This window comes from Acomys russatus, chromosome 10 (assembly GCF_903995435.1).
Source record: "Acomys russatus chromosome 10, mAcoRus1.1, whole genome shotgun sequence".
NCBI classification, from domain to species: domain Eukaryota; kingdom Metazoa; phylum Chordata; class Mammalia; order Rodentia; family Muridae; genus Acomys; species Acomys russatus.
The window spans coordinates 47,176,769-47,320,947 of NC_067146.1; the positions used below are offsets into that span (position 1 = coordinate 47,176,769).

The 144,179-nt window shown below is 39.7% G+C and overlaps 1 protein-coding gene across 1 annotated transcript; it reads right to left on the bottom strand.

Moving 5' to 3' along the window:
• Nucleotides 1–24,954: 24,954 nt before the first annotated feature.
• On the bottom strand, nucleotides 24,955–111,537 carry Gnai1 (G protein subunit alpha i1). Its single transcript, XM_051152084.1, has 8 exons — nucleotides 111,182–111,537; nucleotides 58,057–58,099; nucleotides 57,827–57,968; nucleotides 42,541–42,698; nucleotides 40,825–40,953; nucleotides 32,797–32,926; nucleotides 31,134–31,287; nucleotides 24,955–25,867 (listed from the first exon to the last, which is right to left on the bottom strand). Exons 1-8 carry the CDS (start codon nucleotides 111,297–111,299, stop codon nucleotides 25,677–25,679), a joined length of 1,065 nt encoding a protein of 354 aa, XP_051008041.1. The 5' UTR covers nucleotides 111,300–111,537; the 3' UTR covers nucleotides 24,955–25,676.
• Nucleotides 111,538–144,179: the final 32,642 nt, after the last annotated feature.

Genomic DNA, 144,179 nt, shown 5'->3' on the forward strand with positions numbered 1-144,179 from the left:
GCTAGCTCGACATTCAATAGAGGACTAATATCCAAAATATAACAGAACTCAAGAAATTAGGTATCAACAATCCAAACAATCCAATTAAAAATTGGGTCTACAGATCTAAACAGAGAATTCTCAATAGAAGAAATTCAAATGGCTGAGAAACATTTTAAATGTTCAATGTCCTTAGCAATCAGGAAAATGCAAATCTAAACTGCTGTGAAATTCCATCTTACACCTCTCAGAATAGCTAAGATCAAAAACATAAGTGACAGCTCATGCTGTTGAGAGTGTGGAGTAAGGGGAACACTCCTTCACTGCTGGTGGGGAAAGGGACATATGTGTTCCACCACTATGGAAAATCAACACAACAACTTATTAAAAAATTAGAAATTGATCTAATTCAAGATCCAGCTATAAAACTCTTGGGAATATACCCAAATGATGTTAAATTCTACCACAAGAACACTTACATAACCATGTTCATTGTGGGTTTACAAATAATATCCAGAAACGATAAACAACCTTCATGTTTCTCAACAGAAGAATGGATAAAGAAAATGTAGTACATTTACACAATAGAGTATTGTGTACTGGAGTACTTGGCTGTTTAAAAAAGTGACATCATGATTTTTCAGGCAAATAGATGGAACTGGGAAAAAAAAATCATCCTGAGTGAGGTAACCCAGACCCAGAAAGTCAAATATGGGATGTATTCACTTATAACTACATATTAGTCATTAAGTAAATGAAAACAAAGCTACAAAATATAGGTCCAGAGAGCTTAGTTAAAGAGAAGGGATAAGGTAGGGGCACATGGATCTCCCTAGGAGAGGGAAATAGAATAGATTTTATGAATGGACTCTGGGCAGGTAGAGAGACGAGTCAGGGGATCAGGTGGGTGGCAAAATGTGATAAAGCTCCCCACCTTAAGTAAAGAGGGCTGGAATTGTGGGCATTGGGGACGATGTGGAAACTTAGTATACTGGAAACTTCTGGAACCTATGAAGGTGAGCCTAGTGGGGACCTCTGGTAATGGAGAACATGGAGTCTCAACAGGCCATCCCTTGTCTTCAGGTGAAGTTCCCAGTGGCAGGATTGGGTTGAATTCAATTAGCAGACTCATGAAAATAGCCAAACATCACTGGCTATTCTAAGACAAAGGTTGTTCTCTGTAAACTGACAGCGGGGCCCTGCTGCAGTGAACAACACCCATACAACACAGTGAACAAGTAGAAGTCAAGCTGATGCATACACTGAGCCTTCTAGCCTCTTCTAAAGGAAAGATACTCTGCAGACTACCAAAGGGAAACAAACACCAGCCCATTCATAAAACCTTTGACCTACAATCTGTCCCGCATGTAAAATATCCTTGTGCAGTGGTGGCCCAAACTTGTGGGTCATCCAACCAATGTCTGATTTAACTCCACAAGAAGAAACACATGCTTGATGCTGTTTAGGTGTCCAAGCACCATAGACAATATAGCCCAGATACCTAGCGTAAAATCAAACACACACACACACACACACACACACACACACACACACACACACACAGCAATCCAAGCTTCGCTTAACTTCAACAGCTTCCCACTTCAGCCTCGTGGATACTGAACTTACTATTGTCCATCACCATAACAAGGCTTAAAATATGTCTTTTCTGTTTATAATATGTGATTACAAATTATAAATACTCTATACATTTAAGGTAAAAGTAGATCTGTATTAAAAAAGGACCTTGTTTACTGTTTTACATTGGTACTTGCTAAATATGCTTGACTGGTGATTAAGAAATTCATGAATAATGATACCAGTAATAATGTACAAAACCACTGGGCCGTGGTGGTGCACTTTTTTAATCCCAGCACTCAGGAGGCAGAGGGAGGTTGGTCTCTGTGAGTTCAAGGCCAGCCTGGTCCACAAAGTGAATTCCAGGACTGTCAAAGATACACAGAGAAACTCTGTCTATAAATAAATAAATAAATAAATAAATAAATAAACAAATAAATAAATAAATAAATAAAATACAAAATCCATTTAACATGACTTAAATGGTAAAGTTTTCTAGGTCTTTTTCATTATTTCTGTCATAATTAAATTTTATAAAAGTAAAATAGTAATCATCATATGAAAGAAGTATACATCAGGAAAAATTGGAGTGAAGACAAAATAGATCAGAAACAGACGATTTTCTTTATAGTTTATATGTTGCATGACAATAATCTGGAATGCTAAGTACGTACAGAGGGTTGGTTCATTCACATTTCCTGTCAGTTTCTAACATGCTCTGCAATGTTAATTTAATAGTCACCTTAGCTTTGGAATTTTCCAGGGTTTAAAGTAAAGTGTTATACTTTAGAGAAAAGAGAAGGACAAAGCCATGAGAAGTGGTCATGGTCTAACAAAACCCAGTCTGTTGGCCTGAGGCTGAGTGCAGAATCCATCTGTTAAGCCAGATTATTTTCTGACTGCTGAGAAAGTAGCTGAGCTTTTGGTTCCAAGCTTTCATTGTTTCATTTGAGTTTGACTGCTTTGATTTTGCCTTTGTGGTTTCCGTGGTACCCTGGATTGTATCTCACAAGCAGGGCTAAAGCAACTCTTACATTTTGGGCTCTTTCACAGTTTTTCTTTCCTAGTATAAATGAGACTTGGGAAAGAAAGTATATGGTTTATAAAAGTATGTCAACATTTGTCTTTTAAAATTTGTTCTTTCTCAATATGAAAATGCATTGTTGCCCACTGGTTATTATTCATCAACAGCATGAAATAGGACTGTGCTACATAGAAAAGATTAATACTAAGAACTAAGTAATTTGACATTGTAGCATAGTATTTTTTAAAATGGAAATTACCTTATAAAAAGTTATAATATGAAAAAATAATTATACTTTTGACCTAAATTATATTTTATCCGATTAAACGATGATAGTTTGTTAAAGTAGATTTTAGTTTATGAGAACTTTGAAGTGATTAGTGTATATTGAGAAACACTTCAGACTAGATTATAAAATCAAATTTTCCTTGGTAATATTTTGCTCCAGAAGAGGAGTCTTTTATCAATTAACCAAAGTTTCTGGAAAATCAAAAGAACAATAATGAATTAGTATAGACAAACCACAAAATACTTAACTGAATTGTGTCTCTGAGTTATAAGATTTAGCAGTGCCAGTTCCTGGGCTCTATATTGAATTAGAAAGAAATGTGGGTCAGACATACCACTCTACTGAGGATGGAGGACAAGTCTTTAATAAAATTTTGAACAGTGGTGAACCTTCACATTATTTTGTATGTTCCTTCACTTCTTCTCAAATCATTGGTTTCATTCTTTATTTAAACCAAAATAAAATATTATTTAAAAAGGTATTTCATCACAAAGATATTTTGAAGAACCTCTTGTATTTATTTCTCAAATTTATAATATCATAAAATAATATTGAAAATTCTCCCTTTTTTCTCCTTTATAATTTTTACAGTGGACATGTGTATTAGTTGGAACAAAATACCTTATAGAAGCAACTTAAGGGAAAAAAGTATTTATTTTCTTTGGCACACAGTTCCAGGACAAAGAAGTCAGAGTGGCAGGAGCTTGTAGTAGTTGGGCATGGTACATCCACAGTCAAGAGGCAAAGAGAGATCAATGCTGGGTTTCTCACTTTTATTCAGTCACAATTAATGTGGATTTTCACATCTCAATTAACACAGTCTGGATCAGTAGTTCTTAACCTTCCTATGATTTCAAACATTTAATACATTTCTTCACTTTGCGTTGACCTCCTAACCATAACATTATATTTGTTGCTACTTCATAAGTGTCATTTTCTACTGTCCTGAATCATAATGTAAATCAAATAACTGTGTTTTTCCAGAGGTTCAGAACAAGTCTGAATAATCCCTCATGTGCATACAGAGGCTTGTAACCTAGGACTTTCTATGTCTGCTCTATCTGACCTCATGAGCCTGGAAAAGTGGAGTCCAAAATTGAGGCAGACTAAAGTCTCATGCAATAGCCAACTTTATTCAGAGCATCAGACAATTTATATTCTAGGATATTCTCAGGGTCATATGAGCAAAGTTTGCTTGAGTTCAAGTTGTACACAGTCACAAAGTCAAGGTCACATGAGTTTAGGCTTACAGAATCAGGAAGACAACTCAAGCTTGGAAGCACCTTCTGAATAATTATGGGTAAGATAATGGATAATTGAAAGTAAAACCCACTACTATCATTACACCTGGGAGGGACACAAAAGGGCAATCTAAGAACAACCCATGTTATGGAGGAATAGAGATTGCAAGACTCTTCTCTTGTCTTCTTGGTGTTTTCTCAGAAGGTCTCAGAAATATCCTCACATAACTTCATTCTTAGAACTTATTCTGATATCTCCCCCTTTTTCACTTTCTAGTATGGTATGTCTACAGGGATTTTTATTTGAGATGTTGCTGATAAATCTTATTGTCATTAATGCATGAGTACCCTATAAGGTAGCAAATTATAGATACAGTGAATGATATTAGATCAGTGAAAGAACTCAGTTGTACTGTGCAACCAAGAACAAGAATCTATTCTTTCTAACTCTTTAGCTATTCCTTCAGTTATATCCTTGTAAGAAATGTCTGGTAAGTGATGTGAAAATGTGTCAAAAACGTGTTGCTATACATACTTAGCAACAAAACTTACATTCTCTCACAAATCTTGTAGATGGTATTAGTCTATTCCCATATGTGATTATGAACATGCCATAAAACTCATTGATTATAATTAAGCCATTGACGACAATCCAAGGAACAGTTAGAAATAAATCTTCTATGAGAGCCTGGTTGATTAACATATGATCCTCATTCTGAATTATTTTCTCTTTTTCATTTTGATATCTTCTTGTAGAAGTACAAATATTATGAGGTCCTACACAAATAGAAAGTGATTCAAATCCCAAGGAAAAATTAAACAAAGTGCCTACTTCACATGGAAAAATGAGTCTGTTATGGTGTTAGGTTCCAAGGTATAAGCACAGATTCATTAGTAAAGATAACAACAGCTGGATAGACATGTTCAGAGGCACTTACCACAGATGCACACGTCAAAGAAGCTAACATCATTTGAAAAAGATTCTCAGGTGACATAGGACTCTGCATGTTTCATAAAATATCTTCTCTTTTGGTACATAGAGCCTTAACTTGGCCCCATGTGGCTAGACTTGACTTTTGATGTTATATATGGTCTCCAACATCTCCCTTTGTTATTCAAGCGGAGGTTTACTATCTTTCTGGTGACTTCCACTGTCTTCTTGCCCTTTGTCAGCATCCTTGGTGGCCCAGAGACAGAGGAGCAGGAAGAGGAATCAATAATGTTTCTGTGTATCACATATATCCTTCCAATAAACCCTTTCTAAATTGACAACCCCCCTGCAACATTCCTTTTCTTTCTAAAGTTAGGTCAGTTTCCATTCTCAGTGCATCTCTATCCTTCATTTGCTAATTTATATGTGATGTCAGACAGTGTTGAGCCTCAGTCTTACTTCAGGATACACATTTTGTGTGAGGATGTACAAACTAGACTTCCAAAGCTATCCATCATGAATGGAAGATGCTGATTCTTCTTTAGTCCACCCAATAAACTGTCACCAAATTTAATTAGCAGGAAAGTCAGTTAAAATAGACAATGGCTGAGAACTAGCTAATAAAAGCTGATTGATTACAGGAAATTGTTGAGCTGTAACAGTTAAGTATTTAGGGATAAGTACAACTCATGTGTGTGTGTGTGTGTGTGTGTACATAGCATATGGAATGTGTATGTAAAATGTAAGCTCCTTGTCTAGTTGTAGAGCCATTATTAATCCCAAAAATGGGAGGAGAAAGGCCACTGGCCCAAAATATAATGGCCAAATTAATTAGAGCAAGCTTTCATGGATAAAGGCTGTCTCCCCCTAAGGCAGAGTTCAAGAGATTATCATTGGATGTGCAGAAGATTAGGTTTTATAGTTCTAGGATAAAGAGTTTCCAAATGGAAGATTTGCTGGGGAAAATACGTGGGGTTAGAGGAGCAGAGAATAAGCAAAGCAAGTTAGTCATAAAAACTTTCTGATACAAAGACATGATTGCAAGATGGTCATAACAACAGGTAGGCATATTAAGATTGCCAAAACAACCATCTTCGAACAAAGATAGGGTTGCAAGATGGTTATTAACTTTTTGAAACAAAGACATGATTCTCATTCTTGGAAGGAAGAACTATTTGTAGTTAAGGTTACAGGTGGGGTATAGCCCAATCCTTGAAAATCAGATTTAATCATAAACACAGGTGAACCTAGTTCATCTTTACTGAAAGATGGCTTTTAAGCCAAAGATGGAAGCAGTCTGCTGATTCACCATCTACCAAATCAATGAAAAGAAATCTCTATAGAAATTTTAGACTTCATTTTAGGCACTTAGAACTCAGGTGTTGCTGCTCTGCCCTGTTGAGCTCTAAGCTGAAAGGGTTGGCAGGCACCATGCAGCTGGAAAGCTGTGATCTCTGGGTCAGATAGTGCTGGAGGGGTGAGTCCAAAACCCTAATGTGCCTGGCCTCACAACATGAAAGCATGAGCAGCTTTGGAGTCCACTATGCCTGCTCTCCCAAGATATGTCTGGCAGACAATTCTCTCACTTTCTTTCCATTTTTTAGAGTGACAAGGTCAACTGCAAATGAAACACTTTGCTGACACGTGTCTATAAACAGTAGAGGTTTCTAGAGCAGTTAGTTTTGTTCTATGTTTGTAGGCCTCCACTTTTCCCATAACTTTAGAAAGTTGGAACTTGGAACTCAGATTACTTTGAACAATGTTTGGATTTTGGTATTAGTGGATGGATTTCATGTGCCTCTGCTGGCCATTCCTTCCTTTGTATGATTTTTTATGGCTGTGAGCTTCCTGAGAAAAGAGGTCCTGACAATAGGATTCCTGGAATTTTAAGTATGTTAAAACCATATGAGATGCCAGTAGAGCCTACATGTCCTCAAGTGTCTGTTTCTCAAAAAGAAATGTACCTGGGAATCAGAGGAAAGTGATTTTCAGACATCTCAGGCATTTATTCTATAACTCCCTGGAAAGGGAAAGCTTAAACACACACACACACACACACACACACACACACACACACACACACACACACATACCTCCATGAAAGCCTTTAGTGTAGTGTCCTAACTGAGTAGTTTACTTTAGAAGATCTTGGAGATAGTGAGAGTGCATAAAAACTTTCAAGTATCATTGCATATGGCAGAGCTCATCCTCTTCTCTGTGTTCTCAAGTGCAGAGGTGGACACTACCACCCCTAGGAAGCATACAGGTCCTGGCATCAGGTCCCTGGCAAATGCTGGACCAAACACAGACAGTTCCAAGTTTTTTATCTGCCTGCCAAGACTGAATGGCTAGAAGGTAAGCATGTGGTCTTTGGGAAGGTGAAAGAAGGCATGGGCATCATGGAAGCTTTGGGCCCAGGAATGGCAAGACCAACAAGAAGATCACCATTTCCAACTGTGGATAACTCTAATTCTTTTGACTTGTAGGCATCTTACCCACAAGACCATTCTTTATGTAACACAGGAGAGTGCCCCCACCCCATCTGTTGGCAGTACTGCGTAATCTCTGCTCTCACTGAAGTTCTTTTGGTTCTATATTTCCTTCATTCCCCTCCAAGTCTACCTGGATTGCAGAGTTAAACTTTTGATTATGAGTATAAATAAATAAGAAAAAAGTAAGTGATAGATGCATTACAAAGAAAACCAGATCATTACTAACTTGTGTGGTCAAATAAATTTGATTAATGGATGGGCCATGCTGCTCACAAGACAGAGCCATCAATAGAGCCAAGGATGGGAATTTATTTGGGGTCTTGGAGAACAAATGAGACATCATATAGGGGAGGTGAATGGTGTTTAGGTGAGCTATAAACTGACAGGATTATTAAGGCTCCCAGTCAAGTTAATGGGAACACTTTATATCTGATATTTACCAGAGATAATAAGAGGATAATCCATAGTCTCAGAGAATATGATCAATCATAGGAAGAAAGGGTGTTGGGACTTAAGTTTGGCCTCTAACAGATTTACTTGGGGTATTGCTTCCTTGGAGTCCTGAAATGTAAGACAAAAGGGAAATATTTCTTATATTTCTACAACTAAATGTTGGAAGTTTCCAGAAAATGAAGTTCTCATGCATACTAGAATTTCTGTAAGATTAGTGAAGTGTTGCACCTCAGTGATTTAAAATATAATAGTTATGTATAACCTCACAGGCTATTTATATCAGAAGAGTAGGACAAGGTCATTCAAGGGAAAAAATGTTGACAATGAATATGGCTATTCACATGGCTTTGAGAAGACCAGTCTGATGACACAATGTGAAATTTTGGATAATGTTGTGAGAAATAAGCCTGGCTAGTTATAAATATAAAGGAGGATTAGGGCATAGCTTACCAGAGAAGCTTGAATTAGACTTAGTGTGAAATAGGGGGCAAAAGTAGCATTTTTACCTTATTTACTAAGATGAGTTTAGAAAGTCTTGTCTACCTTGCTTGCTGTAAAAATATAATCATACTTATCTCCATCAAGTTTTCAAATTTTCTTATTTAACTTAAGTACCTTTAAAATGCATGCTTCTTCTCTGATCTCATCTTCCACAGAGTGCTACAAAAATCAGGGCGCTAAGTCAAATAGAAAAATATTCTCTTTTCACATTCCAGACAAAGACAGTCCAACAGGTTTTGCTCCCCTGTTACAACAGCGCCCTTGTCAGTGCAAACACCTGCAAAGAACAGAATGTCTTTTGGCTATAAGGAGACAGATCTTACATAAATATTTATTTTCTCAGACAAATTGCCTCCTATTAACAGGATGTCCACCAAACTAGCTGGGTCTGAACTCAGGATGAGTGTGAACAAGCAACACAGAGGTTCCTAGAGGGGTAACTCTAAATTCCACAAGCTTTGCCTCCGAGCAGCTGTTCGTGGAACAAACTTTGTAGCTGTGCTGCAAATTGGCTGCAAGTTCAAGTAAACCAAGTGTTCTTGAAGCTATGAATAACCTGAAAACAATTTTTAAAACAATCTCCAATCTAGTGAAGTCTAGTGTATTTTGTGTCTACTTATTATACCTTCCCAACTATCTGCTGAAGAGGAGTGTGTCCATAGCAGTACTAACCACACATTGATAAAATTAACAAAATGTTCAGCTGTAAAAATTTACTACATGAGAATATAGGATGTTAAGATTTAGCAGCGAAAATAAGATAGGAACAACGAGTGCCAACATGGATACATTTCAGAGTGTTGAATATCTACCTATGCACGTCATAAGAAGAGACTGAAAGCTGGGGCCATGTGTCTAAAGCCAAAACTAAGTAGCTAGTTGAAGTGTGTGTGTGTGTGTGTGTGTGTGTGTGTGTGTGTGTGTGTAGCTAATGCATATATGCCATATATGTATATGATATATATTATATATGTACTGAGTAAAAATGTGCAAAACAACTTGAACACAAACATTGACTCATTGGTCAGTCATACAGAGAAAGAGAAAGCTGTGATGTGGGACAGAGAAACAAGGCCCCAAATACAATGTAACTTCATGTCTCATGGAGGTATACTTGTTATATTTTTATTACACATTTCATATCTATATGCATTTATACCTTCTACCTCATTGCACTGTGCATAATCATTCACAATATCCATAATTAATAATGATTTACCTTAGGGCTCTTAAAATTGACTTATGTGGGAATCAATCCAAAAAATCTTTGGAGCATCTTCTAGACTCTGTACCTCAGTAGACCTAGGGGAGGGGAATAGGGTGAAAGATGGAGGGAGGGAGGAATGGGAGGATATAAGTGATGGGATAACAATTGAGTTCTAATCTGAAAAAATAATAAAATAAATTAATAAATTAATTAAAAAAAAAAACTAGGGAGCTGAAAAGTCATTCATGCAACAGTCCTGAGGATTCCTGAAAGAGAAAGAACTGAAATATCAGCTCTGGACAACATCTCTTGTGAGCACTCCAGTTAGTGATAAGACTGGAATTGTCTTCCACTATAAACCTCTCCCCATGGTTCTCCATTGCAGCAGAGCACAGCCTTTTAATTACCCATCTCCTCTACCTTTGTTCAACATCTCTACTCTCCATACTTTGCTACACATTTTTTGTCAACAACTTTCTCCCCTCATCTTCATTCTCTACCTGCCATGCTTGTTGCTGTTATTTTTACTGTTGTTACCCTTATTTATGTGTGTGCATACCTGTAAAGTCAGACAACTTGTGGTCAGTTTTCTGCCTCCGCCGTGTGGCTTCCAGGAATTAAACTCAGATCATCAATCTTGGAGGCAAATGTCTACATCTGTAAGTCATCCAACAGGCCTCCAAGGTTAATTATTAAAACATGTGTCAGAAACCTCAAACTTTCTGTGACTGTCACAGAAAGTTTGAGGTTTCTGACACATGTTTAATATGGCCATTCCATGAAAGGAAAAACCCTAAAATAGAGATCAGTTCCATGGCACCCACAGAAAAAGATCCAAGAATGGCAAAGCCTACGGGTAACTGAAATGAAGAGCTGGAAATGGGTAAAGGAGATAATGGGATTCCTGATGCCCATTGGCCAGACAGCTTAGCAAAACTGATGAGCTCTGGTTTTTGAGAGAGACTCTGTCTCAAAAGAAAAAGGAAGAGAAGGAAGAGAAGGAAGAGAAGGAAGACGGTAGGGAATGGCAAAGGAAATAGACCCAATGTTAGCCTCTTGCTTTGACACAAAAATTCACATAACAGGTGTATGAGCACCCAACACACACACACACACACACACACACACACACACACACACACACACACACACACACACACAAACCACCTTTTTATCTTTTTATATGTGTTATAGTGCTGAAGGTGGAACCCAGGGTCTTATGTGTGAATCTATTTTAGATTTCATACCTAACGAATTTATAAAAATAAATTGCCACTCTAAGCCCCTAGTTTTGTGTGTGTGTGTGTGTGTGTGTGTGTGTGTGTGTGTGTGTATTTTATTGCTGCACAAATAGGGAAAATAGAAGCTTCTTTGGATCTTTCTTTCTGTTTTCTGATAGACTGAAAACTCAAGGAAATCTTTGCTCTCAACCTGCTTGTTTCCTTCCATGGCTATCTTGGCAAAGACTGAGGAAAAGCTTTCCCTCTGTCTGTTTCTTTCATGGGTCAGTGCAAAAGTGTTTTCTTTATATAAACTGAACTCATAAATCTGAGCCTACTGCTTTTATTTACTGTAACTAGGAGTTCACTCTGAGAGTGCAGTGGTGTTAGCAGTCATGCTGGAATGGGAAGGAAAAACCGGACTGGAATGACACAGTTGACATTTCTTCTATAGTCCTACTTCATTTTCCCTTGTATCCTATGCATTTGTTGACATCATCTGTCCCCCATGCCTCTCTTGTTAGTCTCTAGGAATCTTCATATATTAATTCGCATTACCATCGTGAAATTACAGTAGCTGGAACTGCTATACCTATTATATGTCTGGTACACCATATGATTAATTAACCCATTTAACCATGGCAACTACAAGGAGATATCACTGACCTTATCTCACTTAAGTTATGTCACGTATGCTGTCAAGAGAGATACTGAGTCCTGGAGAGATTATCTCACTCACTCACAGTTTTAGAACAGGCTGCAGCAGGGTCAGCTTTGAATGTCAGAAAGTCTGTCTTCTTCGTTACTGTCTCTGATTTTCCTTCCCAAATGGAACCTGTTCACCAAGGAAGTGCTAAGAAGTCACGTGCAAAGCAAAGGCTAAACACTTCCACACTGATCCTAAATATTGGAGCAAAAGAAAGCTTAGCACACAAGCAATAACACCCATGGTGAAGCATATGCCCCATCGAAGGCTCTGTGGCAAAGTAAAAGAGAAAAAATTGTTGACCTTGCTTTTATCAAACCAAAATTAAAATATAATTGATTAGGGGAAGTAAGAGCTATTGGAAGGGACATGTACTTTTTAAAAGTTCCCTTTGTGATCAGAGCTTAGCTGCGGTGTGCCTATAAGTGGAGCTGGCAGCTGTACATTTCTCACCAGGTCAACTTGTCCTTGATAGTAACTAAACATGAAGGGTAACATTTAATTAGAAAAGAAAGAACATCTACCTGGCTGTAAAAATATTATTGTGTCAGTACACTCAAGGGCAGAGTAGGACAACAGAGGTAAACTTTGTGGATTCATCTCTTGTTCTACCATTGCATGAGTTCTTGGTAAGGAACTGAGGACACAAGGCCTTCACACCATGCATCATTAGCCATTGAACCATCACTCTATCTCTCTCTCTATCTATCTCTTGTTCATCTCTCCTGGTTTATTTAATTTAGTAAAGATGAAATCCAGTTCAATACATGTTATGTGGAACAAGAGTTCACTTTTTATTATGGATGGATAGGACTCCATTGCATATCTGTCCCATAATTCCTTTATTCAGCAATCAACTGATAGGCACTTTGATTATTTCCTGAGACATGAAGAGACAACCCACTCAAGGTTTTAGGATAGGCTGCAGCAGGGCCAGGGTTGCCCTTCAGAAATTCTGGTTTCTTCACCACTGTCTCTGCTTTACCTTCCCAAATAGAACTATTAACCGAGGAAGTGCTTATTTGCATTCATTATTGACGTATGGATGTGGAAGTCAAATGTTTCTTTGAAAAACTAATAAATATGAATAAATATCTAGTAGTGGAATTGCTTGGTTCCATTTTCATAATGTGGAGGCACAACTACATTCTTTTACAGAAAAACTGTATTAATATTTTCCTAGCAACAACACAAAAGTTTCTCATTTCTCTACATCATCGCTAACATTTGCTGTCTCTTGTCTGTTAATATAACTTTTTGGTGAAGTGAAGTGACATACATATATTGCTGTGGTTTTGATGTATATTCCCAAAGTGAGTGATGGTGAGATTTTCTCATAGAATTTTGAGCATTTTTATGTCTTAAAAAAACTTTTACTTAGGTATGTACACTGACCATTGATAATTGGGTAAATTAGGTTTCCATCACTATGACAAAATGCCCTGCAAAGGAAAAATTTATGTTAGGTTGTATTTTTTGGCTGTATTTTTTCTGATCCTATGGCAATACAATTATATTTGTCACAAAATAAATCCTCCAGTATTGGAACTGGGCTACATCTTATTGAGTTGTTGGTCAAAAGGGTCACATAAGAATCCCTAAATAACTCAGGATTTTGCCAAGATTTAATGCTGGTCTCCACAAACTGACAGCAAGTCTCCATTGCTGAAGACAACACCTACATAACTGATTAAGTATGGAAAAGTCAAGCTAGTGCCTATATAGAACCTTTGCCCTTTATTCTAGTGTATTTGGCATAAGAAGGTACTCTACACACTACCAAAAGAGAAACATAAACACCAACCCAGCCACTTACCATTGGATTAATAATCATGTCCTGACAACAAGAAATGTTAGGGCAAAAGTCACACCAAAGTTGTGGGAGTAGCCAACCAATATCTGATTTCACTCAAGGTCCATTCCATGAGATGGAAGCTATACTCAACATTGGGTGATCAAGAACCTAATAGTAGATAGCCCAGGAACTTAGGGTAAAACCAAATACAACCATTCTTTAAAAGAAAAAAGCACAAGAAAGATAACTCATAATTACATTCTGCTGTACTCATAGATCAACACTTTGCTCGGACATCATCAGAGAAGCTTCCTGCTGCAGTATATGGGAACAGAAGCAGAAAGCCATAGCTAGACATTATGCAAAAAATGAGAGACTTTAGAACACTTAGCCCTAAATGAGATATCTCCGTCTAATCTCTCTTTTTAATTATTGTTGTTACACACAGACACATATGTGCCGGTGTGCATGTTCATGCACATATCTGTGTGTGCATGAATGTATAAATATAACCTACTGTCTGGTGTGTGTGTGTGTGTGTGTGTGTGTGTGTGTGTGTGTGTGTGTGTATAGTTTCAGTACTGAACACTGTATTGAAAAGCCAATAAGGAGATTCATTCCAGGGAGAGGCTAATTCTCCCCTTCTTATGGTCATTAATTACATGTGGTTCTTTGTGTAGGTGTGGGACCGTGTAAAAATTTCCTCCTATGTTAGCATATCCACCATTGCCATTGTCCAGTCTTTCTTACGTAGACCTTTCCAGGAGATACAGTTTCATAGCAGTATCATCCAATCTCCCCCCTCCTCCTCCTGCCCCTCCTTCATCTTCCTCTTCTTCGATGTTCACTGAGCCATAGATGTTTATGTATATGTATCTATTGGATCTGGGATCCCCAAGATCTTCCATCTTTCTTCCCAGATGCTTATTCAGCAATGTTCATTGCCACTCAATTTACAGTAGCTAGGAAATGGTAACATCCTAAATACCCTACAACAAATAAATGCATAGTGAAATGTGGTATGTGTGTACAATGGAATATTCATCTGTAAAAAAACATGAAATTTTCAGGTAAATGGATACACCTGAAAAGGTTATATTTAGTAAGGTAACCCAGACCTGGAAAGACAAACACCACATGTTCTCTTTCATCTTCAGGTGTGAGTATACAATATGGAGGAATGACAGAAACCACGAAAATGTAAACAGACCACAGGTGTGTTGGGGTTCTTGAGATGGAAATAGCAGGATATAGGCAAGAGGAAGTGAGAAACAGAAAAATGTGGAGAGTGGCTTCAACTGGGCATAAGGAAGTCCATACAGAAAGAGAAAGAAGAACGAGGGACAAATAACACCAATGTCTCATAGAGCCTAAAGGAGTCACATTATTTTATATTAATTTGGGCTGACAATGATCCCCAGAAGACCCATAGACTAACCAGTCCCAGGAAAAACAGATAAATATCCTTTACAGTGGTTGGGCAGGTAGTCCAAGTGGCTTCCCAAACAATATAGACTATGAACGTAGCCCGTGGTTACCTCTCAGAAGTTGAAGGTAAACTGCTAATCCTGAATACACTGAACACGTAAGCAATAAGGCTCAGATGGATTTTACCTGAAAGCCTATACAGTGCATGATATCAAGGGAAGGAAACAACGAATAGTCCTACTCAGCTCTAACACTATGTACTACAGCAATGATCATCTTGGCCAACACCTGTAAAGGTGCAATAAGTGGCACACATATGCTGGTAACCAGCAGCTGTCTAAATGGGCTGAAAGCCCACTGAACAGTAGGGAAGTCATACGCAGTACTAGAGAACTAGCCAACTTCCTGAAGTGAGAGAGGTCATGTAGCTTAGAAAATAATCTACTGCCTGAACTCAAACTCTCTATAAAGTTGGGGCATCATCTTCAGCCTTCTGGCCCAGTATATATGACAGACAGATTTGTGAGGCAGGGACTATTAAGGACTTGCTTACCCTAGCTTGGTAAAGTTTGGCTGTTGACTCTTCCAGCATTCAAGCTTGCCCATTTTCAGGCAAAATTTAGTCAGTGGCCGAAATGGGGACATTTTCCCCAGTGGCTGCTTTGCCACATTTGAAGCCATCTCTATAAGGAGGTTTTTTGATGCTCATCATCTTCTTTGAGGTAGGCTGGGCATTGCCAGGAGTTAACCTGTCTTATTCTCAATGAATCTTTAAAATAGTAAAAACATCTTTAAATGTCATATTCTGTACGTCTATGAGGTTTTTGAAGACTTTATCTAACTACTTTACCTTATCTATCTATAGAATCTTACCTATCCATTAAACCTAGGATGTATATTCTTTTAATAAAAATAGACTAGTAATTGGCATGACCATGATTTGATCAACTAACAATTACCTTGCACTACTTACTTATCCTACTTAGCCTGCAATAGCACTTTCAAAATATTGGAAGTTAACCTTGTATTATAGTTTAGTTGCATGGGGACAATCAGTACCTCATATTAGAGGTATTGTGTAAGAATAGTCTTATGTGTAAAGAATAGTCTTAACTTTGAAGTCTATACCAATGTTTCAAAATTAAACTTATTTTGCTTCAATATGCAAAATTCTATACCAATCAATTGAAAATAACCTTGTGAGTAACAATGAAGGCATTAAGTTGAGGTAGCAAATTGTCTCTGTAATTTCTTTCACTTTGGAAGCTACTAACCTGCACTTCCTGTTTACTCAGGTAATTAATTTTATTCCTTCTCTAGTTTCTGATGGAGTTGAAGAACAGATAGTTTAGTTTTACAATTAAGTTTAGTTGTTTAGGGTTAAGTTGTTTTTAGGTCGAGATAGATGTTTTAAGTTGTTAGAGATGAGATATGATAGATAATGATTTACATTCAGAATTTTAGACTCATCAAGATAGGAAAGATGTTTTCTTCAAGGTTGCCGAACGCAAATAGACAAAACACTATGAATGTAACGTTAATATAATTCCTGATTGTTTCATGGTTATTCTTGCTGTATGTGGTTTATTTTATATCTGTGTAATAATATAAATGTATATAAAAATAAAAAATAATAAATGAAAAAATCTACTATCCCCACTTTACTAAACCGATATTATTTCTTTCTACATTCTAAGTCTTGGTAGTTTTAATAATTTATAAAGGAATTATTGACATCTTCTAGTGTATGTGTTATACATTGTAGTTAAGTAGAAAGCCATTAGAGTTCTCATGGAATATTTATATGTACATACATTTTGTAAACAGATTTGCTTAAAATATGCATATATGTATAGTAACCCTTTTGATTAGCTGAGGGAACCTAATCATAAAGGGACTTTACAAATCTTGCAAGCTTCAACCACCCAGACTAGAAGATTTTACTGGCTATTAACAACCGCTTGTCAGGTGGAGAGATGGCTCAGTGTTTACAAGCACATGCTGTCCATCCAATGGACCTGGATTAAATTCCCAGCACCCACATGGCAACTCATAAGTTTCTGTAATTCCTGTTCAAAGGTACCCAACTCTTTCTTCTGAACACTAGGTATGCAAATTGGGCACAAATACATACCCATACAAATAAAAAGAACTTGTGGTCTTCTGTTGTTCTCAAAACCAAAGCTGTCCAACTAACACTTGGAGGGACTTGGTATCCTGATGGCTTAGATCCTTGGGAACTCTACCTCCCACCCTCATCCTCATCTCCTTGGAGCCTCTCCTTATACACTAAGCTAGGAATGTCTGCCTGTCTTGCATGCCTGGTCCACCTCTGTGCTGTGGGAGGTGTGGAAAGAGGAAGGAATTTGTCTGGGGGAGTAGAAACATTTCTTTTCTAAAATACAACACGACAACATTAAACACCAAGCAAGCCACTACTCCTGTGACTTGGCGGCAGGACAGTTGGAGATGGCTTGTAAGCCTGTGCTTTGTAATTTTCCAGGATCCCATGAGCCTGCTCCAAAGGATCAGGACTAAACATAGCTCCAAAGCTCAGTTCTAGAGCATGGAGTTTCAAGTGTGCACTTGTCTTTTCTCTTACAGATTTGAAGTGAAAATTGGACTTTTTTTCGTCCCTCTGCTTCAAAGGCTACATTACATCAAGCCAAATCACATCAGTTAGGAACTGAAATAGTCCAGTCTGCAACAGAGGCCAGTCACCGAAATTATGATTCATTCGAGACACCAACATCCAAATCTTTCATACCTAAATGTTAGCCTTTTAACTGTGCCATGGAATTCAAAAAGAATTGCTTTGGAAGAAAAAACACAATGGGAGGTGATACTTTTGAATGAATCCTGTTGTAGTAGAATTTCCATAGGACTTGAGAGATGGGCTGTTTGGACAGCAGTTGTGTGGCTCTCAGAGGGGAGACACGACCCTGGCTACTGACTCTAAGCTTTCTACTCTGAACTCAGCCTGGGAAACCCTTTACCCGACATTGTGTTACTCCTAGGAAGAGTCGGTTAAAATTAGGAAATCTGATAACAGCATAATGTGTACCCAAGTATGAAAGCCAAAGTTGTCCTTATAACAAGTGTGTTGGCTTGGACAGTAGGGTCCTACACCCAGTCACTGACAGCAGAGTAATTCTGTGCATTGCAACTAGAAGAATTATGCTATATGCGGTGGAGTACTGAGAACCATGTCCTCTGTAAATGATACTAAAAAATTTGTTAGGGAAAAACAGTCGGCTTCGAACGTCTCAACTCTGAGGAAACAAGAAACACCATTTAGATTCAGTGAAATCTAAGGGAACTGTTTGGAAACCACCTTAACTTCATTCTTTTGATTTCAAAAGCAGTAAAAGGACGGCATTCTGTAAGTTTCCAGAGACAGTGATTATGATCCAAGTGTGAAAGCCAGAAAATTTTAGGAAATCAAATTACATTTCTACGTTGGTTCATTTGGAAGACTAGGTTCACAGTGAAACTTCACAGTTTTTTTTTAAATCAGTTTAATTACATTAAAAAAAAAAAAAAAAGGAAAAAGCAAAGTACTACAAAACCATGGATTTAGTTAGGCAAAACAGGAAACTGTACTGAAATAGTGAAATAGTAAAATAACTTGTTATGTCTATAAAGTAATGAAATATTAAGAACCCTTTATCTTAGTGTTTCCGGCTGCTTTAACATAACACCCAAGGCTGGGGAATTTATGTCGAATTAAGACCAACTTCCCATAATTGGGGAGGTTGTGGTCTAGTATCAAGCAGCTACAAGGGCATTATACGACAATGGTGCCAATTTTGAGCTCAGAGCTCTCGCTTTCTTCTCACAAAGCCACACATTCCACTCTGGGGCCCGTGCTTCATCAATTCATCCAATTATATTCACCTCCTAGTGTCCTGACCTCCAAATACCATAGCGTATGGAATTTGCATTTAAGAGGCCCAAATGTGAGCATATGGACATATTAAAACCACACAGCACACTCCAAGCACTACAGAAGGGAAGACATTTCTTTAGCCCCTCTGCTTTCAGGGTCTCATTCTATGTACTTCCTTAAAGTGACAGTGTGCTATAGCATTCAAGTAGGAAGGAGACCTTTATTAACCAACACTGCCTAACCAGTACATGGTCAGGTTGTTCTTCTATGCATGTTTTCTTCAACATATCTTATTTTCAATCCTTCATAGATTGACTATAAGAACTCTCCCTTTACAATGATAGCATGCCTCTCTATTCTGTGGCTGGAGATACAACATTGGCAACAAAAATCACAAAATCTGGAAATGCTTGCCTATTTACATGGTGCTTAGGATTGCATACACAGCAAGGATGTCACAGTCAAGCTTCCTCAGCTCTGGTCCGAGTAACTCAGCCAATTCCTGTCTGCAACTTGGGTGTCTCTAGACTCGATGATATGTGTTTTATAACTTTTAATGTAACTATAAAAAAAGTCACTACAAACACCAAAGCAATAAGGGAAAAATGCCTGGGAAACAGGCCAGTGGGACCGTAAAGCACAAAACTGCATATAAATGCATTTTAACTCTTAAGGCAGGGTTATGAAGTGCAAATGGAAAAAATTCCCAAGCTTACATTAAAACTGCAAATCTCCCATAGTTTCCACTATATTTTTAAAAATAACAGCTGTCCTAAAATCGAGGCATTTCCCCTCTTATTTGAGTTTTCCAGTATCAGTAGCAACATAAGACAGAGCAGAAGGATTTTTACTCCAATGATTAATTACAGAGTTAGCTTTTGAAGCATTTCACACAAAACACTTATCTATAAATATGTGTTACACACCGATTATGATTTAATGAGGGCTTAGAGAAGTGGCTCAGAACTTAAGAATGGAATTGGGTTCCCAACACTCAGATTGGAAAGCACCATACAGCCTATAACCCCAGCTCCAGGGGATCTGATATATTTCTTGCCTCTGTAGGGACACACACACACACACACACACACACACACACACACACACACACACACACTGAGCAAACACACTCTAAAATAAAAAGTCCACTTAGTACCACTTTTGATAAAAAATAATATGTCAGTGCAACCAATCAAGAAGGGAGCCTGTGAACCCAGACTTCTGTAAATAACATCCTAAACAATCACAATGCTAATAGCTGCAATACTGACCACATTGTTAATCAAGTGCATTAAAGATACCTAGAGTAGTGGGCAGTTCTGCTGATAAAAATATTATGTTAAAATGCATAGCTATTGTGCCCTGCACTACTCTCATAGGTATTGACAACATAGATACCAACATAAGTTGTACCATGTTTTTGTGACCTAAAAAAGGAATAGGGTTCAGAGAAATTCCAAAGCCATGAGTAGAAAGAATTGGAAGACTCTGATAATGTTTTTTCTAGAAGGAAGATAATTCTTCAGAGCCCTCAAACAGACATTCATTCCTGCATTTGAAATCTTGACATGGCCATGTAAAATTATCTGCCAGAGCCTTTACCTTGACCAGTTACCAGCATTCAGTAAGAACACACACATATTTCTATTTTTTCCAAAGAGGTTGAATATGCTTGAACTGGATTAAGTAGAAAGTAAATTTTCAGAGATGTACTGAAATGAAGGAATGGTATTCCTGAATCACAAAAACCTTATGGCTCAAAGAATGGGAAACTGAGACTGTATGTGAGTTGGTCTGGATCCCTTGCTTAAGGATGTAAGAGTGGATTGGTCAGGATTGAGCCTACAACCAGGAAAATAAGAAATGTGATTGGAATGGCAGCCTTCCAAAACCACATAACTCCCCAAAGAGGAGACAGAAGGACAGACACCAGAATATAAAGTATCACAAACAAAAGGCTAATGCATAAAATGATAGACCGAATGAATACATCCCGTGCCCTAAGCACATTTAAAAATATTTTATATATAATGTCCCTTTTACTGAAAATGGATTTTTTTCTCATACAATATACCCTGATTACACTTTTTCCTCAGTTCTCTGAACTCCTCCCAGTTCCTCAACACCTCCAGATTCACTCCCTATCTGTTCTTCATTAGAAAAAAACAGGCTTCTAAGAGGTAACAACCAGACATGGTAAAATAAGATTTAATAAGATAAAATAAAAACCATCACACCAAAGTTGGGCAAGGCAACCCAACAGAAGAAAAGAACCCCAAGAGCAGGCACAAGAATCTGAGACCCACTCATTCACACACCCAGGAGTCATAAAAATACTGAGTTGAAAAGCTATAATTTGTTACAGACCCATGTAGGTTTTGTACTTTTTGCTTCAGTGTCTATGAGTTCAGATGAGTCCTGCTCAGTATCTTGTTCTCCTGGTGTCTTCCATCCCCTCTGGCTCTTTGGCTCTTTCCATCCCCTCTTCCACAGGGTTCCCAGAGCTCTGATAGAAGGAATTTGATGGAGACATCCCATTTAGCTCTGTGCATTTCAAGTACTGACTCTCTCTCTCTCTCTCTCTCTCTCTCTCTCTCTCTCTCTCCTCTCTCCTCCTCTCTCTCTCCTCTCTCTCTCTCTCTCTCTCGCTTTCTCTTCCTCTCGTCTCTTCTCCTCTCTCCCTCTCTCTCCTCTTCTTGCTCCTCCACTCTGCTCTCTCCTCTCTCTCTCTCTCTTCTCCTCTCTCTCTCTCTCTCTCTCTCTCTCTCTGTGTGTGTGTGTGTGTGTGTGTGTGTGTGTGTGTGTGTGTGTGTGATGTCTGGCTGAGACTTAGGAGTAATTTTTGAAACTTTTTAAAATTACCAGAACTGTCTAATCTAACCCTAAATCCCTGGGCTATCTAGTCTCAGATTCTTGGACACTCAATCAGTGCTGAGTGTGGGTTCCTCTTCATGGAGTGGGCCTTAAGTAAAATCAGACATCATTGGTTAGTTACTCCGAAAAATACTATGTTACAATCACCCTAGCGTATTTTGTAGGTAGGACAGATTTTAGGTCAGTTTTTGTGGCTAGATTGGTGTTTAAGTTTCCCATTTGGCAGCCTGCAGAGTAATTTCCCACACCAGAGAAACTAAGATATTGTGTGAAGGCTCCACTATCCACCAGCTTGACTTCTCTATGTTCAATAAGTTGTGTGAACATTGTCCTCAGCAATGGGGCAATACGGTCACATTCTGGAGAGCAACTTCTTTTCTTGGCCACAGTCTGGGCTGTTTGGAGATTCCCACCGGATTCTTTTGGCAAACAGCTCAATCCTGGTACTGTAAGCTTTGGTGACAAGAGATGGTCCACTGGAGTTCTTCTGTCTCCCTCACTATCTGGAGACTTCATTAGGATCACCTTCATATATTATAGGAAATTTCTACTGCACTAGGTTTTCATATCACTCTTCTAATGTCCTTCAATTCTAGTTGTCTCCCCTCAATCCTATTTTCCTTCCCCCTTTCCACCTGATCCTCCTCTTCTCATACCCCTACCCCTACTACTGTCTACTCATAAAATTATTCTATTTCTGCCTTCCAAGGAGATCCATGTGCCTCTCCCCCCATGCCTACCTCCATCCTTTTCTCTATGTCTAACCTCACTGGGTTTATACATTATAGTTTGGTTATCATTTACTTAATGGCTAATATCCAAATATGAGCAGATAATTATGGTTTGTTTTTCTGGATCTGTTATCTCACTCAGGATGATTTTTTTTTCCTACTTCTATCCATTTGCCTGAGATTTTCATGATGCCATTTATTTTTCAGCATCACTGTGCAAATGGAGTATACTTCATCCATTCTTCTATTGATGGGCATCTAGGTTGCTCCCAATTTCTAGTCATTATGAATAAAGCAGCAATGAACAAGGTTGAGCAAGTGTCCCTGTGATAGGATGAAGCATCCATTGGGTATATGACCAAGAGGGGGTATAGGTGGATCTTCAGATAAATGACATCCCATCTTTCTGAGGACCCACCTAGGCAGGGTTTTAAAGATTATTCACATGACATAGAAAGCCTGGGCCAAGCACAGTGCACTATTTGTATGCAGTATAAAAGAGGAGTCGGAAAGTACTAAAATGGGTCAATAGAAAGTTTTTGAGCAGGAGACTTTAAATAATACTCAATTTTATAAACAAGTCAGAGCCAGTATAGGTTAAAACAGAGGGCAATGTAGTCCCAATTATATATTTAATATGCCAATCTAGATTATAAGGGGTTGATTGAATTTCATCAACAAGACATTTAAGGGGAGGCTCAGCAAAGACCTGAAAACAGAAAACAAACAACAACAAACCACATCTCCTTGCCCCAAATCATAAAGTAAGAGGTGATTCAGTGAAAAAGAACTCTCTGGGGAAAAAAAATCTCTCTAGGAAAAAACCTCATCTAGAGGTGGAGAAAGGATTTGCAGAGTCCCAGGTGGTCATCCATCTCCCTCCCCGCCCCCTACAAACACATTTATAAGTTTTAAGCAAGTTAATGGTTTTGTGTTGGACCACATTCACGGATGTCTTGAACACACATGTGACTACTGGGGTTGTATGTCTCCGGACAAAGATGTACTCAGTAGGCATGCTATGCAGCTCTCCGTCACTACCAAAACACATTTGCGATAACTTACTAAAGAAAAAAGCTTATCTTGACTTATGGATTTGGAGATGCCAGTTTGATCAACTGCCCCCACCGTTCTAGCTCTGTGGCAAGTCAACATGCTGGAAGCACGTGGCAAAATGAATCTCCTCACATCCTCAGCTAAGCAGTAAAGCGAGCAAGAAGTGAGAGACCACCACAAGCCTCTTCTAAAGCACACATCTTTATGACCTAAGGACTTCACTTATCTAAGACCCTTTGGGCACAGTGAGCTGTGGGCTGAATTCCCATAAGGGACTGACATATGAGCAACTTCAATTCTGGCATCATACTATACAAGGCAGGATAAACTCATAAAACAAAGAAGGAAGCTCTCACACACTGACACCTATATTATAATGCAAAATGAGTTCAGTCAACAGGTTTGTAAAATTTTAAAAATTTAAATTTATTGGGATGTCTTAGTAGCACAGTTACACAGAGTAGTTCAGGGATTCACCAATGATGGTCACCAAATGTGCTTCTTAGTGGCTTTAAAACCCTCTTTTCCGTCTTTCAAATTTATTCAGATGATAGCTGAATTTCATACATAGCATCACAATGTGGGTCTGACAGGTCTTCCATCGGTAAAATGAATGGAAACGTATTTTTTCATGAAAGGCACATAAAATAATCTAAACTAACACTTAAGGAATTTTGATAACTTTAAATTTCATTACATTACAAAGAAGAAAGCAAATTCCCACAAAGTAAACAGATGTGAACGTATTTTACAATTCTCCACACACTTACATGTGCACAAACGCCAACAAGGAGACTACAGAAATGGCACCACCTAACTCCAGTGAGAAACTACTTCCAGGCAAAGCATATGGAAAGACTTAACTTTGTAGGATGAGCTAAAAAGGGGCGGAGCTGGGGAATGGTATTCGCTTTGCTGAAACAAGGGCTCACAGACACACGGTAAATGATTAAAAGAAAAATGGCCCTCACCAACAAACCTCAGCATGTAGCTGTTCCGTAACACCTATTTTAGCACACATATAAGCACTGATTGTGTTAAATACTATTATTCAATTGTCCACTTAATGTCAGAAATCATAGAATAGTTTTAAAAGAACATAAACTCAAGCAAGTGGAAGGAATTGGAATAGCTAAGGGAAAATAAGTAATTTTTGACATAAAGTGATGAGCCTAAAACTTAAAACTTGTTACATATTAATCTAAAGCTTATATAATATCAGTAATAGTATTTTTCTGGTCATCTTCAAAACAAGGACTGATCATGTATGCTAAAATACAAGGGATTTCTCAAAGAAAATATGTAAATGAGTGTCTCAAAATTCACATACTAAAAATTTTTTACCCACAAAAATGCTTTCATCACTCATGTAAACTTCATTATAAATAAAACTGTGGTTATTTAAGTGTATAAAATTAATCTGGCATTACCTGAAGGCAATGTAGAAATGTCATCCAGATACTGAGATTCAAATTGAAACCACGTGACAGAATAAAAGTGAAGTGTTTTTAAGTGTAAGATAGTGTATCTTCAAAAATCTGAAATTTTTAGTTTCTTAAAAAAAAAAAAAAAAATCTAATGTAGACTTGGAACATCATGCACTCAGTAAATGAAAACTTTAATACACACAATGTTTAAATGATTGACCCAAAGACAGGTGGATCCAACCTCTGTAGGAGCATCTCCATGAGACACATCAACTTTAAGGAACAACTCATATTATTAAAATAGTCTGTGCAATGTTTGTACAAATAATCTTATGAATACAAGTATACATGTAATCAAGGTAAGGGCCGTGACATCTCCTAATGTTAGTTATGGTACCTAAAATTTATAGACCACAAACATAAATAAAGCTGTTTAAAACTGGCAAACAGAGAACTAATCGGTCATTCAGTACAAGGTACTTAATATTTATGTTATTTCCAAAGCCATCACACTAGCATCATAAGTCGCCATTCTTACAACCTAGACATAATGTGGGAAATCAAAAATTATAAATACATCATACATTTGCATATTTACACGTACACAGAAACCATCGGTACACTAGAGCCCAGCTTCAACACCACACCTCACTTTCACATTGCAGGACCATCTTTCACCTTTGAGAAAGGTCCTTCTATTACGCTCAGATAAAGACACAAAACAGAACAACTTTGGTCAGGTCCAGGATGCATTTGCTGTATACTACATTCTGTGTTGCTGGGAGACCTAGTCTAGAGAGATCCATGGATAAGTACTCATTTGGTTTGAAAATGCATTTTTACTACCAACTGCAAAACTTAGAAGAGACCACAATCTTTTAGATTATTTTTTATGATGACGTCGGTTACAGCATCAAACACGAACTGCACGTTCTTTGTGTCTGTGGCACAGGTGAAGTGGGTGTAGATTTCCTTTGTGTCCTTTCTTTTATTCAGGTCTTCAAACTGACACTGAATATATGCAGCTGCCTCCTCATATGTGTTTGATCCTGAGACGAGAAAAGGAAGGAAGTGTGAAAGAAGTTTAACTTGGCCAGGGTTCAGTACAATGCACTTTTAAACACAGGTCAGTTTTCTGCATATAAAATATAGGGACTCCAGAACCATATGCTCCCTTCTAGAACAAAATGATTTTTTTTTCAAATGAAAAATACGCTATGTAAGCTAATCTTTATAAGCCATCTTTACACTTAAAAGCTCTTTCGAATGGTAGTCTATGTGCTCTGTTTCTGTTTGAGTCTCGAAGAGTCGGACTTATGTGTCACCCTCTATCTGATTCTCGAAGAGTCGGACTTATGTGTCACCCTCTATCATCTACATCTGTAAGCTGGAGAATTCCAGACACCTAACTCTATTGTTGGCCTATTATTGTTGTGTTAACCCAGAGGCAAATCACTAATGCTGGCTGAATGCTTCCCTCTCCCTTCATAGTTATTCATTAATTATCCTTTTATGATCATTTTATTATGCAAAGTCTGCAATACAGTTAAAAGCTATGAAGTTACCAAAAAAGAAAAGAATGGGATACTCCTGCTTTTACGGGAGGGGCTAGAGACTGCTCTGAGTAAGAAGCATTCAGAAGTCAGTTGGCAGAATCTGAGAATAACCCACACATACTCTGACCCAGAGACCCAGTTCTTCGGTGTCGGCTCGGTAGAATTATGTAATGGTCAAAGAAGGGTCATAAAGGATGCTAACAGAGCATGACCATCTACCTGAAAGCTCATGCACTGTCACTGACATATGAAGTCTGGGAGGATCATATTGTTAGTTGCCATCAGAATATAAGGAGTTCGAGATTTCCGCTGGACTCAAGGAACCAGAAGCAAATATATATACCCTGTGTGACACAATTGTTGCTTGCAAAACAATCAAAAAGAAAAAGCCACTCTAATTCAGGGGAAGGCAAGAGGATGAATTTGTTGAGACTGAAGGACTCGTGGGGTGCTGGGGAGTTCAGTTTCCTGACTCAGGCAGTAGATACTGACTTCACACTTTTTATTCTGTGTGTTCGTCTCTCCTCCCTTTTCTATTTTAAAAAAATTATTTATTTTATTTTCAGATTATAATATAATTACTTCATTTACCCATTTCCTTTCCTCCCTCCAAATTTTGCCATATATCCTTCCTTGCTCTCTTAAAAATTCACAGCCTTTTTTTTTTCATTAATTGTTGTTCATTGGAAATATGTATGTTCATACATATATGTCCCTAAATACAATCTGCTCAAACTGTATAAAGTTGGTTGTGTGTATGTTTTCAGGGCTGTCCATTAGCACTGGGTAACCACTTGGTGTGCTCATCCCTAGGACAGATATTTCTGCTCTCAGCACCCCTTAGTTGCCTGTAGTCCTTTGTGTAGGGTTGAGGCCTCTTGGGGTTTTCCCCATTCACTTTGGCATATATATTGGTGGTGTCCTTGTTCAGATCATGCTAAGGCAGTCACTCTGGTGAGACTCTATGGATGCAGCTTCTGACATTACTAGGAGATGCAACCCCACAAAGCAAACTTTCTCATCTTCTGGATCTTAGAGTCTCTCTGCTTCCTCTTCCATGTTATTTCCTAAGCCTTAGGTGCAGGAGCTGTTTTATAGATGTGTTAATTGGGACTGGGCTCCACAACTCTGCATTTGGCTTGCTGTGGTTTTCTAAATATGCCCTACACTGGAGCTAACTGCATGTGAGAGCGCACTTAATATTGTCAGAAAATTAGTTAAGGCATAATAACAGTACAAAATCTATTAAATTCTTCTTTTCTTATAACCAATAATTACTTGTCTGCCTTTCAGGATTCTCTGTGCTCTCAGATTCTGTTCTGAGGTGCTGTTCCCCATCGGGGCCTCAGTGTTGAGCATGAGGACTCAGTGTGGAAAGTGCCCCTGTGTTCTGCAGCGTGCCTTCTCTGCTGTTCTACAACATCCAGTATGCCTGGCTTTTTCCACATCTAATCAAAATGGGACTCTACAGCACATTTCTTAACTTATCAAGTCCAGATGGGTTCTATCTAATGCCACTTAAAAACTTCTACAGACAATACGAATACTACTTTAGGTTTTGTTATATGCTTTACTAGGTCTTAATTCCATTTGAGCATTAGACATCCTGAAACAGAATGCAACAACATTATCCTGCCAAACACCCATAAAACCTCCATGTAATGCATGACACCATGAGAAGGCCCACAGAGAAGTTGGGTTTAGTGTGTAGGTACAACATAAATGATAAGACCACAGCCCCTGAATAAGTTTATATTTTAATTATTTCATGTAACAAATGATCAACTTTGAAAAAAATCAAATTTTATTAAATCATTTGCTACTCTAAAATTTGTATGCAATGAAAAATATCTTGTTGGGTTAAGGAAGCTATTATATATACCCTCTAAATTAGTTACAAATGTGTTTGTATAAAGTTATTTACACTAAGTACATAGCTCAAACACAACACACATTCAGGGTAGCTAAATTACTGCATCCCAATGGCTACCAAATACACGAATAAACTGCCAAACACATCCTTTGATTTGATTTTCAGTCTGAGAAAGAGCAGAGAGTGAGTGTGTCTTGCATAGTGTGCACATACATGCTGGGAGAATAAGTATGTTGTGCCATGTGAAGTTTCCTAAATGAATACATGATTGGGTGAAGGCAACCTCAACACTAGAAAATTGGAAACTTTATGAGACAGTCAAAAGAGAAGGAGATAAAGAAAACAGTATTAACTTTGTTTATGCCTCAACACTAAATGCTATTCAAGAAGCAGTTGAGAATAGAAGCAAGGGCCTGTGGAGAAAAAAATGGGAGAATAACACAATTCAACACAGTAAGAATAAATATGACTATGAAAAGGATAGCTTGCAAGAAGATTATAGGACTGCCAGTGGACCCTAGTGAAATGGCAATTCACAATGAAAAAGGAGGGGTGCCTTGCAAGCCAGCAGAGGTAGGACACACTCAAGTGGTTAGGAAGCTGTACAAGATTCATCCATAAAAGATCATAACCTTAAGAGCCAAGAGCTGAGACCTGGCATAGTGGCACACACATTTAGTCCCAGCACTCAGGGAGGCAGAGGTAGGAGGATTGCTGTTAGTTTGAGGTTAGTCTGGTCTACAGAGTGAGCCCAGGGCAGCCAAGGCTACATAGAGAAACCTGTCTCAGAAAAAAAAAAAGGGGGTGGGGGGGGCTAGGGGAGAAAGCTCCTAAAAACAAACAAAAGAACCAAGAGCTGATGATATTGATACAAGAAGCAACTGGATCAATCCTTAGAACAAGTGATGAAGATTTGAAATTGTAACCTTAGCACTTGGGATATGAAATCATTATGTAATAGTCTTGCGTTTACTACAGAACACTTCCTTTCTGCTTCCAGTGAGACTCTAAAGGCAGCTGGCCTGGTGAAGGTCTGGGTGCAGATGTGTGATGCACTGGGATCTCAGTTTGGGCTCTGTGTCTGCATTAAGCTCTTGTCCTCAGCTGCCTGAGCATTCTACCCAAGAACCAACACCAGGGCCACCCAACATCGGCTCTGAGACGTACTCATACAATGCCCGCCATCAACCCTTCAGTGCAGCGCTGACTCAAATTTATTTAGACTTCAAGAAGTTCTTGAGAATTTTTTTGTTGTTGTTCATTTCAAACATACTGAGATAAAGGTTAAAAATATTTAAATTTTAGATTTAGAGTTTATAAAAACCAGTGGCAACCTTATTTTTTAAAGGGACAGGATCTATCATTTAATATATATATATCAATTTACTTTGCTTGTTTGTGAGGACCAGGAGGGTGTGAGTGGGTAGAGAGCTCTGTTCCTGTTTCTCACTTTTTGTTTTGGGAAGAGGTTCTCATATACCCTGGTCTCTCTTTGGACTTACTATGTAGGCCAGGATGGCCTTAAAGTACTGATTTTCCTGCTCACTGCCCAAGTCTGGGGCTCATCAACCTACTTTCATTAGCAGCTTGGGATAGGCTCCAAGAAACTAAACCAAGTTAAAACCAAAGTTTTAGCTCAAGTCCTGATTTTGAAGATGAGATACTGGAACAGAGATAAAGATTCTGCTTTGTTCAAGATCATAGACCTAATTTTATCACAGCTGGGTCTTTGTTCAATGGAGGTACATTGGCCGTAGAAGCAAAACTACAGCGTCATTGAGATCTCTTCCTCAAGGCCCGGATTTCCTATGAAACTTTCCCTGCACTGTGTAGGAGCTGGCTGCCTCACTGGCTCCTCTTCACTCTTCACTCGCCCCCCCCCCCCACCTCTCTCTCAATTATAATTATTCACATTACATCCCTATTGTTTTCCCTTGCTTGTATCTTCCTGTTCCCACCTTCCCTCCCTCCCTCTTCTGCTTCGTTCCCCTCCCCCAGATCTCCCACAGGGGGTCCCTTTTCCCCCACCATCTGGCCACAGCCTATCAGGTCTCATTAGGATAGTCTGCATCCCTTTCCTCTGTGTGTCCAAAAGGCCAGGCTGCCCTGCCAAGTGATCAAGTCATGGGCATCAGAGTGCATGTCAGAAGGTCCAAGGCATTCTTCCTTCCCTCTCCCTCGCCATGTGCAGAATGAGCTGTCCACTGGCAACATCTGAACAGGGGGTCTAGTTTCTCTGTATGCATTGTCTTGGTTGGTGCCTCAGATTGTGCAGGGCCCCCTGTGTCCAGATCCACCAATCTTGATGGTTTCCCTGTGGAGCTCCAGACCCCTCCAGCTCCTTCCATCCCCCAACTCTTCAATACCACCCTCAGAGCTCCAGCATCTAGCCCCAGTATCTGTCCCGATCCCCCACGCTGGGTGGAGTCCCTCAGAGGACACCTATGTTGGGCTAATATCCACTTATAAGTGAGTATATACCTTTCACTTGCCTTCCTGCAATATTCCCTCTTAGAAGCAGGGTGATTGCTATTGTTTATCATGTGGTTATTAGCATGTGTGTGTCTGAGATAAGATAATAAGCAGAGACTGGTCTTATCTATCTTGCTTACCCAACCTGTGATGGATTAGGGTAGGAGCAAGTCAGTTTTTGAATTCATAGACACATGGAAATATCTGGCAGCTGCCAAAAAGCTTTCCCATAAAATGAACAAGGGTTTTACAAAAAACTCATCCACACCTCAAAGAACTGCTCGTGTTCAAATGCAGCTTGAGAAATAGTACACCCTCCAGTGCAAGAATAAGTAAGCCAATAAATTCAAAACAATGGAAAAGCTTGCCTTAGAGACACATGATTGGCTAAGTTATTCCAAGAGAGTCAAATACCTGCATATTCTGGATAGCATATTGTGAGAGGACTCTTTTTTATTTTTTCTTCAAAGAGATCCTTCTTGTTTAGAAAAAGTATAATAGAAGTATCTGTAAACCATTTGTTGTTGCATATACTGTCGAACAATTTCATGCTCTCATGCATCCGATTCTGTAAGAGAAAATAAAGTCATTTCCATGAATAGTGAAGTTTCTGAGGAATAGCTTTAAAAGGAAAAAATGTTGCAACAGGCCTGATCCTTTCAATTGAAAACCATGTGACACCGGGAAGAGAAGAACGTCCCAGTTGCTATCTGAAATCCAATTTTGTCTCTAACCTGTTCTGAGTCACTTTGGCTTATTTCAAAGTCCAGCAACAAAAGCCTTACAGGTTTCCTCCTTGTGACGGAAAGAAGGGAGGCTGGCCCCAGTGCAAGTAATTACCTCCTAATAGAAAATGAATGCCTTCCCTTACACACAGGCAACAATAATCTTCTAGAAGCCAGTGGAAGTCCCAGCACAACCAGCCCTGTGACAATGATCAACCAGACCACAGTTTGACCCAGACAGTGGGATGATGGGTATCCCCTGCTTCCTGATTTTTCTTTCCCATATAGAATCTTGGAGCTCTTCTCACTACCAAACCAAGCCCTAGGACACCAAAAGTCTGCTTTCCCAGGAAGCCTGTACTGAAAGAACTCCTCCCTACTTCCTCCTGGCCAGCTACCTTTTAATTAGACTACTGAGGTGATGGGTGGCCAGGTCCAGTGGATTGAGGTGTCTATCTCATCAGATCTCTAATCTAGAGCGAGAAATAATTCCAGAATAATATATTTTTGTCATGTCTGGACAAATACAACAGATTTTTAGCAAGCAGAGTGCTTCAGCGTCATTCAGTCGTGACTGGGTGAAGGCTTGCCGTGTAACCTCTTACGCCTGAGAGCCTCCTGCTGCAGGATGTTGCAGTCAAAGGGTGTCCACACATGAACATGTCAAAGAAGCGTCACTGTTGCACAGATCAGCTAAGCTTTCCTTAAGACACAGGCAGAAGCTCAAAGACTAATGTACTAAACTGAAGGAACTGAAATCCAGTTAGTTCAACACTGTGGATATAAGAGAAGAGGACTTCCGGTTCTTGTTTTCTACTCTTTCAGGCTCTGTGTTTAGAGAAGACACTGGCATATTCCACAGCGTGGAAATTAGGGAAATATAAATGTGATGCTGTATTTTCCCTCCTGGCTGACAATTGTATGAACTTGTTTTAGAAAGACCTGAAATCTCCCGAAATTTTCCGTTGTATTTAAGTGCTAGACTTTTAATTTTCTATTAAAAATGTTTCTCCATATTATTGGTACATTTATTCGTATTTGAAAACTGTCTTTCTATAAACATAGAAGTATAGCGTATATCAAAAATTACAGGCTATCAGTGTAACTGGTGAGGACATATGAGCCTTGGAGCAGATGCAGGGAATTCCCAGGTAGGTTGGTGGAGGAAAAGCACAGGTGCCTTCTAAGCATCCAGGCCCTTCATGCTGCAGCAGGAGCTAAAGCAAAGAGCCTGAACTTCCAAATACTTTGTTCCTAAGCAAGGACTTCTCAAGGTTTCTCAGAAAAGTTCTTGGCAACATCTGTAGCTCTCGGCACTTGATGCTGCACTCCTAAAAAGCACTTCTACTTGCCATTTCTTCATCTTCAGCGAGAACCAGGTCATAGTCGCTCAGGGCCACACAGAAGATGATGGCGGTCACACCTTCAAAGCAGTGGATCCACTTCTTCCGTTCTGACCTCTGACCGCCCACATCGAACATTCTGTAAGAGGAAAATTTATGAATTGACACCACTTTAAATGTTCAAAAGCTCTGAGTTCTGTAAGGCCAACAAAAATGTTCCACATAGCTTGGGGACTGCAGGATGGGAAGAAAGGAGAAAAGGACATAATGGGAGGAAAAAGAAGTTACCGATTCATTTTCTCAAAGTGTAGAAATTTTTAAAGTTATTTTTTATTAACTATTTGATTGCAGCCAGAGTAACTATAAAGCCAGATCAAAAGCATTCTCAACAAACAGCACATATGGGTCCTAGAGGTGGCCCAGAGAATGCCTAACAGTCTGTATTCAATGCCTGGATCCCCTCCACATGCACACTGTTGCCTGAGCATGTGTGAGTTCACACACACACACACACACACACACACACACACACACACACACATGTACACAAATAATAATAATAATAAATTAAATTAAAAATTAAAGCACAGACGTCCATTAACAAACATATGAAAGCATTTCAGACATCAAAGCAACTGAAGAACTTACTGCTTGTCAACACTGACAGTTACGTGACACAATGGAGGAAGCCAGAGATCAAAGTGAGCGAACTCAACTGGCCAGTCCTGAGCAGTAGAGCCAGAGAACAGGGCTCCCCTATTGCAACTGAGAAATGAGGTTTGTCAGAGCAGAAAGCAAGATGTTGATGGAAAGAAGAAACAACTCCAGGTAAGAAGTGGTTGTGAAATGAAGTAATTTTAGAAAGGGGCCAAGAAGTTTGTGCAGCTTATAGATTAAAGGAAAGAGGGGGAGACTTTGAAACTTGTTATATAATATACAGTCATGGGCAATTGGAGGTTAATATACAAGGTTCTGACACAATCAAACAAATAATGCCGATGACCTTTTCTTCTTGTTCCTGGCAAGAGTTTATAAAGTTAAGCAAAAGTTTAAATTTGCATAGACTACATTATACAGCCTAGAAATATCCGCTTATATAATGGAAACACCCTGTAAACTGGCACAGTTTTAAAGGCCCCATTTGTCTTTATGGTGCACTAATTAAAACTATTCCTATTTAATTCCCTACAGAGCAGTAGTGGCCTAAAAACCAAATCCAAATTCATCCACTAGTACTGATACCTCTGACATTAAACTATGCTGTAACAAACTGATCCTACCACAACATAAATCCGAGTCGATAGGGTTGAAAAAGAACAGAAAGTAGAGTGGGGAATATACGCCACACTGTAATAGAGATCAAACAAGAACGAAAGAAAACCTGATTTAATTAGATCAGCTTTTTTTTTTTTTCCCCGAGACAGGGTTTCTCTGTGTAGCCCTGGCTGTTATTGACAAGCTTTGTAGACCAGGCTGGCCTCAAACTCACAGAGACCTGCCTACTTCTGCCTCCCAAGTGCTGGGATTAAAGTGCTCCTGGATAGATCAACACTTCTTAAGTTGCCTAGGAATGCAATTTATAAGCAACTTTACCATAAGCTTAGATGGCTTATGTCACACAGCAAACATCCCTCATCAACTCACTGTTACAGCCCAATCTAGCCCATCTCCTACTTGTTTGAGCTGATTTGCCAACTCAGTTATTTAATCGCTCATTAATGCTTCTGTGTTAGTGATGTAGCTGATGTCTACAGCTGGCTGACTTTAAGTGATGACGGCTATTCTCAATGGTGGCGACAGGCTCCTTCAATCAACCAAGAGGCCCGCAGGTTCAAAACTAGAGTAGCAGCTTGAAGTGTACGAAGCACTCCAAAAGAAAAGGAAAACAACTAGATTATCTTGGAATGCAGACACCAAAGCTCATTCTATTTCAAACTCAGGTGAAAGTGAAAAGCCCAGAGTTTATACAGTCTTAAGGAATCATATACTGAGATGAACAGAATGCAAATATTAAACTGGCTAGAGTCACTTTGAATGAGTCCTCAAAGGGAATTGGAAAATGTATATACTGCAGGGAAGGTGCTGTTGTAACACACTGGCAGAAGTAGCTGAGGTGCTTGTCTGTGTTATTAGCGTCTGTAAGTAATGACCTTGTCTGCTTATAGGACCACAACAGCAGAAAAGTAAACTGAGTAATGAGTTACAAGTTACAAGGGAGCCCCTCTCTCCCATAGGAGAAGGACATGCGAGAGCAGAGATGGCATAGGTATACACCGAGGTGTACTGCAGACTGTAGCAGCTACCAGACACTAAACAGAGGTCAGGAATCTTCTTCCCCAGGGCCTGGAGCAGGAGCCTGCCCTGCCAACATACAGATTTTAGTTCTAACCTCTAGAACATGGCCAACATTTACTTATTCATGAACCTAGTGTTTGCCAATTTGTTATGGCAGCCCCAGGAAGCAAAAGCATTCTGATGCAATGACTATTTTACCCATAAGTTCTACTTTTTGTCATAGTAACCATCTCCTTGCCCCTTGCAGAATTTGAAAGCAAAGACTTTTGTCTCTCTTTGTTTGTTTATGTCCCCAACATTTGATACACAAAGAACTTCCTGAACCTGTCCGACTAAATAAATAAATTATGCCTACTGAATGCTTTTCAACATTTTCAAGAACTAATAGACAAACTTTACTGTGTTTCAAGATTTGAAATTGCCCTCTAGATTAGCAAAACATTAAAGCCAAAAAGATTTATTTCATTATAATTTGGCAGTCAGGTACTTTGAGTATAAAAGAAACCCCCTCCAATCTGTTTAACTTATGAACTATAAATGAATGGTGGTCCCTCATATATTGGCCATAACCTTTAGTTATAGTTTAGGTCTAAGGCAGCGGTTCTCAAGCAGCATGAATGAAAGACAGCAACCACGAGATGCCGAAGCCATTGGTCTGCGACTGTCATTTGAAAAACAACCTATAAACTAACGATCAACAATAGCTGAGACCAGATTGTGTTTAAAGTTATAAAGTGTTTAAAGAGCTAAAGGGAGATAATAACCAGACTAACTATTTTTACTACTGTTTTCATGTTCCAAAAGGCATATAAGTTACAAAGTTTTGAGAAACATTATAATTATTCATTCAGGAATCTTGTAATTCTTTACTATATTGTTTCTCAAATTCTACATATTTATTTAAATGACAAAAATTCCTTATGTAATCTGTACTCCTTTATATGAAAAGGCTGTTAACTTGTGTCAACTAGAGAGTCAGTCTGAATTTCTTCGGTATTTTTGGAAGTCAAAGAGGATGTGGGCTTTCCTGAAATATAGTAACTTGGCCTTTGAAGTCATCTAGTAGCATTGTGGCCAAGCCTAACTAGTGTAAAATTAGCTAACTGTATATGGATACCAAGCTCATTAAGAGAGCAATGTGTCCCAAAATCTATTATACAGTTATATTACAGAAATGGAATAGATGTTTCTCTTAAGCTATGCCAATTTTATAATAGAAAGATTACATTCAATCTTTATCTGGAAATTGCTAACTAAACTGCTCACTCTTTAATTAGACAAAGACTTTGACCATAAAAGCCCATTCATAAAGCTAGACTCTTAAATCATAATAAATTCCCTCATAGCTCATTTTCTATTTGCTAATCCATACATGCAAAAATGTGAAATATATTTCACTTCGCAGTTAAAATTAGACAAAGAAAAAAGACAACATGAAATATTCAGAACACTGCTAAGGTATTATCACTATAAAAGGTTCTCAGTATATTTATTCTAGATACATTTCTGCCATCCTCCATTTGAGGGCCATTTAGCACAGAAAAAGCAAAGTTAGAAAAAAATATATATATATATTTAGGCAATCATTGTGATTTAGCAAATTCATATCCAGAAGAACCCTTACCTAAAGTTTTATACTAACCTGTTTTTATCTCTAAGTCATCAACTTACAACTGCCACTCGGCACATCCTGTGCCACTGTACCTCACTCAAAGATCTCACGGGTAGGGTAAGAAAGGCTTCCGGGAAGGATCACAGTGACAACAGACTGCAGCGGGTGTGTGACATTGAAACGACAACTTTGAAAAATCTAGGAAAGCACATTCTCCTCATAAATGCTTGAGAGTGCACTGAACCACATATAACTTCATACGGCCAGACTGCCTGAAGACCCAAGTAATATACCAACCCCTGCCACTGTCACTCGTCACAAAAATCTTTACATGATTTTTAAAAAATACTTATTGTATTATTAAACTTCTGATCAAGGGCAGCATTTTAATAGTTAAGCATCTTAATGGAGTTTTCTCAGTACCTAGTAGGGAACTCTATGACCACACCCTTCTGTACCAGCTTCAATGCATTCCACTTCCTCTTTAGACTACCCTGGGTCACAGTCAGTCACTTCCTTACAAAACATAGTTTAAGTCTTCAATAGTCCATGGCCACTACAATTAGGTGAACCACCAGATGTGGTAGGACACATTTTTAAACCCAGGACTCCAAAAGGCACAGGCAGGTGGATCTCTATGAATTTGAGGCTAGCCTGGTCTATACAGTGAGTTCTGGTCAGCCAGGGCTACATGAATCCCTGTCTCAAAGACAAAGCAAAATAAAACAAAAAGCAAACAAACAGAAAAACCTAGGTAAACAATCAAAATAAATTAAGAAAAAAAAAAAAAAAAAACAAGACTCTAAGATGTCTTGAAGTTAGGCAAATACATTTTAAATATTCAAAAAGTAAAATGAGTTTATAATTAAACATCATTGCATAATATTAAGACAAACAGAGCAACTAATGATGTTTCCAGACCAGCCATTGCATATGGTCACTTAATAGCCTACAAGTAAAACAAACAGGCCACATGGAAGAGCGACTCAGTATGAAGAAAAACTATACCCACCATGAGGTACCAAGAAAAGGAATGGAAGCGAAAATAATAAGAGTGAATTCAAAATCACACCTACTGTATAAAATTAGTATTGCAGCTAAACAATCTACATTTTTACTTAGGACAACAGGGAAATGGTTGCTTTTTTGAGGTAAAAACAGATTATGGAAAATTAGAATTGAACTGATGCTCTTTGGAAAGTTTAAGTGAGGAGATCACTACTAATGTGACAATGACATTAGATGGCATGCTGCACTTAGCACACATGCACACAGACATATATAGGTACACATATACACACATGCATACCCACACACATACACATACACACAAATGCACACATGCACAGACACACACATGCACACACAGACACAGGCACACACAGAGACACACATACATGCACACATACACACACATGCACACACACACACATGCACACACAGACACAGGCACACACAGAGACACACACACATGCACACATACACATACATGCCCACACAGACACAGGCACACACAGAGACACACACACATGCACACACACACATGCACACACAGACACAGGCACACACAGAGACACACACACATGCACACACACACATGCACACACAGACACAGGCACACACAGAGACACACACACATGCACAAACAGACACAGGCACACACAGAGACACACACACATACATGCACACACAGACACAGGCACACACAGAGACACACACACATGCACACACAGACACAGGCACACACAGAGACACACACATGCACACACACACAGACACTAGCAAGCGGAGAAGGAGCTGTAGAAGTGTAACTGTGTTCCCAGCTTGGGGTATTGAACCTTCATTAGGAAGTAAACTGAGATTGGGTGTGTGTGTGTGTGTGTGTGTGTGTGTGTGTGTGTGTGTGTGTGTGTATTTAAACAAATCTCTGACTATGAATATCTGGTTAAATTGCTCTGTTTCATTATCTTTATCCTTATCACTTTAGAGGCTCACAGCTACTTGGAGCACAGTTGAGCCTATGACTCATAGTAAAGCATTTCTTTTGAATGACTTTCTTCACAATCAAAACAAACAAACAAACAAACAAAAGACTAAAGGATTTCAATGACAGTATAAGCTAGTCCATTTTAAGTCTATGAAGTCAAAGGGCTCTGAACAGATGGGTGAGAAGTTGCTGCTAGTTTTGTCTTCTGTGCCCTTTTTCCTTCAACTTTTCAGATACTGTGGTGATGGCATAGAAGAACAACCAAGGACATATAATTCAGTCACTATTGCCTACAAACCACACATAAAGCACTAAGAATATCATGAAATGATGGACAGATTAAGCAATGACTTACCTAATCTTTGAAAGAACCTTAAGAATATGGAATCTTAACAAAACCTGGGGTGTGCACATCAGGGCAGCTTTCGTAAGGGAGGAAGCATTATCAGAAATTTCTTTTCTAATCTCACCTCTGTAGTGACAAGTGGGGTCTGCTCAGTAGGTGTCAACGGATCTGTAACATTCCGCAGTAGTGCAGCGCACCTGACTGGACTGACACACCAACACAGCGGCAGTGCTCCCTAAATCTACGTTAGTGGTGTTCCCTAAACCTATGTTGGTGGTGCTCCCTAAACTCATACTGGTGGTGTGGCCTAAACCCGTACTAGCGTTGCTCCCTAAACCAATCCTACTCACAATGGCTTAAGAAAAAACAAGAACACTCACCCCTCTTGGCTGATATTATATGGCTTAAGCAATATGGTATTTAATACAGTACAAACAGGATCCTTTCTTCTGGACATAAACCTGAAACTTTGGGAATGTGTCATTTTTAAGTGAAATTGAATCATAAGACATGTGGTTTTTGAAAAATATTTTTTCTAGTTCCTGTATAGAGCTTCCAAGTATAGAAATATAATATGAAGGAGAGAAGAACAATAATGATTGTGTATAAATATATATGTATATGTATATATATGTATATGTGTGTGTGTGTGGTCAAGTTCTTGTCCTTCAGGACACATCTTTATATGAAATACATAGCTTCTTTTTCCTTGATTCCACCATCATTACTTGAATGAGAGTAAGGCGGATAGATGATAAGTCCACTGCATATGTGTGGCATTTCTGGCTGGGAAGCCATTGGTTCAGCCAGTGGAACAATGAGAACATAGAAATGAGGAATAAAAAAGAAACAGGTTTTCTATAAGGGAAAACCTGGATAAAAGCAACTGTCCAGGAGGCTTCAGGGCTTGGATTTGGCTGTGAGTCAACCTTTGTCTTTTTTATTGTTTTTAAAATGTATTATTTATTAGAAAAAGAGGAATGCAGTTCTGAGAATGCTTATAGGACAATTCTTTGTCTTCCACTGAAACTGGCTTGTTCCAAGTGAGGCCTGGGAGGGACCAGCCTCATCCCTTCCTGTTCCAGATAGTTCCATCCCGTACTGCTCTTCTCACCCAGCAGGGTCACATTCAGCACACCTGAAGCAAACATCACCATCACCAGACTACAAGTATCAGTTGACTTGATAACATTTTTCATGAAAAAATTCAAAGGTACGTTTCTTTAAACACATGTTTGTAAGTATATATTTGAAAAGCAAAGGTCCCTATTTTACCTAAAGACAGTGATTCTTCCTCAGATGCATGCCTTTATCTTCTGTTTAGCCAAACCAGCCAAACTCTGAGTATAGTTTAGTCATTGTAAAATTAACAGGCAAAGGGCATTTGTCTGGTTTTTTGTTTGTTTATTGTTGTTGGTGTTGGTGTTGGTGTTGGTGTTGGTGGTTGGTAGGTTGGGTGGGTTTTGGAGGCAGGGTTTCTCTCTGTGTAGTCCTGGTTGTCCTGGAATTCACTCTGTAGACCATGCAGGCCTCTAACACAGAGATGCACCTCCCTTTGACACCTGAGTGTAGAAGTGACACCTGGGATTTAAGGTGTGTACCACCACTGCCCTGCTTGGTTATTTTGTTTTAAATAAAAATTAACATATCCCTCTGAAAATATTGTTGCTCGTTTCCATAAAATCATTTTGTCTAATATTCTGAAAAAGATTTTCCCAACATTGATTTGGGCTTTTGTTTCCAAAGTACTGCATTATACTAAGCTTATAAACCATGTATTTGGTGGAAGTTACTCACTTAAAATGAAGATCCTTGAATGTAAAATGGGTTTCCACAATTCCTGTCGTTTTCACCCTGGTTCTGAGAACATCCTGCTGAGTTGGGATGTAATTTGGTTGTGCTATTCTGTCCAAGTCATTCAAATAACTGAAATCAAACAACAAAACACAGTGTTGAAAGGAACTAGAGCCCTGAAAGGTTACTTAAAATAAAACTACAACATATTTTAATTATGTGATGTTCTGAAGTTTTCAGAGGTCTTTATAAACATACAAAACAAACAGTTTAAGCTTACATGTCACATAATTACTTGAAAATCTTTTTGTGCCTCTTTAAATGTCTTAAGCATTGTTTTTCAGGCATAGTAATTCAAAGGAAAGGGGCTTAAAATATCTGAACTAATAAATATCATGAGCTTGTTTCTTTTTTTTTTTTTTAATTTATTTATTGCTATGTATACAGTGCTCTGCCTGCATATATATTTGCAGGCCAGAAGAGGGAATCAGATCACATTATAGATGGTTGTAAGCCACCATGTGGTTGCTGGGAATTGAACTCAGGACCTCTGGAAGAGCAGTCAGTACTCTTTTAACTTCTGAGCCATCTCTCAGTGAACTTGTTTCTTAAAATGCTTCCTTACATTTTAGTTTAACTCCATGCTCGGATCTGCACTTTGCCCTCTGTTGAAGACATCACAGGGCTTAATTGTGAAGACAGCAGCAAGAAAGCTCAGCAAAGGCTGCAGGAATGTTACTTCCTACTAGCCTCATGCTCCACACAGGGAGCCCACACTTTCCTGTTCTCTAATTCTATAGCTTTACACACATTGATCAGGGAGGTCCCAGAGTCCCCCGAAATAATACAGGCTCTTATCAGTGGCCTTACTTGCCCATCACAATGAGATGATAAGACTATCCCATTAAAGGAACCACACACTTCAGCTTAAGATACAACAAAAGCAAGCTATAACAGTCTGTTCCTTCCCTTCCCCCATAGCTAGCATTCAAGTCCCAGAAGGTGCTTTGCAGGTTGCTGGGAGAGAAGAGTCATCGCTGGTGTCATATACTCTATGAGCCAAACAACTAAGCGGCCAGGTAAGACATCCCCGTATTTCAGTAGTGGCGCCACTATTACAGGGGTAAACAACTGACATCTGATTTGATTTGACACCTGGTCCATAGTTCGAAATCCATTTAAAAACCTTTGTCTGAAGAAGCTGTGGGCCCCAGTGCAGTTACTAAATTGATAAAACATCAAGCTCCTTCCTAAATATGTATGCTTATACTCACAGACAGTAGCTACTCTCAGCCTGAAGCAGAGAAACCTTTCTTTACAGTGAATGGGGGTGAACGCTGAGCCTCATGGATGTCTAAGGTCATGAGCATAAGGCATAGTTAAGGGCTCAAACCTCAACCATTTACACCACCCTTTCTAAAGCACAGAGCACACAGCAGAAGAACGTGCAGGAAGTGTAGAAGGACAGTTAAGTGCTCTCAGCGACATTCTCGGAGGTATACCAGAGACAGCCCTATTCTGTACACTTCCAATATAACCACGGCATTGCTATCACAAACACATGGTGAAGACAGAGAAAGGATTCAAACGCTGTCATTCAGAAAACCTGAGCTGTGTAAGAATGTGCCAGGCAATTCTCTAGCACAAGTGACATGGAGATAGATTTGACTAGCATGTGATCATTCGTGACAGTTGAGTTCTGACGCTGTGGCCACTTACTACGCTGCCGAATCGTTCAGCTGGTACTCCCGGGATCTGTTGAAGCAGGCTTGCACACCACTGTCTTTCCACAATCTCTTGATGACGCCGGCAAGCTCTGCAGTCATAAAGCCTTCTTCTGCGGCCCCGGCAAGCACAAAGAGCTGGCGAGCATCATCCTGCACATTTCACAAGACAAGATAAAAGGATAAAAAGTGCAGATAGGGAGACAGGGAGGAAGGAAAACGCAATTGTGAATTTCCTTCAAGTGTTTTATTTTTTATAGACCCGCCACAACATTTCTTTATCTAAAGCACTGTTTCAAACGCTGGCTTATGCAATGTGTATTTATCACAAGCCGGTGCTTTGTGGTATAGGTGACAGCTCTCAAAGCACCTGCACCTGAAAGAAAGACTAAAGTCACAGCATATGAAGAGACTTAACTCTCCACTGGTATAATGTTGCAGACTGAAGATCATTAAAAAAAAGAAAACAAACCAAAAGAGGACCAATACAAAAATGCAGCTTTTCTCCACGTGCTTCTAATCTAAGCAGCAAAACGTCATTAAACATTGTCTAAAGCACAACCCTGTTATATGTTAGATTCTTTTATACAGTTTTCAGTTGCAAAATATTGTCAGAGAAGAGAGAGTTCAACGTGGAGAAAGCAACAACACCTTCACAGGGTAGCCTGTCATTCCCAAGAGACCTCAATTTATACACATATTAATAACCAGTGAGGAAGTGTTTGCTAACCCAGGCAGAGGGATCGAACTGAGCAGAGCTCCTACTTCACGTGCCCTTTATCATATTGAGTCTCCAGTATCTGGGGTGTAGTTTAGCATCTCTTTACTAAGGCCCGACCCATGTCCACATTCGTTCTCAGATCCGCATATAGGTGGTAATTGTCATCCCTAGGAGCGTAGTGGAGACCCAAGGTAGAACCAATCTAAAAACAAAACAAAATCTAAGGGTCATAAGTCACTGCTTTATTTTTAAAGCCACTTTTTAATTTTTAACTGGAGATGTATAGTTTTATATGGTAGGGAATCATTATCATTCCCAGGGGGTCACCCTTCCAAACTACAGCTGACTCTCCAGCTGTGAATATTTGAAAGTATCTCCAGTTGAAAGTATGTGAAAAGCTGGGGTGCACTGAAGAGGTATAGAGGTGTTTATCACTTTTTAAAAATTATCATCATTATTCTGTGTACAATGTTGTATAAAAACTATTACCATGTGATCAGATAATTATTAACAGCAATCTAGAAATGATTTAATTTACAGAGGTATGACTTCTGAAGATTACAGGTAAATCCACCTTTTGAGTTTGTTTTTATTTATTTTTATTTATTCATTTTTTATTTTTTATTTTTATTTAATCACTTTCCAGCCTGATACCACTCCCCTCCGCCTCTGCACCCAATCCTTCCCTCTTGTCCCCCTCTACTTCTTGTCATAGAGGAGGGGTCCCTAAGGGGTACCAACCCACCCTGGCATCTCAAGTCGCAGGAAGACTAAGCACATCCTCTCTCACTGAGGCCAGACAAGGCAGTCTAGCTAGGGGATAGGGATCCAGTGGCAGGGAACACAGTGAGAGAAAGCCCCTACTCCCATTATTAGGAGAGCCACATGACGACAGTGCTGCACATCTGTTAACATCTGTGCAGGGGTCTGGGTCTGGCCCATGCAAGCGCTTTGGTTGGTGGTTCAGTCTCTGTGAGCCCCCATGGGCTGAGGTTAATTTACTCTGTAGGTCTTCTTGTGGTATCCTTGACCCCTCTGAATCTCTTAACCCTTCTTCCCACTATTCCACAAAACTCCCTGAGTTCTGCCTATTCAACTGTGGTACTCTGCATCTGTTTCCATCAGTTACTGGATGAAGCCTCTCAGAAGACAGTTATGCTAGGCTCCTGTCTTCAAGCATAGCAGAGTGTCATTAATAGTGTCAGGGGTAGGCTCTCTCCTGTGGGGTGGGTCTCATGCTAGGTCAGTCATTGGTTTGCCATTTCCTCAGTCTCTGTTCCATCTTTATCCCTACATTTCTTGTAAAGGCTAATATCCAAACTACATAGAGAACTCAAAAATTAAACACCACCAAGCCAAATAACTGAATTAAAAATGGGGTACAGAGCTAAACCAAGAATTCTCAACAGAGGAATCCCTAATGGCCGAGAAGACTTAAGGAAATGCTCAATGTCCTTAGTCATCAGGGAAATGCAAATCAAAACGACTCTGAGATTACATCTTACACCCATCAGAATTGCTAAGATCAAAACCTCAAATAAACACATGCTGGTGAGGATGTGGAGAAAGGGGAACCTTTTTTGTTTTGTTTTGTTTTTAAAATGGGTTTTTCCTACCCAGCCCAGGCTAGCCTGTGATCCTCCTGCCTCAGTGTTAAATGATGAGACAACAGGAGGGCACCACCACGTCTGCAAGCCATGTTATAGATAAACTTGATCATCTTCAGATTTTGGTGCTTTCTGAGTGTTCTCTGACTAAGTGACGACTAGTGCTGAGGGAAAAGTGTCCTGTAGTTCAGTCTTACAGAGGGAAGACATAAGAGGAAGTATGCAACAGAGAAGTGTCTCACGACAGGCTTGCAGAATAGACCAGATGACAATATGAATTCATCCTGCTGTTAATGCATGAAACATGTTTTTTTTTTTTTTTTTTTTTTTTTTTTTTCCCAAGCTGGAACTCATCATGGAAACTAATTAAGTCTCTCAGCATGGGAACACATTATTCAAGCATATGTTTGCCTCTTTAGTAAACCACAAGAGAAATGCAGGCAAGTCAGCAAAGTGCATGTATCCTTAGTGAAGCAGCCTACCTCAGGCTGCAGCCACTCAGTACAGTTAACCTAGTTCCAATCAGCAATGTCACTTACCAGATAATAACCTATACACGAAAAACTGCCATTCATTTTTATTTACTGCACCACACAAAACATGATTTCATTTAGAAAAATGCTTAAGTAATTTTTAAAATTGTATTTTGTTATGTAATCTTTAGCCAGTTTTAGTAACGTTTTTGGCAGAAGAGACTAAGACTCTCCAGTCTGGGTCATCAGATTGGAGTGTTTCTTTCTTTCCTTTTTTTAATTAATTTTTTTATTTTTATATATATCTTTATATTATTACACATATATACAATAAACTACCTATAGCATAAAGAACTATGACACAATCAAGAATTATATAAGTGTTACACTCTTAGTGCTTTGGCTATTTGTATTTGGCAGCCTTGAAGAAAACATCTTTCCCATCTTGGTGCATCTAAAATTCTGAATATAAATCAATATCTATCATATCTCATCATTATCAACTTAAAACATCTATCTAGATCTAAAAACATCTTAACCCCTAAACAACTAAGCTTAGTTGTAAAACTAAACTATCTGGTCTTCAACCCCATTAGAGACTTGAGAAAGAATAAAATTGATTACATGAGTATACCAGGAATGCAGGTTAGTAGCTTTCCAAATGAGAAGATGACAGAGACAGTTTGTTGCCTAGGCAGTCCCCCAAAACTCATTATAATGTTAGAGTAAAGGGTTGGAAAACTGTATTCCAAGCAAACAGACCCAAGAAGGAAGCTGGAGTAGCCATTCTAGTATCCAACAAAGTAGGCTTTCAACCAAAACTAATCAAAAGATATGGGGAAGGTAACTTCATCCTCATCAAAGGAGCCTTTTCTTTCAAACTTTCTAGGAAGACACCCTAAATAAAATACAGAGGGAACTTTGGATGTTGTATTTATAAACTGCACTTGCCAAGGCATTCAAATGTCTCTTCCTTTTTTAGATTGCACATGTAAGTGAGACCATGTGATCCATTTCTTTCTATGTCTGCCTTATTTCACTTAGCACAATATCCTCCAGGCCAGAATAAAACGTTGGACCAATTTGCAGAAGTGAGAGCCTACAGACTAGGAAAAGATCTTCACCAACCCTACATCTGACAAAGGTCTAATATCCAAAATATATAAAGAACTCAAGAAATTAAACACCACCAAACCAAATAACCCAATTGAGAAATGGGGCTCAGATCTAAACAAAGAATTCTCAACAGAGGAATATCGAATGGCTGAGAAACACTTAAAGAAATGCTCAACCTCTTTAGCCATCAGGGAAATGCAAATCAAAACAACTCTGAGATTCCATCTTACACCCATCAAAATGGCTAAGATCAAAAACTCAAGTGACACCACATGCTGGTGAGGATGTGGAGACAGGGAACATTCCTTCATTGCTGGTGGGAATGCAAATTAGTACAGCCACTTTGGAAATCTATCTGGTGCTATCTCAGAAAACTGGGAAAAAAGGCTTCCTTAAGACCCAGCTATTCCACTTCTTGGAATATACTCAGAAGATGCTCCAACACACAACAAGAACATTTGGTCAGCCATGTTTATAGCAGCCTTATTCATAATAGCCAGAACATGGAAACAGCCTAAGTGTGCCTCAGTAGAAGATTGGATAAAGAAACTGTGGTACATTTACACTGTGGAATACTACTCAGCTATTAAAAACAAGGAATTCCTGAAATTCGTAGACAAATGGATTGAACTAGAAATGATCATAACGAGTGAGTTCACCCAGAAGCAGAAAGAATCAAACAGTATATACTCACTTATATCTGGAGACTAGCCCAAGGGGTATGTCCCATGAAAGTCTTCACTTACCAGGAAAATGGGACAGAGGGGAGGACATCCTATTGGGACTTTGGATGAGAGAATCATGGGAGAATGGGGAAATAGAAGGATCCAAAGGGTCCTAGAAACCTACAAGAAGAGCATTATGATGGGCGGATCTGGGCCCAGCGGTCCTGCTCAAACTATGGCACCAGCCAAAGACAGTATGTGCAGTAAACTTCGATCCCCTACCCAGATCTAGGCAATGGACAGGACATTCTTCACAGTTGAGTGGAGAGTGGAGTCTGACATTCACACGAACTCCGGTGCCCCATATTTGACCATGTCCCCTGGAGGGGGAGGCCTGGTGGCACTCAGAGGAAGGATAGCAAGCAGGCTACCAAGAAGAGACTTGATACCCTATGAGCATATACAGGGGGAGGAGGTCCCCCTCAGTCACAGTCATAGGGGAGGGGAGTAAAGAGAAAATGGAAGAAAGGGAGGAATGGGATGATAGAAAGGATGGGATAACAATTCAGATGTAAAATGAATAAATTAATAAAATATATTTTTTAAAAAAGAAGCACTGTCTGGTGAAACAGGAAATGCAGTGTAGAGGGTAAGAAGCACTGTCTGCGGAAAACAGGAAGTACAATGTAGAGGGTAAGAAGCACTGTCTGGGGGAAACAGGAAGTGCAGTGTAGAGGGTAAGAAGCACTGTCTGGGGAAAACAGGAAGTGCAGTGTAGAGGATAGGAAGCACTGACTGGGGGAAACAGGAAGTGCAGTGTAGAGGGTAAGAAGCACTGTCTGGGGAAACAGTAAGTACAATGTAGAGAGTAAGAAGCACTGTCTGGGGGAAACAGGAAGTGCAGTGTAGAGGATAGGAAGCACTGACTGGGGGAAACAGGAAGTGCAGTGTAGAGGGTAAGAAGCACTGTCTGGGGGAAACAGGAAGTACAGTATAGAGAATAAGAAGCACTGTCTAGGGAAACAGGAAGTGCAGTGTAGAGGATAAGAAGTACAAAACAGGCCAAGAGGAGTGCAGGGAACTAAAGCCCAATGCCAAAACTAATACACTTGCATTTTGTTGGAATTGTGCTGATTAAGTTCACTGGAGCCCACTGTGGTCACTCAAACATGTAAGATGTGAGATGATGGACGCGATAACTTCATTACTGTCGTAAGGACATTGCTATCCTGTGGATCCCATAGAACATCAAGGTACAAACCTCAAAACCATAAAGAAAAATTAACTTTAAGAAAGAGTCTCTTCTTCACAAAATGGGAGTTAACTGGAGTGAACTGGAAACCTGGCACAGTGTGACGGTACACAGCTATCATCCTGGTACGCGGGATGCTGACACAGGATGGACTCAAGTTCTAGGCCAGCCTGGGCTCCATCGTGAATCTAAAGTCAGTCTAAATTACGGTAAAACCCTGTCATAGGAAAAACAAATGGGAACACTTACCTCCTGATTACGGGCTGGACATTTAGCCAGTCAATGAGCATTTACGTAATGTATTTGAGCAGAAGGCACTGAAGAGAGCTTCCTACCTAAGCTTTTGTTTCACACAACCCAAGGCAACTTGCCTCAAGTACCTCAGCCAGGCACCCAGGCATCATATAAACCAGTAAATCAACAACCAGCAAGTTCTTATTGTCTAAGACTTAGAACTGTAGGAGAGAGACAGTTGGGAACAAGGACTTTGCAAAAAGTACATAAAATTCCTCAACAGCGTCTAGAGTCATTAGCAGGAACACATACAGTAAAGCAGAAGGGACCATGCCACACAGGACTGGACTATGGCTAGTGAACTGGTCAACAGGCGCTGCTTCAAGGCGTCAGAAGCACAGAAGGCCTGGGGCACTTGGCTCCGACTTAGACTGAGTTCAGTTTCAGGCCTCTCTACTACTTCCAAGACCTGACCACTTTCCACATATAAGACTGTACTGTAAGCACTGTGTGTGGTGCACAGATCATTCATATACATGCATACATATATATATATACCCCACCCCCATTTCTTGAGACAGGGTTTCTCTTCTAGTCTTAGCTGTCCTGGACTTGTTTTGTAGACCAGGCTGCCCACAAACTCACATAGATCCACACTCCTCTGCCTCCCAAGTGCTGGGGTTAAAGGTGTGAACCAGCATGCCTGGCCACAACTTTTCTTTTTAAGCACAGAATGGCTACATGCCAGGATTTTAATTCTAAAGTTGCAAAGACATAAACACGGAGGTAGGCCAGTTAAAATGCGATCTGACAATGTAAATCCCTGTACCTAACTGTGAGCTTTGGAGCTCAGAAAGGAGCCACGTCAACACTGTATTAGAGACAGCACAGGCTCTCCCAGGGATAGCCTAGGTACTGGACATTGACGTGTATTCTGTCTGAAACTGCCTCATACTTTATGGATTTAGAAGCCTCTATACAGGATGGAAAAGACTTTGAAAGACCAAGAGGTCTGACTTTTGACATATTAAGGTTAGCAAAAGGCAAAAGCAGAAACTGTTGGGCACAGAGCAGAAACTGCAACTTCAGGGTCAAACACATCATGATTCAATTCAAAAGCACAAACACTTCTCAATAGTGAATGCAATCTAAAATATGAGAACCTCAGGGGAGGCTTTTAAAGGAATGGCCAGATGACTAGTCAGGACAGAGAAGACAACATTGCTGGAGGAATGTGGTCTTTGCATAGAGAACATCAAAGGCCCTTCTGAGATACAAGATAAACAATCTGATAGACTAGGTTACAAATAGTGAGAGCTCTGAACTCAGACTGTAAGGATAATTTTCCGCTGCCAAGACTGAGAAATGAATGAATATCCTTTGCCCCATGCTTGTGTCATTTGTAATATTTGCAGTGACACTGGAAATCATGTATAATGATAGCTTCTCTTGTGTTAAGCCTACCACATTCCTATAGGTATGTTGATGTGCATACACACACACATACACACACACACACACACATGCACGCATGCACGCACATCAACAAAGTTCTCAATAACTTTAATTGGAAGAAAAAGAACTTTAGGGGGTTTGTCACTCTGTGGCTCAGGGCCAACCATAAATGATGAAGGGTTGCTGTAAGAAACAGGAAACTGCAACACATTTTCTCTACAATCAAAAGTAAAAATGATTTGAAACAAGAAAATAGTTATTTTTCTTTCCCTATATTATTTAAAAGAGGTGGGTAAAGTCTAAAAAAAAATTTTTAAAGGTCTAAGTTAATCTTAACTCCATTTGAAGTTACAAAACTTTTAACTAAATTTCAGTGAATTTAGCAGGAATCATAAGCTTCAGAGTATTAAGAAAGGGATTACCAAAAATTAATCTTATGCATGTTCATAATGATAAATATATATTCAAATTAATAGAATTAAAAATACTGACACTTATGTTTTTCATGTGGACAATCAAAAGTCAACAGAGACACAGAAACACATGACAATTAAAAGTGAACTGAGGCAAGAAGATAGCCCATACTGGAAATACACATTACACCTCAAACTGTAGTGATATTTAGCTATTTGCATAGCTACTTCTCAGGACAGAGACAATGTAAAGCCATGGGCTATACAACCATGGGCTCCTCACCGCTCTCCCTTCTCAGGTAAAGTGGAATACTACTGCAAATGCTGCAGATGTTCATCCATCGGGCACAGCAAGTGAAAATGCCTGGGGACGTTTTTAAAAAAAAAAATGAGATTTGGAAAGAGCAGAAATTACCAGCTATTAAAAACCTACAATATGTAGAACATCCTGGGTTTAATACAAGCCAAGAAGATAAAAATACCAACATAAACTTATATGACCATGGTGGTAAGATAAATCAGTATGAAAGGATGTGGTTATTCCAAAAATACTGATGGATAAGAAGTTATAAAGAGGGAAGTACAAACACAGCTTATTAAGTTCATCCAGTAGAATATTTCAGAGGCACTCAAGAACAAACAGAGATTCAAGTACTGGAATTCACTGCCTTGCATAACTTTTAAAGCCACATAAATATTTGGTAGATCTTTGGTTGACTGAATATGTTCTAAATTTAAACAGAATGAAAACAGTAACACAGGAAGTTTAATAATGAAAAATACCCAACAATAATATGAAGGACAATACACCAAACATAAGAGAAACTGCTATTGGGGGACAAAAGTCTGATATATATGCGCTTACAAACCAGCAAACAGAAAACCAACACAAAAGACCCCAGTGGGTATGCAAACACAGGGCACAAGCCACATACAGAAAATAAAACAAGTCAGCAATGGTATGGAAAACCAGGCCAGTGAAAGGATTCACACTAGATCTAGCTAAGACTCTCTAATCACTGATCAGGATATTGCCTTAACTCTGGCAGCCTAGAGGAAGAAGAAAATACATCTTCAGATGGCTGCCAAGGTGAAATGCTAAATATTCCACAGCAGCAATCTTGCAAATCAGGCAGACACACATAAACCAACGAAGAAGCTGATGAAAACACCCACACAGCATTCAAAGAGAAAAAGGACCATCTCCCAGGGGCAAAGTGAAGATGTGTGTGAGGTTTTGGGGTTCTTTAGAGTATAAGGAAGGCATCTCGAGTGGTTTCCAAACAGTGAAAGGTCAGCCTTGAGTTTGAATTTGTTGCCAATTGATCTCAGAGTCAATGCTACCAGAAAAATAAAGTTCAATGGCATATACATTATAACTTTATATTTTTCAAGCTATCTTAGTAAACATATTCTCCATCAATTGCTATAAACCCATAAAAACACACTTTCCAGCTGTCCTCATTCTGTACATGTTACTGTAGGCCAGTCTACTGTCCTAACTGACATCACCAGGGCCTATTGTGCTAACTGTCCTACATAATGCTTCCTACCACACAATAACCTACTTATCAATACTTTAGTATTCACAGATAAACCACCCTCACTCTGAGAAAGTTTTCTCAATTAGTATAGATAATGGGGGCTACGGCTGTACCATTCCCAAGATATCTGACCTTGCCTAAAATTGCCAGTGTACCACACATTAAGTCACAGTTTCTGAGAATTCCCTTCCTTTTCCTTCACTTGTCAACAAGCAAGCTGTGTATTAAGATAGGACCCCAACATAGATGGAGGAACTCTCACTGGCCCTGGATGAAGAACTACAAGCAATATCCAGCTGCTGAGAGGGGAGCTGTAATCCCCCAGAGGGATAGCCATCCCAGCCCCAAGTATCTAATACCAAGTGGCTAGCGCCAGACCATACACATGCAAGCAACACTGAATGACTCCGTAGGCCGCATTTATGTATTTAGTCATTTAAGTGTAAATGTAACAACACTGGTTAAGAAAAAGGAGGCCTGTATTTGGGAGAGAGGGAAGGGAGTAGGGAAGTGGAAAATGATGTAATCATATTTTAATTCCTTTTTAATTTGAAAAGATATAAACACACACACACACACACACAAAAAACAAAACAAAACAAACAAACAAACAAAAAAACCAACCAAACAAACAAGCTTTTAGAGAAAAATTAATTCTGAAGTCCATTCGGAATAGAATTGCATATTGGTCTTGCATACTGGTTCTTTGGCAAAAGAACAAGACAGGGAGATCAAAACTTATTAGACACCAATTTATATATGAAGCAATTAGCCTAACAGCCTATGATTGTACTGTCAACAATTACAGGACAATTACTGATAATAAAATCAACAGTTTATTGAGCATCTTTTATGATCAAGGCATCTTACAAACAATCAGTATTGATTTTATCTTTCTTAAAACCCTATGAGGTGAATGTTCTTGTTTTCTTTACCTATTTCTTATAATTAACCGTAATTAGAGACACTGAATTACATAACTGGTTACTGGTCTAGGAAGGAACCAAAAGTATATCAGTGGTGGAGTAAAAGTGTCTAAAACCATACCCAATTGAATGCTAAAAGTAGTATTTCAAGTTATTGGAGAATGGACTGGTTACTTAATATGTGGTAATAAGATAAGAGACAAATTATATGATATATGTAGAGCCTACTTAAGAGCAAAATCCACAAATAGGTGGATAGAAAGATATATTAGAGAAAAAACATAGTATTATAGAAAACAATAAAGTTAAAAATCATACTTCTCAGGTGGAGAAGATGGGACAGTCAGTAAGTGCCTGCACACAAGCATGAGACTCTACTTCTGGTCCTATCACACATGTAATCTTGAGTCTCTAGTTCAGGCTCCATCACCCATGTAAGCTTGAGGCTCTAGTTCAGGCCCCATCACCCATATAAGCTTGAGGTTCTAGTTCAGATCCCATCACCCATGTAAGCTTGAGGCTCTAGTTCAGGCCCCATCACCCATATAAGCTTGAGGTTCTAGTTCAGATCCCATCACCCATGTAAGCTTGAGGCTCTAATTCAGGCCCCATCACCCATGTAAGCTTGAGGCTCTAGTTCAGGTCCTGTCACACATGGACAAAAACCAGGCATGACAATGTGCCTTTCTAAGCCCAGTTCTTGGAAGACTGAGACAGGAGGATTCCTGGAATTTCCTGGCTAGCCATCCAGGCTGAATTACTGAGCCCCAGGTCCAGTGTTAATTCCTTGCTCCAAAAAAACAAGGTGGAGAGCAACTGAAGAAGAAAAAAGAGGATGTTGACTTCTGCCTTCCAACCACACACACATGCATAGGAACATATATACTCACACGCACAGATGCAAACATGCACAAACACCAAGTTCAAAGTCATCTTCGCTATGGAATGAGTCTGATGCCATTCTGGGATACATGAGACCTTGGCTCAACAAGAACAATAGTAATTATAGTAATTGGAAATATTGTGTTTATATCAATACCAAGACAAAAACGTTAGAATTAGGCAGGCACAGTGGTGCATGCCTGATTACTCAGCACTCCAGGAGGCAGAGAAATGCAGATCGTTAAAGGCCAGCCTAGTCTACAAAGGGAGTCCAGCACAGGCAAGCCTACACAGAGAAATCCTGTCTCAAAAAACAAAAACAAAAACAAACAAATAAACAAACAAAAAACCAAGAAGAAGAAAAAGAGGAAGAAAAGAAAGAAAGAAAGAAAACAAAGCCCAAAAATGTCAGAATTAATTGCAAAAAAAAAAAAGTTTGGTAAGAAAAAAAATTATAATACACAAAGATTGGGTATCTCTAATATTCAAAGAAAACCACTACAAAAACCATGTAACAAAAATGAGAACACGCAGAAGAATCGACAATGGAACAAGAAACAAAATATTATATACCATTCTCATCTTCAATAAATGTCAGAGAAAAACTAAAAGATGAAACAGATAATCTTCCTCACTTACAAGATATTCAAAATCAGAGCTCTGGTAATGTCTAAGTCAGTAAGTCAGTGTGACCCTCAGAGAAAAAATAGTGATGCAGATTATCCACTCTGCTTTCACTTCTACAGCAGATCTGTGGTCCTCCGCAGAATTAAACATCTACTCATCCTTCACCTTATAATACAGAGCTTGCTACTTGTGAAAAAGAAGTTTTCAAAGTGCCTTTGAATATGGTACTCCTTGGTTGTAGAGTGGCTTTTCATTTCTGTCTAGAAACCTCCTACTCAGGTTACAATGCTCAGCGCAATGTGCCTTCCTCATGTGCAGGCTCTGATTAATTCATCTTTATAACCCCAAGAGGAATGGCAAGGGGCTTGTAGTGGCTTAAGTTGTATGTAGAAACAAGGTACCCTGAAATACAGGACAGACAGAATGGGAGCGGATCACGGGAGAATACTCCCTCTGTGTGAAGCAGTCGCTGGGGAAGGCGGAGGTCATCAGAGATCACAACAGACTGAAAGCAGGAAGGGGCAGCCACTGGGGGCACAGGCACATACACATTCCAGAGGCTCAGATGAGAGCGTAAACATAAGCTAGGACACTTGCGGTCAGAGCATCTCCTAAGCTAAGCAGAAGGATCGTACAGAGAAGGTTTAAAAAGAAAGGCATGAGCCTTTCCCGGGACGGTGCTTAGAGGCACTCAGAATGGTCCAGCGTTTGACATACCATCCTAGGCTCTCTGACAATAGAGCCTTTAACACAAGTAGGCTTTCTGAACTCCTGGCAACAGGATTGTTCCCCTGTATACCAAGAAGGTTGGGAAAGCACCTAAATTCGCATGTGGTGTGTGCCCAGGCCGACTGCAAGGGGTTCCTGCTGTGAGGCCTAAAGTCCTTGTGAGATTGTCTAAGATGGATGAGCATGTCAGCAGGGCCTACAGTGGTTCCATGTGTGCCAAGAGTATCTGTGACAGGATCAAGCGGGCTTTCCTTATTGAGGAGCAGAAAATCGTCGTGAAAGTGTTGAAGGCATAAGTACCGTGTCAGAGAGCAAAATAAATATGCAGCCCTTTTTTTTTTTTTTTTTTTTTTTTTTTTAAGTAATAAAAGTCAAGGCTTGGGGAAAAAAGAAAAGAAAGGCATGAAAACCAAATGGCTTCTCATTGAACTGCCTGCACTGAACATAGGCTCTAAAGTGTTTCGTTTCGCGGCCAGTGTGGGATCTGCTACCCAGAGCTGTGAATGTAGGGTGGTAGTGTTTAGTTTGGTTGAGTTTTCTGAGAGGAGCTTTAATTTTATAATCCACACTGACCTGGGACTTACTACATAGCTTAGTGAGTTCTACATGACAGTCCTCCTGCCTCAGTTCTCCCAAGAACTGGAATTACAGGCATGAGCCACTACAGCCGTCTTACATAAAGGAATCTGCTAAGTTTTCAGTTGCTGTAATTAGAATTGGTATCGAGTCCCGTTTCTGTTTACTTCCTCTCCTGAATCTCAGTGTGCATGCCATCTGCACCGTTCTTTTAAACAGAGATCTTTTTTTTTTTTTTTTAGGTCGGTGCCACTGATATTTCCAAGAGCATTTCAAGATAATTTTTAATAATTCACAACATTCCTCTAAACTTTCTTTCTAAAGAAGGTTTGATTACATCTAGAGTGTTTTGTCGAATCTACTCTTTTCACGCCGTAATTTATGCGTTTATTATTTTCTTCATCTGACAAGTGCCCTGAAAGCATTAAATGAATAAATGATAAGTACATTATTTTAATGATCTTGACACAATCCCCTAACTGTACCTTTCGCCTTTAGATTTCTTTATCTTACATGTATACTATTTTTTACACTTCCAGCTGCACACCTTTATCTCCCTTCACTTTACATTAAGGCCCTGCTCAAAATTGATTTATTATTTTCTATTTGATATTTGACTTTCACATTCGCTTTTGATTTCACATATGAGTGAAGCCATACCATATTTTTTCCTTACTTCATAATATTGTTGAGGCTCATTCATGGTGCAAAAGGGCAGGATTTCCTTTCAGTGACGTATGAACAAGGTAACAAGTAGAGGCCTTTCAATAAACAGGTTAAGCATCCAACTGAGAGAAAGGAGAAGGAAGCGCCTTGTGGAAAGGACCAGGCAGGCTGCTTTCAACCAAACTCAAAGCAAGCTGAGGGTCAAAGGAGGGAGCCCAGCACAGAGCCATGCTAGCACTAAGCCCACTGCACTCCCAGCTGGCTGCAGTGCTATACCTTACACGGCCCTGCCTCCCAGCTTCTTTACCAGGCACCAGCTTGTCTGCTGGGGTCCTATTTAGCTCTGAAACTCTGATTCATGTCTTTAAATAGCCGGTATTTTCCTGTCCCAAAGACAAGCAAACTCATACCGTTTTCCTTACTCAGGGTTCAGTTGTTGTTTCAGTCTGGGCCCAAGAACAAATAATTAGATCATGTCAGTCCTGAAATGTTTTTGCTTTGCTTTCTTGCTCTGTGGCCTTGCTGACTGATGTAGGACTCACTGTGTAGTTCAGGTTGGCCTCATTGTGGCAATCCTCCTACCTAAGCCAGCCAAGAGTTAAACTGAAAGAGCTAAACCTGAGAGCCAAAATGAACCTTTTGTCTTTTTAAGCTAATTATCTCTGGCATTTTGTTATGGTAACAACAAATGAGAACACGGGCACAGAGGTATCTATGAGTTATGGTTTGGGTATAAAATGGCTAAATGTTTGGTCCCTGATGGACTACTCAGATGACTGGATGCAGGGGAAAGGGGGAACATAACATCTTCAGTGAATTGAACTGCTGACAAATTTAAAGGTGAATACACTATTAGAACAGGGACCTGGCCTGGAGGGACTGGGTCACTGGGTGTTTGTCTTTGAAGAGAGTATCTTGTCCTAGATACCTTCCTGTCTCTCTCTACCTCCTGCCCATCATAAGGCGATCCCACTGTTCCTTCCCACACTCCCCACCATGGTGTTTTAGCCTCAAGACCACAGCAATGGAGTCTGCCAAGCATGGACTTGAAACCTTTGATGCTGTGAGCCAAAATCAAGTTGTCCTCCTTTGGGTGGGTTTACCCAGGTGTTCTGTAGAGTTGACGAAAATTTCTCAGACTCTAATGTCCATGTAACATAGTAAACACTGAGTGATTTCTGAGCAGTCTGGACAAGTCAGGGAAAGCAGCAGCAAGGCGGAGAGCACACTTCTGTGTATTTCTTATTTCGCTGATTTCTGCGGCTCAAGACTCATCTTTGTCCTTTTGACTTCTTGTATAATGCACTCCTGACAGCTGTCCGGCCTCAGGGATACAGCCACAGCATTATCCTCCATGACTCCTCCGACCCGCCACCAACAAGCTCAATGACTTACCGCCCGAGCGGAGTCTCCGAAGTCTATTTTCAACCTTCCCATGGCCCTAATGATGGCGATGATGGACTGGATGGTGTTACTGTAGACCACTGCCTTGTACTGTTTACATTCCTCTTCTGAGTACCCAGCTTCGTGGATAATTCTAAGGAGATGAAAGGGAAATAAGAACATGTTCCTACAGAAGCCAGCCAGAGCCACAGAAGAGTATCGAATGCCCACTGCCTACTCACTTCATCTGCTTCACGATTGTGCTTTTTCCAGATTCACCAGCACCTAGAAAATAAAATGAGGATTTTCTAATTCAGTGTTTTTCATGTACAAGCGAATCTTGTATTATATTCAAACAAGATACAAAGCAACAAGTATGCAGGATGAACAAATACAAAGACCCAAGGTACGACGTGCAGACCACAGGAAGTAGGAAGTGGTCTCAGAACCATCTCCTTCCCGTCTTCCCTACCTCCTCCTTCCCATTCATTCTTGTGGTGCTGGGGATCAACTCTGGGACTCACATAGTCAAGGCAAGCAAATGCCCTATCTCTGAGCAATACCCAGCCCTCTATCAGGATTGTGCTAAGTGAGTAGATTATTTTTAGCCATTTTTTTTAACCTCAGGAGGGAAAATGGGTAATAACATGTAATGATCAATGTTAATTTTTACATGATAGCAACCATAGTGGCTTCAGGGCAGCTACTGAAACTCTGTCTCACAAAACAAAAAACATGGAAATAAAAACAGACCACCCTCCTACTGCAATTGAAGTACCATAAATTCTTTCATTCCTGATATTGTTCCACATTAGTAGATATTTTAACTCTTGGGTAAATATCTAAATATTAACTTTTGGTTCCTCTGCAATAGAAGGACATTTGAGGGACAAGAGTGAAATGGTCCAGAGCACTTGCTGAACTTACAGAGGAGCCATGTTTTGTTCCCAGCACCCACAAGGGAACGCTTACAACCACCTGTAATTCCACTCCCGGGGGATTTGGTGCCCTCTTCTAACGTCTGCAGGTAAGAGGCATGTATGTGGTACATATTGATATATGTGCAAGCAAAAGGCTCATACATCTAAAATAAAACAAACATTAACAAAAGAAGAATCCAGGGAGCAGAAGAGACAGCCCGGCAATTAGGAGCACCACTGTGTTTGATTGTCATCATGCACATGGCAGATCACAAGCATCTTACTCAGCGCTGGGGGACTGGCTCCCTTCTGATAGCTGTAGGTACCAGGCATGCACACAGTAGTTACACATACACACAGGCAAAACATACATACACACAAGATGAATGACTCTAGAATGAGGAGGAAGAGGGGAGGAAGAAGAGGAAGGAGACAAGTGAGAAGGGGGATGGAGGAGGAGGAAGAAGAGAGATTGGAGGAGGAGGGGAAGGAGAAGGAAGGGGCATTCATGTCCATGGTAGCCACAACCTGCAGGGTCTGTGGAGAGGCCTCATCAGTTAAGAGCACTATTGCTCTTCCAGAAGACTCTGTTTCCTAGCACACACATAGTAGCTTACAACCACCCATAGCTCCAGTTCCAGGGGTTTGACCTCTGTCGGTATCAGGCACACACATGGTGCATTTATACACATGCAGGCAAAACACTCATGCACTTAAAACAAAATTTTAAGATCCAGGAAGGTAATATAAAGGAATTACATGAAGAAAATTTAAATAGCAAATGTTAACAGCAAGTCCTCTGAACTGCATGCCAATCAGCGTTGTGAAACACTAGCACATAGCCAATGGGGCTTGCTGATGCTGTGGCTGCAACTGTGTGGTGGGCGGTGCTTTTTCACATCTTCCTTTCAAAGAAGCCACAGAGTTAGAAGCCATTCTCCAAACTACCCCCTGCCTGCTACCTACAAAAAGTTTCCTCGTGAGGTGAAGTCTAGCCCTATGCCATACGACTACATAAATACTACTAAGGAAACGGGGACCCCTTTAACTCTCATTCCACTTAGCAATAGCTGCTCTTGATTTACTTGATTTCTGGGTGTTGAGAACATCTGAGCACAAAACAAGGGAATGCCAGACGACTTTGTGCCCTCTTTAGCATGACCACATATTCAGAAGGACTTTATTCCTGTTTGAGAAACACCCTTGGGCATGTATTTTGTAAGCTTTATTCTGCTGTTTTCCTAGAGGTGTTCTCAGGGTGCTTTGTGCTCGGGATGACTTAAGGACATAGAGTCACAAGCTAATCACATCACAGTACTACAAACACCATGGCTCTTGCCGCTCTGCCCAAAAATGTTCTACTTCCTCACGCCACCCAAGATCTTCTATCAATCAACAAACCTGCTAGCCTCTCTGCATTCACACTTGATGCTTGCAGCCTTCCCTGTGTTTGACTCTACTGGATTTCTCAGCAGTTGTCCTCACATACTCTCAGCCAATCAGAAGGCAAAAAAGCACCATAGATGCTTCAGCAATGCCTTTCTTTCCCTCCTGAGTCGACAGACAGCCAGAGGACATAGAAATAGACCTCTCTCTCTCTCTCTCTCTCTCTCTCTCTCTCTCACACACACACACACACACACACACACACAGAGAGAGAGAGAGAGAGAGAGAGAGACAGAGACAGAGAGACAGAGAGACAGAGACAGAGAGAGACAGAGAGAGACAGAGAGAGAGAGAGGCTGCATCTGAAAACAAGTTGGTTAAACGGACTATTTAAAACATCTCAGGAGAAAACTGCCTAAGGTTTCTTAGTTGTTTGATATTCAAACAAGTTTCACAAGATACCCTCACATTAAATTGAAAATCAGGCACTGAACGAACAATTGGGGTATTCTTTCCTTGCTGACAGACAGGCTTTGAATCTTTCATGGCATCTGCCCATAAAAAACAATTCAAAGATAAACAAGCCATCATTTATTATCCCCAGCAGTGGCTTGGCTCTGGGAAAGGCACAATTGCAGGCATTATTGCCCACACAGTTCTCTAACGCAAGGGCAGGTCCCCCTAAAAGCACAGGGTAGGCAGTCCCAGGGAGAGCAGTCTGCTAAAGGCCTCAGCATTTCTAGAATACCACAAGTACAGAGAGCAGTGGCCATGCTGTGGTGGAACATGAACAAGCCAGAGTCTAGGATCTGGACACAGAGAGCTCTGCTGAGTGGCTTTCCTGGTCGGTGCTGTTGGAGAGACAATTCAAAACTTCAAGTGATAGAAACTGGTGAGGATTGAGATCCCGACAAAGAAAAAGTCAGGAGGACTGAAGGAGACTATTCTTAGTTGACTATGCATACATAGAAGAGCTCTCGAGCCTGAGTGGAGAAATGTTTTTAAAGTTAAGATTATCCTTAAATTCGAATTCACGTTTTGATCTCTTAAAATAATGGTAACATGGGGTACCTGGCTTATTTTGTGAGGAGCACTCAGCCCACAGCTCCTGGTTCCACAGAGGTCATGACATCTACCTAGGGTTGTACTTTAGAGGTGGCCACCTTACAAACTGGGATCTCCTTTTTCCACTAGTGATGATGTCTCCACACAACAGATATGGAGAGGCACAAACCTTGAAAACAATCTTTCCAAACTCAGCAATTTATGTAATTACATTTTGTTTGTTTGTTTGTTTTTTGTTTTTTTGGGGGGAGAGCTTTGTTTTTGTTTTGTTTTGTTTTGTTTGTTTGTTTGTTTGTTTCTAGACAGGGTTCCTCTGTGTAGCATTGACTGTCCTGGAACTCACTCCATAGACTAGGATGACCTTGAACTCAGAGACCCATCTGCCTCCCAAGTGCTGGGATTAAAGGCTTGTTCCATCACTGCCCAGATTTGTAGTTTTCAACTCTCAGTTCCACGCAGAAGAGTCTTTGCATGAAAATTATAGATCCCTCCTGTTGTTACTTTGAACATTGCAAATGCTGCTACTCTGATTCCGTATAGCAAGAAGGAAATTGTCTCTGCAAAGTTCAGTCAGAACAGTCAGGTTTGAGAGGCCAGCAGGAAGCAACATTTAAAAAAATCAAACAACAAAAACCTGCAAAGAGACAGGAGGAAAAGGCTGCTTTCACAGAAGTACTCCACCAGGCGGCTTGTATGTTTCACTTAAATCTAGAGTGAGATAAGAAAAAAACAATTGCCCAGACTCCCCCCAAATGCAGCTTCAAGGAGAACATAAGATGTTCACACAGACTGTGGCACTCAGAAGTTTCAAGTGTGGAAGCAACTTGATTGTAAGGCTCAGAAACTCAAGGTGACTCTGTGGTCACAGAGAAGCAAGGCTTGAGAGGAGAGAGAGGAGGGGCCACTGCTCCCAGAGGGCTGAGGATATGGACAGATACACATGGGTCACAGTGGGTCTGTGAAGCTAACTATGGGTGCCACCATGAGGGAGGCTTCCTCCCCAGGGCCTCCTTTCAGGAGGAAATGACTGGCAGAACGCTGCACTTCTGAGAGCCAACGCTGAGCCCAGCAGGTGTGTGAAGTGGAGCTTAGCAGAAATGATGGAAAGGACAGATGCTGAAAGAGCAACTGTGACAACAAAGAAGCCCTAGGACCCAGAGGGAAGGCCTTGTAGTACAGGTCTCACCAGCATGGCAGCCCATCAGTAGGAGGCCGCAAAGTGTACTGAGGAAAGCTAGGGTGAGGAAGGGACAGTGAATAAGAAAGCATAAAAATAGGAAGTCCCACGTCAAATAACTACTTGTTCCCAATTCCTTGAACGAAATGATGGGCTTTATCACTAGAAAAAATGACTACTTCATACGTGTTTGCCCCTGACCTTCTTAAAGGGCAAAATGAGAACGTTAAAATTTTCATCTTGGCAAAATCTAAGATCAAAACAGAAAGCACTCATGTCTTCAGAAAACAAGTTGTTTTGTGGTGTTTGTAAACTAAACTTTTAGGTTAAAATGGAATGCGACTCAACTAGACAGCCTTGTGGAAGATGTTTCAGCGAGCTGCGATGATGAAGTGACGGAGATAAAGACCTTTTTTTCTTTTAAGATAAAAGTAAACAAAGTGGGATGCAATGGAAGAGATAAAAGAAGCATCTTAAAAGCAAGGGGAAAAGATTCCCTCCTCCCTCTCCCAGAGAGAATTTATTTTAGAAAAACTATAATTAGAAGGACTTTTCTCTGTGTGAAATATGTTTCTCTCTCTCTCTCTCTCTCTCTCTCTCTCTCTCTCTCTCTCTCTCTCTCTCTCTCTCTCTCTCTCTCTCTCTCTCTCTCTCTCTCTCGTATGAAATTCAAGTATCAGAAGAGAGAGTGTTCCCAATCTCACAGTTTCAATGGGAAAGCAGCTGCCTAGCTTCCTCCTGTCCTAAGGACAGATACTGTTTCCTCCTCCAGATACCAGCTTGTGAGCTAACACAGAGGGTCACTGCTATTCACAGTTGGGAGGAACTACATGTGAGCAGAGGGCTGTGTAGTCCTCCCTGAGGACTCAGGTTGTGCTCAGTGCAAACATGCATCCTCTGCTAGGCTACACAGGTGAGTACATGCTTTATCTTCACAGCCTCTCAGCAGCCTCTCCATAATCTGAATATTAACTTTTGCTATAATGGTTGTTCAGCTATGAAAATACTTTCTCGACTATGAAAAAAGGGTTTCTGGGATGCGTGGTTTTTATTATTAACCATAATTCCTCAACAGTAGCAATAATCTATAATCTTTTCTACTTTGCTTTAAGAGCTCCAGTATTTAATCCAATGTATTTAAATTATATTTACAATGCACCTGATAGTCTAGAATGAAAGAACAATTTGATAATGACCATAAACACAAAAACTTAAAACCTCAAAGGAATCCAGTTTCTTCATTAATATATAATTACTCACCAAGGCATTCACATCTAAGAAAAGTAGGACAGTATCACCACCATGAAGAACGGCTATAAAGGAAGCAAAATCAACATGCCTAGGAGGTATGTGCATGCTTCCTGCAGTGTCAGTCACACTCAAGATATTCCATGAATCTCACTGTAAACAGGTAAGTGGATAAAGAAAACATGATGATGATGATGATGATGATGATGATGATGTGTGTGTGTGTGTGTGTGTGTGTGTGTGTGTGTGTGTGTGTGTGTGTGTTTATATGCCTGTGTAAGTGTTTAAAATCTGCTGGGAGCAGATCTTAAATATCCTCACTACAAGAAAATAATGGTAAGTAGACAATAACGCCTATGACAATTAGACCATTTTAACACATATAGACAAATATACACTAAACATGGCATTAGACACTATAAGCATCTGTCTTCACATCTCTCTAAAACATACATGTATTTTGTATGTAAAAAAAGAAGAAAAAAAAAAAAAAGACCCTAACTGACACATTCATCTTGGAGCTTCAGCCTCCAGAGGTGTAAGTAAATAGTGTGTGGTTCTAAAGCAGTTAATGTGTTTGCTAGGGCACCACAGCAAGATGGGATAAAATTAGGAAGAAGAGTGTGCAGCACTTGCTGCTCATTCCTGGAATCTCTGCAAACACACCACACAGTTCAGCAGCTGAACAGGCAGGTCAGATGACATCATGAGTCTTGTGACCCTCCATGTGACGGTGAAGAAGAATGGAGGACGAGATGCCACAGGCATTTTCCTGTAATTGTCCACTGTGGCTTTTAATCCAGCACTCCTTTTTCGTACAGCAATAAAAATAGCTTATTCTATTCCATTCTGAGTCACTTTTCATAGCTGCACAAGAATCAGACAATATCAAAGGACTCTATCTGAGTTTGTGTTATATTTTTTAAGCAAGCGTCAAATACTGTGCAGTGTATTTCGTTGCGTGACCAATCACATAACCACTTACCACCAAATATGGACTCACGCCTTTTGAGCCATACCACCAGTGTATATTACTAGGAGTGAAATTCCTTATATCTGTAGGTCTTACGCCAAACATCAAATAAACATAATGCATGCAGCTTAGACAAATAAATCTCTGAACACAGGACTACCTCTCTCCCCAGAATAGGTGCAAATCAGGTTCCTCCCATTTTCTTGACCTTAAAGCTAGCTTGAAATATCAGGGTACTAAAGAATGACACAAACTTTGATCCACTAAAACCATTTTTGCATGATCAAATGACGGCAGGAACCAGAATAAAAAGAGGGAGCCAAAAGTAGTCCCAAGATATTGTGAAAATGACACAATTCACTTATCTGCACCACTTATGCTTTGGGGGTAGATGCTAAGACAGCTCCCCGACAGCCCAGACTGGCCTCACACTTCCTATATAGTCAAGCTAACCTTGAACTCCTGATCTTCCTGCCTTTGCTTTCCGTAGACGAATAAAACAGTTGTGTGCCTCCACTTCTGGCTCTACTTATGATTTTCTATATATTCAGAGTTAATTCATCACCTAGCTTGAGGAACTACCAAGAGTTTAAATCAGTAGTGACTTCAGCAAAGAACGAAACCTATCACTCTATTGTACCAGCAAGGATAAGTCTAACTTGGTATCTAAACCTGTTTTTAAAACCTGCTGATTCTATAAAGTGAGTATACCCCCCATTATGAAGTGAGATAGGTGCCATGGTTTTACCCTTTGACAAATTGTTTAATTAAAGACATCTTGATTCTCATACTTACTTCTGCATTGAATATATTGCATTGGTTGAAGAGCAAAAAGAAAACTCATTTTCAAAAATCTGTGCAGCTAAAAAGGGGGAGGATATTTTAACAGCATTTTCAAATGACTCAGTTGTCTTTGATTCTGTATCAAAATTTTATAATGGATAATTTCTCTTTTTATTTATCTATTGCTAGTTTCTGGCACAAATGCAATATAATTAGATCATATTTACCCTGACCACTTCTCATAGTTTGTTAGAAAACAGAATCTGAAGCCATCTCTATGAGCCCCTAATATTTCTGTACATTAAATTCCTTTTGTTTATTTTGTAATCTTCAAGATGGATGTTTTTATGCATGTCTGTTTTAGAAACTGGATGACTGATTTACACAGAATTAGATGCTACAGACTAACTATTCTTTGTCACCCTTGCAAGTACAAATAGGTTCCAACAAATGGCATGGTGAGTCCATTTAACAGCTCAATTGTACCTGCTCTGCTTTTCTCCGGAAAATCATCATGCCTGGGGACAAGGCAGAGACACTTCTGGTGTGCTTTTGAGTTAGTTATTTAGAGTATTAAGGAAGAGGACATGGCAACACACACTTGTAATTTCAGCACACTAAGGGCAGAGGCAGGATGGTAATGAGTTCAAAGATAGGCTGGGCTACAGATGCTGAACAAAACAATATCAAGCACCAATATTCATCACTCTACACAAAACTCAAGGCCAAGTGGATCAAAGACCTCAACAAAAATGCCAGATATAATAAGTCTATTGGAAGAGAGAGTGGGGAAAAGCCTTGAACTCATTGGAACAGGAAAACAGCTTCCTGAACAGAACACCAAAAGCTAAGACTCTCAGATCAACAAATAATAAATGGGACCTCATGAACCTGAAAAGCTTCTGTAAGGCAAAGGACACTGTCAATAGAACAAAACAACAGTTTACAGATTGGGAAAAGATCTTCACCAACCTTACATCCAACAAAGGGCTAATACCCAAACTATACAAAGAACTCAAGAAGTTAAACACCACCAAACCAAATAACCCAATTAAAAAATGGAGTACAGAACTAAACAGAGAATTCTCAACAAAGGAATATCGAATAGTTGAACAGCACTTAAAGAAATGCTCAACATCCTTAGCTATTAGGGAAATGCAAATCAAAAGGACTTTGAGATTACGTCTTACACCTACCAGAATGGCTAAGATAAAAAACTCAAGTGACAGCACATGCTGGCAAGGATGTGGAGAAAGGGGAACATTCCTCCATTGCTGATGGAAGTGAAAACTTGTACAACCACTTTGGAAATCAATCTGGCATTTTCTCAGAAAATCGGGAAAGTGCTACTTCAAGATCCAGCTATACCACTCATGGCCATATACCTAAAAGATTCTCCATCATACAACCAGGACATTTTCTCAACTATGTTTATAGCAGCTTTATTCATAATAGCCAGAATCTGGCAACAACCAAAGAATGGATAAAGAAATTGTGGTACCAGTTGAGTGGAGAGTGGGGTATGACCTTCACACGTACTCTAGTGACTCATATTTGACCACGTCCCCTGGATGGGGCGACCTGGTGGCGCTCAGAGGAAAGATAGCAGGCTACCAAGAAAAGACTTGATACCCTATGAGCATATAAAGGGAGAGAAAGTCCCCCTCAGTCACAGTCATAGTGAAGGGGAGTAAGGGTAAAATAGGAGGGAGGGAGGAATGGGAGGATACAAAGGATGGGATAATCATAGAGATGTAATATGAATAAATTAATAAAATAAATAAATAAATAAATAAAAATAAAGTTAATGTATTTTTTAATAAAAGAAATTGTGGTACATTTACACAATGGAATACTACTCAGCTATTAAAAACAAGGAAAACATGAAAATTTCAGGCAAATGGATGGAACTAGAAAAAAAATTATGCTAAGTGAGGTAACTCTGACCCAGAAAGACACACATGGTATATACTCAGCTATAGGCAGATACCAGATATATAATGCAGGTAAACCATACTACAATTCACAGACCTAAAGAAGCTAAGTAACAAGGAGGACCTTAGGGAGGATGCATAATTCTCATTCAGAAGGGCAAATAAAACAGACACTGGAAGCAGTTGATGAGAGGGAACAGGACAGGAGCCTACCATAGAGGTCCTCTTAAGACTCCACCCAACAGGAATTTGAAGCAGATGCTGAGATTCACAGCCAAACTTTGGGCAGATCACAGGGAATCTTATGGAAGAGTTAGGGGATCTAAGAACCCAAAGGGGATAAGAGCTCCACAAAGAAACCAACAGAGCCAACAAATCTGGGCCCAGTGGGACCTGCAGAGACTGATGCACCAATTGAGCACCATGCATGGGTAGGACCCAGACCTGCTGCTCTGATGTAGTCAATAGGCAGCTCAGTCTCCATGTGGATCCCCTAATGCGGTGCATAGGTCCTGTTTCTGACACGCAGTCTGTTGCCTGTTCCTTGATCACTTCTCCCTGGCAGGGTGGCCTTGCCAGGCCAGAGAGGAAGAGGATGAGGATGCAGACAGTTCTGTTGAGACTTGGTAAGCTTAAGTCAGATGGTAGGGGAAGAGGGCTCTCCCTTTCTGAGGACTAGGGGAGAGGTGAGGGAGAAGAGGGAGAGAGGGTGGGACCCAGAGGAGAGGAGGGAGGGGGGCTACAACTGGGATGGAAAGTGAATAAATTAAAAACAAATTAACAAAAAAAAAAAAAAAAAAAAAGGAAGAGACCTCATGCTTTTCACCACTATGCTATCCCATTGCATACTGCTCTATTTAGCACACTGCAGAAACAACAGACTAGCCAGAGGGAGAGAAAGAAACACATCATGAGATATAAGAAAGCACAGGAGATGTGTGAATTGTGGGAGGAGGAAAATTCTGTGGGAGAAAAATGAAGAGTGTGTCTGGCTATCCCCTGAAAGAGGCTCTGTCTCCATTCTATTGAGATAGTAGCCGCACAGAGTCAATCAGTATCCCAGATACAGAATGCTTCCTTTGCACGTTCAAGGCTCTGAATTTGGTTCTAGCAAAGAAAAATATAAAGTTGGGAACATGTCTGTGGGCTGGCCGCTGTGTCCCTTGTGTGCTCCCCTGTTGCTACAGGGAAGCCACATCACATTTGTCACCAAAGCTTGTCACACACATAAAAAGCAAACGTGGCCAGGGGTTTTCTAATTCCTGCCCCAATATATGAGAAGACCTCGTCATATAGATCTTTTCTACAGTGTGGATTAAGGCAATGCCTAGGAGATGAGGGAGCAGTAATATTGCAGAACTTAAGACAGGAATTTGTTTTAAAACTAGCCAAAACCTATGTATGTTAAAAGAATAAGTAAAACAACTATGTAATAAGGAAATACTCATAATGAATGATGATCATAACAGATATCTTACAAAGTGGTAAAAGAGAAATTAATAAAAACTGCCGGCATTAACAAACTGCACAGCTGATAGAGTCCTGGGGTGGGGTGGGGGTTGAGGAGGTATAGAGATGGATTAATGGTTAAAAGCACTTGCTGTATTTTAAGAGCACCCAGTTCAGTTCCATGCACCCAAAGGATGACTCACATCTGTCTGTAACTCCAGTTCCAGGGGATCAGATGTCATCTTCTGGCCAAGGCACTAGGCACATTATGTGATACACATACACTCATATACACAGGAAAAAAATCTTAGAAAAAGAAGTGTGGGAAAGATTAAGCTTTGTCACAGGTGGAAGCAATCTTGGCGGGCTTTACCCTTGGGGCACCCCATGAATACTTTGTGACCCTTGGGGCACCCCATGAATACCTTGTGATGGACTGAGTGGAGCCATCCTGGGCCTGGAATTCAGGAAGCAGACCTGGGAACCCCAACTGGGCTATTGTTTTTCTAATTGACCCTCAACGGGAGAAGGAGACCGCCCTTCCCATGTGACTCAGGCAGGTGGGGAGGAGAGAACAACAAGTTCAGCCCGGGCTTGAGCATGTGGGGAGCAGCGAACTGGCTAGACCAGCACGCGGGCCAGAGAGACACCTAAGGACACCTAAGGATACCGGAAGGTTCACTCTTTTGTCCCTTTAACCTTTTTTCCTTCTTGTGTAAGCTAGTTGGGTTGTATAATAAAGTTTAATTGTTAAGAAACAGAGCCAACAAAGAAGAAGAAGAGAAGGGGAAGAAAAAGGAGGGGGAGGCGATCACCTACTCCCAAAAATATTTAATGACTCCAAATGATATATGTATTCAATATTGAATAAATATATACTAATTTATATGATAAAAATATAGCTATAGCATTACTTTCAAAGGATAAACAGCAAAGTGACAAAGACTCACTGAGGAAAAATCATAAATATAAAAATTTTAAACTACATAGATATATGTGTAATGCAATAAGAAACTTATAAAAGAATAAGACACTTATAAGGGAATATAGTGTAATGGTACTTATATCTGAGTAATGTGATTTTATTCATCAAACATGTCTGCAGTTTCACACTTTTTACATTATACATAAAACTGAATCAAAATTATGCAATTTATATAGAAAAATTCAGTCTAATTTCTCCCATGATTAAAGTTGAATAAAATCATCTCCTTTAAACTCATTTGCATCTACCCAGCTTCCCATCTCATCACCCAAGCACACAAATCTCACATACAAGTTGTAGAAAATGTCTTTTATTCTCAAAATTTTATGACCACCCTTGTCTTGATTTTCCCAGGCTGAACCCTTACCAAGCTGGATGCAAAGAAAATAAATGATATGTTCAGCACCAGAGACTCTGGGGTACAGTTTTTCCATTCAAGGCAATGCTCACTTTCAGAAACTATAACTAAGTTGACAGACACTGAGCTGGTACACGGTGCAACAAGGCAGTAGTAAGGACATCTATATCAAGACTACACAGTGAAACTGAGGCTTAGGCAAGAATTCCAAGACCATACTTAGAGGGAGCTAAGACAGACAGGCTCTGAACAAGTTTGCGCCATAGCACACAGACCTTAAGCACCCACCAGAGCAAAGGAGACTATGAATATCACATACAAGGGGCAGGTTATCCTTGCTAAAAATAGAACTCAGGTCAGCTGCTACAGCTTTTCCCCTTCAAACCCACTTTCTATCCCCCACCCAAGTGACAGGGCAACACATAATGAAATTTCTTAGAGTACCATCACACTAATTGACTGTTCAAATGACTGGGCTTAACCAAGGCTCTGGTAATCAATTTTAATTTTTAAACATCTTGTAGTTTTTTCCCCCTCTACTAATCAGCAGGCACTGACCTGATTATAAACTGAATTCAGATGATATTTCCTTCTGCATGAAAGTAATCGTGTGAATTAACTCTTACAATCTTCACTATCAACAAATAAGTAATAGATTTTTAAAGCATTTTCAGAAAGAGACCTGGACATTATGCTTTTCCCTCTGCCTTCCTCATAATGTAGCACCCATTTTAAATGTAAGCTGACTCCACCTTTATTTTAGCTTTGCAATGAGTGGAAGGAATCAAGTAGGGAAAATGAAACAAATGCCCTTTCCTATAAAAGCATAAACCCCAAAGTTCCTATGACTTGCAGCCACATCTCTACAGCTACAACCTACTGTTCCAACCGCCCTTGCTATAAACTAAGACTCAAAAACTATATTCACTAGGAATGTGGGGATGTATCACAAAATAGGCACAAGGGTGAGCTGAGTGTGGGGCGGGGCCGTAACCAAAGTGTTTGCAGCATGCATTATCCTATTATCTCTCTTTGTTTCCCTGCCTCACTGCTTGTTAAATTAAATATTATGCAGCTCAATATATAAAGAATAAAAAAAGTTAAAGCAGTGTCTGGTATGGGTTCCATGATGTGGAGTGGGCCTTCCGTCAAATCAGTTATTAGTTGGCTACTCCCACAAGCTCTGTGCCACAACTGCACAAGCATATCTTGCACACAGGACACCACAGTCATCCCTAGGGCTCCTGGTTGGGTTGGTGTTTACATTCCTCTTATGGTAGCATGAAGAGTGCCTTCCTGTACTAAAGATACTAGAATACAGGGGTGAGGGCTCTATGTCTGTTCTGCTGTTGTTGTTGCTGCTGCTGCTGTTGCTTTTCTCTTTTAGTTTGTTGTGATTTTCTTTCTGTAATTTAAGTTGAGTGCCTTTGAAAAATGAGCCATAAGGTGAGTAACTTAAAAAAAAAAAAAAAAAAAAAAAAAGCTATGAATTCCACAACAGTAAGGCAATGGTTAAGCATGAAACTTAACTATGCAGTTGGGAAGGACTCTTCCTTCAGATTGCTTTCTGCTATTTCATTTTTACCTACATTAAAAAATAAAATATGTATCTTGGATTAAAAAAAAAAGGAAAATCTAAACTATAAATAATGAATCATACTTGGAAAACAATGTCATGTCCCCATGCAAAATATAGCTGGGTAAGAGAATTTTCACAAATTATCAAGTAAGAAAGAACATGAAAGGTATATTTGTAATTTTGATTTTGATTTTAGAATTTCCCATTAAGAGAAGTTGGGCTGGGTTGGGCTATCTAATTCTGATACCAAAGACATTTTTCCCCTGCATATTAATTCAAAACTTAATCGCATACATTTCCCATGGGAACTACTCTAAGATGGGGGAGATTTCACCCAATTCTTTACTGTATCCTTCCAAGCACAGTGCAGAACCATTCCAAATCTGGATCCGAAGACTTCTAGATTCATCTCTTTACATACTTTCAAACACCCCATAGCCACATAAATCTTCATAATTACCTAGCCCACACAGACAGGACATCAAAGCCACTTTTATCAACAACCGTACCTGAAAAGTCAACCAAAGCAATAAAGGGCAGAATTCCCAGCTCTGTAATCCCTAATCCAAACTGCATGTGAAGGAACTACTAGAGTACCTCTGCACTCATTCAGAATTATGCATTATGTAGCTACCATTTGAGAGGCACACAAACAGAAGTGAAGGAAATGAGTCCATAAGAATAGACTTGTATTTCCTGTTCATGACAGGGGATAACAGGTGACAGAAAATACTTCACAGCAAGGGGTAAGGAAAAGGTGTGATTAGCATACATGGAGCCTTTACTTAAACAACTAACAGCTATTTATCAAAACATACATAGCAGCTCATCATGAGGATTTAAACTAATGAAAAATAAGTGATAATAAAGGATTATTAAAAAGTTAATATAAATAAGCTTGCAGACATACAGAAATAGCAAAGCACAAGGTCTGCTGCCATTTTATTTCAAGTTTCACTAGTCCACTGACATTTCAAATACTGCACTACAAAACCACCCTTTGTGGAAGGATCATGAGAGAAAAAACTATATCCAGAAGACGCTGTAGAAAATGACAGAGTGTTTTCATTTGGAAGGTGATGCGGGAGGAAAAAGTAAGGAGGGAAAAAGGAGAGGAGTGAATATGATATCTGATGAAGAGCTGAAGATTATTCACACAGGAGACCATGTGACACTCAACAGACCAGAATTAACAATGATAACAACTACAGAGCCGAAACTGGGGTTAAAGAAGGGAAAAACTTAGTTATTTGATGCCAGAACAAACAAAATTCTATCATTTGTCAACAGATTTTGTCAATAGGACTCCACATGAGTCCTTTACTGTTAAAATTCACTAGGTGCCATCAATACGAGAAAGGAAAGGAAACAAGCAAACAACAACAAAATTTCCAACTAGCTGGCACTCCTAGAAAGTGGATTTTATTTGTCTACCTTGATACAGGCAGTGAATTTAAAATTTTGAGTTGCATATAGACATCAATAAAACTACCAAATAGTTCATACATTCTGGCCATTGCTAGATCTGTAGAAGATCAAAGTACTTTTCTATTTATCTGCAGCAAGAATTGTAACCACAATTGTTCTTGCATGTTGAGTGCATGGTGTATTTATCGCATGTTCTTTACATTTACTAAGTTTGATGTAAATTTCTACAGTTTCTCATGTTATTCTTTGTGTCCTGACTCTCTGCTGAACTTTGTGGTTCTATTGGATAATAGGATGGTTACAATGTGAGTAAAATAGAAACAGAAAATAAAGTACTTTTTTTGTTAAAAAAAAAAAAAAAAGATCAAAGTACAATGGAAATCAATAAAGATTGGCCCTACTGCGTCCCTCATCATCTCTCTCCCCAGATGAGAGAGAGGCTAAGGATGATAAATGACAATGTGACTTTAACTAAGTCGCTACACTTATTTATGCATGGCACAGACACAGTGAACTAAAGTCAATATAAAAGCACAGACACAAATTTTGAATGCTTAATAATAATTTAATATTTCTCTTTCTAAGGAAATATTGTGTTTGTGGATTATTCTGGCTATTTTCCCTTTTTCTTTCTTCTTTCTTTCTTTATTATTATTAATTTTTAGAATGTGAATAAATGTTGCATCAAATTCTTTAAGATTGGCCACAACATGATAGAGTAGATTAGGAACTACTGGCCATTCATAAAAAAACATTTATATGGATGAAACTAGAAGTGATCATCCTGAGTGAGTTAATCAAGACCCAGAAAGATACATATGGTATATACTCAGTTATAATTGGATATTATCCCAACATGTATGTCCTCTGAGAGTCTTCACTCAGTGTGGGACTGGGACAGATGCTGTGACTTTCTATTGGGACTCCAGGTGAGAGTGGTATGGGAGAATGGGGAGTTAGAAGAACCCAGAGGGTCCAAGAACCGTACAAGAAGACCATCAAGGCTGGCAGATCTGGACCCAGGGGGAGGCAACACAAACTGCTTTACCAACCAAGGACAATGCATGCAGTAAACCTAGACCCCCATTCACATCTAGTCAATGTCTTTTCTATGGCTATAATACATTCACTATGAGATATATTGGTGCTGTTTTAGTGTGAAAAATGTGTATGTCAGCATTAATAAAATATGTTCTCTATTCCTTGATCTATCCTCCTTAATGAATGTCAGGCTAATGCTTCCATTGGAGATTTAGTATAGCTAACTTTTAAGAGTTAATGAAATTAATAGGTTTCAAAAAGACATTCAACACCATTAGTCATGGCGGAAGCCAATATCAAAATCACAAAAAGATACTATTAGGACTGCAAGAAGAAGACTTTAAAATGAAAGTGAGAAAGTTGAGAACTGTGGAGTCCTCACATAGCTCTCGTCAGAATGTGAACCATAGGGTGGTGGCTTGGTAAGACACTGTTAGATAGTTTTTTAAAAAAAAAAATGTCAAACCATTTCACGGTCACTTCCAAACCTACATATATGCAACCAACAGAAGTGAAAAAAAAAAAATATCTCTACCCAAAATTTTGTACATGGGTATTCACAGAAGCACCATTAACAGCACAAAGCTGGTAATAATCAAAATTGGTGAATAAAATGCAACTTATCCTTACAGTAGAACTGCATGAGCGTGCACAGGAATGATGTTCACAGTTGTTGGGGTACACCACATCAAGATATGTCCCCATATACTTGATTGTTTATTGCTAACTGGTAGAGATCTATGTGCTAGCCTACTAATGGGATCTTGATGTTGCTATGTCTATGGCCCATCACCAGTCTCATATTTTGTAAACATTCATCCTTGCACTTCCTCACTTGCCTATTGGATGGGATAAAGAGCTGACAACCAATAACTGGGCAGAAATGGAGGGTGGAACTTCTGAGAGAGAGGATCTCTGGGAAGAAGATACTATAGGTAGTAGGTTCTACAGCACGTCAGTGGACAAACCAGAGCTTAGCAGAGAGGTAGAGCTAGCCACAGTGGTGGGATAAAGTGTGAAGATTAGTTGGGTTAAGCTAGATAGTTGGCAGGAAGACTGCTCTAGCTAAAATGTCAAAGTTTCAAAATATTAACATGCCTCTGTGTCATTATTTATACTTCTTGTGGGTCCGAAAGTCTCTCTATACACACTGGCGTTTACTGTAACATTGATCAAGGGCTCTTCAATGTTAAGCAAATGTTAAGGAGGACAAAAACAATGGTAGCATTTGTATGGCACATGGGTGCAAGGAATGGCAAAAACAAGCAATTTATACAGACAAAATGTCAATGAATGGTTTTCGTAGGGAGGGGGTGGGTGGTGGCAATGGAGGTTACTGCAGAAGGCCACAGAATTGCTTTTAGGAGTAATTAAAATACTCTAAATTTGACTTCCGGTGATAGCTCCACAATATTGTGAATAGTCTGAGAAAAATATCAAACTGTACACTTTAAATGAATAGAACACATGGCTAATGAATGGAAGCTCAAATCTCTCATTAAAGTTCATAAGACCTAATTACTGCTTATAAGAGAATCATTGTGGTTTAAATGAGAAATGTCCCCACTCAATATGTATTTTAACACTTGGGTCTCCAGCTATTGGTGTTACTTTGAGAAGTTGTGAAACCTTTGAGAAGGGAGGCATGGGGACAGAGGTGGTACAGTGTGGTGGGTATCTGAGGTTATAGCACAGCCAGCCCTGCTTCCACGGAAACAGACTCTTGGCTTCCTGTTCAGCCACGATAGGAACAGCTGCTTCACCCTCATGTTCCTACTTGCCACGCCTTCTGTCCTCAGTGGAAAGTCCTGAATCTATGTGAACATAACTCTCTTCTCCCTTGATTTGCTTCTGTAAGGGATTTTTTTTTTTTTCAAAATGACAAGAAAAAAATTAACTGATAAATAAAGAACTAGGTTCAAAATCCAGAATACAGTTATTTCACTGTTGTCATTTTAACTAAATCATCTTGAAATACTAACATCTTGTTCCTTGCTCACATAAGACCAAGCCTCTCCTACACACAACCTTTTCCCCACCCCACGCCTTTCACCGTGTAGCATTTCTAACTACACAGTTTGCTCAAACCTGGTAATTTTATATAAAATAACAGTTCCAAGATTTTTCACCAAGTAGGTGGGTGCTATTTGGTGAGAGACTGATACATCTACATCCCTTTACTATAACACTATACTAGTAAAATATTCCTTTGCAGAAAATTAGTCTAGAGATCTCCAGCCTTGCCAAAGTGCCCAAGTCTTAGGTAACTGAGTAGACAAGACAAATCCAGGATTACAAGAACAAGCCTGTAATCTCAGCTACTTGGGAGGCTGCAAATTAGCCTGCCTGAGCCACAGTGAGGTTAAGGCCAGTAAGAGTCTGTCCAGAAATAAAAAGTAGAAATAGGAAGCAATACAGTTCAGTAGTAGAATGTTTGTTTAGCATGTATGAGGCACTAGGTTCAGACCCCAGAATCACATAAAAGAACAGATAGACCAGAGAATGAGGGAATGTCCAACCCGTTCCTGGCCCAACCCAAGACCCACCCCATGGAAGAGAGACAACCTCTGACACTATTAACATACTCTGCTATACTTGCAGACAGGAACCTAGCTGAGTTGTCCTCCGTGAAGCTCCACCCAGCAGATGCTGAGACTCACATCCAAACATTAGGTGAAGCATGAGAACTTTAGCGGAAAAGTTGGGAGAAGGGTAAAAGTATCTAGAAGTGACAAGAGCTCCACAAGACCAACAGAGCCAACTAACCAGGGCCCAGAGGTGCCTGTGGAGTCTGAAGCACCAACCAAGGCCTGGACCTAGGTCTTCTACATAGATGGAACCAATGGGAGCTGAGGCTTCATGTGGATCCTCTAGTAAGGGGAGCAGGGGCTATATTTGACATGGACTCTGTTGCCTGCTTTTCAATCACTTCCACCTGAAATCCTTGCCAGGCCACAGCGGAAGAGGATGAACTCAATCAGTCCTGATGAAACTTGATGAGCTGGGGTTGGAGGGTAGGGGGACTGTCCTTTTCTGAGGAATAGGGGAGGGGAGAGGAGGAGGGACTAGGAGGAGAGGCCAGAGGGGGCTATGTCCAGGATGTAAACTCAATTAATTAATTAATTAATTAATTAATAAAAGGGAAAAAGGAAGGAAGGAAAGAAAGAAAGAAAGAAAGAAAGAAAGAAAGAAAGAAAGAAGAGTACCACTATAGCTTTATTACTGGAGGCAGGAAGGCCATTGTGTGTAAGTGCCAGTCATGTTTGCGATATGCAATCTTTCTACAAATGCCATCTCTCAAGAGATGACACTCACTCTCTGATTTGAATCCAATGATCATTTAAAATTAAAAAGAACCCCATGACTTAAAAATTATTGCAACAAGGAAGTGGGAAATGAAATAAAGGACAAAAGAGAAAAAGGAAGATAATGAGGAAATATTTAAACTTAAAATAGTTAAGATGAAACCAGTACACCAGTCTAGAATGAGGAGAAAACAAGAAGTGGAGCAGAAATCACTGGATCTGACAACCGAGGAAACGCACAAGCTCTGTGTCGATTAAGTGACAGCTAGTTAAATTAATCTACTGTCAAAAAAAGTTCTTCAAACTATCTTTCAGTGAGATCAATGAGCCAGGTTTCTGGAATATGAGCAAGGCTGCTTGCTTCCCAAGAGCACAGCCACCACAGACTTTCCATCCTAAGTGAAAACTCCAGGATCCTAGTTAGCAAATGGTCCTAACACATTTATACATTTTAACTGTGAAAAAAAAAAAGTCACAGCCAGCCAAAATATTCAGGAATAGGGATTATAAAAAGATGTCTATATGCAATGCATTTTCAACTGCATTAAATGTGATGGTTTGGTAGTCAACACACAAAATGTACAAGAAATGCCCAAAAGGAAAGCATGCATATATAGACAGATTAAATATACTATATGAACATGTGCATACACAGCAATCAACCACTCTATGAAAGGCTGAGAGTGGTATACTGGTTTCCATTTTCTCAACAAATAAAAACCCACATGAAATACGAACTAAAACCCTACTTAGGACAGTTGCAATAATATATATATATATATATATACATATATAGCTCATATATTAATATAATGCATAATAGTAATATATGATAATTATACTATACATGACATAATAAATATATAATATAGAGTATATGTTAATAATCAATAAATAAAAATATAATAATGTTGCCTATATTATAAATAGGCAAGCGAGAGGATAGAAAAAATGTAAACTTTGTACACTGAGGCCACCTGTACAGATGCTACACCAAACAGCACAATGGTTTAAAATAAAATATGCATTTAAAATCCAGGCCATGGTGGCTTACACCTTTAATCCCAGCACTTGTGACGCAGAGGCAGACGGATCTCTGCAAGTTCCAGGACAACCTTGTTGATGTTATTTTATAAAGCATTTGTTTCCTCTTAGTTTCTCTCTTAGCCAGGACATCGCACCAATAATTGAGACTTTTATATCTGTTTATAAGGCTTTACAACATACTCTTGAGCAGTTTAAGTCTGTTCTTAACCCTGTATTTTATCCTGAATCCATCTTTGGCAAAATCCCCAAGTTACCTACTTTTTAGTTCTCTCTTTGTTCCAATTGAATCTTCATCTCTCCTGCACCTCTGCTGAATCCCCTCCTTCCTCTTCTAACTCCTCCTCCCCTGGCTGGCAGGAAGTCTAGCCCTATTTTCTCCCTTGCTCAGTGATTGGCTATAAGATGCCTTATTGACACATTTAGGGGAAAATTGTGGAACAGTGTTTAAACAACATTAAGCTAAGAGAGTCTCAGAACAAGGATTGCAACAGGACTTGAGGTTGGGGGTAAAGAAATCAGTATTTGAGTTACATAATGACCCTATGCCTATACAGCCTGGTCTACAGAGCAAGGTCCAGGACATCCAAGGCTACATAGACAGATCCTGTCTTGAACAACCAAAAAAAAAAAAGTATGTAAAAGTAGAATTACTATTTGACCCAGCAATTTTAGTTATGTATAGACACATATGTATATGTATGTGGTTATACATACACGCACACACACACTGTATATGTATATGTATATATGTGTATATATCTGAGTCTCAAAGAGATATCTCTACACTAATGCTCATTACAGCATTCTCAACAGCCAAACAGTGAAGCAACTCAAATGTATGAGTTTAAAGAATGAACAAATGTGATATATACATGAACAATGGCTTATTGATCAATCTTATAAAGAAAGGAGATTTAAAAGCATCTACCCAACACAGATGAATCTTGAAAACATGCTATGCAAAATAAGCTAGACACTAAAGAAATGTTTTTTACAGGGGCTGGAAGGGTGGCTCAATGCTAAGAACACTTGCTGCTCTTGAGGAAGACCAGAGCTTAGCACCTAAGTCAGGCAGCTCAGAACTCTGTATCCTGAGCTCCAAAGGATCTCAAAGCTCTTCTGGTGTCTAGGAGCATGTAAACACACATCCATTTATGTGCAAATGCACATGAATTAAAAACATAAGTAAGCTACATCTTGATGACCCCACTAATTATGATTTTAATATAAGACAGGCAAATTCAAAGAAACACAGGGTAGGGTGGTGTGGTGGGTTTCATGAGCCAGAGGAAGCAGAAATGGGGAGATAATGTTTAATCAATAGAGTTTCATCTTGGGCCAATATTAAAAGTTCTAGAGAATAGATATTGATGATGCGTAAATAGATTATACTTTACTCCACTGAATTGTATACTGAAAATAGTTTAAGTGGTGGACTTTTATTGTGTACATTATGAGTGATCCTACTGGTTCAGGTATGATCACTGTATACACACATTCTTGTTTCTAACAAATTCTGCAGTAATCTCAGAAAAATAATCCATTACATTACTGAAAGAAGAATTAGATCCACAATGGGGATTTCTATCACACTTTTCAAATGCACAGGATCATGTAAGTTCTCTATCATTAAGTGGTACAAGGGCGTGGTTTACTGGCCGATGTTCAAACAAGGAAGTGCATTTAAGAGTATCTTTGGTTATCTGAATGGCAGGGCATACTACCAGTATATAGAACCTCTTACTGTATACTGAAAGTATTCTCAAAGAAGTATTGGTCTACATCTTGTACACATTTTTGAAGGACTCTGAATATCCTCCTTGGGAAACAAATTGTGATGGCATTGGCTCATATATATATATGTGTGTGTGTGTGTGTGTGTGTGTGTGTGTGTGTGTGTGTGTGTGTGTGATTTATTTATTCATATTACATCTCAGTTGCTATCCCATTCCTTGTATTCTCCCATTCCTCCTTCCCTCCCGTTTTTCCCCCTACTCCCCTCCCCTATGACTGTGACTGAGGGGGATCTCCTCTCCCTGTATATGCTCATAGGGTATCAAGTCTCTTCTTGGTAGCCTGCTTGCTATCCTTCCTCTGAGTGCCACCAGGCCTACCCATACAGGGAACATGGTCAAATATGGGGCACCAGAGTTCGTGTGAAAGATAGTCCCCACTCTCCACTCAACTGTGGAGAATGTCCTGTCCATTGGCTAGATCTGGTTAGGGGTTCGAAGTTTACTGCACGTATTGTCCTTGGCTGGTGCCATAGTTTGAGCAGGATCCCTGGGCTGAGAGCTGCCTGTCATAATGCTCTTTGTATAGGTTTCTAAGACCCTCTAGGTCCTTCTATTTCCCATTCTCCCATGTTTCTCTCACCTAGAGTCCCAATAGGATGTCCTCCCCTCTGTCCCACTTTGCTGATAAGTGAAGATTTTCATGAGACATGTCCCTTGGGCTAGTGTCCAGATATAAGTGAGTATATACCATTTGACTCTTTCTGCTTCTGGGAATTCCTTGTTTTTAATAGCTGAGTAGTATTCCACAGTGCAAATGTACCACAGTTTCTTTATCCATTCTTCTACTGCGGGACACGTAGGCTGTTTCCAGGTTCTGGCTACTATGAATAAGATACTATGAACATGGTTGAGTACATGTCCTTGTTTATTGGAGCATCTTCTGGGTATATTCCAAGAAGTGGAATATCTGGGTCTTGAGGAAGCCTTATTGCCAGTTTTCTGATAAAGCAACAGATAGATTTCCAAAGTGGTTGTACTAGTTTGCATTCCCACCAGCAATGAAGGAGTGTTCCTCTTTCTCCACATCCTTGCCAACATGTGGCGTCGCTTGAATTTTTCATCTTATTGGCTTCATTTTCAACAGGAACACAGGTCTTTTTGTATGGTTGTAATGTATGTTTTATTAGCTATGCAATTCCCAGAAAAATTAAGACCATACCTATATCACTTGAAATTTTTAGAAAAGTTGAGTATCATGTCCACAAACCATATTCTTCGTGGCATATAGACTGAACTTCTGGAAGCCACAATATCTCTATAGACAGAAAAAGAATGCTTTCCTAGTTTAAAGTTAAAGTGCTGAAAGCATTTGCATACTGAAAATCATAAATTATCTTTTCTTCTTTTTCTAATATACTGCAGTTTGGATGTGCTATGTTAGTAAACATATGAAGGCAGATACGTTATCTACAAATTTCTGTCTCAATTATTACGTAGGGCAACAATTATTTGTTAAGAAAGAGAGCCCCAAATTGGATAGGATGAGAACCATGGATTGTACAAAATTTAGCTTCTTTTCCCTCCACACATATCTAACTCAGCTTTCTTTATATGCCCAAGCACATCAAGCACAGTCAAATGAAGATGACGCCATATATCTCCGGCAAAGTCTACAGACATGGAAAAGAACCCCTGTTCACAGAGTACTCAGAACTGCAAGGAAGGATGCTCTTTCTTCCTTCCACCCACGTGCAAGTACTTAAGCAAGGCACCCCTTAGTGGAGAGTTGTAGAAGGAGAAGGATCATTTACATATTAGCTGTGAGGCTCTACTAGGATCAACTCCAAGTTCCTTTCCCATTCTAAGTCTACCACAGCACCAAAGTTCTCAAATGGCTTCAGTTATGACACGTGGCCAGGGAACAATCATCCATTAGCTGTGGTTTATGCCATCACCATGCATCTTTCATCTACCATCATGAGCAACACGATACCTTGGATAACATACTCTAAAGACAAATAAGTCATTTAAAAAAGACCTTATAGACTTTCTGATCTCATAAGCCTGAACATAGTAGTAAATCACTATGAATCTGCTTGAGGAAACGGAGAAATAACATGGGAAAACACAGGGACATAAGTGTTTGTCTATAGATAGAAGTAGGTAGGTACATAGGTAGATAGATAGACAGATGACAGGCAGACAGACAGTGTGAAGTTTGAATAGGAATGGCCCCATAGACTTGTGTGTTTGAATGCTTGCCCCTTAGGGAGTGCCACTCTTAGGAGGTGTGGCCTTGTTGGAGTAGGTGTGGCCTTGTTGTAGAATTATGTTACTGTGGTGGTAGGCTGTGAGGTGCATGTGCTTGAGCTACATGCAATGAGGCACACAGCCTCCTTCTGCTGCCTAAGGATCGAGATATAGAACTCTCAACTCCTTCTCTGACAGCATGTCTGCCTGTGTGCGGCCATGCTTCTTTCCATACTCATAATGGACTATAAGCCAGCACCAATTAAATGCTGTCCTCTATAAGAGTTGCCATGATCTTGGTGTCTCTTCACAGCAATAGAAACCATAGCTAAAACAGACAGACAGACAGACAGACAATCGATAGCACATTACAGAGAGAAGAATGACTTATGACCTTGCCTTCCTTTCCTTTGACATTAAGTTTAGTACAGCAGATAATACAAATGAAAGTAATTTCTTTCATATTTCACATAGCCCAGGTTGGCTTTGAACTTGATAGCCAAGGATGATCTTAAACTTCTGCTCTTCCAGCCTTCACCTCTCAAGTGCTAGGATTACAGGTATAAAATTGCCGTGCTCAAATTTTCTGAAATTATTGCATAAATATGACTGTTCAAAACTCACATAAAATGTGATGGGATTGAAGTTAACATATAGGTTAAAATAAAAATTCAATGAGACTAATCTTAAAGTTAAGTGCCCAAAATATTAATATCAATTTGTAAATATTCAAGATGGAATGACTTTCTCTTTCCCTTAATAACACTACATTATTGTTTGTATTCAAACATGAAAACTCCCTGCCCATAACATCTTTTTTCTGAATAATGCATCCATTTACCTTCTAAAATGAAAATCATCAATAGAAATAGTAATGTCCTTTTTTGAAAAAAAGAATGGTTCTAAGAGTCTGAAAGTTTTATTTGGACCAATGATCAACTATCCAAGTTGTCACATGTGTTTTGTGAAACACTGTAGTTTAATCCCTTTGAGACTTGGACTCCTGGTGTGGACTCAGGGTCTCTGTAATTCTTCTCTTTTAACCATTTTTAGCCCATATTCACTCTTTTGTGACTCCTCATGTGACGTGCAGAACAGTTCTCTACCAGGGACCCCAGGGTCACGAGTGGGATTCAGGAACCCCAGCAATCCCACACTTGGCTGGGGTTCAGAGTGCAACCAAAAGAATGGAACATCCACCCAACAAAGAAAAGGCCAGTTATCTATATCAAGAACCACTTTAACTGTCCTAATGCCAGATCCTAGATAGATGTTAGAGCAAAAGCAACTTTACTCCATTAGGCTCTGAGAAAAGACTGCATTTCTATGACTCTTCTTTTCTTGTAATGCGTTACTGCCAGCTACCTTACCTATGAAAGGATGTGGGTCTTCTCCAAGAAAGAAAGAAATATTTTCCTTCTTGTATACTCTGTGTTTAAGTTAATGTTAAATGAACTAATGAACAGTGGTAACTAATTGGAGGTTTTCCGTAAGACCTAAAAACAATTACCTTAAAGCTCTCACTATGTAACCAACACCATTCTGCATTCACCATTCATCCACCCTGAAACGCACCATACCATCACCAAGATACATGCTGAATTGTAAAACTCACCTTCACAAAGATGAAAGAATTGTTCAGTCACAACTGTAAACAGAGACTTGGAGCTAAAATTTATATCAATTTACCTTCTCTATTTTTGATTCCCACTGAAGCAGAAAGTAAAATGAAGTGGGCTGCTGCTACCCAAGTGAGTAGGAAGAGTTGTGGAAATACTCACTATTCTGGGTTTCAGATGGAGTTCATTTCCAAGCCAGAAACATACAGAGGTAAGATTCCCAGACAGCATCTGTCCTTTTAGATACCTAATATGCCCTGCTTAGTAATTATCTATTGTATAACATTATTGTGAAAAATGCCTCCAGTTATAGAATTATTTTGCCAAAAGAACTACCTAGTAAGAAATTATGTGAAGGCAAAATAAAAACAAGAGCACAGCAAAAGAAAAGAATGTTCTGCCAAAATGCTGGAGGTAAAATGAAAATAAAGGCTATCTTTTAAAACTAGCTATCCAGCATCTCATTCTTGTGAAATGCTGACATGCCACATGAAGTATTTATGTTTTAGCTGAAGATGAGAGGTAGAGCTTTATTTTTGCACTGAGAATAGCACACCAGACTGCACAGTCACTTTTCCATTAGCAGATTCATGATGGAATTTTAACAGTACTTTAAATGACAGCTAGAGGAGGCACAAGAGTGAACCTGATTTAGCCAAGCTTTAGATGTGAAATGAGACTTGTGAAAAGACAGCCACACTGAGGAAGGAAGGACTTGTGAAGGTCAGCTGGTCCCTGACTATGGAGGGAGCACTGGAAGGCTCCCAGTTAGTTTTAGAGAGTTTGGAGCAGAGAAAAGTCACAACTTTTCCAAAGGTCATTCCAAAGATGAATACAATTTAGAATCATAAATTTACATTTGTACTCAATGCAAATCCTTGAATAACACAGCTTACATTCATTTCCTTGTTTGGTCCTTGGGAAATATATACAACGTTTGGCTAATCACAATCCAACTTCACATGAAATATCTTTGGCTTTATCTCTTCAGAGACTAAGAATGGTATCTTCAGCTTTTTCTCAAATGCTTCATTTTCTAAACCTTTCAAACTCGTTTTTCACTCTGTCTCTCCCTTACTGTTTAAAGGCCCAGTAAAGTGGTGGGTGATGCTCTAATGCACAAATGTCAACTTTTTTGGATATATTTCTCACTTCTCTGATTACTGGTATCTTTGTGAATCTAAGCAATCGTTGGCTGAGGTGGACAAATCCCCAAATTTAAAGGGAAGTGGGAACTAGACAAAACCTAGAATTGACTTCAGGCAAATTTGAACACAGTATTATAAATATTTAGAGAAGAAACTGCTAGAAGTAGCATAGGAACACTAAAAATGCCAAACCCTCTTAGAAATAATTATTTGACGCGGGGCCGGGGGGACATGCCTATGTCTGAAGCTGAGACCTGACTGATTTCAGCAAGGCTTTTGTAATGTGTCCCATAACATTACTGCGCTCAATACAAGGATGCAAAGCCAAACTCCAGCTCATTTACTGAGTGTTCATGTAGTGGTCCATCTCTGCCAAAGAGTCCTTCTGTAATGAGTTAGGACTGTGTGTGGATGATGTGCTACAATGTGAGAAAGACAAAAGCAAGGAAAATTATTCTTACTTCTCATAAATTCAGTAGCAGTGACTGAAACAAGCCATCTTCACATATAAGGAATCGATATAAAATATAAAGCATACTAAAAGGGTTCAATTACTCACACATGCATTACTTGTTTGAGCTAAGTTGATATTAAGTTAATTCAGTGAGTATGCCAACAGTGAGGAGGTGAGTGATGATGATCCCAATATAAAAAAGAGCTTATGGGAATATGTACAGTACAAGAAAATTGGTAGTATTCACGGACGCTTAGCCTATAGCATGCTCACAGCTATGCTACTAGGATATTGAGATATGAGAGATAATGTGATAAGGAAGATCACAGGGCTAGAATTATTTAAACAAATAAACTCTTGATTGAAAAAAAAAATCTTGATAGAGGTCACCTTGTCCTTCTAGTATTTAAACTCTTAAAGGTGCTGTATTCAGGAGAAGTGACACTTATACTGTTTGCCACAGAGAGATAAGTACAGGTTCCGGGGAGGCCAGTGAGGCCTACGTTAGCCTCTCTGCAGGCCTGTGTAATCCTCTAAGTCCTCCTTGGTGCTGCAGAGTACTTGGCTGCATTCCCTACAACAAATCCAGTTTTGGAAATTATTTCTTTCAAACAAACATTTTTTTTTTTAACAAAGGAGATTTTGTAGGGAGAGAATTAATTCTTTTCCATCAAGACACCAATCAGTTTGTGACTCCAGATAATTTGTATAGTGGAATTCCCATTTCAGAAGCTAAGTTCTGGTTAAATATTCAAAAGGAGAGCCCAGTTTTAAAGCTTAAGCTTTCTTTGACACAGCATGTTAGGTGTAGTTATGAAGCTTCTCTGCCACTATGACTAAATAGTAAGAATATAAAACGTATAATTCCTCATTTCCTTAGGAGATATTTATATTATTTTCGCAAAATAGTCTCATTAAAACAGATTTTTCTGAGTGCTATAAAGGATATAATGTTATTAATTACGGTTCAATATGCTATTCTTTTATTTCAATATACTATTCTTAAAAACAAAACTCTTAACATTTTAATCTGATAACTTCTTTATAAGCATATTATAAAAACTATTTTCAGAAATTTATGTGGAAAAAAAACAGTATAGCTGAAGCAATACTGGACAATAAAAGAACTACTGAAGATTACCAGCCCTGATTTCAAGATCTATAGTAGATCTATAGTAATAAAAACACCTGGCAAATAAAACAGGCAATAAGATCAAGAATTAATTAATAATGGAACTTCTTTAAAATGAAACTTTATGAAACAAAAGACACTGTCAAATTGACAAAGAGGAAGCCTACAGAATGGGAAAAGATTTTAACCAACTCCACATGCAATAGAAGTCTAATATCTAAAATATATAAAAACCTCAATAAATTAGATATCAAAACCCCAAATAATCCTATTTGAAAATGGAGTGTAGATCTAAACAGAGAATTCTCAACAGAGAGTTTGCAAATGGCTGAAAAAACTTAAAGAAATGTTCAACATCCTAGCCATCAGGAGAATGAAAATCAAAACCACTTTGAGAGTCTATTTTACACCTGTCAGAATGGCTAACATCAAAAACATAAGTAACAGCTCCTGCCAGAGAGGATGTGGAACAGGGGGAACACTCCTCCACTGCTGGTGGGAGGGAAAATTTGTACAACTACTTTGGAAATCAATATGTTTGTTTCTCAGAAAATTAAGAATTGATCTACCGCCGGGCATGGTGGCGCACGCCTTTAATCCCAGCACTCGGAAGGCAGAGGCAGGCGGATCACTGAGTTCAAGGCCAGCCTGGTCTACAAAGTGAGTCCAGGATGGCCAAGGCTACACAGAGAAACCCTGTCTCAAAAAACCAAAAAAAAAAAAGAATTGATCTACCTTAAGACTCAGCTATACCACTCCTGGGTGAATACTCAAAGGATGCCCCATCATACCTCAAGGACACTTGCTCAACCATGTTCACTGCAGCTTTATTCATAACACCCAGAAACTGGAAATACCCTAGATGTCCTTTAACAGATGAACAGATAAAGAAATTGTGTTACATTTCCACAATGGAGTATTATTTTCTGTTTAAAAAAAAAAAAATCATAAAATTTGCAGACAAATGGATGGAACTGGAAAAAAAGATCATCCTGAGTGAGATAACCCAGACCCAGAAAGACAAACATGGTATATCCTCACTTAAAAGTGGATGTGGGCTCTAAAGTAAAGGATAACGTAGCCTCAGTTTACAGATGGAGAAAGGCTAAGTAACAAGGAGGTCTCAAGGGCGTATGTGTGGATCTCCCTGTTAAGGGGACACAGAATAGACTTTGTGAGTAGACTGGGAACAATGGGAACAGGAACAGAGAGAGATGGGTGCGATGGGGGTGGAGGGAGAGAGTACAGGAAGAGACAGCTGGAATTGGGTGGCATTTGTGGGGTGGTTTGGACACTAAGTGCAGTGAAAACTTCCTGGTACTTCCTAGTGAAGACTCTTACTGATAGAGGATAGTATGAGTTGGCCATCTTTTGTAGGCAGGCAAGGTTTCCACGTGGCAAGACTGGGTGGTATCTGGTTAAGATGTTCACTGAGGGGATATTGTGGAGCTCCTTAAACAACCAAAGATGATGCTACGGTAGGTTCTCTCTGCAAACTGACAGATGGGGTCCATTGACAAGGACAACATTTATACAGTTCAGTGAACACAGAGAGAGGTCTAGCTGGAGCCTGCACGGAGTTTTTGCCTCTATATTCTAGTCTCTTTGCTGTGGGAAGGTACTCTGTAGCTTACCAAAAGAGAGAGAGGGACACCAACCCAGCCACAAAACCCTCCACCTACCATCTGCCCTGCCTGCAAGATCTGCTGGGGTGGTACAATTCTGGTGGTGGAGAACTGTGTGCAGTTCCTGATTTAACTTGAGGCTCACTCTGCTGTACTATTCTGGTTGGACATCCAGGAACCAGAGGCTGGATAGCCCAGAGATCTAAGATAGAATGAAATATGACTAGCAAACAAAGAAACAAGCAAATGACAAGAAAAAAAATCATGAAAGGAGTCCTAATGATATTCTTCTATACTTATAGATCAGTGTCTTGTCCAGTTGTAATCTGAGAGGCTTCCTCTGGCAGCAGATGGAGAGACACACAACCATATATTACTTGGAGAGAGAGTCTAAACAAGACGTCTCCATTGGGTCCTTCCCTTGGAGATCAGGAACTCCCTCCTCCCTGGGAGGAGGGAAAGCAAAGATGTAGAAGTCAGAGGGGATAGAGGACATCAGGAAAATGCAGCCCACCAATTCAACTAAGCAGGGCTCACAAGGGCTCACAGAGATTGAAGTGGCAAGCACAGGGCCTGCATGGGTCTGCACCAGGTCCTCTGCGTATAGATTATAACTGTTAGCTCTGTGTTCTTTTGGGGCTCCTGACACCGGAAGCGGAGGTTTCTCTGACTCTTTTGCCTGATCTTGGGACTCGTTTCCTCATATTGGGTTGCCTTGGCCAGCATCAATATAAAAGCTTTTGCCTTGCCTTATTGTATTTTGTTTTATCCTTGTTATCTTGTGGAGGCCTGCTCTTTTCCAAACAGGAAATGGAGGAAGAATGGGTATGGCAGAGAGGAGGGGTGCGGGGGAAACTGGGAAGAATGAAAGGGGGTGGGGGGGAGCTGTGGTTGAGCTGTATTATATTGTATCTAGTTTCAATAAAAATAAACTAAATAAAATAAATAAAACAAGCTCTAGATTTGATTTGAAATGCATATCACAGTTATTTATCTTTAAAATCTATGTAAGTTAAGAATAAAATGTGTGGAAACTAATCTATTTCCAAATTCTGACCTCAAATTTTCCCCTGGATACTTTCTCCAGGATGGAAATATCTGACTGTCTTAGTTATATGAAACCCACCTGACTGAAATACAAAGTTAAACAAAGTACATCTTCTCTTATAGAATAACATGTTTTGAACATAAGAAGTTATTACAATGTAACATGATTCACTCATCCGATTTCCTAGCTACCAATGTATCGTCCAGAGAACCCAGCTGGGCTCTATGAAATACTGTTTTTTAATCGACCCTGCTGACTGTTCCATGCTCACATGTGCAAATGGTTCTTCCTTCTCATGTCTTTAATTGCCCAAGGGACAAGGAAGTGTCAATTCACACAACAAAATGCAAACTTGGAGCCAAGCCCTGTGAAGGGCGCAACTCAGCCAGACTCAAATAGAGCACAAAGGTACCACACTGCACAGCCAAGGAAACCCAAAGCAACTGGCTCACAAAGGGCACGGGGTTAGTGTGCAAGTGCAAGACATACCCCTTGCACACTAGTAGCCACGTGACTTATTTATTATGTGTGGTAGGACAAATCTCTTGTCGTCATATTGAGAGCATGGCAAGGGACAAGGCAGTCCCAAACCTTGTCAAGAGTGCACTATAGACAATAATGCAGAAATAATACCAAACTCATGTCAAAAGCTCTGGAACAAACATCCATTGGGTCACTGGAAGAGAGGAATTAAGTGATTAATTAAAATGATTAAGTCCACATGGAATCAAGAACTCAAAGATGATGGAGAAATGCTCCTTGACAAATCCCAGACAAGAGAGAGAGAGAAACTCAGAGGTGATAGGTTTTCTAAAGCCGGTATCAGTAGCTCACTGAAAACTGAGGAAATTGTGCTTTGCCTGTTGCGTTGTAACATTTTATGTAAAGGTCACCCTTCAGAAAAGATTTTTAATACATACTCAGAAATGCTGTTAAATATTAGCATGCCAATTAAATCTGCAAATGTCTCATCAGGAGTTAGGTATTTAGCCAGGAAATTGCTTTTCCACTATCAGCAAAGTGGATTCTAAGATTTACATGGAGAAACAAAAGACCCAGAGTAGCCTTTGTGATACTGAAGGAAAACAAAGCTGGAGTAGATACATCCATTACCTGTTCTCAAGATTTACTGTACAGTTCTCCTCACCAAAACCATTTGGTTTACTGGTTAAAGAATAGAAAAGCACCATCACTGGACCAAAATAAAGAGCCCAAGAGTAGACCAAAGACTTAGAGTCAGCTGATTCTGGACAAATGTAAAGAGTACTGGAACTAGACATCCACAAACAAAGAATCTAGACAACTATTTATCTTTACACAAAATAAATAAATAATTCCAAACAGATCCTAGACCTAAATGTAAAAGACACATCGATAAACCTAGAAGAAAACATAGAAGAAAATCTAAATGACCTGAGTTGGTGTAGACTTAATAGATTCAGCACCAAAGTAGGGTGAATAAGTTGTACCTTATCACAATTACACACTTCTACCCCATGAAGACAATGTCAAGAGAATGAAAAGAAAAGACTAGCAGAAATTTGTTTCAGCATATACTAATAAAGGGTTATCATGCAAAATATAAAATATCAATTTAAAAAATTTTAATAAACCTAAAACTTAAAATGTGCAAAGAAGTCACAAACCTACTAAAAATATATTAAAAAGTAGAACAATGACCTTAACAAGAGACAGAGGCAACAAATTAGCAAGCACAAAGCTCCTTCCCATTTAAGAGCTTCAGGGATACACAAATGAATACACCCCAGATAAACCCAGTCACAAACCTGACAACACCAAAGCGTGGGACAGCAGGGACTCTATTGATTATTGAGGGAAATGGAAAAAGAAGCAGCTACTCTTGAAGGGTTGCTGCAGAATGAACAAGTTCCCTTTTTGTTGACAAGGAGTTGAAAATAGGCCTACACGGAATACCTGTACATAGATGCTTACAACAGCTTTATGAATAACTGTGAAGCTCACACCATCCCAGTCATGGGTACTAATAACACAGAAGGCCATGCCTGGACAAGTTGTCTGGTCACAGAAAATTGCTGTCTCCTGCTCAGTGCTAGAATAAGAAACCTATGCCTTTTACAGAGGTAAAATTAGAAAACAATGATTCCACTTTGGTCTTCAGATACCATCCCTGCCCCCCCCCCCCCCCCCCCCCGCCTCCACTCACCAGAAGACTGCCACACACTCTGAAGCTGTTTCTTGCCACAGACAACATCTCCCCTCTCACTGTGAGGTCCACAGTGAGAGAATAGTCTCTCCCTTTCAGCCTTCACTTCTTTAGAGCAAGCTCCCAAGACATGCCCAGTGGACAGGGTGCAGTTTCAAGCAGAGTTTGGGAAGGTTCTGCACATGATCTCAGTGTCCTGAGACAAGCAAGGCCTGCACTAACAGCACTTCCTTCTTCATGTCACAGGGAGGGAAGGCAACCTTGCCTACTGATGGGTACATTAGCTTCCTAATAGACTGCTCGGTGACACTGTTGGGTTTTTTTTTTTTTTTCTCTCCTTAATATCTAACTGCATAACTTTGCTATCATTCCTCTTGGAATACCACTGCTACTTAAAATTTCAAAACCTCAATTATAATCACTGATCTTTAATAATAAAGACACCAGCCTACTCACTGACTTTGACACCTTAATAACTACGCATGCAGTCTTGAAAACCAGACTACATGAGATATATTTAAAGAAATAAGTACATAGGAGTTGTTCTTTAATTGTGATGAAATCATCAGATTCCAGAACAAAAAAACAACCTTCAATAACCACATTCTGAAGCCACTAAAAATGGTCAACTATACTAAGTAGGCCTTACATGCAGCAAATTCTTATTATTAGTAGTATTAGCATTACACACATAACTGTGCTGTCTTACCAAAATGCAGAATTGAACATCCCTTGAAACTGGTATGATAAAGAACATTTTATTTACTTAATAATAAGAGGGCAAATTCATTGCGATTACAAGCAACCCATCACTAAATTATGGGCTTACATTAACTTGGATATTTTGTCTTTCTTCATTTAAATAGACTATGAAGAGGCCCAAGCACTTCCTTTTAGCAAGCAAAGCTCAATAGTTGAAAAGTTACACAATCCTAGATTTCAAGTCAGTAACCTGGAAAAACCTTGCACTTTTGTTACAGTTTGTAAATGTAACATGGACAAGACATTTTAAGATGACCTCAAAAGCAGGCTAAAAGAAAAACAATGTATGGTTTAGGCTCCTTTGTCAAAAACCAAGTGTCTGTAGGTCTGGATCTTTCTGGATCTTTGATTTGATTCCATTCATCAACCTATTTCTATGCCAGTACCATGCAGTTTTTATTATAATTGTTCTGTAGTACAGCTTGAAGTCAGGGGTGGACATTCCTCCAGAAGTTCTATTATTGTATAGGATAATTTTAGCTATTCTGGGGTGGGTTTTTTTTTTTTTCATATAAAGTTGATAATTATTCTTTCAAGGTCTGTAAAGAATTGCACTCATATTTTGATGGGGATTGCACTTGACTCTGTAGATTGCGTTTGGTAAGATGGACATTTTCACTATGTTAATCCTATTGATCCATGAGCATGGGAGATCTTTCCATCTTCTGATATCTTCTTCAATTTCTCTCATCAGAGACTTGAAGTTCTTGTCATACAGGTCTTTCACTTGCTTGGTTAGAGTTACACCAAAATACTTTATATTATTTGTGGCTATTGTGAAGGGTGTTGTTTCCCTAAATTCTTTCTCAGCCCATTTTTCATTTGTATAGAAGAAGACTATTGATTTTTGGCCTGTAGATAAAATAGAAACTGTGGTGGGGGGCATCTCTGTGACAAGCTGGAGACTGAAGTCGGGGAAGGCTTTTGGGAGGAGATGAGTGGAACTCTAGCAGAGACTCCTAGTAGCAGGGGCTGTCCATAACTAGACAAGACTCCAAGTAGATGGAGGGGAACACCAACTCACCCACAGAAACATTGTCTCAAAATTTTCTCTGCCTACAAGATGTGCAGGAATAAAGATAGAACAAATAGGGCAGAGATTGAGGGAATGTTCAACCAATGATACCCAACCCAAGACCCATTCCATGTGGGAGAGCCAAGCACTGACAGACACTCTGCTGTGCTTGCAGACAGGAACAGAGTTGGCCTCTGAGAGGCTCCATGCAGTAGCACTCTGAAACAGATGCTGAAGCTCACAGCTAAACATTGCAATGAGGTGTAAGGAGACTTGTGTAAAAGTGGAGGGGGGAGAAAAGAACCTGGAGGAGACAGGAGCTTCACAAGAAGACCAACGGAGCCAACTAGTTAGGGAGGGCCTTCCTGAGACTGAAGCACCAACCGAGGATCATCCACTGACTTGACCTAGACCTGCTACACAGATGTAGCCAATGGGCAGCTCAGTCCCCATGAGGGTCCTCAAGTAAAGGGAGCAGGAACTGTCTCTGACATGGACTCTGTTCCCAGCTTTTTAATCACTTCCCCTGGCAGGACTTCCATGGCAGGCCACAGGGGAAGAGGAAATGTTCTGTCCTGATGTGACTTGATGAGCTGGGGTGGATCGGAAGTGGGGGAGAGAGTACTTTCTGAGGAATAGGAGAGAAGGGAGAGGATGGAGGCTGGGACTGGGAAGAGAGGAGGAATGAGGCTACAACCAGCATGTAAAGTGAATAAAGAAAGAAAGAAAATATAAATAATGTCCTCTGAGGAGTGGCATTTAATCCCAGCACTGGGGAAGCAGTGGCAGATGGATCACTGTGAGTTCATGGCCAGTATGGTCTACAAAGTAAGTCCAGTAAATCCAGAGCTCTGATACACAGAGAAACCCTGTCCAGAAAAACAAAAACAAAGGGAAAAAAAAACAAGCAAAACATTCAATGTATCAATCCTTTTTTTTTTTTTTTTTCTGTAATAGGCTATGGCTATGTGTCCTTTGGTATATGTCACTAAGGTAAAAATATATCCTAAAGAAAAATAACCTACTTTTAAAAATATTTTATCTGTAACCTACTAAACTATAAATCTAAGTCTTTCACAATTATCTTCCTTTCATAATTCTGGAACACAGTCAAGAATTGCTGATCCCAGAACTCCAGTTAGAATCATTGAAACCATCTGAGTTCTTGCTACTTGGGGCAAATGCCATTTTCAAGTAATATTATACAGTTTTATCTCAAACATAGAATCTATTCTTGATTTCCTTTAACATAGATAAAGAAAACAAAAGTTCAACAATAGTGCAATGATTAAAGTAGCTGCCAACATAAATGTGGTCTAGCAAATTCCACCCCCAGCATAAGGCTGTTTGTCTGCCATATGGCTGACCTCCACCAGGCTTAACTTGAATGGCATGACTTCTCTCCTTTCTCTGTATGTTCCTCCTACAAACAGCTGCCAAGAGTCATACCTTGTGTGACCTGGGATCTTCCAAAGTCTAATAAAAGTTTCCTCAAGCTCAGAAAAGTTGTCTTTGAATGTGTGTGTGTGAGTGTGAGTGTGAATGTGTGTGAGTGTGTGTGTGTGTGTGAGAGAGAGAGAGAGAGAGAGAGAGAGAGAGAGAGAGAGAGAGAGAGAGAGAGAGAAGCTCAAACTGAAACTAGAACACAAGATTTCCTAATAGCTTCAGTCTGGAAACGTATATTCATGCAGAGTGGGCAGAACCATCCCTTTTACCAGCTTGGAGAACTGCACCTAGTTCCTGGGTACCATGGTCAATCTGAGTCTTCACAGTGTAGCCACAAAAACATTCACAAAATTCACAAACATGCTTTAAAAATATACCCTTAAAAATGCTTACAATCACCAAAGCATGGTGCCAGATGCCTGTAATCCCAGAACTCAGGGAGGCAGAGGCAGGCAGAACTCTGTGAGTTGGAGGCCAGTCAGGTCTACAAAGTGAGTCCAGGCCAGCCAAGGTTACATAGAGAAACTCTCTCTTCAAAAGACAAATGTTTACAATCCATAACTCAGCCACAAGACAATAGAGTCATTAATATAATAACTAAAATAAAGTATCAGGTTTTTTTTTTTCTGAATAACTTAATTTAGTAGCTACCTAAAGCTGGTTTCAATGGGAACTTACATAAGTTGGATACTTGAACTATGTCTGGTGATAACACAAAAAGGAAACAGAAGTCACAGAAGATAATACTAAGAGTAAGAAAATCAAGTAGTCTACACACAAACAAGAAAACAGTATCTTCTGTTTGGGCTTTTTTATTTCCCTTTCCTTGACAATGGAAGAAACGGCTTTTTCAGACAGATATCTAACACTGTGATTGGAATGCCCAAGTCACTGACAAATATGAGTCCTCAACATAAAGTCAGCGGAACCATTCCTTCCCATACTTCCATCACATCAGTGTTTGGGTGGAAGTGGCATCTTGCTCTGGTCATCCTGACTTGGTTCACAATAACCCCAATATTTTCTCCTACAGAACCACAGACGAACTGCTGCAGCACATTCACCTCAGACTTGAAAATGGCTTTAATTATAATTTAGTAGTCAAACACAAGTCAGTTTTCAGGCATATTCAAAGCATTATCAGAAAAATGATATGTTGATTTGCTTCCTAATTTTAGGACATATAGTTTACAAGGAAAAGCCTTAAACCTAGAGTGTAAAACTTTATTATGGCCACAAAAAGAAAAGGACACAGGCACAGTGTGTCTTTTGATACTTTTGATCTGTTTGGAAGCTAAAGTCACTGAATTCATGTGATTTCTCCTCTTCCAATGTCCATTATAAACAAGTAGAAACCAGCATGCTAGGACATCCAGTCTCCTACAGTGTGCCAAATTCTCACAAGTTCAGTATTCTGGTTTCCTGGATAAATGGAAAAGTCATTGATGTTTAAAAAAAAAAAATTAAATGGAACAGCCTACAGTCTATCTTCAGTAAATACAGTACATGAAATATAATTAAGTCTCCCTTCAAAAATTCAGGACATGAAATGGCCTCAGGTTTTGCTTTTAAATAAATTTCACTTTTAATTTGAAATATTTCAGCCCCAGACACTGAAGATGTATGAGAGGAAGGAGGATTTATATTAACTGCAGTTCTGGCATTACCTTTTCATATGCTAGTCCTTAAAGAGGAAGCCATGTTATCCTAGTGTATATATGATTCATTCTCACCTTTTAAAAACCCCGTTAAAACACCTGATTAGGCACAGATTATTATTCATACCAAGTCGCTTATTTATTTTTTAGCCATGATTGTTATTAACTTATTCAATAACTATGTGCTTAGCATATACTCTGCCAAGCCTTGCTCTCATAGACACCTTTACATTCATAGTTGTCCACATTTTTTAAATAACAAAAGGAAGCTTCTCTTAGACGCCAATGTAGGAAAGTACTTAGAAAAACTACATCAAGGGGTTAAACACTGAAAGTCACACCTCAGCCTGGCAACTCACTGGCCTTAGAGCTTGCATAAATGAATTACCTCTCGATCTTAACTTCCTGCTTCATAAGATGACACTAATACTATTTACATTAGTTCTAGAAAACTGAAAGAGAAACAGATCATGAGAAAGAATAGGGAAAGTCTATACACACAATTTTTTTAATTAGTAAAAAGGAAATGTATAGACATCATGCTCTTAAAGGGAGAGAGAGAGAAAGAGAGAGACAGAGAGACAGAGAGAGAGAGAGAAGGAGGGAGGGAGGGAGGGAGGAAGGAAGGGAGGGGATGAAGGTAAATTTACTTTATTTTCACTTATCTGTGTATGTGTGTGTTTGCGTATGTGAACATATACACAGACGCCCATAGTGGCCAGAAGAGGGCATAGGATAACCTTGGGACTGGAGTTAAAGAAGTTGTGAGTGTTCCAATTAAGGTGGAGTTCTCTGCAAGAGCAGCATATGCTCTTCACGACCGATCCATCTCTCTAGCCCTAGACAGCAGCAGCACGTGCTGGTCAATCACCTTCAGAAGCTGAAACACTAAGCGGTTAACAGTTCCCAAACTGAAGTTCGGGTGCCTTCCTGTACAATTTGGAATCCCACTCACTCCCCAGCACTCAGCCTTCCTTTCCATAAGTGATGTTTCTCTTTTGCCACTAAACTTCTCGACGGCAGGATCCATGCTAGACACAGGCTTTGGATCCATACAATGCATATCACAGCCCAGAACAGATAGTAACTAACTTAGCAGTATTGCCAGGTAATCTGCATTTCAGTAGTTTAAAGTTGGGGCCAGATAAACTGTTCTGTTGTGGGTTTTGGTACAAATAAATAAATAAATAAATAAATAAATAAATAATTAAATAAATTGGACACTTGGAGGTACAGTAAGCCTTTTGATTCCTATCATAGGTGATGCCATAATTTAAAAAAAAAAAAAAAATTGTTCTACTAAAGAAGGTGGAACCACTCTAGTATGGGGAATTTTCCAGTTTCAGCAAGAAGAGGATGCAGAACCTTCCTGGAATTTAAGACTAGGTGTGTAGCATGCAAAACAGCTTATGCCTGTGTGACTTCACACCTAGGACAGAGTGGGTGCTAGTAAAACTGTTCCACATTCTAGTTTGTGTGCAGTTGTTTTGCTTGGTAGTCATCTAAATCTTCAGCCTTAATTATATGTGTGTGTGTTTTATATATATATATATATATATATAATTCAAATTATGTTGAATATATTTAAATGATTATCAGGAATCAATAAAAATATTTAATAAGGATTCAGATATTTGATATTAAAAAAAAAACCAATGTCTCAAATTCCATTCATGAGATGACATAGGCAGGCCTAGAAACAGGTACAAAGGAAGGCATCCTAGGAAGACGAACAAGATAAGAAAGGGTTTGGAGATCAACACTATCTGAAATGCATGACGTCATATTCAAACATGGGAAGAGCTGGAGAATGGCAAAGCAGAGTCATGGGAAATATGCAAAGGCAGAATGGAAACCAAACCACACAGAATATTTAACACCATGCTAGTAATTAGGGTGGTGCTCTGTAAATAATGGGAACCACCAGGGACTTCTGAGCAGCCACTGATAAAATCAGAGCTATCAATCAAGAGGATGAAGGTATGCAGGCAGGAAGACCAGGTAGGAGACTATTGCAGCAGACTAGTTCAGATGAAAATGGAAAAGGAGGGTGGTTACTCCTCTTCTGGAATGGGGAAGGAACAAAGGCCAGGAACAGCTGAATGTGAAAGCACAGAATGAGAAAGGGCCCATGTTGACAGGTATTGGAATACAATACCAATGTCTGGGTTTATATGTAAAATATTTTTACACAGGTAACAAGATGATAATCATGTGGGTACTGGGACCTTATGTAAGAGCTGAAACAGTACAGCACCTTGGAAGTCCTTCTGATCTTTCTATGAGCATAAACCTCATAGCAGCTCAACGACATTAACCTAGGAATTTAAAAAAAAAAAAAAAAAAAAAAACAAGGACATAGGCACAAGGTGTGATCGCGGCAGCAGACCATGTTACAACAAAGCAGGAAGACCTCAATGGCTACCATTAGAATGGTTACATAATCTGTGGATATAATGAAATGGGCCAAAATAACTAGACTGCTTTATTTGATGGCTAATGTCTAAAGTCTGTTTTCTCTGACTCTTATTGGCTTCCCAAAGATTGTTCCATTCCAAGCTATGTGGAGCCTGCAAGCCATAGGTTTGGCGTTCTATAAGTATTTGTTAAATGAATTACATGTGTTTAAGAACCAGATGTTACAACTAAGCCTGAGTAAGCCCAATCTGCAAATGATACCTGGGAATGAAAGACGCCAATGAACGTGAGCTGTGTCTGATCATAAATTCTTATAATTATTAATGAGATGGTAAGTTGCCTAAGCTCCGAATTCCCTTCTGCATGCAATAAGAATTATGCTAAAATTTTGCATTGGGGAAAAATAGTTATGAAAAACATGGCATGATCAATCATTTCAAGTTCAGTTACTATAAACATCATTAGCTGCTCTAGCATCCTCACACTTGCCAAAAGTCTCAATTAGTCTGACCCACTATAAAAAGATTAGAGAACTTTAAAAACAAAGTATCTGTTCCTTCCAGTTCTGGAAAACTGGAAATCCATGAGAAGAACTGCCATGGAGGAGAAATTCCAGCCCTTAAGACCTACCTTGGGCTCCAGGCTTACTTATTGCACTGGGATGGAGATTCTAGCAAGAATTATTGGGGGTGGGGGAGGAACGGCACAGAGTTCAAGCAAGGAGCAACAGCCCTTTCCTTATGTCCAACAGAAGCAGTTCATCGTGAGCATCAACAGAAGAGAACAGCCATGAAAACATAATGGGGACTAAATAATCTTATCATCAAAGGGACTTCACATGAAAGTTCTTCCACACATAGAAGATTAATTGTCACTAATTATAATTCTGGGTCAGTCCTCAGGAAGTACATGTTTCCATGGAAGATAACACTGAATTATTTTTCCCCAAAATGTCCTACTCAAACTAGTCTCCAGATTCCTATCAGAAATGCATAGCATAACAGCAATAAGCAGGAAAGATGTTGACAAATATGTATGTGTGTACATATGTGAATGTAAAAAAAATGTAATGAGGGCTCACTTTATACCAACTGATAAGATTGTGTGAGGTTTCATAAACGTGGAGAAAAGAAGACCAGGCTTGAAAAATGTTTATGAGAAGGGTAAATGTAAAAATGCCAGGAGGATCATCTCCAGGGTTGTGTCTTTCATAATGTGGACAGGCCTGTGGGCCCACAGCATGGGGATCCTCTGGGAGCCTGAGAAAAAAATGCAGAATCTTGGACCCAATCCTACACCTTTTGAGTGCCAATTTGCACATGAGAGTTCAATTACATCTGTGCATGTTGTAAGTTTAAGAAAAGAAGTTCTAGAAAAATTGGGCTGGCACATATGATGCATCAGGGATAGCTAAAAGAAAAATTACAAGAGAAAAAAAGTTGACTCCTTAAAAAAAAAAAAAAAAAAAAAAAAGGTCTAACTTCAAAGATGGCAGTAGAGGGCTAGAAAGAGGGCACTGTGGCTAAGAGCACACAACGCTCTTGAAGAGGACCTGAGTTCCATTCCTAGCACCCACATTAAGAGTCCAACAACAATCTGTAACTACAGCTCTAGGTGCCTTATAACTCTACTGACACACTTGCATTCATAGGCACATACCAACACACACACACACACACACACACACACACACACACACCCCACTGCTGATGGGCATTCCACCCCTCTTTTATACTTAGAAGAACAATGGGGAAAGAAACAGAAATGAGTGTCATCGAGATGGAGATGGAAAGAATATCCAAGGGGCTTCCTTTCCCAGGCAACCCTCTTGGCAAAGCCTACAAGCTTGGGGGGTTATCAGTAGCAAAGGCAGAAGGCAGATGGGGACAAGCAAGGCAGAACCAGGCCTCTCTCTTCCTGTCTTCTCTGGACCAAAGTTCTAGAGGCAATTGGTGGGCCAGGGAGGAGGCTCTATGAAGGGATGGAGTTTAAACAAAGGAGGAGAAATGTTGTCCTCAGCCTGGAATACATGGTGTTGGGAACCTCAAAAAACTCTGCCTTCCCCTTGCACTCTACAAAACTCATTGTACAGTGGAACCATGCCAACACGCACAAGGCTCAGCCAGGTCAAATGCACGGTTCCATATGCACCCTTGTGAAGCAGCTACAAGGGGACACACTCTACTATGAGATGTCATCGAGACACTTTGTGCAGCAGACCACCCGACTTTTCAAACTAGGTATACACAGTAGACAGTGGTTTAAAATCTGGAAAACACAGAGGACAATAAGCAAACCTAAGGGTTTAGAAATGGTTTTCCAGGAATGGCAATGGCATCATGAAATGTCAGCATATTAAAAGGTATTAAAAGGTAGGCTAGGATATCACTGAACAGATGAAATGAGCCCTAAGGATATGTAAGTATCAATAAGGGTTATGGAGAAGCCCTGCCTAAGTATAAAGTATTTTATTCAACAAGTGGAGAGAAAAGATACAAGGTACTACCTCTTTAAATAAATACTGATAGGTGTGGTCCCACGAGTGCCTGTTATATTTCTCAAGGCTTCCAGACCTTTGATGCTACTTTGGCATCAATGCAAAGGGAAAAAAGCCATGGTCTATAAGATGTAGTCCCTAATTCCAGCTCATTTGAGTGAGGCTGAGAGAGGAAGGTTACAAGCTAAAAGCCTACCTGCAATGTAGAGTTCAAGGTCTTGAGAGGGAGAAGACAAAGGACAGGGATATAGCCAGCAGCATGGCGCCTCGCTTGCCATTGGTGAAGCCATCAGTTTCATATGCAAAACCACCGAAGAAGAAAATCAACATCTATTCGTAATTGACTGAATTACAATTTACAAGGAGGTAAAAGTAAAATCAGAAGTAATCTAGTATTATAAAAGAGATTTATAATTATTAAGGAATATATGAATAGTTCCCTTTGCCTCGTCTTACTGTAATGGGGGCATGAGTTGAAAATGTCTAAGGACCGGGACACAGGAGTCTTGTGTAGGTGTGAGCAAGAGCACAGGTGAGAGGCACAGGTGCTGAGGCAGGGGATGGTCAATGAGGGGACAGATGCAGAGTATTGGGTATTCAACACAGCAAATTTACCAACCAGAGTAAGAGTGCACCATGCCACATCCTGGCACAAAATTTATGGTCTAAGTGAGTGTAAAGATCTGTGGAAAGCCAGGTATCTAATTTGTATGGACTGGTTATAATGTATAAAAATGAATTGTAATTCTTAAAATTGGATTAACTTAAGAACCACAAAGTCATATTGAGTTTTCTCCTAATGCTCAATGTATTATAATGATCTCACTGCAGCTTTACTTATACGATCTGTCTGTATGAAACACTGTGATACACAGAATTAGTGTGGCTTAAGATTGCCAAATAAAAGGCAAGTTTCCAAGAAGGAGAACATACAATAATAGATTAGGTAAATAAATTCCAAGAATAAAAGCTCAGGACCCCACCTTAGGAGGGCAATGCAAGCAGGAAGCATTCCTTATAACTCCATGCTGAACATTAAGGAACTAATATGTTTAGTAACTCATAATGTAAAATAAAGGCTACTCCCATTTGAAAGAGACACGTCTCCTCTCCCCAAAAGTAAATTCAGGGGAGGTCTAGAGTTTTACTTTTAAAAAAGTCTCTGGACTCAAAAATATGGTACGTTTCAGAATGATTAAAATGTTTGGAACATCATAAACTACCCCAGGGAAAAGGAGCATTTGTATGAATCTATCTAAATAATTTGTCATAATGTACACTTACAGGTCCAGTTTTTTTTTCCAAAAGGAAAACATCTAAAATGAAAATATGTAAGAAAAACATAGCATTTATTTTTTATCAATGAGTAATAATACGAAAAGGAAACACTTTTCAATCAATTATATAGTCTTGCATTTTCTTAAAATTCATCTTTACAGATTTCTAAACAATGCACAAATGTGAGTCTGGGGAAGCAGCAGTGAAGGGGCTGGTTAAAGAAATCTAAGCTCTACAGAGATTCTGCAGTGGGAGCAGAAGTAATTAAAATTGATCTTTACCTCAAGAAGTCTTTGCTACGCACACATCTTTGCTAAGAAAGTCAACAAAACAATTAACGTCCAGGAAAGTGAATGGCTCAAATTGTAAGGCAGGGCTGAACCCGCAGTGTTCATAACAGTTTCTATCTATTAGGAACTCATGTGCTTTTTCTGAGAACTTCAGTACATTAACTTATTCTGTTCCCAGCCTCATGGGCTAGATATATTTATTATTCAGCATTTATAGAAAATGGAATCTTAAAGTATGTGGTCTACTTAAAGTCTCAAGAAGAACAATTGCCATGAGAGTTCTCAGTCACTTGCCTTTATTCTGGATTGCACCCCTACAAAGTTCAATAACTGTAAGGGAAGAAAACTATGCACCAATAGCAAAGGACCCAGTGGGATTCTATACTACATAGAGTTCCCAGCCAATTAAGATCAACTATGCTCAGAAAAGCACAACAGAAATTGGCAAATGTATAGCCATAGCAATTTATGAGGCATTCTGCAATACTAAGATCCCCCAAACTGAAGTGTATCGCCCCACTATTAAATTCTATTCTCTTTCTCCCCCTTGTGCCTATGGGAATCTTGGTCTTTTGCTATAAATATATTATTTCTCTAAACTATACCTCCTAACAGTGATTAAAATAAAAGCATAAGTCATACTTTATTAGGCACCACCAGCAATAATTCCTACCACTTATGGACACGCAACACAGAGAGGGCACATTGTGGCTGAGCTCTCAGCATACCCTGCTGATCTTCATGTTATCCTGGGCCACACACAGCCTTGGTGGTACATACCTCCTCATGTGACTGCATCCATTTGACAAAGTCAAATGTGAAGCATCCATGAAGCAATATGTCAAAGCAAAGAACGGAGAATAAACAATAAACAACAATATCAACAAAACACTTCCCCACCAATTACTCAATTTACCAAACCACATGCAGTGCTTTTCTGATCATGCAACAAGAATCTATCCCACAATTAATATTTACAGCTATGTAATGAATAACACTAAGTTTTAGTTACTCTAACCAACAAGACATAAAACAAAGATAAATAGGAATATACTGGGTCAAAATTCATTCAAATGACCCCAGATACAACAAAACGCACCAGTTCTTTGCCCATAAGGTATTAGCCACACTTATAGTTGAGTCACATTATGTATTCACCAGTAATGAAGAGAAGGCTACTACAGACGACCCCATCAAGCAGTAGACAAGTCCCACTGGATTCATTTTCTAAGAGCTAATTCCACAGAGCAGGTCAACCAACATTCTTTTTTTTTTTTTTTTTTTTTTTTTTAAGTCAGCGATTTCAGTATGGTGCAATCAAGAATAAGAATTAATTTAGACTAGATGGTCAAGAAAAACCTCACTGACAAGGCAGAGAGAGAAAAGCTAGGCTTTCACATTACAGTTTGAGTACAGTATCTTGGGTTCAATACAGAATGCCAGAAAGCAGTGATTTTAGGTTCCATGGGTATATAAGTTATGAACAGTTGCAGAATATAAAATTACAAACCACTGGCCATTTCCTAGCGTTATATACAACATACCAGTGGAGCTACCTGGCTGCTAGGAGCTGCTTTAAAGCATGCCTGACTTTATACCACCTGAGCTGCCCTGGAGTACTCTGTATACACACTACACTGAGCTCTCTCCTAGCAAAGGCTCAGAAGAAAGACAGAAGCATGACAGATTTAAGTTATATTAGAAGTACCTAAGTAAAGGTAGGGCAGAATACTAGGATGGGAAGGAAGGATATTTTGTTAGAAACAACAGTAAAGTGGCCGGTGGGGGGGAACGGGTAGGCACCTGATACATCGAGTTAGAAAGCTTATTTGAGTTGGGTCGTGAGAAAGGCAAACCTTCAAAACACAATCTTGGATATTCAGATGAAAAGACTTCATCATATATATATATATATATATATATATATATATATATTATGTATATATATATATAGCATATAAAATAATAGTAGTAGCATATCATCATCATCATCATCATCATCATCATTATTATTGTAGTAGTAGTATAGGTGTGTTCTGTTTCGGTTAGCTTTTTCCTCCTTGCTGCAAACAAGTGCTACCACCCAGAAAGAAGGAGAGGTTACCAAAAGGCAGAGTGCAGTACCTCATGATGCAAACCATCAGCCAGCCACTCCCTGCTATTGAGACCTGGAGAATCTGGGCACAGAGGAAAGGGTTCCTCCCTATGCATCCCATTTTGAGTGGGGAAGTGGTATATAGAACTGATGACTGCCTCTTGGCCCATCATTACACTCTGGAGCAGATAATTGGTTTCATTTGTTTGTTTTGCAAGTCCTCAAATCATTGACGATACCTACAATCTCACCCATACGCAATCAGAAGCCTTGGAGTTTCCACTGGTGTTGTGAAGGAAGGGAGGAGGCTCTGGAGACAGTGAGGTTAATGCATTTTATTTGCAGAATAAACTCGAATGCCTGGGAGCTACACACTTGGCTGTAGTAGATACAGTGAAAGACCTCATCCAGGCAAGCCCTACCCTTAGAATCTGTGAATGTTGCCATTATGTGGTAAAATACACTTTGCAGGTATAAGTCTAACTCTTGCCATGGGTCTGTTAGCCTGGCATTTGTAGGTGAGCCTGGTGTAATCATAAGGTTGCAATAAGTGAGAAAGAGAAGCAGGAGAGGAAACGCCTCACTGGTGATTTCTGACTCCGAAAAAGTGGAGGGCTATTACTATAAGCCAATGGAAACAACCAGCTGCCTCCAGAGCCCCCCTCTCAACCTGGGGGTCACAACCTATTTGGTAAACATCTAGCTCCAAAATTATTTATATTACTAGCCAGGCATGGTGGCATGTGCCTTTAATCCCAGCACTCAGGAGGTAGAGGCAAGTGAATCACTATGAATCCACGGCCAGCCTGGTCTACTACAAAGCAAGGCCAGAACAGCCAAGGCTACACAAAGAAACCCTGTCTCAAAAACAGAAACAAAAATAAAAGCAAAAACAAAAACAAAAAAATTAATAGCCAGGCGTGGTGGTGCATGCCTCTAATCCCAGCACATGGGAGGCAGAGGCAGGTGGATCACTATGAGTTTGAGGCTAGCCTGGTCTCCAAAGCAAGCCCAGGACAGCCAAGGCTACACAGAGAAACCTTTTCTTAAAAAATCAAAAAAAAAAAAAAAAAAAAAAAAAAAAAACATTACTATTCATAACAGTGGCAAAATTACAGCTATCAAGTAGCAACGAAGGTAATTTTATCATTGGGGATCACATGTGAAACTGTCCTGAAGGGTTGCAGCCGCATTAGGAAGGCTGAGAACTGCTGCTCTGGACTGTGCAAACAAAGCCAGGAAACAAAGCAATCCCTAGATCCTCCAGAAGAGACGTCCTGTCCACATCCTTATTAACCCAGTGGAAACCTGCTTGGGAATTCTGCCCTCCAGAACACCATAATGAATCTTCTGTGGCTTGAAGCCATTTAATATAAACCAATAAACATTTGTTTTAAAATTATTTCTTCCTGTCTAGATTAAGATTTCTAACCGTAATTTAACTAATTGTGGCAAAAGGCAGCCCAAGCATCACAAGATAATGTTCTGTTAACCTTAGTTCATAGGCTCAAATGCCATCTGGGATCTGAAGCTCACTAGTGCCTTACCCTAGGGAATCACGCACAGGGCAAATGCATGCCAAGACATGTGACCAAGAAATATGTGACCTAAGAATGTGACCAATACACTCCATTCGTCTCCCACAAATATGTTGATCTTAAATGTTCCAAGGCACGAGAACAAATAACAAAATGCCAATTAAGATTGTGGCTGGACCCTCAGCTTTTTGGCTTAAAAGCTTACACTAAATATTTTCAGATTTTACCAATATTTTCTACCAAATTCTAAAAGATACCTATTCTATTTCCTAAGTCACTCACTAAATCCTGTAAGGTAAGTATAATAGCTCCTATCATTGATACACTTGAAAGTCTCATGTTCTAAATGAAAGGAGCCAGAGCATAGACATGGAAGCAGAGGGTTTACTTCCACCAAAAACCAAAAGTGAAATGCTCTTAAATCAGGAGGATAATTCAAGTACTAAACCCGACAATAACAAGCAGCCGCTGCCATCTCCTAACATTGACTACACTTAACGAACAATATGTTGACTGTGGAAACTTAACTATTAACAGCAGTATTCGACTTGCTTCTAGATATCATTCATTTATTCTGGTCATTTCACATTTTTACTAGTCCTTTTTCCTTTGATGCTAATTGGCTGCTATTTATTCCTGCAGCTACTGGGAAATTATGAAGAATATATTCCAGCATAATTTTACATAATTTAGCACACATTTACACATGACAAAGTAAAAGGACTGTAAAGAAAGTACAGAGAAAACAAAAGGACTTTGCCCCTGGTGTGTTCAGAGTAGTTGGACTAAGAGAGGGAAAAAGACTAAACAGACATCAATTGCAAATACATTTAATCTATGTAATTGTTCCTGTTGGAGGAGTGGAAATGCTGAGAAGATATGGGCAGAGGGGAGCCAAGTCTAAAACAAATGTTCATTCTTTGTCCAATGCAGAAGGCAAGAAAGGTTTCAGATGGAGCACACAGCATGATGGGAAAGAGAAGCAAAGGGGAAAGGTCTGGTAGGAGCACAAACCTTCAGCAAAGAGGCTGTGTGTGAGCAGAGAGGGAGCCGAGAGCTGGGGAGGGGGGCGGCGGGGGGAGGATGAGAATTGTAAGATTCAAGAAAAACTCAACATATCCAAAGCAATCAATTACACAACCAGTGGCTCCCATTAGAATACCAGCTAACACAAGTAGACCAGGGACAGAGAAGCACAACTCAGTTGGAAGTGGCAGGGTCCATTTGTCCAAGGGAAACAGCTAAAACAACGCAAAAATTGAAAGCCCGAGGAAGCAAGAATTTCTCAGCTAGGGAAGTCATAGTCCAAGTCCAAAGGAAGAGGAGGAAGCATTGATGGCAACAGAAAAAAAAAGGTTCATCAACAGAAGACTTCAAAGTTCTCACCTGACTCCCCCTCTCCACCCTACCCCCAGCCTGGCTGTGGGTTGATGTTCTATTGCTTGTGGAAGTGGACACGGTAAAGAGAACTATCAGCTGTGATAAGGGAAAATAAAACTCAAAGCTTTGCAAAGAAATTGCAGCTGAGCAATTAATTCATGAAAACTGTGCTTTTAAAAAAATCGAATATCTTTCATCTTCGAAAAATATCATCACTAAATGCATCTTAATAACAGGAATACAACATAGTCTTACTGGAAAATAAATCCTAATGTCCTTAAAATTATGAATCCCATTGTCTCAAAGATGTAATAATAAAGGGTACTTTCCTCTGAAGCAGTTATCCCTGTACAATGGAAAGAGAGCTAAGTTCTACCCCATCCACGTAAACATCTTAACTCCATCAAATACTAAAAGCTAAAAACTTAAGTGAAAGGCTTAAATGAACAGAACCCTAACCTGGTCCCCTTCAGGTCAGTAGAACAGACTTGGTCCTCTCTATTTATGTAGGCCTCACTCACTGTACTTAGGGAACAGTAAAACAGCTAAAATTTAAATAGTAAATATTAGATACCTAGCACCCAAATATTTACTATTTATTTGAAAATCTCATTCTCTCCCACTTCAGATGTTTAAAACAATGTATTCTTTCATTAAAAAAAAAAGAAAAAGAAAGTAATGTAACCAGATAGGCTGTTTTAAATGTTTTATGCTTTAAGTATTTTAAAATACATTAATAAGGAAAAAAACAAAAACAACTGAAGATGAAGACATTGTCCTAAAACTGAAAAGACATTGGTTACAGGTTACCTAGATACATCTCAGCTGGTTAGATGAATGCCATGGGGCTGTTTGCACCGGGCCTTAAACATCCAAACGTGGGCCAAAGATCATAATTCACTGCCAAAGACTGATTTGGGGGAAAGGTTTTGAAGTATTACAAGAATAAAGATCTGTGAAATAAGTGTGTGTGTGTGTGCACACACATACATACACAGAGAGAGGGAGAGAGGGAGAGGGGAGAGGGGGGAGAGAGAGAGAGAGAGAGAGAGAGAGAGAGAGAGAGAGAGAGAGAGAGAGAGAATATGAAGATGGGTGTCAAAGCTCCAGGCATAAGGGTAGGGCAGAGTAAGAGTAACACAGAGGAGGACTGCTGGGCATGGACTGCAATTCTAGATACAGTTGTAGGGAAAAGCAAAGCCTCATGGCTAGAAACAACACTTACAATAACTCATTTGCGATTTGTTCGTGTATTATTTTAGCATCTTTTTTAATGCACTGGTTTGGAGGAATAAGTATGGCATAATTTCTTCTGAAAATCAGGACTCGGATATCTCTTATTAAACTCAGCACTGGTGGTTAAAGAGATCAACTTCAGCTGTAACACACTCAACCAGATTTAATTATTAACCCAAAACAGTGGTTCTCCAGAGGTTACATATCTGCCTCCAGGGGGCGTTTGGAGACATTTTGGGAGATTAGAAACATGAGGTGGCAATTAGCCTCTCTTGGGTGGAGGTCAACTTCATTGCTCAACATCCTACAACAACCCACAGGACACCAGGAACAACAAAGAATTATCAAGTTCAAACCGTCAAGGGAGCTTGCAGAAGCAAAACTCTATTCTCCAAATCTTTCTTAGTTGCCTAATTAAAGATAAGCCTCCTCCGCTGCCGGAGGGCTCATTTTACTACTGCTTTCAGTGTGATGGATGGCAGCTCCAAGTAAGAACTATACTGCAGCCCACTAAGACATTCACAGCAGGTGCACTGCCACCACAGCAAAAAAAATTTCTAATCCTTTTATTTCATGTTTATTGTAAGTTGCCTCGCCTTCACCGAGCTGGCCTCTACTTAATTCTGGATCAAGTTGTGTCACATTTGTGGTCAATATTCTAAAAACACAGGATCTTTTTAATACAAAAACTCAGGTCAATCCTATTTACAGAGAAAGATTTATGGGGGAGGCTGTGAAGGGTGAAAACACCACCCTGATTTTTAAAATGCAAAGTTGTTTCACAGTTTGCTTGCAAAATGACTCAGACTATTATTACTTTTAGTCGTGCCAAGTTTGCTTTTTCTGAGCCTACTAGTAACGGAGAAAGAACGAAATAACCACCATCTTTCTGCAGTCGTTAAACCAATGAAACAGGAGCTTACTAAAAAGCAGATTTGTGCAGTGGTGTTTCTCTTTTATCACAACTGTGAGGGAAAAAGGACACACACAAGCAATCGCTGGAAGTGAAAATGAAGATTCTAAGAAATCTGTCATCTGTCTAAATACCTAGAGTGTAGGAGGAAAACAAACAAAAGGAAACCCTGGCTCACAGATCTAAAACACCATAACCTGTGAATGTTTTCCTAATATACCGCTCAATCAAAAATACGGATTTACTTTTTTTCCCCCTCTGTTCAAAAAACTGAAAAGAAAGACCTCTACATAGGCTTTCAGAAAAACAGTGTTAAGAATGAATAAAAAAAAGCCTGATGTGCACCTGCCAAACCTCACTGCCCTGAGCACCACAGTGGAGAGAGGACCCTATGGTCGAGAAGGAGCCCTTCGCGCCTGTCTCGGCTGTTTTCACTCGCGAAGCATCTTCATCTCCTACTATGGGAGCAAACATAAGCCAACTTCGGTGGTTTCCATCCCCCACCCAGGCAAAATCCACCATCCAGCACAGCTCAGGTCCTTAAGCAGGGAAAAATCTTCTCAGTGCTCTTTTCCACTCAGACTCGCCAAATGAAGTTGACAGCAGATATCACTGAGACCCCACGGAGGCACCACAAAAAGACCCCGAGGCTACCCAACGTGGCACTTTCCCAGCGTGGGTAAAGCACAAGGAGACAAGACACCTCACCGCGGGGCGTCCGTGGGGAGGGAGTGATTGGCTTTTTGGTCCCGAATTGCCCCCCATCTAGTGAGGGCAGAGCTCAACTTCAAAGATAGGGTTCCCACGCGTCCCGCCACCCGGCCACGCTCTGGGCTGCTGGTGGGGTCGCGCAACAGTCACCGGCGCCACGGCCGAGAAGCCGCCTGCGCTGTGGTGGGGCAGGGATGCAGCGCTCGCTCCCCGCTGTCCACCCGACCCGGGCCCCGTCCCCACCACCGTGCTCACCCAACAGCAGCAGCTTGACCTCGCGCGCCGCCTTCTCGCCGTCCTCCCGGAGGTTGCGGTCGATCATCTTGCTGCGCTCCACGGCCGCCTTGTCCTCAGCGCTCAGTGTGCAGCCCATGGTGGCCAAGCGTCGCCGCGCCCTCGGCGCCGGGGCCGGCTGGCAGCGCGGGGAGAGGCTGGCCCGGAGGCGGCCCCACTACGTCCTCAGCTCCCGCAAGCTGGAGGCAAGGTCTGCGAGCCCGCACGCCGCCGCCTCAGGCGGCCGTCCCCGCCGGCGACACTCCGCGATCCGCGCTCGTGAGTCCCCACGGCCGCCAGACTCCGCCGCCGCAGCTATCCGTGGCCGAGCCTCAGCAGCGCACAGCCCGCGCGAGCCCGTCGCCCGCGCGCCGCCGCGGCCCCGCCCCTGCCCGCCCCGCGACCACTCCCAGCGCGCGCTCCCGCCCGCCCGCGCACGTGCCGTCGGACAGCGCCCCCTCAGACAGCCACCGGCTCTCGTGATCGCGGACCCAGGCGGTTCCCGCGCTTGCTCCAGGAGTTCCCCGCACTCCCAATGACTTCCCTGGCCCCAAGCGAGGTGCTCATTACCCTCCTTCTCTCGGACACCATCGCTAGGATCCAGGCGTACCTGCCACTTAAGAGTGGGACCGTTGCCAAAGTTGCAAGGAAAAAGAAAGAAAGAGAGAGAGAGAGAGAGAGAGAGAGAGAGAGAGAGAGAGAGAGAGAGAGAGAGAGAAGAAAGAAAGAAAGAAAGAAAGAAAGAAAGAAAGAAAGAAAGAAAGAAAGAAAAGAAAGAAAGAAAAAGGCAATCCTGAGCATTTGAGCAGGCCCGGCCTGCAGCCACGCAAAGGTTTGTAAATGTGTGGGCTGTGTAAAGGACCGTGGGAAATAGAGCGAAATGAAAAAGGAATGGGGCCCTGCGAAACCCGAAGTGGAGAGCAACCAAGAGGGAATCTGGCGGCTTCCACCCCCTGGCATTTCTCTTTCTTTTCCCCTAGCTTTCCCTTTGATCTATGCTCACCTTCCTTTTCCAAAGGGAATGCAATTGGAGGGATTTCTTCCTAACCGGATAAAACGTTTGACAAAGAATAACTTAAAAATGACAAGGGAAATAAAACACACAAACAAGTCCGTGCCTCTGTGGTGATGGATCGCCTTTAGGGCACATGTAAGTCCCTTGTCAAGCTGTATACCCTTGTTTATGACCGTGTTGTAACTCCAGTGCCAGTGGGCATGTTTCTTTCTGCAAGCCTCAGCTTCCTTCCTGGGCAAATGAGCTGTTCATTGACACTACAGTGCATCCTTCCCGGGCCAGGCCAAGGCCTACGTGACTTTTCACCCAGCATGAGAGGAGAAGCATAGGCCTGAGATCTAGGCTCTCCCTGTCAGTCGCACTATGGATCATGGATTATAGAATAAAGGTTGACTAACTACAGGATGCAGCCACTAGAAAAAAAAAAAAAGAAGGCCTTCATTGAAGGATTGAAAATAGGAAATTGCTCTTTGGCTCCCATTTGGGAGGAAAGAAGGGATGGGATAACAATTGAGATGTAATATGAATAAATTAATAAAATATATTTAAAATAAGATATGAATATGAATAAATTAATAAAATATATTTAAAATAATATATGAATATGAATAAATTAATAAAATATATTTACAAAGAAAATCATATTTTCTAAGAATCATTTGGAAAGCTGGTGTTGAGTTCAAAGATATGTCTGAGCTGATGACACAGGCACAATAGCTTAGCTGCAGGTTAGATCCTTTCAGAGCTTGTAGGTACCCATTTTGGTAAGAGTCAAAGCTATTGGGCACAAGATATGCACTTTTAAGAACTGCCTCAACTTTTCCTAGGATATTTCAAAATAGAATAAAACCCACACATTTTGGTGGTACTTCTTCACTTCTTACCTCCTTTGTATTTCCTGACACTGAATGTTCACCAGGAATTCCAGAATTAATGAAATCAGCCCTCATCTCTCCCTGTGAGAGGGCCCATTCGCAGTCATAAGTTGGCTGGCCTTTCTCTATGCTTAAGGCAAGATGAAGTGTGGGGCCAGCAATTCAGTCAAAGGAGAATCTATCAGTACTGGGGAGCAGTGAGAGAAACTGTACACCTTGTGTTTGGGTGAAATGGATCTGTAAAGAATTACATGAACTACCCCTTCCCTTTGAGAAGCTTGTCGAGGAGGAAAGGAAGTAAAATTGCTGTATGTAAGAAGTGAAGCCAGACTTCTAAGAGGATGTAAAGTAACCAAGTGGAGGTAAGAAGAACCATCAGGAAGCGATGACAGGAGGCTGGCAATGAACTGAAGGAGTCTGCACTGAAACGGGCTGCCATGGCCAAATATGGTGACCAGATGTCTTAAACAACAGGTATGTGTTTCTCACGTTCCTCAAGTCGAGGAAGTCTGAGATTAAGGGGCCAAGTGATCCAGGTTCTCTTACTGGCTTGTGTATGGCCACTTTAGTAAGTGGAGAGAAGGAGAGGAAAGAGGACCAAGAATGAGAGAAGAGGGAGATTTCCTTCTGGTCTATCTCTTCTTACACTGTCATTGGTACCCAACTTGCAGGACTCCATCTGTATCTAGGTCCTTCCCAAAGGCTCTGCCTTTCTGTAAAATCACACTGGGTATTAGGGCTTCAACTTAACTGTTTTGATGGGACATAAGCATTAAGTCCAGAAGAGGGAATGTTTCGTTTCATATGAATATCTAAGTACAAGATAAATACAAAAAGTATGCATAGAGGATGGTACTGACTCTACAATTGAAATGAAGTTTGCTGTGATGAATGAAAGAGCAAGGGACAATATAGAACTACACATACACACACACACACACACACACACACACACACACACACACATATATATATATATGTATAAATATTTGGACTTGATACAATGAGTGCTAAGTGTGCCCACATTCTCCTAAGTTAAGTCAGGTAATACACGTGTAAAGAGAAAAAGGCTCCCTGCATCATATGTAAAACAAATAAGTTACTAACAAGTGGCTGAGGTTAGTAATCCAGATATGAGATTACTGAGATATGAGCCATCACTCAGACTAATATCTTATAAAATTATGATGTTGCAAAACATGATTCAACAACCTGGTCCAAGAGGTGGGACAGCCATTATTAAATCGTCTAATTTACAGAGAGTGAAGGAGTGAAATTGGAATTACAGCAGTTAAAAACCTACTTCTGAACACTTGTTTTTCTTCAGATTTAATAGCTATACTGAGACACAAATCACCTCCCATACCATTTGCCCATTTGAAGTGTATGCAATTCACGGCTTTTTATGCAGACACAAAGCTCTACACCATGTTCATACCATTTGTAAACTGTCTTGTGACTTCCACCAAAAAGAAACTCTACACCTTTGAGATTTACAGATCCCAAACTGAAACCAGTTTCATTAAAGATCATGTGACCTTCTAATGGAAGAATGGGGGAAGGGAGACTATTGAGTTGATACAGAGGATGTAGAGGTTAGAGTTAATGGTCATCATGACAAAGCCTAGGCTCACCTAGGAGAAAGACCTTTAGACATTTCTGTGGGGAGTTTTGTTGATTACATTAACTGGGGTGAGAAGCCCTGCCTATGTAGGTGGCAACATTCAAGGCACTCTTTCAATAGAAGGGTTACAGCACCATGACAAAAAAACTGGGCTGGCTTTTGCTTTGGTTGAGGCATACTACCAGTTAGCCACTCCAACATGGCTGCACCTGAAGCATCTTCAGGCAGCACTTTGGGTGTGGATAGGTTCATTTTCATGACAGACCTTGCTCCACTACAATGCTAAGTCTCGCTCAAGAAGCTTCCCTGACAGTGGCCACAACCAACGAGACCTGTAAGAAGAGGATTTGGAGACTGAGACAGTTTCATCAAGTCACAGAATAATTTGTGAGTACCTGTGGATGTGAGGACATCTGGAAGGACTCAGAAAATAGTGGGAAATTTTAATTTCCCCAAATTAAAATGTATTTTGGGGGGGTTAATTTCTTGCTGAAGCTAGTAGTTCTTGAGGTCCTTCTTGGTGAAGGCTGGCAGGCATAGGTGAAGGAAGGAGGACAGGAAAAATGATATGTCATTTTTAAAATGTCACCTGGAGCATATGTACAGAAGACATGCTGTCAAAAGTGGGCTTGAGGGATAGATTCTAAGCCAGTAAGCAGGTATATTCTTGATGCAATTCATATTTCTGTCTTCAGCTACATATGTGTCTTTGAAAGTTTTAGCCTCTTCTAATTGCAGTACCCTTGTGTGTAAACACATATGTGATGAGTTAGATCATCAGTAAGGTGGATTTTCATGAGGCTGTCATTTTAACAGGACAGATGGCTGGCAAATACACAAAAGCATTTTTGATACACTTTTATGCATAGAAGCCTTGCCATGCAGGGTGAATAAATACTAGGACTGTGGCAGCTGAAGAAGGAGGTACAGGAATTTCACCCACATAATGTGGTAGGCATGTGGGGTAGATGGAAACGTGGGCTAAGGAATTTTTACTTTCTTTCAGTCATGATTCTTCTCAACTGTTTACAAGGGGGAGGAAAGGAAACGGCTATGGTATGAAAGGAAGACCATGGCTGCCCTATTTGCCGATTGGCTCTCTCATCTTTTCTTCTCATTTCTGAGACGTAATCACCATCAATTTTTCTTTTTTAATATATTTTATTGATTTATTCATATTACATCTCAATTGTTATCCCGTCCCTTGTATTCTCCCATTCCTCCCTCCCTCCCATTTTCCCCTTACTCCCCTCCCCTGTGACTGTGACTGAGGGGGACTTCCTCCCCCTGTATATGCTCATAGGGTATCAAGTCTCTTCTTGGTAGCCTGCTATCCTTCCTCTGAGTGCCACCAGGTCTCCCCATCCAGGGGACGTGGTCAATTCTCAACTTCATATGGAAAAACAAAAAACCCGGAATAGCTAAAACAATTTTGTACAATAAAAGATCCTCTAGAGGAATCTCCATACCTGATCTCAAGTTGTACTATAAAGCACCAGTAATTAAAACAGCATGATACTGGCACAGCAATAGGCTGGTTAATCAGTGGAATCGAATCGAAGACCCAGATATAAATCCATACATAGATGGTCACTTGATTTTTTACAAAGAAGCCAAATCTATTCAATGGAAAAAGGATAGCATCTTCAACAAATGGTGCTGGTCTAACTGGATGTCTACATGTAAAAAAATGCAATTGGCCCCATATTTGTCAACATGCACAAAACTTAAATCCAAGTGGATCAAAAACCTCAACAATTTTTCAATCCAACAGAAATGTTCTATCCATTGACCAACCATATAGCACTTTTCAGTCCTTTTTGCCTTGCCATGGGTTAACTTTTCTCCTTGATTTAAGTTCTACTTTCTATCAGGACAAGTGTTCCTTTGTAGATAATACCCCCTCAAAACAACAACAACAACAACAACAACCCTCCATCATTATTTTAAACAGGGAGAACTTGAATTCCAGCTGACTCTAGCCTTTGCCTGTTTGTATCTGTACCTGTCACAAACAAGGGTTACTGGAAGAAAATAATAATCGACAACTCTACTTTTCATTTGTTTAGGTAAAGTACTTTTTCTTTTTTTCTCAAAGTATAAATGTCCAAACTGTCAAAAAATAAGTAAATAAGTCCTATAAACTCTACCCTCAAATATTCCCAAAGTAATGCATCTAAACCAACATACCCCAGTTCAAGACATCTGTGGAACTGCTCCCTGGTGCCTCTCTGTCCACTCTTATCTAGCACTACTTTGCTAATAACAAGAGTCAGCCTGTTAAAATGTCAGGGTTGCCTACTCCCTTTCCATCCTGGAGAATATTCTATCTGCATTTTTTAAGATGCCTTACAAGATTTTACTTGATGTACTATATCTACTCTTTTTTCTCCATAGTTCAGCTTTGCTGACCTGCAGGTTATTGTTTGAACTTTCCACACGCATCCCTTAACCGAGCCTATCTAACTAGAACATTATTCATCCAGATAGCTCTATGACTCATTCTCTTATTTCACTCAAATCTCTGTTCAAATGTCACCTTATCAGATGGAGAATTATCTCTGTCCACCCAGCCATCACTCTTTATTTCTTTACTGTGCACTATAATTTTATTATAACTCTTATCATATAGTGCACATTTTTTATATTGCTTATCACCTATTTTCTTTCTCTTGAATATGCATTCAAATGGGCAGAGACTCTGTTGCTTTCATTTCCTGTTTTATGTCCAGTGCCTTCAATAGAAAAAGCTATGGTAAGAAGCTAAATTCAGTAATAGTACCCATTGCTTAAGTCATTCAAAAATATTTATTAATTCAAGGCCCCTCATGGCTCAGAACCATTTCTTAGCACTGAAATATTGTGGATAATAAGATAGGTAGCAATAGAAATAATGGCAGTTGTAGAAGGAGGATATTTTTAAATATGTAACTAGAACAATTAAATGAAATCAAATAAGTGATATGAGTATAAGTGCTATGATTGTGGTAAAGCCACTTTTTTACAAGAGTGCACCAGCTCTGAAAAGCAGACATTGGGACTGAGATAAATGTGATCCTAATTTGGATAAAGTGTGCACAAACAGAGAAACTTCAAAAGAAGCAGCACAGAGAAAAGAGAAGAAAGACCTAAGGGACCTCCACTCGTATTTTGTAACTATTGCTTTCTAAAGGAATCCTGCATTGGGCAGAAATGGGAAAAAAATGGCTAGGATTTGGTGTCGCCATCATGGTCAGACTTAGGCTATAGCAGCCTGGTTAGAAAGAGCAAAGGCTTTGATAGGACACAGCCATGAATCTATAGATATGGCAGGTGGAGCTGTCAGCCAACCATACTAGCTGGAAAGTGGACCTGAGTCATGAACCTCAAGGGCCATTCAAGGAGTTAGTCAAGGAGGGAATTTGGAATGTTCAGCCCAGTGTTCAGAAATTATGATACAGATGGACTAAGAACCAGATAACAAAAGGAAATAAGAGTGGAGTGGAAAGATTCCACTCTCTTTGGAATGCAAAGTCAGTAGTTTGGAACTAAGGTTGGCCTGATCAAGGGATCTACTACATGTTAGGTCAACTGAAGTACATGGTGAAGATGCAAGAGCTAAAACATAAGAGGGACAAGGGCTGCAGATAGGCAGGGACCATATCCAGGAGACTGAGGAGGCCGTTGTAAGAGGTCTTTATCTTAAAAGTGTTCTCTATTCATTCTAATTATAAGTGTATGACTGTTTCTTTAAAATGGAAGACATCAGAAAGGTTGTGATGAATAAAGAAGAAGATGCATAAAATGTTTCCATCACATACTCGTATACTTACTGGGATCAGACTGAAGAGACTAAGATGGGAAAGACAGTGAAGGGATTTGAGGACCAATATTAAGAGATGTGCATAAGATGTAACTGGGAGAAATTACTTTATAGCCAAATTCAGGGTGTCTTATCTGCTTATAGTTTGATAACGTTAAGATTAGATGTGTGTGTGTGTGTGTGCATATCATTCGCATTTATTTTTATTTCTTTTTTTTTTCCCTTCTGATTTTCAAACATGTGTCCCTATGTTCCAATGCTTGTTTGACTTTACCAAAATTTCAAAAGTCTTGTTCTAATAAAGAATCAAGAGCTGGAAATGGTCGCACACACCCTTAATCCCAACACTCGAGGAGGCAGAGGCAGGCAGATCTCTGTAAATTTGAGGCCATCTTGGTCTACAAAGCGAGTCCAGGACAGGCAAGGCTACACCGAGAAACCCTATCTCAAAAAAAAAACAAAAAACAAAAAAACAAAACAAAAAGCAAATTAAAAAAAAAATCAAGTCAGCCTTGGGCCATGGTCATCTATGGACAAGGCCAGCTTCTCAAGAAGAAGAGACCTGCCCTGGCTTTATTGCAGTCTGTTTATTTACTACACTGCACTTAAAAATAGCTCTGTTGACACCTCCCCCTCTGTTTGTGCTTCCTGCTGGCTCAGCTGCTTTCCTTTCACTGCTGGGGTTCTGGTGAAGCTGTAGGGCTGACATGTGTGTCTCTTGTTCAGCTCAGCGGGGATTATGACAGAAGGTCTGGTGAAGGACAGAAAATGGAGCCAGTCCAAAAGGAGTCTGTGAAGAACCCAGTGCATTTCTGTCCCACCTATTGATGGCAGCAACATTGTTCCACATGCAAGTACTGAAGAAGGTAGAAAACATTTGTTGAATATCAACACCTTATTAGGCTACATATGGGATATGCTTTAGGCTACATAGGGAATAAAGGGGGAAAGATATTTTGTATTACAATTATAAGACATAAGCTCTTCTGGCCTTCACAGGGTGGACAAACTCAACAAAGACATCTGTGGGGTGTGTGGGTCCAGGCCTTCCTGTGTTACAATGTTTGTCCCAACCCCAAGCACACTGCTGCACAGATTTCTAACTAGCTTTCCTCAGGAATATTGAGAGCTGAATGGTCCTACATCAGTAGTTAGTATTTTTTTTTCCTTTTTTGTGCAATTTTAAGATTTCCTTTCATCAAATTATTCTTTCTCTGGAGCAACAGGACAGTCACCTATCCCAGTAGTGGTCAGACAGTAGAGATCCAGCAAATGCACACCAAATGAATGGGGGAGTAAGTTAAATATTATTTTAGTCGTTTCATTAAAAAGCACTAAAAGCCTTTAATTACAGGAATGAGTTTTGGACCCCGCTGCTAACATGTGCTACCTCAGTTGCTGCTGTCACTGTTGGCATATTTCAAGGACGTAAGTTCAATGTAATAGCACATCCCAGGAGGTGGTGTCTGCTCTGCTTTATGTCTGCTCTGAGGCTCATTTTCAAATAGACTTGAGGCAAATGATTGTAGTTTCCTCATCTGTCAATAGGTAACTGGATCTGTTGTAATTGCTTGATAAGCCCTTGGGTGGAATATTAAAAAGTAAAAGGAAATGTTTACAAGCCCAAATCAGCTGCTACCTACCTTCACTGGGCATTCTGAGAGGATTAGGCTCTGCCTCTGCTTTGGCTTCATCACACATTTCCTTCTGTTCCACGTGGTCATCACACATAGAATTAACGGAATCTCATATGCATGTGTGTGTGTGTGCGCGCTCCATGTATGCGCCCACACAAACACAATTTCCTTATTTCAATAATGTCTACAGAGGAAACAAATTATGCAAAAACTGAAAGTGGCGTAGCAGATATAGTCTACCCTAAAAACTGGGGCAGAGCTGAGGAGATGGCTCAGCGGCTAATAGTGGGCCCTGCACTTACAGAACACCCAGGGTCAGCTTCCAGAGCCCATATGGCGCAGCTCCTGAGGGAGATGCTGCAAGATTCTAAACCCTGGCGAGATGTGTTGTATTCTCGTATTCTCTGTACTCCAAGCAGATTCTCTGCCTCACTCAGCCTTCCAACTCTCCTCTTTGTCTTCTCCTTGCTCACCAGCCCCCTCAGGAAGAAGTCCAAGGCATTATTTCTCTGCAACAGAGAATCCTAAGCCTCCTTTGTTCTGGTAACTCCTCTGGTGTAGATGCCCTCAAAATCTCCCCTTTCTTTCAAATCTTTTGTCAAACTATCTTATTTTTCCCCTCTGAAGAAAATAAAAATAAAAAATAAAAATAAAAATAAAACCTCCATCCCTCAAAGAACTTCTGTTTCTGTTAGCAAACTCCCTTTTGTTTGTTTATTTGATTGGTAGTTTGGATGAGTTTTGTTTTGCTTGTTGTTTGTTTCTTTTGTTTGTCTTATTTCACTCACAAAGAAGAATGATTTGGAAAGGCGCAGAGAACACGGGATACATAAAGACGTCTTATTCAGCGCTCCATTTTCAGGAGAAGGCAGTTCTCTTCAATATAAACAAGTCTTCGCCCCACTGTTGTTTCGTTTCCGTTAGCCTTGATCATTTCTAACGGAACAAGACAGATTCCCTTGGCATCTGTGTTTGAAAATGAGAGACCAGACGAGCATCCTTACATGGCTGGATCTGGAAAATGCATCCCTGGATCCGTGGGAAGCCACACCATTTTCACTTATGAACAGGCAAAAGAGATCTGACTTTAGTTTAGTTTTGTTTTTTTAATGCGGGCAGAGAACAAAGAAAGGAGATGAAGGGAGCAATTGGTTCCAGTTCTTTCCTGAGAACTTGGCGTGCCCCTGGTCTCACATTCCAGGAACCAGTTCAGTGTCCTTACCACTCGCTCCTCTGTCCACCTTTTGTTCCTATCAACTAATTTGAGTTGATTTCTATTGCTTGAAATCATAAGAGTCCTAATATGAGAAGCTAGCAACATGAGGGCTTTGTTAGAGTTATTTTTGTTAAAATTCTTCTAAGCTTTCAGGAAAAGACATACCCCCCACACACTCCCCCCCCCCCCGCCCCCGGCTCTCTTCATACCTCTAACCCTTCTGTCCTGTCTTCTTCCCAAGATGTACTTACATACTCTGCCTCATTTGGTTCTTACAGTCCTGTGAAGACAATAAGGTGGGATTTATTGTCCTCATATTGTAGAGGAGGACACTGACCTTCAGAGAAATTAATTGGCATGACCTTGGTTAAGTAATCAGCAGTGGCAGAGACATAGAAAGAGGAGAGAGCTTCCGAATTCCTCCCGGAGAGAATTCAAAGAGGAGTGCCTTCTCAGTGGACTGCCTACTCCTTTATGTAAAGATTTCCATTTGAATGTGGGCATCAGTCCCCACATTTCTGAAAGAGTGTCATGTAGCCCTCAAGGATGTTACAAGCCTGACACTTGTTTCAGTGTGCACCTGGGAATTCCTGGAAATATCCTCCATTCTATTGAGACAGAAGACTTGGTACCGTAGCTGTCAACCAATAACCTTTTCTCACACCTATAATTTTACATGGAGTTCTCCCAGCCCCCATAGGATTTAAGTACTGTGTCTCCCTACTTATGATAGGACTGCGCCACTGCATGTTAATGAAGTAGCCCTAGCACGGATAGCCCCAGTGAACCTAACACATTCATTCCTGAAACCCCTCCCACTGCCCAAAGTTTATGTTCCTGATTCATGAAGTACACACACTCTCTCTCACTCCTTTCCTTTCCCATGACCATCTGAGACTCATTTATTTATTCTGGGGGAAAGTCATTTATTCTGGGGAAAGAAGAGCTTCTCTCTTCCCTGAAGAATTCACTGCCAGAATCCTACCCACCCCCATCCCACCACCACTGTTAGAACTCAATATTATGTGTTTCATATAATTATTTATTCATTCTATATAAATAAAAAGTTCTATATTCTATAAAGATGATTTTCCAAAAATTTCTCCTGGGTTCTTCAACATCTTGACCATTTAGCACAGAAGACACTTGGTCATTATAACCATCCTTCAATGGTTAAATGTGTCCTTTCTATTCTGGTTCCCAACATTGTATAAAAAAGTAAAAAATAAAGTACTAATAAATAATGCAACGTTCCACAGAGTTAGATACTAAGCAATCACTCCAAAAGGGTAAATATATCTCTATTTACTGACTTCAAAAGATGATTTTGCATTACTGCTAAGTCAAATAGTTCATTAAAAATAATCTTTATTTTAAATGCATATGTATAAATATGAAGAACCATCCAATAGAAACAAAATATAAGCCATTTACAAAATTTAAATTCTCATCACCACATTAGGAAAACTAAAAATAAATACCTTAAAAATACATATCTGTAGTATATTTCATTTACTTCATTTTATCCAAAATATTGTTATTTTAATATGTAACCCATGAAAACATTAAAATATTTTATGTTCTTTTATATATTATCTGCAAATATCCATTTAAAATACATCACAGTCTCATATGATTTCAGTAATTAAGATGACATGTAGCCATGCCAAAAAAATGTTGTTTATGTTTACAGGAAAAATATTGAATATTGCTTTGGTTTTAATTTCATTTTTCTTACAACCAACTAAAAATAAAATAAAACCTAAATTTAGCCCCTCATTTGCATAGCCATATTTCATGTATTCAATGAGTATATTTAGATTTCCATAGGAAAACCTGTGAATTGCATAATATGATTTAAATTAGGGTCCAAGCAGGTAAAAGGAGTTGAGGTATCCATACATAATGTTCAGTTATGTTATAGTTAAATAAAGGTGAAAGGATTTCTCTACAAACTGAATTCTCTTTAGCTTTATAGTACTGTTTGCTGTCTCCTAGAGTTGATTTTTTTTGTTTGTTTGTCTTGTTTACTTCTCTTTTTTTCCTTTAGTTTTCGAGGTGATTGTGGTTGTTGATTCTAAATTTATCTCGGGTTATATTGTGATATCATTCAATTTCACAGTATTTGGCTTCATCTATATTATATACAGAACATCTAGACAGACTGTAGAGTGCACATAAATAATCTACTCATTTGACATATACCTATCATATAGTTATGTAGCAAGTGCTGCATGTACAGATATTCTCCTAGGACTAAGAAACGCAGCACTGACATGGAGAGAAAAATCTCTATTCTTGAATAAGTTCCCTTTCAGTAGACAGTCAGACCAGGAGTATGTCAATAAGAGAGTAAGTATAATACTTTGGCATGGTAAAAAGACAGAAATGATTAGGCAGAAACCATTAGGAATACTATGGATGAGAAGGAAGAGGAGGAGGAGGAGACTCTCCAACATGGAGAAATTTAGGCTGAAATGTAAGCATGAGGGGAAGGCTGGCCAAGGCAGGTGTGGAGGAAGAATCTTAAGTAGCACAGGTCCTGGAGAGCAGATGGAAGACCAGGTGGGTGAAGTGCAGATTTATGAAGCATCTGAGGAGGAGGATCTATTGGCGTTGCAGAGGTAAACGGAAGCTGGCTTATGGCTGCAGGAAGGTACATCGGAAACAACGTAGTACACAGAAGAAACAGAGCAACATGCAAAACTGGTGAGTTTGTAATGAAGGCAAACATGATAGCTAAAACCTCATGGTACTTTAGGAAAGAAAAGAAGATGATGCAGGGTAGGGGGTGGCTGCTCATGGAAAGGATGCACTGTGATCAAGCTCACAAAAGGGATAGGAAGGTAGAACAGAAAAGAACCAAGCATGACTTCTCCATAGTTTTTTTTTTTTTTTTTTTCTTTCCTATTTTGACTAAATGTTGGTATGCCTGTTTCATAAGATAGAAAAACAGTGACAAAATGGCCTGGCAGAGAGAATCACTACTGTATCTTGAACATTTCAGCCCAACTAAAGGTTTAGTGAAGATGTCAGAGAGGCTTTTGAACACATGAGTCTAGTTCTAAATTATACCTTTAGAATAGGATGGTAGGTCTGAGCTCCAGGTTTGGGAGGCCTGGAACGCTACCCAATGCTATAGCAAAGAGAGGACAGAAAGAAGATGTGGCCATTTGTAAGTGAAATGAATTGTTGGACCACAAACAGCAGGAGAATTCAACTCAGAGAATGACTTTGAGGTGACAGTGAAATTGGAGGAAAAACTCCAAGCTACTGGGTCAAGGAACTTGGAAGGGAAGGTGTGGTGTTGTTAACACAAGGAATGCCATGGAAGGACCAAACATAAAGACATTCCTGTTGGAACAGCTGACTCTGACCTTGGTGACCTTGGTCAGTGCTAAGGAGAATAAACTCAAATGTGTGGGGTCTGATTGATTAGTTGGCGAAATGAAGTTTGGACAAGAAAAGAAAGAAAAAAGTAGTAGAAGAAGAAGAAGAAGAGAAGAAGAAGAAGAAAGAAAGAAGGAAGGAAAGAAAGAAATTGTTGGGAAGAAGGAAAAGAACAGGACAGTAAGTGGCAAAGATGGGAACTGGAGAGTCATTTTTAAAAACAGAAATTGGAGAGATTATCTGTATGCACAGGAGAACGGATCTGGTGGAGGGTATGTGACTTTGTCCACGTACAAGTAGTGGGGTTACTGCAGGAAGTGTGAGAGAGTTCTGCAGGAAGTGTGAGAGAGTTCTGCAGCAGTGCTCAGTGAGTAATGAGGCCCCGTGTGGATGCAATGAGCTAAGGGTTAGAGTTTGGGATGCTTGAGGAGAGGCATATGACAAAGAGCCGAGTAACTGCTAAGTGGAGTAGAGCTGGTGAGATGCCTTCTCACCTGGGGCAGACAGGACGCCTGTGCTGTGCTCCATAGTCTTAATGAGTGAGTAACTTTTCAAGGCATGAGAAGTTGAAAGTGAGTGCCATAAGTAATATAATTTATATTTTCAAAGGCAAAGCAAGAAAAGGCTTCCTGCTAGTTTTAGAATTAGTTCTCTTGACTTCACTTCCCATTTAACTCATTCGTTGCCTTTTCTGCTTCTAGTTATCTGGGAAGTGCTTGATTTTCTGTACGCAGTGACACTCAGCTGAACTGCAGTAATATTCAACTGTCTCCAACAGCAGGAGGTGTTGAAAATCCCTCAGATGGAATGGGCTTGTAGATCAACCCCGACATGTCCGGTCAACTAGAATATGCATGTCACTGCAGGACTCTACATCACATTTTGCTAAAATACACAAACAAGCACATGTGCAAAATTTTATTTAAAGATAGTCAGGAAATGACTAAGATAAATTAAGCTATGGCATAAGTTTAGCTCTTCGAAGAAAAACACAGAGGCATGGGTTTAATAAAATTATGCATGATTATGCTAACAGAAGAACTTAATTAGTACTAAGGTGTTATTAAATGTTCTAGTCAATAAATCAGGATACTGTATCATCACAAGCAAGATTACAGTTCTAAAATAATGCACCTTTCAAACCTCTAAAGTGCAAAACTGGCTAGGTGGGGTAACACAGGCAGATACTAACAGGTCCTCAGAAGCCTGAGAGAGGAGAATGCAAATTCCAGACGAGTCTGGGCAACATAGTGAGATCCTGTTTTAAAATAATTAATAATAATAATAATAATAATAATAATAATAATAATAATAATAATAATGAAGAAAAGGGAGAGAGGCTATGGGATACGGCCCAATGGTAGACTTCTTGCCTGTTATAAGTAAGACCCAATTTTCAATCCTTAGTACAAAAAAGCTAATTTTATATAATGGCTATTAAATAGTATTTTATTTCTTTATCTAGTATATGTATGAGTGTTTTGACTGCATGTAGGCATGTGCACCACATCTGTGCAGTGTCCGTGGAGGTCAGAAGAAGGTGTAAGACTCCCTGGACTAGACTTTCAGACTGTTGCCATATTCCCTGCTAGTGTTCCTAACTTCTGGACCATTTTTTTTAGCCCTTCAAACTACATTTTCAATTGGAGCATTGTATGGACTGTGATTTCAGAATATTTACTGTATGTATGCTTGTCCACAGGTTAATATTTGCATGAGGAATGAAATAAATCAATATGGAGTATGAATATATTAAATATTTATTTCTTCCATGCCTTTAATTCCAGTAGGTTACTGTTTAGTTGAATAATACATTGTGTTTACTGGATAAATGATATTATGAAATAATTTTTCTATGTTATGTTACTGAACTCTTCATTGATCAGGCAAGTAGCAAGGAAAATTAAAATGTAGGTTTTTTTTTTTTATTATTATTATTTACTACTTGGTAACAGTCCATCAAACCAAAGTAAATGTAGAAAATGCTTGTATCTCCTCCATACACTCCAGATGGCAATACTCAGGAGGTCACAGGACTGTAACTGTACCTTTGCTAAGAGTAATGTCCCAATCCAGTCACTTGGGATATGAGCCTTTCATGTAGCAAATAGCTACAGACTTACACATCACTACATCTTGAACTCTTCCACTTGAAAACTGGTGTCCTGGAAGACCGCTCTTTCTGCTCTTTGTTTCCTTTTCTTTTGAATCCCATGAAAGTGGATGGCTGCTAGCCCAATTAATTCTACTATCCAAGTGCTTAGACCAAAGTATAGACGCTCAAAGAGTCTATTTCGCGTGTTATTGGTGACTTTTCTGTTTCTTAATAATTTTAGAATTCATTTTTATTTATTTGTGTTTGCGTCTCTTAAAACCTTGTCAATACTAAGCACCAAAAAATTAAGCATATATTGTCAAGCTAAGCTGGGTTTAACCCGACATTTTATAAATAACATTTGTAGTCCATTTATTCTTTGAGCATATACAAATTAAATTTTGACATCTCTAATATTTTTTCTGGTTACTATGTGTTACAGTGTGGATATGTGCTAAACTATGTCACATCACAGCCATCCCAAGTACTGCTTTTGAGCGTACCTTTATCAGCCAAGTTCGCAGATTGAACCATTAATTCTGAAACTTTTCATTCTTCTTGAGGCCCACAGCTGCCTCCTGTGAAGAAAGTCTTTCCCTATTGTCTCAGAGCCTGGGCTTAAGAGGACATCTTCCTTCTCCAGATCTTTGGCATTGCCTCAACAGGGACAAATCCTCATCCACATTCCTGTGCCCTTGAGAAAGACAAGGACCGTGTGAAGTAAGATGCCAGCTGAATGGAACTCGGCTCTGTTGGCCTACCTGCCTGTCATCAGCATGAAGAAAAACTGGCCCATGTCTTTACTCATCTGATTACCTCTCGTTCCTACCCAAGTCCTCATTTCCTTCCTCCACTCAGCCCTCACATGCACACCTAAGTATTGCATTCATTTATTAGCTAGTGTTTCTGCCAACAGATATTCTTATATATCCGTGGGGAAAAAAATATATTGTTAAACCACCAGTTTTGGGGTTGATTTGTTATGGAGCACAATGTGCCAGGGGCCCATGGCTACAACAGGTCTCCTAAATTAGCACATTTGAAAAACACAACTATTGATTTAACCAAAGTATCATATTATCATTGAAAGAAAATATTCTTCCTTAAATGTTCATCATCATAGCCAGGTATGGTGGCACATGCCTTTAATCCCACCTATGAGTTCAAGGCCAGCCTGGTCTACAATGCGAGTCTAGGACAGCTAAGGCTACACAGAGAAACCCTGTCTCAAAGAACAAAGCAAAAACAAACAAACAAACAAAATGTTCATCGTCATTACCTTTTTTTATTGTATGTATTTATGTGTGAAAGTTAGAGGACAACTTTTGGTAATTTGTTCTTCCTTACATCATGGGGGACCTGAGGATCGAACTCAGAAAAGCTGGCTTGGCAGCAAGTGCCTTTTCTCACTAAGCCCAAATGTTGGATTTTCAAACTGAATTTGTAGCACTGATATAATTGTCTAGAAGACAAATGTTTCAACTCCAAATTTTTCCCTTCTGGTATCATTTTGATCTCATAAGTTAGTGGAAAAATACCTTTTATATTACCTGAATCAATTTTCATGTTTCCTTAATAGTCATCTAATAGTACTTAAATAAAGAAATGACATCAGAGATATTTCCCACACTTTTTATATGTCCCAAAGAAAAACTGGAATTGAAATAAGCTAAATCATTGTAAAAGGATACTGATAAATGAAAATTCACAGTTTTGAAAATAGAAAATAGTCACTAAAACAGTCACTAAAAAAAACTGTGTGCTTCTGGTATATACAAGCATGTGGAGGTCAAAGATGTCTTCCCTCAGCTGCTGGGCCAAGTGGTCACAGCCACCTGCTGAAGTCCCCACTGGGCCACTCAGAAAGCAGTTTTTCCCACCTGCTGCCCTCACTGGAGCCCAGCCCAGATCCAGCACGCCCAGGGCCTCTGTGGCAAACTCCTATCTGAAGCGGAAGAAAATCTTCTAAGGCGTGGGTGCCAGAGATGCTTCAAGGGCCTGCACCAAATTGCTTTTGTTGTTGTTATTGTTTTTCCCCCTGGTATTTGTGTTTTGTAGCTATTTACTTTTATTATTTTTTATGTCCTTTCTTTGGGTAATAGAGAAATCTCTGAAAAAGACTTTGCTGGCCAACCAGCCAGAGCTCAAGGAAAGTGGGTGTATCTGTAGGCTACACCATTACCTGTGGGCCTACACTTGGAGCCAAAACTCTACAACCTTATGGCCTGCTCCCTTTCCATCCCCAGTTCCTGGCCTCCTGTGCACGCCTTTCCAGGCCTTCTTGCCTGTCTTGTTCTAACCTTTCATGTGTCCTTTGGGGGTGTCCCTGACTAGAGACGGTCCCTATCTTTAAACTTTGACAACTGACGTTGATTTCCATTTCTAATTTTTATCATTTTTTTAAAACAACCAGGGTGATGACCACACACACACACACACACACACACACACACATACACACACACACACACACACAACTTTTGATTCCTTCAGAATCTGGCCTACCTGGGCCTCCGTTCCACAAGTGCAGCTTCCAACAATGTAACCTTACTCTATTTCCCGTCATCTGCTGCAGGTATAGCTGTCTCATGACCCTGCCTGCAAACTCTGCCTGGGGTACTGGCTTCAACAGTCTCCCCTGCTGTCTGTGAAAGTTGACCATTGTACCCAGGCCATTGGATTCTGCAGTGTCCCTCTAACCCCAGCTCACCACCATCCCAGCTCGATCTCTGCAACTGGTCTCTGCCCACCTGAAGGTATCTAGGGACTCTGCGCCTAAACAGCTGAGCCACCAGCCTCCCTCCTCAAACCTGATGGCCCAAACCCACTCCATGAGCAGGATATCCCCTCCCTGCCTTTCTCTCACAAAGACTTCGAAGAATTAAAGTTTGTAAGTGAATTTTTTTTAATGTAAAAAAAAAAAAAGAAAGAAAGAAAGAAAAGAAGAAAATATATCTTCCTTCTATTGTTTTCACCGTGTTTTTTGTTTTGTGTTTGTTTGTTTGTTTTTGAGACAGGCTCTCTCATTGAACCTGGAATCACTCTTGGTTTTAGCTAAACTGACTTTCCAGAAAGCCTCCTGGATCTGCCTGTACACACACACACACACACACACACACACACACACACACACACACACACACACACACATGCAATACACTTCTAATTGGCCTCTCTCAGTCTGTCCTCAAGTTTTTCTCCAAAGGAAAAAAGGTAGTGAAGAAAGGAGGGTGTGGGAATGGGGAGAAAAGGAGGAAAAACAGCCATAAAATTTCTCTGTATCAAGGAGAGGGCAAGGTAGTGTGAACACAGAGTGTAGTGTCTGCTCTCTGGGTTTACTACATTTTGTGGTCAACACGTCCGTGTCTGGACTTGATAGTTCTAGTCACTATAGCCATCTATCCGATGGCTTTGGGTCATGATGACTTTCTCATTGTGACATTATTTCAGACATATTTTCTTGAGGAAGATGGTGTACATATCCGCAAACACTCTTATCTCTTGTGTTGATGATGAAAATGTTATTTTACAATTAATTGGCTCTTTGGCTTTATAAATAAATGAATAAAAGTACATATATCTTCCTTTTCAATGTTGCTCTATTATCTTTTGCTTAGAACTGGGATTTCTGGATCATCCATGTAAGAAATGTTTCCAGAGGATCTAACATGTGAAGGTTCAGTGCTCTGCAGCAAAAACATAGAGGGAATCATCAAGCCAGACCAAAGATATATTGAATACTACTAAAACATTAATTTGTACATGTTGAGGAAATTAACAAGTAAACCATTTTAGTATAATCACCTGGCATTTTTTTTTCTATTCTAAAAACAAATTTCCAGTCTAAATAAAATGTCCTTTTCTACTCAATTCTGAAATTCCAAAGTATGCCTATTTGTTTACTGGATGCATCCAATGGCCTAATTGCAATATATAGATTCCAAAGAGAAGCCAAGATGTGGCAAAGTAATACAGAATGCACTTAGGATTACATTTCTTTGGAATTTATTTTCTTACATTCAGTACATGAGACTTTTAAACCTCTCCACAAATTAAACTTTTATTTTGTTGAGCATTTGTGCTCTCACTCTAATGTGCATTCGATATGGTGGTAATCCGGTTACCATGTGAATTAGCCTTCTACAGGTCTGAGGTGAAGCTTGACAAGGAGCTTCCCTGGAGGACGCTAATACAGGTACGTTCAAGGAACAAAGCCCAGAAAAACCATCCAAGATGCCAAGAAATTGTTTTTATTGGAAGAACCATGACAAAACTGCCACACACTGGTAGTTTTGACAAAAGCATTGCTATAGCCTATGGGGCTAAGCAGTGGGCACCACAGTGCCAGTGTTAACCAGGCTTCACCAAGGTTTGCAGCATCACACTGCAGAAATGAGCTCTCCATTTTAGCAAGGGACTATTACAAATTACTAATGCAATCTTCCAAGCATTATCCAATACCAGGACATAACCATGTCAATAAACATCAATAAACATATAGGTTATTTAGTTGGTTTTGCTGAAAACACTAAATTTGATTTGTAATATTTATGGAGTTCTCTTTTTTTCCTCCCCTCGCCCCACCCCCACCACATTTTTTTTCCCTGTGCAACATAAATGTGTACTGAGAGGACAGGGACATCTATACTTGTTGGCAGTAGCCTTTCCCTGAGTAACTAACACGTTACTCAGTTCCTCCAGCTTCTTGCCATCTGTGTGGGTTCCCCACTCTCTTCTGTGATGAGATACAAGGCAGTGCAAGAGGTTCCACCATCTTACATTTTTGCTGAGGACATTTAAGGTTTAACTTGAATTCCATCCCTTTGATAAAGAATCCCAGAGAAAATTCCCTAAGTCTTCTAGGAACTCAAGGTCAGGATGTCCTATCTAACTTATCTTTGCTTCCTCTAAACTGCCTGCTTGTGAAGAACTCCTCCTGATAACCGTTTATCTTAGCTTCTGTCAAACTGCTAGCTTATGCAAAACCCCGCCCCGCGACGCTCCCCCAAGCTGCAGAGCAAGATCCCAGCACAATGTTTCTTCCTTCAAAAGCCCTGTGTTCTGGACACTAGAGACCACACCTAGATCCCCAAATACTTGGTGTAGTCCCACCCGGCTGGAATACAGGCTTTCAGTTGGCTATGAGCTGCATCTGAGTGGTCATCTCTTGTGAATAACAGTAACACTGACAAACTTGAGGTTGTGCCTTTTCTAGGACATTTTGAGCAGCTCCATGGCAGCATGCAGGGTGTGAAGCCTACGTCGTGACCAGCACAAACTGGTTGGAGTGTCACCCATGGTGGCGGCTGTATTCAGGCTTGCTAACATTCTTTCTCACCTTGTGGATCTTGTTGTGACCCTATGGCCATGGCACGGTGCAGGCAGGGCCATGGGGCCACTCTCTGATGGCGGTGGTGGCAATATCATTTTCTTAGGAATGGGAAGCAATCTAGAACTCAGTTCTTTAGGTTTGAGACACAGTCCTTTTTTTTCTCCTACACAGTCCAAGCTGACTTTAACGTCACAAACTTGTCTCCCTTGTCCCAGTGTTAGGATTATAGGCATGCACCACCCAGCCAGGCCACGACAGTCGTGCTTCTACAGTCTCTCCTGTGTGGGGGCTTTTGCAAATATGGGCAGATTATTTAACATATTGCTGTAAATATTTGCTGCTTCCATTTGTCTTGAGTTTTTCTGTAAAAGAAAATCTATTAAGTATGATAAATATTTTTAGAATATATTTCTGCTTTTGTGAAAGAGAATAATAAGAATCTTGTAAAGGTACAAAATATGAAACTTCATTAATCAATGTTTGATGTCAATTAATTATACACTGATTGTGTACATAGTTTCCCGGCCCACATACTGCTTTTTCTACTCCACAGTAAATCTCGAAATGCCTTTATATTAACCTGCTGTATTAAGAAAATGGGAGTTACAAAAAAAAAAATCTACTTCTTCTATTTCTGTGGAAATCAGAACCCTCAATTTCTCTCTGATTTTTGAATTAAAGCAGCCTCATTTGCATGAGTATAATTAAGGTTTTTAAATGTGGCTGGGATCATTTCCATAACTCTGTATTTTCAGTTTTTCCTTAGACTTCTGGAACCTGATACTGCATTATAATTTGCAAAAACTGAAATCCATTCAGAAATAATCCTTGGTAGAAAAGATAATAACCAGGAAGGCAGGCAGACAATGCATTCGGTGCAGTGTTTCTTGTCATTATTAAGCAGATGAGGGGGGTAGGAAAAGCATCTCAAACCTAAGGGCAGGAGGCTTGCACTCATTCACCAGAAAAGGGCAGCTCCCATCTGGGTTTGAGTGGTTCATAGCTGCCGCTATGGAAACTTCTGTTGGGTGTGGAAGGAGTCCGGCGCCTGTCCAGAACACAAAAAGTGGACTTGTGAGTTACTTTCTTCTCTGGCAGAACACTTTATATAAATATTAAATGAGAAATGTCAGAAATAAAACAGGAATATTACAATACTTTCATAGCAGTTTCTGGAACCCTTGTGCTTCACCCATGTCTGTCTGTCTGTGTTTGTTTCTTTGTAAACAGCACCCTTGTTGTGTGTTTTTTTAAAGATTCTTTGTTTTTGTTTGTTTACTTGTTTGTTTGGAGACAGGGCTTGTGTAGCCTTGGCTGTCTCGGACTCTCTTTGTAGACCAGGCTGGCCTCGGAACTCACAGAAATCCACCTGCCTCTGCCTCCTGGAATGATGGAATTACAGGTGTGCGCCACCGCACCTGGCTTGTATGTATTCTTTTTATTAAGAAGATGTTATTAATTATGTGCTTAAAACTGAGGAAGGTGTAATTTTTCTAGGGGAAAAAAAGGAGTTTGGCATGAAATACTCTAGTAAATAACATTTTCTTATTGTATTGATATTTAAATTTTTTTCAGGGATTTTCATTTTACTTATGGGAACTACATCTTATACCAATGTTTCCCTGAAATAAGACAGTGCTACTGCAAGGAGTTATAATTTTTGTGTAGTTTTTTCCTTTATCCTGAACAACAAGCACTTAGACTGGTAAAGTAAAAGCTTATCTCATAAGCCACATCCTTAACACGAGATCTTTTAGAGGGAGCACTTTTTTTTCTTCAATCGAAACAGTGTAAGAGACTTAAAGCCTTCAGAAATAAAATAGGAACTATGCTGAAGGTCTGTTTCCACATCTGCACCTGACATTTATTGTTTGTTAACTGAACTAACTAAAAATAAACATTGATTAGTTGTGTGAAATCCCTAAGTCTGGCTTTGGCCCACTAAGAAGCCGTGCATGTGCTTAGGACAACTAGAAGTCACCCACCTGTTTTCATGTTGTTTTAAAGGGAACTCTTGGTGAGCTTGTTTTCATGTTGTTATTTTATTCTTACTTTGAATTTGAAGCAAAATAATAATCACAGGTTAGTGAGTTTAGCATAAATCTATGAAAATACTCAGGACATGACTACAGGAGAAAATCAAAGTTTTACTCCTGTCCCTCTCCCTGAACTCCTGGAGAGCACAGTCACTTTCACATGTATTGCTTATTCTCTGTCTGCTCTGGGCTGTGCTCATGTCCAAGGCTCATAATGACACAAGCTGCTGTCTGTTAGTCTCCTGCGCACTCGAGAAAATAGCTCTAATGGCCCCTGTTTCTCTTGTTGCTCTCTTTCTCTCCCCCGATGCTCTGCGCATCACTATCCTCCCACCTCTGTCTCCGTCTCCTGTATTTACCGGTTGTGCTTTGCAGGGCCTTTCTTGCAGGTATCTCTCTGTCCTTTATGGATGCACACGCTCCTAGTGTCTTCAGTTATAAAAACACTATATAAATGTGCCTCCGTGTTTCTCTTCCTTCAGAGAAGAGCAGAGCACTGCAATGCTACACATTTCCTCAAGTCGAATTCAGTCAGGATGCCAGAGCAATTTGGCCTCTCATGTTCCTTTTAAGAGACCAAAGGTATCAGGAACCCACTCCACTTAAACTGCTTTTCAAAGAGTGTGAGCCTGAAGTCCATGGTACTTGATAGAGTTAGCAGGTTCCTCCTATAACTTATAATTCTCTGCCTTGTTTTGCTTCCTACATCCCCTTTTATCTCTCACCAATGTCAAAACAAAAAATATTTAAGAAAATTATGAGCCGAGGCAACAAATTATAAAAGAAAAATTAATGTGTATCTTACTGTAAGTAAAAAAGGCAAAAACAGTTCCCAGGTCCTAAAAATACATATCAAAAGTGGTCATCATCTATCCTTCCAATTACCTAAATATATAAAGCTATGATTTCATTTCCAGTTATCACCATAGGAAGAACTGTTTTCTAACCTCATATCATGGGATGGAAAATAGTGTTACTATTTCCTGAATTGCCCTGGCCAAAAGAAACTACCACGCATGGGACAGCAGTAGCAATTGCCACAGTGTTCCTGTTATTATAAGAAGAAATGTCATGCTGAGAGAAGCTGCCAATATTCATTTCTCAAACAAACAAGCAAGTAAACAAATAAAAAGGAAGAAAGAAAAAATTAAAGAAGGCTTAAAATGTACTCATTTGAGGTAAGTTGTTTTTTTAAAAAGAAGTCACTCATTTGTTTCCATAAAATTTTATATTCAGCGTGATAAGAGTCCAGTGATTTTTTTTTTTCAGAGATATCTAGACAGAGTGTCCAATAACCGAGACTTACCATGCATGTTTATACTCTCACAGTTCTGGGATAGAAGTTGAATTCAAGGTGTGAGCATGACCACACCCCATCTTAGGCTTCCAGGGAAAAACTCTTTGTTGACACACACATTTCAAGTAGTTTGGGCAATATTTAGTCTTCCTCAGCTTGTGGATTTACCATTGCTACCGCTGTCTCTGTGCTCACGTATCTTTCTCACTACGTGGTTGTCTTCGCCTCCAAAATCTCATTCTTTGCTTAGATGGTAGTCACATAGGATTTAGGACACAGTGGTGTCCAGGATGCCTGCACTTGCAAAAGGTTATATCTCAGGTTCTAAGCAGGCATAGAGGCATAGAGTCTAGACTAAGACTGGCTGGGATTGATCTGGCTGCCCCTTCAGGAGACCTCGAATGCTTGTACCAGTGGTCAGCATCACAACTATAGCTTCAGGGTATTGTGTAAGATAATGAACATTTATTGTTATGCTGTGGTACTTAAGTACTGCAGTCATTTGCTAATTGGCAACAGATGGCAAATACTATAGCATTAAGAAAGACAGGTGTGTCATAGTATACTACTTGTTAGGGAAGGTAGGATATTTACATCAATGTAAGTATTTATTTTCTGTCTTAGTTTCTAGAGCCTCTGGAATATCTTTCAAGTACTATAATGTGAATGAACACTGCCACTATTTAACAGATATCAATGTTATCTCTGTATTGCTCAAAGGGTGAGAAAAATGAAGTGCCAGGCTACAGGAGTGCTGCATTCTAATTGGCCACAGTGTAACACATTTCTAGCCTGGGTAAGTTATGAAGTAGCTATGGAAGTATATTTATTTCAAGGACAAAGGAAAATAAAAGAGATGATCTGCACATTGGTTCATGGCTTATAGAACGAGGACCTAACAGTACAGTGAACCTACAGCATGCATTACATAAGCTGCTACTGTCTGGAAAATGTCTATAAATGATCTTTGTGGACTTAGATGTAATTTTAAGAGTCAACATATTGTAATTGTATATTAAAGCAGGAGTAGAATCCACCTGCTATGGCTTCCCATCAGTCACATACAGTGTGTTCAGTACCAAGATACACTGTGAAAAGAAAATTTTTCAGGGAAAGGTAAAATGATGACTCTTACAGCCATAGAAATATACATACATTAAGAGAGTGTTTACTGGTCCCACAGGAATGTTGAGATGGATAACTGGTTCAAAGGAGTTATAAATATAGCACAAACCATCATGGAATGAGAGAGTACTAGCAGGGACTTCAGATGGAGGCAAAGCTAATTGTGCACAGAGGAGAAGTCAAGTCAATCACAGCCAGACAGGGAGGACACCGTGCCTCATCAACCATTTCCTTCAATGTACTAAAGCTTGTGAGGCAGCCCAAAGAAATCAAACAGAGCTACCGTCTGAGGACGCAGCAGGTTCTGCTGTGGAAGATGCGTAGTTTTCCACAAAACATTATCATATATTAGTTCACTCTGTCTGTTCCTTCTTCACGGAAGAAACCGAAGGGTAAAAATTGTTTTTCTATCCTGTTTAAATTGTTTACTTAGTGTGTTATGATTAGAAATAAAAATTACATTTTCTTGTAACTTCAATAGATGTTAACAGGCCTTATTGTATTTTTCCTACCAGAGATGATATTGTCAGTTTACCACCTGCAGTTTACTCACAGCAGAATGATTTTTTTTTCTAGCATGTTTGCCTATAAAGTGGAGATTTATTAAGCCTTCAAATGGTTGAAAAGGAGACATAGACTGTACTTTTTTCCCAGAAGAATGGGAAGAAAGCTTCTCCGTGTTTTTCCATCTTGTACAATCAGCAGGACTCCACTCAGACTTCCATTTTTTTGTGTCTGCTCTGTGCTCCACACCCATAGCTTCTCTCTGCTATCCTAACTCTAAACAGGTGGTTCTGCACATGTGACGCTCGCTCCCTTTGAGCACTGAAGGGTCGATCCTTTCATAGGGGTCGCTATTGGCCATTGGAAAACACAGATGTTCACATTGTAATTCATACCAACAGCAAAGGTACAGTTATGAAGTGGCAAGAGAAATAATTTATGACTGGGGGCTCACCACAGCTCAAGGAACATAGCATTAGAAAGTCTGAGAAGCACTACCCTGGACTGAACTTGGTTGAACTTTGCCAGTTTGGGATGCAAACTTAGTTATCTGTCAGAAGCATAGATAAGGGAGGAGAGAAATAGTCAACAGTGCTGATCTTGCCTCTCAGTTGTTGCTTCTGAGACATGTATAACTGGCAGTAACACGGTGTGTACAAAACAACATCCAGTGTGCTTGGGTCACAGATTTCCAAGCCCATATTCTTCTCCAGGAGGCCACAGAAACAATATAATTGTTTATATTGTTAGACTATGCAAATGTTTGTTCTATTCTAAATGCAAATATCTATTAGATTAGGGGAATGCTCAAAAAAATGTGTAAAAGAAAGGAAGTGTGGGGTATATGCGGTCAAACTTGTCCTGTTTTCATATTTAGGCATTTCATGAATTCTTCTGTATGTATTTTATGTATTACATGGCAAATCCACTTTCCTGGCTACTCAAAGATTACTGCACCCTTGGGGAATTATTTATATTGAGTCACTAGAGAGTAGTAACGTATAAAAGTTTAAATTGTCACCTTCAACAAATGGCATCTTCTTCAATCCAGGTCACAGCTTGTGGAGGTAGACATTTGGCACAGTGAAGGAGCAACCCAATTCAATCAGTGGAACTGATCACAGGCAGAGGCAGCACAGCTGGATCTCCTTCATGTTCTAATTTGCACCGCAGATAAAATGAAAACACTCAAGTCTTCAGAAGACTCATCAAGGAATTTATGTACATTTCAGATAAAAGATAGATTTGCGTAGAGCAGCATTTTGTTAGGATTGTGTTGTTCATATGTCTTAATTCATAACAGAAATGTGAATGATTTTAAAAAGCAATATCTTGGAACTATTGTATCCTAATTAAAGTATTTACTTCTGTTAGTCAGAGAACCTGCCTAGCTGACATGAAATATCAACAAAAGAGTCTCTTCTCTGTTTCTTGACTCAGTGATACCAGTGGTCTTGTGCTTTCACAACATGGCAAGGATATCTTTAAAAGAAACGGCTTGTCTAGCTGAATGCTGACAAAACAATCATCTTTGAAAACCTTTCATCCCATTGCATGATATGTGAAGGAGAGCATAGACCTTGGAGATCATGTGGTAGGCAATTTCTAGTGGTCCACACTTCTGAGAGTTGTGCCATCACCACCTTCCCTGGGCTGGACTAAACAAGCTGAAGCACATCAAATGAATAATGAAAATCATGATGCTGTATCAATTCTGAGGTGAGTTTATATAGATTAGAGAGTCTCTCTTGGGAACCCACTCTTTCTCAACATGTTCATTCAGAGGCACAGAAGTCATACATACTGCAAGAAGCCTGTAGGAAAGCCTGTTCGGTGAGAAGGTAGCGTCTCTAACAGAGAGAAAAAGAGAAGCTTGCCAACCACATATGAAAGCATGGAAGTAGATCCTTCACTTCCAGGGGAAACGTGGGAAGGCAAGCTTCTGGCTGGCAGCTTAACCGTACATAATCTGTGAAAAATATTGCACCAGAACAGTTCAGTTGTTCTGGATTCCTGGCCTAGAGAAACTGTGATCTAAACATGAGTGATGACGCTGGAGCAATGTCTCAGTGGTTAAGAGCATTTGCTTTACGGGAGTACAGTTCCCAGCTCTCATGTTGGGCAACTCACAACCACCAGCACCTCCGGGTCCTGTTGATTTAATGGCCTCTCCGGGCCTCTGTGGCACCTGTACACGTGTGCACATACCCATTAAAGACATGAATAAAATATGAAAGTTAAATATTTTTAAAATGTGGAGAAATTTTTAGATAAAATGTTATGTGGCAATAGTTGACTAACATAAAATCCTATGCTATAACAGCATATCAGCATGAATATGTAAAAAAAAAATCAGATGACATCCTCTTATGTATCTTTGTCTAATTAGATAATAGTCTACTAATCAACATTAAGTGTTTTAGTTATCTGGGTTAAAATTGGAAAACTCAATTTCTCTATTCAAAATAATGCCTTTTGATTTCCACAAAAACTCATGTGTGGAGGGGGAGTTTCAGGAGGCATTATGCTGGACCAAATGGTTGTCTGTTCTTTTTGACACTAAGTGGTTGTATTTATGTGAATTTGATGAGATTTATTTTAATGAACAAGTAAAATATGCCCTTATGCACTATTTATACAAAAAACAAAAAAACCTATGATCTGTATGGCTATCAGTGGGCTGTTTAGGTAATTTCTGCGAAAGGTAATTTCATTCCCCTCAATTTTGATGTGCACCCACTTAAAGCCTAATTAACATTTATGACAATTACTGGACTTACTTTTACGTTCACTAAAATCTCTGCTGTTACTTTATATGCAATCTCATTTCTAACTTGGTATAAGCAGTAATGAAGGGAAGGTATTTTGAATCCAAGCAGCGAGACACCTTAAAATATTTATGCAACATATTTTTCAATTTATACAGCTATCGCACCACATGTGTTCCAGTCACATAAGGTTTGGGTTTTAAATTACTGACTAAAAATAGCTCGGCTTTGATGGCCAAACCTTTCCACTCATGTTGGTAAAAATGTGCTTCATAACTAGCTTTACATTTCATGTTTTTGTGCATTTAACTAATCCCAGACAAATATAATCGTTTCGTAAATATAATATGCCATCTTCTCACGTTAGTACATGAATGTAACAGAAAAAGAAATGAATAAAATTTATATATCAATTATTCTATTATAATGAGTGTTGTTTTGTTTCGTTTTCACAGAACAGTAGCACCCAGTGGTTTTTCCAAAGCATCTTCCCAACTTTTTCCAAGTTGTCTTTGCAGCTGCAGAGCTTTCCACAGCTGGATTAGTCCCTGTTATGCTTAGCTCTCTCTGTGGCTTTACTTTGCTTTTTGTTTTGTTTGTTTGTTTGTTTGTTTTTTGTAAAATTAGGTTAACATACTTTCCAGTTGTATGCATAAGCTAATGCCTACTGTAATCATGTCCTGTGATTTGGTTATTCTAATATTGATCTTCTCTTTTTTTTTTTTTTTTTTTTTTTTTTTATTAATTTATTCTTGTTACATTTCAATGGTTATCCCATCCCTTGTATCCTCCCATTCTTCCCTCCCTCCAATTTTCCCATTACTCCCCTCCCCTATGACTGTTCCTGAGGGGGATTACCTCCCCCTATATATGCTCATAGGGTATCAAGTCTCTTCTTGGTAACCTGCTGTCCTTCCTCTGAGTGCCACCAGGTCTCCCCCTCCAGGGGACATGGTCAAATGTGAGGCACCAGAGTACGTGAGAAAGTCATATCACACTCTCCACTCAACTGTGGAGAATATTCGGACCATTGGCTAGATCTGGGAAGGGGTTTAAAGTTTACCTCCTGTATTGTCCTTGGCTGGTGCCTTAGTTTGAGCGGGACCCCTGGGCCCGAATCTGCCTATCATATTGTTCTAATATTGATCTTCATATAGGTAATGCTAATGAGCTACTGCTACAGAACAGACAAATAACACTTACAACACCAAACAAAATACTCTCTTAGAACAAACAGAGGGCTACAAAAAGAAATTAACTTCTAGGTGAAGTAAAATTTGTCCTTGCTTCTCTGGCAGGGCAGTCCTGTGCTATTTTATTATTGCTTGTTAGTATGTATGTGAGTGTTCTTTATTCATATTTCCTAACCGTCTGTAAATACGACCACAGTGTATTCATGTTCTGGATGTGTTGTTTCGTCTCTCTGTGATGGGGCATCGCTGTAGCAGGATGACTTAGAACTCACTATGCAGCCCAGGCAGCATCGGATTTGCAATGATCACCTTGCTTCATTCTCCCCAGTGCTGAGGTTGTAGAGATGACCGATATATGATCAGATTCGAACATTCGTAAACATTGGTCATCAGCTTACTTATTAATAACAAGTATGATAACGTATCAGCTAGGTTTAGACCGGACAAACTATTTTTCTATAGAAAAGAAATGGATGTAACACATTTGTCTCCCAAAACTGACAGTTCTATCTGCTTGACTTATCTACCTGATCAAAGCTATAAACAAGAAAAAGATACTGATTTCAAATAACTGTGTTTTGAATGATAAGTTCACTTCACTCATGTATATTAAATGTAAAATTTTAGATCTAATTATCATTATATTCTAAAAATGATTTAAAATAATTATAATGGAAGTGTATTCAAAAAATGGTTGAATATAAAATATTAATTTAAACAAATTCGTAGTTACAACTGCTTCCACATTTGCTATATAAAACAAGGAATTTCTTAATAGTTGTATGATTTTTGGAGGATGCTTATGTTTTACATAATTTCACATAAGTGGGTTTGATTCTCTTCTTAATCACTTTCTGTTTGAATATTTTATGTAATACATATAAATGAAATTTATATTAACAATCAAATGAGAAAAAAATGAGAGTTTTTGATCTTATACTTAATAACGGAAAATTTCAGGTCTTAATAAGAAACTTTAAAAATAACTATTTTTTAGTTTGAATGTGTATGCATGCATGTGTGTAAGTATGTGTGTATATGATATGTGTGTGCTGGCATAGTGTTTTGTGTACTGTGTGAAGCTTACCCTTCTTCATTCAAGTGCTGATTTCTCTACTCCACTACCTATTTTCAATTGAGACATGACATTGTACTATTTTTCTCAATATCTCCTGCCTCAGGTTTGTGTACACATGCCAACCATTTGTTCTCCGTTCTGCTAATAAAACAACCATCAAATGCAGAATGATAGAGAGAGGCGAGTGGGAGATCTGGGTGCAGTGAAAGGAGTAGAGAGAGGGAGGAAATAGGAGATTGAACCATGAGGAGAGGACCAAGAAGCATCAGGAGAAATGAGCTGGAGCTAGGAGATGATTAAAAAGGCAAGCATTATGGGAAAATTTGCTGGGAGGAAGCTAAGACTACCTTGGAGGTTTAGGATAGAATAATCATTACTCAGTATTGTGCTTGAAACTAATTAAATAAATCATACTTGCCGTGTGTTGTCACTTGGGTAAATAAGTGGTTAAAGATAAACTACTTTACTATGGTTTAGATCACATTAATAATCCTTCTACATCTATGTAGAGCAATTGTGTCAAAGTCTACATATTAAGCGTAAGAGAAGAGTTTGTGGAGTTAATTCTGTTCTACACATTTCTGTTAGTATTGGGGATCAAATTCAGGTCACAAAGCTTACTCCGCAAAACAAAGCGATGAATAAAATATGGCAGAAAAACCAGAGTTCTAATTCATTAAGAAAACTGCAAATGAAACAATATTAGAAAAGAAAAACTTTGTAAGACAATTTAAACCCTCAGTGGAAAGTTTCAGCAATAGACTGGATTATACCAAAAAACAGAGTCAGGGATGGAAAGCAAAGTAAAATAATGAGATCACTCAGTAAAGGTCAAAGAGAATTAAAAAATAATTATAAATAGACATGAAAAAGATTTAGCACATTGTTAAAACATATATCCTCCAAAATATGAATACAGGAGTGTAACACTATATGAGAGAATAAAAGATATCTTCAGTAAACCATAGAAGAAAAATGTCTAAACCTTAAGTGACACACATCTGTATACAAGAGATATATAAAAACACCAAGTAAATAAAGCCAGAAAAGAAATTCTCCATTACATATTAAAGTTAAAACATTCAAAACACAGAATAAAGAAAGGATGTAGCAAGCTATAAGAGTGAAAAATAAACTCACTTACAAAAGGACGCCAATGAAAATATAAGCAAATTACCTGACAGACAACTTTAAAGCCAGCAGAGTCTGGGAAGATGTACTTCAAGTCATGAAAGACCACAGCTGTCAACACAAACAATCTATTTAAATTGAAGGTGAAGTAAAGACTGCCTGTAATAACTCAGACTAAAAGGGCTTGTGACCCATCACTACAGAGGATCCTAGAAGGAATTCTTCAATCTGTTGATAAAGACAAGGACACTCAAGAGGTCTCAGGGAATAATTGTACACCACCAGGACAGATTGTGGGAATAATTTTAAAATATGTTTTTATTTTGGTTTCTTATATCTCTACTTCCCTTCTCCACCTCAATCCCTTCTAGCAGCCCAACACTAGCTAGGAGAGAAAGCAGGCTAACGGGAGGCAGGGTGTAGTTCTCTTTGACCACTTCCTGCTGCTTAAGGTCACTGGGTTCTTTGGGGGCAATACCAGTCTTCAATGTCAGGATGTTCAGCCAGCAACAGTAAATGCAGCAGCAGGCTTCTCTTCCTCCTCCAGCTCTCTCCTCCAGGTGGTCTTCTCGCAGCCTTCATTTCTCTTCCTCTCTAGGCTCTCATATTTACATCCTTTCAGAGTCCACACAAGATGTTTTCCAGCTGGCAAAAACCACTCCCCTACATGAGGCAGTCTCCTGCCGACAAAGATCATGCACCCTCTCAGCAGGCTGTTGTCAGCTGTGGACAAACTGGAGCATCTCCTATATTCCACACCTGGGATGAAAACAAAGACATATTTACATAACATACATAACTGAGTTTTTAAAGAATCCCAAACTTCCACAACAACAAATAATCAAAAGGGAGCCAAGAAAGC

Excerpts from the sequence above, each read along its gene's own strand:
- Gnai1 (XM_051152084.1), bottom strand. The coding sequence starts at position 111,299 with ATGGGCTGCACACTGAGCGCTGAGGACAAGGCGGCCGTGGAGCGCAGC. Across the intron at positions 57,969-58,056 it reads ACAATCGTGAAGCAGATGAA|AATTATCCACGAAGCTGGGT; the intron begins GTGAGTAGGCAG and ends TCATCTCCTTAG. Across the intron at positions 32,927-40,824 it reads TTCAAGGATCTTCATTTTAA|AATGTTCGATGTGGGCGGTC; the intron begins GTGAGTAACTTC and ends TTCCTCTTACAG.